General features: G+C 36.8%; 1 protein-coding gene across 6 annotated transcripts; it reads right to left on the reverse strand.

Moving 5' to 3' along the window:
• Positions 1-16,654: 16,654 nt before the first annotated feature.
• On the reverse strand, positions 16,655-66,294 carry VGLL3 (vestigial like family member 3). Of its 6 annotated transcripts, none has more exons than XM_036075010.2 (4): positions 65,616-66,231; positions 52,200-52,485; positions 42,643-43,170; positions 16,655-22,878 (listed from the first exon to the last, which is right to left on the reverse strand). In XM_036075010.2, the coding sequence occupies exons 1-4, from the start codon at positions 65,739-65,741 to the stop codon at positions 22,835-22,837; spliced, it is 984 nt and encodes a 327-aa protein (XP_035930903.1). In that variant the 5' UTR covers positions 65,742-66,231; the 3' UTR covers positions 16,655-22,834. The 6 variants fall into 6 exon arrangements, with proteins under 6 accessions (XP_035930903.1, XP_077915882.1, XP_077915842.1 ...); XM_078059756.1 differs by lacking the exon at positions 16,655-22,878 and adding an exon at positions 22,886-24,045 and having other exon boundaries at positions 65,616-66,244; XM_078059716.1 differs by lacking the exon at positions 16,655-22,878 and adding an exon at positions 29,408-33,774 and having other exon boundaries at positions 52,200-52,482; positions 65,616-66,294.
• Positions 66,295-144,179: the final 77,885 nt, after the last annotated feature.

A 144,179-nucleotide genomic window follows, 5' to 3' on the forward strand; every position in this document is an offset into this window, starting at 1 on the left:
AATGTAAAATAAGTCTGGAAAGACATTTGGGTGTTATGATTCATTCTATAAACTTAATGATAAAAATATGGATTATATTAATATGTGAGAAAAAAATCTTTCTTTAAATAATTTTCTAAGTATTTTACCAGTAGCTTTCTAATCTGTGATGGTGAATTTTATATGTCAACTTTGTTAGGCCACAGAACCCAGATAAATGGTCAAACACAAGTCTAGATATTGCTGTGAAGATATTTTTCAGATGAGATTAACATTCAAATCAGTAGACGAGTAAAGCAAATTACCCTCCATAATTTTAGTGGGTCTTATGCAACCAGTTGAAACAAATGTTTCTTGCATTAAGCACCTGAAGTTTGGTGATTGTAATCCTAGCATGACTTTCCTATTCTGGCTAAAATACATCTTAAGAGAGAAAAACAAAACAAAACAAAACAACAACAACAAAAACTGACATCCCCCAAGGAAGAGAGAATTCTGACCGCAGTCTGCCTTCTGATTCTAACTGCAACATCAACTCTTCCCCGGTTTCCTGCCTAAAAGCCTACCCTGCCAATTTGAAACTTGCCCAATGAATGAAAAAAATGAACAAATGAACAAGCAAATAAATGAATAAATAAGTAAATAAAATATTCACATACACACACACACACACACACACACACACATCCTATTGCTTTTGTTTCTCTGGTGAACCCTGACCAATAATACACCATCAACCTACAAATTTAATAAAGTATCATAAAAATGGGCTGCTCAAAGGAAGATTCATCTCAGTGGTTCAACAGAAAAACAAGAGTGGCATGGAGATCAAGAGAAATCTATCACTGTGTGTGACCATCTGACTATTGCCTTGGATTTCAGCAGTTGGAATATTCTCTTGCAGGTAGAGAACTGCTAAATTGTACCCTTAAGGCAGGGTAATTTTTACTCTAGACTCAGAGATGAATTATACCTTGTCTCAGTACTTACTGGCTGTATGTCTTGAATAAGGCATTTAAGCTCTCTGAATATTATTTTTAAATTGTAATTGATGTTAAAATTACCTATTATAATAATACATATATGTATATAATAATAATAATGATAATAATATATAACTATGTTCATATCCATAGGAAAAATACTCTACAGTATTTTATTATTTTTACTGGGTATTCTCTTTCTTCCAAATGTGAATGAATACTTGATTTTTGGAATCCTTGGAAGAAGTTGTATCATTTCAGTTGGATGACTGTATTATTGAAGAAATACTTCCATGGTTAGCTTATAGGTTTCCTGAGGACAGTTGGCGATCAATATCTTACTCTGTGCCCAGGATTTTCCTCAGTGATTTACATATTTATAGGTACTCAATAAATATCTGTTACTGTTGGTGGCACAGCAGAGAAAATGTTCACCAAGCATTTCTTGCCCAGCTTTTCCCATGTTCATATAGCTGGATAGGACCATGTGAATAGTTTGAGCCAATTAAATATGAACAGAAGGAGGAACATGTTTAACTTCCAAAATGAATCCATTACAAAAAAATTAGAAGTAGAAAGAGTAAAGACTGTAGGTTCCAGGTATTGGAATTTCAAGATGCAAAACCTTCCTTATTCTGGGTTCTAGAGTGGGTAAAGGTTCCTGTCAACTTCTATACTGAGTGTAGAATAAATGTTTCTTACATTAAGCCTTTGAGGTCCTATAATTATACTTTCAGCCTAATGTTCCTGTCCTGTCTAAAACAGTGATGTGCAATGCTTACCTTTCAATGAGAATAATCAGACACATTCTCAAATAACTGGAGACTCCAAACAAACATTACATTAAATAAAATATAATGAATTATCTACATAATATGTGCTGAGAAGACAAAATAATGAGATGACTCAGATTGAAAAGAGTGTTTTCTTTTTAACATTGCATTTGCTTATACATTTGTGTTTAAAGTTTGATGTTCAAGGGATCTGTATACTCTTCACTTCGAATAAAACTTATTCTGAAACTCTTTACAGTAGGTTCAATTAATTTTAGGGAGACTAACATGTATTAAATAGGTTTGGCATTTTTAATTACAAGCACATTTTAATGTTTAAGATAAACCCTTTTATCTGTACAAATTCGTAAATTTAGGTTCAGAAAGTTGAAATACCATTTCTGCTGTCACTCAAATATCATTGCAGAGTTGAGATTGTGTCAGAAGCTGAAGAACAGTACCCTTCGATTATTAGAATGTTTAGATATTGACATGGTTCTACAATGAATTTGAAACAATAGTTTCAGTCATCCCTGATGAAACTCAGAAGAGCTGTTCCAGTACCAGTAGGACAATTTCTATAACTCTAATACTAGTGATATAAAGAACTATGACTGGGACATCTTAGAATGCTAGATCATTGGCAAAATCTTTATAATGTTTAATATCTCGAACCATGGGAGCCTCATGTTCTCATCAAAAGTATAAATCATTTTAAATTCCAAAAAGTAGACCTCTTTAAAAGTTTGAAATGCACTGGACCCAAGGGAAAAAAATCCAGAAATACATTAATCCCTTATACTTGCTAGAAATTGTAATGCTTATCTAAATTTCCAATAATAGTCATTCTAGATTAAAAAAAAAAAAAGCATTCCAAGTAATTTAAACTTGCTTTGTAATAATCTAGCTGGTCACAGCTAGTTGTTTTAAAAAACTTATCTATATTAATAATGACACTGGAACTGTCATTTGCAATCAAGAAATGTTCAATTTAAAAAGGTGAAATGTTCCTTTTATAAAATTTCCCACACAAATACAATCTTAACTCTAATTGAACATGCAAAGCTAAATTAAACAAAGACATATGAAAAAAAAATCCTTTGAGATAACAATACTAAAATTATTTTCAGAGAAGACTTGTGGGGCACCTGGGTGGCTTAGTTGGTTAAGCATCTGACTTTGACTCAAGTCATGATCTCAGGGTCCTGGGATCAAGCCCCACCCATATCAGGCTCCCCACGAGGTGGGGAGTTTGCTTGTCCCTCTCCCTCTGCCCCTCCCTCTGCTTGTGTTCTCTCTCTCTCTCTAATAAATAAATAAAATCTTAAAAAAAAAAAAGACCTGTAAAGAGTTTCCATATATAAAATATCTGTGACTGTAATTAGGTTCTGTAAGTTAGAAAAAAAAAAACTAGCAAAAAGTCAGATTTTAAAGTCAGAAATCAAAAGCTAGGATGATTTGTGTAAGCAATGTAAGTGGTTAGCTCTAGACAGAGTACCTTCACTAACTGAGGGACAGTTTGAAGATGCTACCCGCAGAAAAAATAATAGTTTACATGTACATAACATTTTAGTGTCTCCAAAATGTGGGACATAAATTCCTTCTTAACTAGGAGAAATGTGGGGCGCCTGGGTGGCTCAGTCGGTTAAGCGGCTGCCTTCGGCTCAGGTCATGATCCCGGGGTCCTGGGATTGAGCCCCGCATCAGGCTCCCTGCTCAGCAGAGAGCCTGCTTCTCCCTTTCCCTCTGCCTGCCGCTCTGCCTACTTGTGCTCTCTATCTCTCTGTCAAATAAATAAATAAAAAATATCTTAAAAAAAAAAATTAGGAGAAATGTAATAAGCATGCACAACCAGTAAGTCATGAAGGCAAAGTATTCAATGCACAAAGATCTTAAAAGGCAATTACATGTGGCTCTGTCCTTAAAAAACTAATGATAAGATAGTAAGATAAGACATATATGAAAATAAGAATATGTCTACTTTAAACTTTAAAGTTTAAAGGGTACTGAATGTACCTTTTGTAATTAAAAATGTCAAACTACTTTAAACTGTGTACGTATATACTAAAGAGCTATATCTTACCTGGATTCAGGATGTCTGTTTGCTTTAAACAAAGTGTGAAATTATTTGAGGGAATAAAATGAGAATTTCATTTACGCTCAAGTCCTGCTCATAGGACAAGTGTTGGTAGGGGAATCTGGCCCAGAGAGACAAGAAAGGTTTTGCCTAAATGAGGAGGACAAATCCTAATTAAAAAAAAAATCGGGCACCTGGGTGGCTCAGTCGTTAAGCGTCTGCCTTCGGCTCAGGTCATGATCCCAGGGTCCTGGGATCGAGCCCCACATCGGGCTCCCTGCTCAGCGGGAAGCCTCCTTCTCCCTCTCCCACTCCCCCTGCTTGTGTTCCTTCTCGCTGTGTCTCTCTCTGTCAAATAAATAAAATCTTAAAAAAAAAAAAATCAAGTTATAATAGGGAAAAATGACATGTGCTAAATCAAAATCATGAAATGGAGTCAGATCTACATAGCTAATTATTTGGTATCTAGAAAATCAGGAGAAGAAGTGAACTTTCTATGCAGGGCCCATTCCTTCAGGGTGGTAGTAATAAAAGTACTAAGATCTTAAGACCTCTTACATGGTGTACAAAAAACGCAGCTGCTTCAAGGCCTGAGCCCAAATGACCACCTTGCCCCTCTCAAGTCTGACAGATAAGAAAGCAGAAAATTAAACATTCTTTCTTATTTTATAGATTCTGAGCTCCTCTGAGATGAACGCATGTCTGAGTCATTTTTGTCTCCTGGGACCTGAGCTCAAGGACCAACAAAGAGCTGAATTTGCTGTAACTCTACAGACTCCCCCCATAACAAGCGCTAAATCGAGGGCTGTGTTATTTAACCCTTATAACTATGTTACTCTTGCCCTCAGCCTGTACTGCAGATGGTCAGGTTTATCCCCTAGTGGGGTGATCAAACCTACATTTCTGAAGGATCTGAGTTTCTGGGCCCTGCCTTTATAGGTTTTATGTTATCTTCCATTGCTCTTACGATGAAATATGGAAGTAATAAGATATATCCTGAGAATCCCCTGAATTCCATACATATTTCTTCTTACCACAAATTATTGGCAATCTGTTTTCCCCCTTAGTTTTATAAGCTTTCTCCATACCCATTGGTTCAGTACCATGAGGAGCTCAAAATATCCAGGTGTTGGTTTCCACTCCCAGTTTAGTAAAACAACTGTTGTATCCTCTGGTAAAACTATTCCTTCATTAGGGACTGAGATCACAGCAAAGCAGCACTCAAATCTGCAGGAAGGTAAAGCAAAAACTTGCAAAGTGAATTGTTTGTTGCAAAGGAGTCGCAAATATGCACCATGAGGAACACATGTGCTTATAGTATATATAGTTTATTAGAAAAGCATTTATGTGTGTGTGTGTGTGTGTGTGTGTGTATGTGTGTATATATCATATATAATATACATATATTCTTCTGAACTCCACAGCTTAGGTAGAGATGGCCTGGATGGACCCTGATTACTGTTCCCCCAAAGAGGACCTGCCAGGTTAGAAGGCTGGAAGAGCAACCGAGATCATGCCAAGACAGCCAATGAATCTCAAGCCCACAATGCATTGCACATTTATAGGTGAGCCTAAGAAGAGATAGGAAAAACCTAACTAGACTAAGAAAGAAGAAATATATCAAGTTATCTTTGGGCCCAAGTACAATGTTACAGAGGATGCATTAAAATGACTCAGAGCTGCATAGTGAGTACCCTGAGAAAGTCTTGCATGCCCAGAACGCATACATAAATTAAAGTCCTCTGTTTCTCTGTAGGCTCTTAGTCCTACTGAGCAAACTCTCTGCTAAGATACCGAAAAGGGAGCGAAAAGCAGCCTCTGGTCCATCTAGATTTGTCTCTTATCAGGTTTATAAATGTACTACTGAGAGGATTACTCCTACTTCCCTCAGTTCCCACACTAGAGTCTTGAGATTGTGGAAAAGATCGCACCGCATATTAGTTACAGTTTCAAAGCGAGTTCAGCAAACTTTGTGACAGCAAAACCAACCTTGGAGCATGTTGTCCAGGTGACCCCCAAATGGAACCTTTAGCCATTCCACTCTCCTCCCAGATCAGTCTGTACATGAGTTAAGTGCATTTGATGGATGTGGACTGCTCTGTTCTCTGGCTGTGAAATGGGTTTCTCAGTTAGAAGCCGTGAGCTGGGGTGCCTGGGTGGCTCAGTTGGTTAAGCGGCTGCCTTCGGCTCAGGTCATGATCTCAGGGTCCTGGGATTGAGCCCCGCGTCGGGATCCCTGTTTGGCGGGAAGCCTGCTTCTCCCTCATGCTCTCTCTCTCAAATAAATTAAAAAAATAAATAAAATAAATAAATAAATAAATAAATAAATAAATAAATAAATAAAAAGTAGCCATGAGCTGTGGGGTACCATGACCGTGAGGCCGTCATTGTATGGATGTTGGTGCGGGAAGAAGAAGCAAGGTGCACAGCTAGGATAAGTCCACTTGTGAAATATGTATCTATTTTTATGAAAATAAATATTGCCCCCCCAAAATTTCTTCTTCTTAGAGATACACTGTGCAATTTACAGCAACCTGCCTTTCACCCTAGAGAGAATTTTCCCACATGCTTTTAGAAATGTTGCTGACGAGGCAGAAGATAGGATTTTCGTTTATTTTATTTCCTGCTCCCTACACACAAATAACTTCCTAGGTCTTTAGGTTATTCTTGCTACTCTTTCCTTACCAGACTCAATCAGCATCAGTGTCATGGAATAGTGGAATGTGCTGAGGAATATCCTGACCAAGGTCTTGAGGACTTTATTATACACAGAAACCAGGAAAATTAAAAAGCCCAAAGATACAGCAGTGTCTGTACCTTATATCATATATGTATATACTGTGTATACTGATGTCCCTGACATGGGAAATTCTCTTAATCCTTGCAAATTATTATGGAGAAGAAAAAGAATGAAAGCTCTTTGCCAGCCAGATCAATAATTGTGTACTGAGTTCCAAAGACTGCTTTGATTTCTTGTACTCAGGATACACACCCGGAAAAGTAGTTATGGTTGGAGCCATCACCTAATTAAGTTTATGACAGTCTATAGTCGTGCTCCAAGGCCCCTCCTGCTTTTTGTGGATGAGTTAAATGTGGAGGTCCTGGGAACTGCTATTCCTTCACCCTTTAATTCTTTGGAGAGAAAGCTGATATATATATAGTTCCTCCAGAGTTAGGGTTTTGCTTCTGGATTACTGTTTAAGTATGGATGGACACTTCCAGGAGCTAACATCGGCCCTTCTTGTCATAATGGCCACTGCGGGGATTCTGTCATTTTCTTCATCTACTTTACCCAACTATGTGATCCAGACCTGGGACAATAACCAAAGGATGGACCCATGGATTCCATAGGCCCACTTTGAGAGACTGGGGCCAAAACCATTCACCAGCCAACTTCTATAAGCTTCAGTGAACCATAGTGGCATTTCAGGTCTACAGGGATTAAGGTCAACTCAAGGTCAGTGTCTGGGATTTTTCCCTTTCTCTAGTGCAGAGTGACAGGAAAAATAGCTATATACCATATCAGGGGATGCTTAGAGAGACGTTTAAAGTCTGTTCACACGACAGTGTCCCAAGGCCATTCTCAAGGGGGACCTGGTCTTTCCTTCAATCAAGGGGTTCAGGTTTATAGACTAGCTTGGGTGGAAGAATTGGGTAAGAGGCCATGACTAGAGGCAGTGACTCACGTAAGATTTCTGCTCCACAAATTTCCCATAATATAGATCAAGTTGTATTTTATGATTATTTATTTTGCTCCTGGGACTCTGTAATCTTTTAGCCATGCCCCAGATCCCTAGAGGTTAAAACACTCTTGAATGGATGTCCATCCCTACAGCCAGTTATGGTAATTGAACTGTTCTTATCTCTGATGGTTAAGTACTGCCACCTGGCTCCTGTTGCTATGGGATCCCACAATTCCCATTAAAATCATGTAGACTATGTCAAGGGTGACAACTCCTACCATCATCCCCAATCTACGGATGACAGCCAACACCAAGTTTTCAAGGATTCTGCTATTTCTCTCATAACACATTTCTCAGTGCCCCAGGGATAAGAGTGTTTTCTGTAACTTTTAGGCAACATTATCAGAAGGAGAGAAAGTAAGTTGCATGTAATAATTTTATTCCAACATCAAATTTGTAATTCTATTGGATTCCTTCCTTTAAATAATGGCAGGGAAGTTCTGACATCTTGACCTCATTAAACCTAGCCCCTTGTGGCATCCATGCCTTAGCCAGTCAACCAAGCAAATTGTTACAGCCGTTTCCCACCAGTCAAATTAGTATATTAAATCCAGGATCCAACAGATCTGGCCAACCTAACTTTCTATTCCATCTTCTTGGTCTAACATGCTCAAGATCCATTCATGTGCATGCTTCTCAGTTTCCAAATGGTAAACATGAGCAAATTCTTTCAATCCTTGTGATGTGTAGGCCCTCTTTTCCCAAGATAACTAGTGATTCTCCCCTGGGTCTTAATGGACTCTAACTCCGTTTTGTGTCTAGAGGCAATGAGGTGTGATATGGGTAGATCATGCAAGAAGGCTAGTATCCTCAGAAAGAAGAAGGGATTTGTTTCAAGTAGCAAATTAATTTTGGAATTCAATTATGGAATTTATTTAATTATGGGAGTCCAGATTTCCAGCTTCATCTGAGAACAACTAAATGTTTCTGCTGACATCTAAGGGAATCATTCCTTCCTCACCAAATCCCCTACGGTTAATGGAACACATTTGTCAAAGTTGTTTGACCATTCTGCTTCATAATTCTCCAAACTGTACCATAAGATTTTAGTCCGGATCATCAGCCATGCTTCCCCTTGTGTCTATATTGAATAAAAACATTCATTTAAAGTTGTCATGAAGTTTTCTGGTTTTCTACTTGTGTTTTGATCTAACAGCTCAAAACCTTGAGTTGTTTTCCTTTTTCTTTTTCTTTCTTTTTCTTTCTTTCTTTCTTTCTTTCTTTCTTTCTTTCTTTCTTTCTTCTTTCTTTCTTTCTTCTTTCTCTCTTTCTTTCTTTCTTTCTTTCTTTCTTCTTTCTTTCTTTCTTTCTTTCTTTCTTTCTTTCTTTCATTCTTTCTTTCCTTCTGTTCCTTTGGAAGGTCTTCAGTGTAGTCTCAAATACTAACCTCTGCAATACTTGCAACCATCGTCACTGCCATAGCGGCCAAGTTCAGCAGACTTAATTTCTTAGACTCCTGATACTTCCAGTGGTTGTGATGCCACTGCATACCATGGATTACTAAAATCCCTCTTTCTGCCAGCATGGGGGTCATTCCTATACTCATGTTCTAACATGGAAACTCTATGACACAAACTTTTCTTGAAAATTTGTTTCCTGGGACCATTCCTTATAGGCAAAAGTGTTCCTGTCACATTCCAACTAGGTAAATAAAAACCACTCTGAGTACTTAAAATAGCAAATTCAACTTAGGAACATGGTTACATGGTAATAGAAGAGCTAGGGAGATGGTGAAGCAAACCAGAGAAGAGTAATATCAGGAAGTCACTCCCACGTGTATAGGCAAAAAAGAGAAGCAATATTAAGGGGAGCCTGGGGCCAGGGTACGTGGCAGGAGCTGGGAGGCTGGGAGGGGCTGAGGCCACAGAGGAGCCATAGTCATGGCTGGAGACATAGCTGCAGCCAGAGATGCTGTCCGAACTGCACAGAGGGCAGCAGGCAGCAAAATGTCCTGGCTTCTCCCTGCCTCCTGGTTCCATGCTTTAATCTCCGGCCAGTGCTGGGGGTCAATACTCCTGTGATATTGAGTGGAACATCAGAAGGTCTAGGAAGAGAGCAAACAGACATGCAAAAAACCAAATGTGGTTGCCCTTTCTAGAACTGAGTGGTTTGCTCAAGAGGAGAGACTGTTCTACCACTTCAGAATAGACTCACTGCTCTGTCCACACAGAGCAAAAGCCACTGCCCAGTGAGGAGTGCTCCAGGCGCCATGTGTGCAATCTACCTATAATAAAGCTATTAGGAGGGTGAAAACTGACCAACGATGCATCAGGATATTTACGAGGGGGAAGAAATTGAGGATAAACAGACATTTACTTATAAAATGAAGGAAATAAAATAGGATTAATTTGGCAAAATAATTAAATTATTGGTAGAACACAATGTGATTGAGATCCAGACAAATGGTACTTCCAGACCAAGGCGGTTGAAAATATTCTTAGGGCACAGGGACTGTGTCCATGTAACTCATTTTATCCAACATGAGATATGGCATCATGAGGAGATGGTAAGTGATTTCAGATTATGTTGATAAATTGTTCTTCCTGATGAAGTGTGAATGGCTGTAGGTAATTACATGAAATTTAGACACAAGGAGATTCAGTCAACAAATGTTTATTGATATTGAAATATATTCAATGATTAGTTTTCCAGTGGAAATCATAGAAGCCAACACAGTTTGTTAAAATTAAGCTGGACACACCACAAGTTTGTTTTTTAAACCAGTCAGAGCTAAGTGAATAGGAGGTAAGGCTAGATAACTTGTTATGTCTTTAATGATACATGTCTGTAACTTTGTCTACTGTGTTGGACATGATTAGTAATAAGAATGCTGTAAGCAAATTTTTTTTGATTTGTACATTTCTATTTTCCACAACTGACTAATTCAAACCAGCACGTGGAACACATGGGATGAGCAAAAAAGTTTAAATTATACACAGGTTTGAATATTGACTCCTTGAGGGATAAACTGTGTTAGAAATACAAATTCCAGAAGGTCTAATTTTTAAGGGAATTGTGTCTCTCTCTTGCTTTTTTTTTTTTTTAAACTTCAGATTATATAAATACCAATGGCATTTATTACAAAGAGATTCTTTGGAATTTTTCTTTGTTCCACTCTGTACAACATTGTCATGATTGAATTTTTTTATACCTCAGACTTACATTGACATCTGAAGAAGTTGTCAAATAATCTTTTACATTTAGGTATTCTTTCCAAAGTATTTTAGCTCCAGGAAAATTTTAATTCTGATGTCTAAATAGGTTAACGTATTTTATTTAAAGAAAATACATGTAGAATTACAGAACTTTTAGAACTAGAAGAAGCCTTAAAGATTGTCTAATTTTAATGTCATTATTTTACAGATGAGAACACACACCAAGGACATTTAGTGATTTTTCTAGACGCACATGGGTTGTTAATGACAGAACTAGGTCAGAAATCCATTTCTTTTCAGATAATCTAAGAAAGCATTCTTTGCTTCAATATACAGTAAGACTTCATTTTTTTGAACATATTATATAGTTCTGGCTCATGGTCATGCGTAGTTGCAAACATCATATAGTCTTTTTTTATCCTTAAGAAAAAGAAGACTGCTTTTTCCAGGAGGTAACTCATTCCTTACTGTTCTCAGCTTCAGGTTATTTGCATATAAAATCTTCAGCTCAGTCATCTCTCAAACTATTTTCTCCCTTTGTCTATGTTGAATTCCTTCCAAAAAATTTCAGCTTTTTCTTCTGTCTCCCTCTCTCAAACTGAAGCCTTTTTTAATCTTGGTTACTCAGTATGGAACTCTTATCATCTTTGGATTTGTAGGTTAATGTACTGTAACAGACAGGAACCAGAAAATTAAAAATGTGAAGCCACATATCAATGTTCTTGTAAGTAGGACTTCTTCTTTTTTTTTTTTTTTTACCATGGGAGACATGGTTAAGAGGCGTGATTTGCCCTAAGCTAATGAGGATAAAGCTTCTGGGCCCCTTATTTGCACAGGCCATCTTCCAAAGCTCTGAGATGAATCCTAGCATTTATCTTGACATACATTTTTGCAAATTTTAAAAGATAAGCTATTTTAACTACAATCATATAAAAACACTCTTTTTCACTCAGATCTCCCCTCCACCACACTTTCCTTTGTGAGGTGGTAAGGATCAAGCTATCTACCAGATACATAGAGTTTGGATTTGGATTTAGCGGGATATATTTATATCCCAACACCTCCAGGTATAATTCTCAAACACCTCCAGATATAATTAAGTAATCATGTCCTAGTGAACAAATGGTGCCTAGGAATACCGCAACCCCTCACTACGTTGTTTCAAGAGGGACTGAGAACATATTACTCTATGAACAGAACCTACCTGTTCTACCACCAAATATGAGAAAGAAAAGAAACATGTTTGAAATGTACTAAAGATAAAACAAAGAGAAATGTGTTAGTTGTTGGAAGAGTAGTATGTTATGTTATACATATAGTTTAAGCAGGTAGTGAAGACAAATTTATATTTTTCTGAATTTTGTGTTCATAGTATTCATCAACTTTACAAAATTTGTTGTGATTTCTCATATGTACTCTAAATTCTTACTTTCATAATTTAGGATGCTTTTGTATCGTCTGAAAGAGCTCCCCTCTGCACAACTTTTATAGGTTTCAGATCCTAGATCAGCCCTTGGGTGATCAACTTGCCAAAGTTAATCCTTTCTGCCTTCATGATAGCCAGATCCTGGCTAACTCCAGGAGCTAGAATCCAGCAGGGCTGGGGCAGGAAAGACCCTATTATGAGCAACCAAAGAAGTAAAAACAGGTAAAAACTTCTTCTGGGAAGCACAATGAAAAGAACAACATCAAAGCGGTTGAATTCTATTGATAAGTCTAAGGGCATCATCATGCGGCTAGGAAATAGACAAGTTCAGAAGCTTCGCAGGCCCAGACATATAGCAGAGAGCAAGAAGCAGTGGTTGCATCTAAGAATGTTTCCTTGAGAAAGCTGGCTTTTTTAAGACTTGTTTTTATGAATGGGTACTCCCTAATTAGGAAGGTGGTTTGGCTTATCTCAAATGGTCAATACAGACACTATATCCACTGTCAACTGTCTAGGCTAAAGAATTTAACATCCATATGATTTCAAGACTATGGCTCCCAGGGATTGGAATCATTACTTCATTTTGCTTGTATGAATGTTATTAGCATATATAGATGACCCTGTAGAAAAACTATGGAGAAGAAAAAAAATGTTACACACACACACACACACACACACACACACACACATTAAGTTCTGGGGTTCCAGGAGCAGAGAGATTTCTACTGCTCCATTTTCATAGGATTTGGAGGAAGAAGAAAATGGGAATTATTCCAGTTGGCTAAGAAATTATTAAAATATGCTCACAGCAAATACCTTCAGATGTGACAATGGCAAAAACTTTAGAGGGTAGTGTGGTGGTCTGATTCTTTTTTTGGTTAAATCTGGGTTTGAATCTGGCTCTGTCACTGGTAGTCAAGTGCCCTTGGGCAAGGGCTTAACTGACTTCCTAAATTACTAAAAAATAAGGTTAATAAGAAAAAACATGGTATTTACTTAGTGGTAATGATTACTAAGTAATCAACTAAATGATTTATATACGTTATTTAATTCCTGTAACAATTGTTTGGAGTAGTTTCTTTTAATATCTTCATTTGACAGGTGAACACATTGAGACTTAAAGAGGCTGAGGAAATTGTCCAAGGACATCCAGCTTCTAAGTAGCATCACTAAAAATGAAATCCTCATGGTCTTTATATTGCTAACTGCCTCCCAAATGATGCTGTTTACATATTGCTATTTGTGAGAATTCCTTAATATACATTCATGCAATGCTCATGATATATAGGAGTTTTAATAAATATCAGTTCCTTCTCTTTGTATCTGTACAGTACTTTTAGTTTTCTCAAAAAAGCTTACATTTATTTCATTTGATCTTTATGCTACTGATAAGGAAACTGACTAAATGATATCAACAAATTATGAGTGGATCTGGTCCTAGGACCCAGGATTTCGCACTTCACATTTGCCAACTGATCGTCTCCAAACCTGTCAAAGTGCCGTAAGAAGAGGCTTTCATTTTTAACTTCCCTTGGGTCCTCTCTTCCTCTTTTAGGCTGTAGGCAGAAAGGCCTATGCTTATTTTTTTTATAAATGAATGAATGCCTTGATGTTACAGAACCTGATAGCACACATTTAAAATGATTACTCTGTGTTCTTTGGGAACATCATAGCAGGAAGGCCACGTTCAACCAGACATTCCCTCCCCTTGCAATGACAAGCCTTAATGGAATCTGGCCTGCGGAGTGTCTGGGCTGTGTGTGAGGCTGGTGTCAGAGCAAGTGCAAGCAAGTTCTCGAAGCTCAGCCTTTATGACATCGTGTAATTCGAACAGTCCTTCAAAGCACCACCCACCTTTTCCAGGGGGAATCTGCTGAAATGATTCTCTTGGAAACAGCATGGAAATAGGGGGGAAGGGTGTTAAGTATGTGCTTTTGTCTGTGGATGGGTGAGTGGGTGGAGACGGGAGGGGGGTGGTGGTGAGGGAGATGAGAAGCAAAGATGGAAAAACAACCTAGACTACTGCCACCAAAATATTCTGCTCCAGGATGAGGGAGTACACCCTAGAGCTGTTAGCACTGGTCGGCATATTTTGCATATTTACATATACCAAGTATTTCCAAACAGCCTTGTGTTTGTTTTAAAATCCCACACGAAGATGTCTGGTAAAGCTGTCACTGGAAAGCTTATTTTCTTGGTTGATGTTTGCAAAACTGTTTTCAAAATTCTGTATATACATCAAAAACCAAGCAGAAAAGTTAACTGTCGTTACCAGCTTTATAATCTAGACTAGTCCATCGACTCATCAGACCATATTCAGAACAAAACACCCATGTTCTAAGGCAAAGAAAGCACCTGGTTGGTTGAAGACAATTTTTTTTAAATTATTTTTTTTGGTTCAATACAAAATGAAACACAGAACATCACGCAGCGATACTCAGTCTTGAAGCCACCAAAGTGTGTTTTTCTTAATTGCTATTGACTCTTACCTCTGATTTAGAAATGTTTTGTTTTTTGGGTTTTTGTTTTTGTTTTTTTTCTTTTTTGTAATAAGAATGCTTAATACTGGCTGTATTTCTCATATAGCCATTTTCTTTAGGAAATATAAAACACAAAACCACACATAGCCCATTTGAAAAAAATTAGGGACTTCCAGCAGAAGGAATGGGGTAGTTTAAAGCTATATTTTCCTTTTAGCAAGATCCACAAGAAAAGGATAGAGTGTCGTGTTTAAAGGGGAACAGATTTTGTATTTTTTGGCAAGATAATAAATCCTCTGTTGCTATATTTGGCTCCCTGCAAATAGTCTCTTTTACAAGTGCAAAGCAAAGATCAATGCTGGTGTTCTTCATTCAGCCACAGCCAAACCTGGTGTGGAAAGTAAAACAGTTGTACTTGAGTGTTGTTTCGAAGACAGTCTAGCTCATTTATTGATCAACAGCATTCCGAAGTATAGGTACCTACTTTACACATTAAATGCATCTAAGCATGTTTGCTTTCCATCATAGTCATTCCTCTGCTTAACTGATAACAGATGTAATGATTCAATCTGGACAAAAATGTGAAAGCTTTACCATGTCAATGTGGTCATATATAGATATTTTGTCACATGTGTATCAGCAGGTCAAATGAGATGTTTGGAGACTTAGGACATCACAGGATGATCATACGTTCCCAAAAAAGGAAGCAAAACAATTAAATGGTAGTTGATTATCCCCAGAGAAAACACACTTCAGCTAGGAAGAATCTGCACCAGATGTCCTGCTCTCCAACCCCCTGAGTGCTTGTCTGACATAAATACTACATAGCCCTTTAGATTCCAAGGCACTATAATAACCACGTGAAATCTTTGAAATAACAACAGAAATTCCCTTCGTATGCAATTATTTAAGCGAAGGAAGATGAATCCTCCACAAATGACCATTGTAAACATGCAATAAGCCTTGCTATATTAAATACTCCCAGGTTACAGGGCTTATGAAAAAATATATTGAAATCTACTAATTGTGGTGGTAGAATAATGCCCCCTTCAAAAAAATATTCACGTCCTAATCTCTAGAACCTGTGAATATGTTACCTTACGTTGAAGGACTTTGCAGATGTAATTAAATTAAGAACCTTGAGATGAGGAGACTATGCAGGCAGACTCAATGTAATTACAAAGGTCTTTAAACATGTGAGAGAGGCGCAAAAGAGAGGGTCAGAGTGATGCTATGTGAGAAGGACTTGACCAGTGGCTAATGGCTTAGAAGATGGAGGAAGGGGGCCATTAGTCAAGGACTCTAGATGCTTGCAACAGCAAGGAAAGAGATTCTCCCTTAGAGCATCCAGAAGGAATGCAGTTGACACTTTGATTTTAGCCTGAGAACAGTGCCGAATGTCTGACCTACAGGGTGGTTAAGATAATAAATACATTTGTGTTGTTTGAAGCCATTAAGTTTGTGGTAATTTTTACAGCAGCCATAGAAAACTCATAACACTAGTCTAGTCTAAATATAGCAAACAGTTAAGAATGCCAAATTATTTCACCTGATATGTTGGAGGGTCTACTGATTTAAACACTTATTTCTAGACTTTAGCACTTCTAAATGATTCATTTAAGAAGAAAGTAGAGTCTATTGTAGGAAAACTCTCGCTTCCTTCAAAAATAGAAGGTCTTGAAATTTTCTTTTCCAAGTACCAATGAATTGTTAGGAAAGGTTTTTTTTTTGTTTTTTGTTTTTGTTTTTTGTTTTTGTTCTTTTTTTTCTTTTTCATAATACTTATAGCAAGTTCTGTATCCAACAAGTGTAAAAACAAAGCAAAAAATGCACTTCTCATAAAGAGATGATAATTTTAGAAGCATTGTACTAAAAAATTCATTCTCAAGCTTCCTGCTGTTATATAATTAACATAGCCTATTTCACTTGCTCTTCCATTATAAACACTTGTTTTATAACCCACTCCTCACTGTAACAACTAAATTCCTTGGCCTTAGAAATTAACTTCATAAAAACAAACAAACAAAACACTAAGATGTTTTAATTTCCAAAGATATTTATAAATTGCTTAATTGGATAAGAAGAAAACAGAGCTTTAGTTAATTGTCAAGAAATGCAGACCAAACCAAAATGCTACATTAAAAATATAAACATTAAATTCACATTAAATTATTTATTGAACAAACTGAAGGTAACATTGTTTGTACTACAAAGTCCTCCACCATCTTTTATCACTGACACATAGTGATGCGACCTGTATTTGAAGAGTGAACCGAAATATGAAAATGTCTCTTTCCCGAACCCCAAGAAAAACAGAAAAAAATTTAAGATTTTATAATTAGCTTGTAAAGCCAAAAGTTTTATGAATTTCGTAAATTAAGACTGACAACATAGGAAAGATTAGTTAATTTGTCTTTCTGGAAATGTAAAATTAAGATAGCATAAAATTGCTCATAAAACTAACAAGTCTGGAATTTTATTGTATTTCAATGTTGTAGGGTAATATTTCTATGAATAGTTTTCAGTTTACCTAATCAACTGACAAATATAAAGTCTTCCACACTATTTATTTTTTTATAAAACTATTTCACCTTACCTAGATTTATATGATAAAAACAAATTAATCCATGTTTTCCCTTTCAATATATGCACTTTAAAAATGATACGAAGAATTCACATGAAAACACTTCCCTATACTGTATATCCAGAAAAATGTATGGAATAGTCTTTTTAAATCATATATAATATCCAAGATTGTAAATATCCTAAGAAATTAAATCATGTGTGTAAATAATCATTATTTTTTGCCCTAGCCACAGCATAAAAAAATGTACATCTCTATTAGTATAAAGAGATATCATCAGAAAAGTTCACATCTTATGCATACACCAAAGAAACCCCTAAAGAATCTTATATTCTAAAGGAGTTATTCTTATGTCAAAATTTAGTAGTCCAGAAATTGTTAAAAAGGAAGCTAATTGACAGTAACCTGACCTTTTCTAGAAGGTATCATTGTTTACTTATATAATGGAATTGGTAAATTACACTTAATTCAATTAGTATTTCTTTAAAAGGAGATTCAGATAAATTTATTGGATCTAATTAATTTGCAATTTCAAGTGAACACTAGTTTGATCAATTATTTGAAACTATACAAATATTTTTCAAACAAACAAAAAAGCATAATGGACAATAAAGGAAATAAGAAAATCAAGATATTTTAATAATAATGGCTATTTCTATATTTTGGAAAAGTGTATAGAATGAAATTCCCAGAGAGCACTAAAAGAAAAAAGCCCACTGAAAAATTCTGAAAGTCTGTTCTGCGCCCAATGTCCATGACCAAGTTACCAAGGTAATTAACATTTTGAAGCTCTTGAGACTGAGGTTTCCCTGCAAGGCCCACCCATACCCCAAACTTCAATCATCCACTTTTGTGTAGTTTATCTATTTGTCTTCCACATACATTTTTGAACTAAAAGTATAACCCGATTTTTCTAAAATGACTTTAATAAGAGTTTTAATACTTTAATAAGAGAGTTAAAGAGCCCTTAGGCCATGTTTTTGCAGAATAAATTTTAATTTCTCAAAAAGCCTTAAACTTTCTGAAAGAGGTGTCTTTTACCCTGGAGGAAAGAAAACACAAAACGAAATGAAACTGGGTCCTAAAGATCCTGTACATGAAAATCAGCAGGCTGATTTCAGTCTTGGTCTCATACAGTTTCTGCTTTTTTGCTGTCCTTATGTCTGCTATGAAGGTGATCAATCACAGGGATTCTAACTGCCATCAATACTCCTTTGTAACTGCAATGGTTCAAGTGAACTCTTTCCATCTTCAATAACTGACACAGTGTCAACATCTGCTTCCAATAAAATTGTTTCTTTTTTTCTCAAGCAGAGTAAATCTGCTGAGATTGTAAAGGGATTTTTTTCCCTCCCCTTTTCATGCAAACGATTTTTTTCCACCATATTTTGCAATTTTTCCTCAAGGCAAGTAAAAAAAAAAAATGAATAACTTCAAAAGAGAAGTTTTTATTCCAGGTGCTAAGGAAGCCCAAAATAGAACTGAAAAAATATAAACTTTGGTGATTTAGTAAAGATGTTGCCTTAATTTGGGAGAAAATAATACGATCCCGGGTGAATAAAATTTTGGAAATGTAAGAAAACTCACAGTTGGACCTACATACCACTAAAAGGTTAATTTATTTTCCTTCATAAATGACACACTAAAGTAACAGAAATAATTAAGAAATTTACATTTTATCTTCAACAAATAGTGGACAAGATTCTCTTGCAATAATTTGTTATGAAAAAGCAGTCATATATCTATTTGATTGCTGCAAAAATGGATATGGAAAGTATAAAGAAGGGACATCTGGGAGCTCAATTTTATGACCTACTTACTTAATTGACAGACATTTGTGGTACCTCTTACTTACTGAACATCTACTATGAGACAGAGATGATTGATAGATAGATAGATAGATAGATAGATAGATAGATAAATGATTTCCACACTTCACAGCCTGCCGGTTAGGTACTATTATCTCAGTTTACTCATAAGATACATAAACCTCAAATCACACATATCTAATTGTGGCCAAGCCAGAATTCAGACAATGACCTAATGCACAAGTCAATGCTCTTTTCCATTAATTCATTCTGCTACTCTATTCATCCCTCAGTCAACACTCCGATATATAAACTTTCCTTTTCCACCACTTAACGCCACTGCCCCATTGACTTAATTTGGCAAATATTATGTCACAAAGGGACACTCAGTAAGAAATAGAATTTAGTTTCTTGAAATATAGTTTCTGATTGCAACTTTAAATGACAAATAGAACATTAAACTAGATAGCAAATGCAAAAACTAGATAGATCCTGCCCTATTCTGCAAGTCTTAGAATAGGAATAGGAAATATGATTTGCAAAATAAATAATGAGCTCCTCAAGGGCACGTTTTATGCCAGTGCCTAGAATTTGTTGTTTTTTTTTTTTTTAAGTTTTTATAAAGTAAAAAGAATTAATTCCTTAAATTATTTGCAACCCACTGGTTCTCATTTGCAAAATGTAGAGCAACCCTGGCCATTTTTGCTTAAAATAATAATGTTAATAATTTTAAGAGGACAGAGAAAGAAAAAAAAATTACAGATAAAAGTTAGGAGGGGACAGTTAACCTTCTTAAGAAGAAACGTTGTTTTTTAAAATATTTAGAGGCTCTTTTCAAATAAACAGTGAGGGACAAAATAGCCTGTTGAGATCTTACTTATCACTATTATGTTGTTCCTTAACTCATGTTAGTTTAGTGGTCGAAGCCTAGATTAGATGTCAAATAAATGAGATGACTTAATAGGGTCTAGCTCATTAGAAACCTTGAAGGAAGTCTAATGTTTAAAATAGTCAAAGGTGGAATGGTTCCAAATGAATGGGGGAGGAAGTTGGTAGGCCTATGTAAAGCTGGTCAGAAGCCTCTAAGTTCAACAGCATCATTTTGATGAGAGAAGAGCAGACCCAGAGGGTGATAGCATTTTCAACTTAAAATAAATTCAGAATATCATGCTAAATTACAACTCATCCTCTTCTATAACTTCTGGTGGTGAAGGTAATATGATCATAACAAGGGGATGCCAGGCAAAAAACAAAACAAAACAAAACAAAACCAAGGGGATGCCAGGCAATTATAGAGACATGCACTCTCTTTTTACTTAGACTTTGATCCATCCCTTGTCTGTGCAAGGATCTAACCCTTGTAGTATGTCAACAACGCCTTTTCTCACCAGGAGACCTCACTTACAAATCTTTCCTGGATACAGCAGAATTCAGGCCCCCAGCTTTTCCTGGGCCCCAGAGCCAAGGAACCTTTCATACTACAGTTACCAGGAGTGGCACAGAACACAGTCCAAATTCAGGGTGTAGCTATTCAATTGTCTCTCTCTCCTTGAATTCAATTCAATGGAGAATAAGGAGAGGAGCAGAGAGTTAATACTTTTCTTCTCCCTTAATTGGGAAAATCCAATTGAATGATCTGAATGAGTTGGAGTACAGCGCTGTTCTAAGAGAAACTGCAAAGGAAGTTAATAGGTTCCAAGGGAAGAGGAGGAAAATAAATAATCCCCAGTGAGTCATCCCATGGGAACTGCCGAATACTTGTCTTTGAAAACTCAGGAGGACACAAGAGGAAACCAATTTTATAAAGTCATTTAACTTCATGCTCCACAGATTGGGCAAAGTACATACAACCGTAACAAGTCAAATGATAGATCAAAATATAGATAATTTAACCAAGCCACTCCCTAGAAATCTAAGTTCATATCATTTGTAAGTAGAAAATTCCTTAAGTTTTGACCTCACATTAGGTAAAAATATGCATATTGCGTTAAGGAGAGTCTGGTTAAGAAGAAGCAACTTATGATAAGAATACAAGAGAGTGTATAATAGATTTATAACTCACCAGAGGCACCAGGAAAGAAACCTAATGCAAAAAACAGAGATAAGGGAACTACTTTAAATTATCTGTAAGAACCCTGCCTAGCTGAGCACAGGTTATGCTGCTCTTATAGCTAAAATGTTTATGCACAAGATATACACAGTTTAAAATGGAAAGTGGTATTTCACGAAACACTCTATTTCATATGGGTGAAGACCAAGAGGGGGCACATTTGAGAAACTTTTACCAAACAAAAACTTCTATATAACACTAACTTTTTAATGTGACCCATCTCTGGAAGCAGCTATATGAGAATGGACTTTGCATCAAAAATCCTTAAGATATTAACTGCTACTTTTATAACCCTAATCTTTTCCTAACAAGGTCTTAATGATTATTCCAACTTCACCTTATTTAGATCCTGAGGGCCATGCCAAGTTGAATCCTGAGTATTCAAGGATAAATTTCAAAGAATAAATAGTCAATTTATTACCCCGATTTAAGTAATTGTGGCATAAATTCCAATTTAAATTTCATTTTGCTCTAAAAAGTTTTCTTAAAAAAGTTCAATCAGCTAAGACCAGATTTAAACAAACAAGAAAGTCTTGAAAAACACGTTTGAAATATTATATATATAATATATTATTTTTCAATTTACAGTGATGAGTAACATTATCAGAAACAGCCATTGAATTAAAGGCTTTGTGACGCGTCTAGTACCTTCCCAAATATTATCCCTTCAAACCATCTCTAGGAAAAAGACGATCCACTTAAAATATGACCTTAAAAATTGCCATGATTGCATAATTAGAAACAAGGAAACTAAGCCACTGGCAATCAAAGGTAGCATGGGTAAACGCATTTTTTTTTCCAGTAGTTGGATATAAACTGGTTCCATTTGTCAAAGTTGGATGGGCTAGAAAGACAACTACATATGCTAGGCAAACTCTCCCTTTGATTGAAAGTTTCTGCAAAACTTAGTCAACCTCCAAGTACTCTTTGGGACAAATTGAAGTAATGAAATATCCTTTCTTTAGTGTGGTCATTAAAAAACTTCCTTTTCAAGCTATGCATATAACTCAAAGCTAGGTGAGCTAGCATGGAATTAAATCTTCACCGAGATTTAATGTAAAACAATACTATATTGGCTTGGCTATGGTGCTACTTTTGTAAAAAAGGAGAAACTATCAAACACTTGAGGTAACCTAGAAAGCACAGAGCATATCACAGACATCTGAAAGACAAGCCTTTTCAACAGTTTTGCCAGTGCTTCTCTGAGAGCAAGTTCTTTAAACAGAACTTAACAATTTTTACAATATTAAAAAAAATACATCCCTCAAAAATAGCCCATCAATGCTAAATCAAACTTTCTGTATTTCTACAAAAATAGATACACATAGAGCTACAAAATTGTATTCCTGAAAGAATGAGCATTTCATTTGTGGTTCATCTTTTCCTGACAAGGTGGTTGGTTCAAAAAGGGGAAAAAAAAATCAAAAGGAAACAAAAATTAAACCACGTATCCATAAAAGCAAGACAAAAAAAAGAGAGTTGCACAGTTGGCAAAGGCTCAGATGAGGGGAAAAAACAAACAAAAATGCTTTTCTTCAATGTCTAGGACCCACTGGGCTTTCTCAAGAAAAGGCTCCCAACCAAAGTCAGCTGGCTGATACTTCCTCTTCTCCTTGCATGTCTATCGTGTCCCACTGCAGAATGGAAAATACTGGCAGCATCTTTCCCAGTGGGCCCACGGAGTCACACTCCAGCCTGACTTGCTAATACTGTGTTTCAGTACCATGGTGATTCCTTGCTCTTGTCCTGGTGCTGTAGACCTGGGAAAGGTGACAGTGAGAAAAACGAAAAGCTTTAATACAGGAAGCACTCGAAAGTGGGCATAATCTACAAGGCATTGGATACAGAAGCCAGAAAGACAATCTAGGCCACGGTGGGGTACGGCCTAAGGATGACCTGATCTCTAAAAAAATTCCATGCTTGAGCTCACGGTTTTCAAAAAGCCAACCAACACAGCAGTTGACAGAAACTCTAGACTAGCACAATGCCACTTGTACAGTAGAAATTCTTCTTCCTCTTCTTCTTCTTCTTTTTCCCTTCTTCTTCTTCTTTTTCCCTTCTTCTTCTTCTTCTCCTTCTTCTTCTTTGGTACAGTAGAAATTCCTTACTGTAGTTTTTATTTTCTTGGAGTATGAGTGATAATAAATAAAATAAAATAATAGACACAGAACCTTTTTAGATCTAATTCCAAAAGGAGCTGATATTTGGAGAAAACAAGTTAACCAATCTTTGGGGCACTTCAGTTAATACTTTTCCACAATAAAAATGATACTTCTGAACTAAAAGAGTGAGTAAATTCCGGTGCTATTTTGAAATGCAGTCCATAGTGGTATTGCTATCCAATACGGTGAGCAATTAGACATGGTTAAAAACTGGATCTGATAGTGTCAGTAAGATAGACCTAGCTGGTTCATAGCTAATAGCACAAAATATTATTTTTATAAATGTACTTATTTTTTCGCATCTTCCTCCAGAAAATATTTAAGATGGCTTATGAAAATCTATACTTCATAGCAAGAAAATAAAGTTTACAGATAAGGCTTTAAAAATAGTGACCAAAGGAAAATAAGTGAATATGTATGAATTCCAACTCAAAGCTAAAGTGATTAAGAAGTTTATCAAACAGGAAACAGAAAAATATGACTCTGATTTGGTTCCAATACAGTCAGTTGACTGATTTCTGATGAGGACAATTAGCATAGCACCATCAGCTTATACCCACTTGAAGTCACTTACCTCAGTTTCCTTTATTTTTGGCATAATCGTTTGGAAGAGGAAAGACAAGGTAATGATTAAAACCAAATACCAAAACATGAAGGAAGGCTACTGCATGAGTGGGTAGAAAGGCAGCATGATTGCCCCTGTGCGGGTGCTCAGATCACAGGATGTTTTCTTGATCCTTGATCTGAAGCTGTTGTAAGTCTGGGCTGGATGTCAGAAATGGAATGGTTAAATGAGTCAGTAGGGTTTTAAACTATAATTGTTACTAAAACAGCTGCAGTGATTTCATTTCTTGTCCCTCCAACTTGTCAAAGAATTTTACAAAACAATGGATGTCATTACAAAACAGACACAATTAGTCAGTCATTAATGGGAGACATTAAGACAATCTACAAAAAGACTACATAAAGGGAGAGAGAACAAACAGAAAAAGACAAAGAAGCATCCCATAGAACCACAAGTCACTATCTATACCCTATAGCACTTGCATACTGGGAAAAAAGCAACACTTTCTTTTTTTTTTTTTTTTTTTTTTAATTTTATTTTATTTGAGAGAGAGAGAGAGAGAGTGAAAGAGAGAGCACAAGAAGGGGTAGAGTCAGAGGGAGAAGCAGACTCCCCACCGAGCAGGGAGCCTGACGCGGGACTCGATCCCGGGAGTCCAGGATCATGACCCGAGCCGAAGGCAGCCACCCAACAAACTGAGCCACCCAGGCGCCCCTAAAAAGCAACACTTTCTGAAAAAAGATTAGTTCCATTTTATTTTTTTTCTCATGAGACTAGTATTATGTTTAGATAGAGTCAACAGTTTTCCTTTCAAAAAAAGAGCAGGAGGAGGAGGAGAAACAGGAGGAAGAGGAGAAGGAAGAAATAAAAGGTTTGGGGGTATACTCATTCACTCTAAATTTGCTTTACTCGTTTTCAAGTGATTTTGTGGTTAGAATAATTTGCAACCTGACACAGTCTCTGTTTGGTGACTCTTATAATCTAAACCACCTTAACTGACAATCTGCTGACTGCATAAATATTTTTTTCATTATTGAAACGTCTCATCTTCTGTATGACTCAGTATTTCCACACTTGAAGACCCCATCAATCTATAGAATGTCAGCACAGCAAGTCATGAATAGTGTTGGAATCATCAAGTGGTTTGAGTGTCTTTTTTTTCCTCTTACATAAAGGCAATTCCTAGTTTGCTTTGCAAAGACATATGACTCCTTCAAAATCATGTTAGCCTTTTTCTGCAGACAACTATTGCATTACTTACCACAGCTCTACATTTTCGAACCAGAATAACGAGGGCATTCTCTCTTTATAACTTCATCTCTTCATTGCTTTTATTTCCAAGTCTTTGCATTAGAGTAATGCAATTCGTCTATGGCCTAGAAAATCAATTCATCTATGGCCTCAAATGTATTAAATATCTACTGCAGTCCTTGTGGTTTAACTGCTTCTTGGTGATGGTACATTCTATCAAACCTTCACTTTAATTACCAGGTATTTCAAAATATCCATAAAATTCAACAGGCGTAAGTAAAATACAAGAAAATGAACAACCACAAACAAAATACCCTACTACTAATAAGTTGCAACAGAGAAGTGGTGCTAGGATTTCTCTTGTTAGACAATTGATGAGGATAAATCAGGATATTTAAGAGTCATCTGGTACATTTAGTTTTCTCAGCAAGGATCGAAGAGGACAAAATCATTGACTTATTATCTGTATGTGGTCTACTTACATTTGGGGTTTCCCCAGCTTTTCTTACCAGAACACAAAATCTACTCTGCTATATTGCTCCTATTCGGGCTTGTTCTGTCTCTCAATTTCATAACTCAAACCTATAGGAAATTTGTTCATAACATATGCTGAAATCTCCCCACTGGCTCTCTGAAATCACCCATGTTTCTCTTCTTGACATCAGTAACTAAGTTTTAATTTTATTGTTTAGTCTGTGAGATTTTTAGTAGATGAGAAAATAAACATCATAAAAATGGCAGTGAACATTTTCTTACAGTTAAATATGACAGGCACTGTGTGAAGTGCTTTTCATGAACTATTTCATTTAATGTTTCCAACCATGCTACAATAATATTTATTTTACAAATGAGAAAATTGAGACTAAGAGAAATTATGAAGCTATTAAGTGGTAGAGCTAGGCTTGAAAACAAGGTGGTCTGATGTCAGAGTCAAAGGTCTCAACCACAATGTATATGGCTTGCCCCCATTTGGACTATATTTGTCAGAGACTATGTCACTAAACTATACTACCCACAATTCCCCAAGTCAAAATCCTTTCATTCAATCAATTTGAGGAAAAAAATAATACATTTTTTACATTCCTTTTTACACTGTTTAGACATCACCTGACAACAGAACCAATATCAGAGTTAACAACAGAGCTCTTTTAGTAACCTTTTTAAACTATACATCTGTAATGTTTTTTCTAAGATGCGGTAATTGATTACACAGTAGTTTATTATACTTCAGATGAAGACTACTTTAGTTGTGTAATAGGATATTCCATGTTGACTGATACGTTTTTGATATATAACCCTCCCCACTGCCACAAAAAGAACCCTTCTTCAGTGTGAACACTGAAGGCGCAGGGTGGCCATTTGGATCATGAGGTGGTTTTCAGAAATGGGACCAGAGAACAAAGACATCAGACTGTTGGCTTCAGTGTTTGAGAGTCTGGGATTCAGTTAGGAGAAAAGCTTGAATGGAAATGCAAGCCCACAGATCCAGTTCCTCAATTCAATTCCAACACCGCTAACACCTGACCACCAAAAGAAAAAGAAAAAAACAAAAAAAAACAAAAAAAAAACCCAGACTTAAGAGAGCAAGGGAAGTATGAACACAGAAAAGAAGTGTAAATTAATTAGAAGCAGGAGAGAAGTCCTGGTCGAGGAACGAAGATTGTAAGAGAATTATCCTTTAAAATTTGAAGTATTTGATTCCCTAACAAGGCATCACAACTCATTTTCTCACTTTCTAGCTGAAATTTTTAGGAGGCAACAGCTTCAGAGGTTCACCTCTTTTTTTTTTTTTTTTTTTTAAGATTTATTTATTTGAAGGTGGGGAGGGGCAGAGGGAGAAAGAAACCCAAGCGGACTCTGCACTCAGAGAGGAGCGGGGCTCCATCCCACAACCCTGAGATCAGGACCTGAGCCCAAACCAAGAGTCAGACACTCAACCAACTGCACCAGCCAGGAGCCCCAGAGGTACACCTCTTACAAAAGGCTCTGGGAATAAGGAAGTAGAGATGGCAACAGGGTGTATCTAAGGATGAAAGATCTGGACACTTCCTGCTCTCGTTTCCCTCCACTCTTAGGTGTCTTGTAAAAAGATCCTAAAGTTTCCGTGGGACCCCCAAAAAAGATACAAGAGTGAGCTCAGAGAAAATGTTGGTGGGCCTGCTAGTATGTCCAATGGCTATGATGTGGGTACCCCACAGCAGAAGAAATGACACCAGTCACCCCAACTGAGAATGTTGGAGGGATCACAATCGCTAGAGGCTGAACCTGACTTAAATGGGTCATCACTTGGGGGAGCACTCTACAGAGAATGCACTGAGAAACAGAGTGGGTGGGGGGATAGGTTTGGAAACAAAGGCCAGGATAGGAAGGAAATGACAAAATCATGAAGCAAGAAGCAACCTCTTGATTGACAGTTTCTGTGATACAATGATTCTAGGAATACAGAGGCAAACCTAAGGAGAGGGTGAGGATGGAATCTGAGAAGAGGTTTCAATTCCAAATTGGACATTGTACTAAATAGAGCAATGGAGATACCATTAAGTTGGACTAAGAATACTCAGAATTAACAAGGTTAAGTTTTCTACTATTGGGGAGAAATAAATAATAATTTAGGTTGCTGAAAAACTATACTCTGGCACATCTGAGTTTTAGGGAATGTTTGATTTTCAGAGTCATATCCATTAGGAAAGCATGTCCTGCTTCTAAGTCAGCAAATCACTTGACAACACCACTGACTATAGCTCTTAAGCGAGTTGAACATGCTTCCAATTAATTTTATTGCTGTAGATAAAAGAGGTAATGTGGTAACCATACACTGGGGAACATGCTGCTGATAAAAAAGAAGAAAACATACATAAAACCTTGAAGTGTGGGTAGAATATTTTACGACCTGAAAGTCAAGAAATACTTAGATGCATAAATATAAATTCTTCATTTCATAGATTCTAAGAGTCTAGAAACTCTTTAGGATCAAAATGCTTGCCATTAGACTAAAAGAAGCTGGTAGCTTATTCCTACATTTAAAAAAAAAAAGAAGCCCCTGCTTCATCCCTGCTTTAATAAAGTAAGTCATATTTATTACAAATATAAGTATATACAACACTGTGTTGGATACTATATCAAAATATCCAACCTTAACCAACAATTTGACATCTAACACTGAAACATTGACAAATGATCACAAAGTGATGCAAGAGACAGTTGTATTATCTTCTCCTACTTTATAAAATTATCATTGGTAATGATCATACAACTGCATTTGTTTGTCTGAGCCCCAGGGCAATCAGTTTAAATGCTAGTTAAGAATTTCTAAATAAGATCTACGTGGGGATAGCACCTTAACACTAAGTAGGAGAAACAAAAAGTAGAGGAAACACAAAGTGGGGGAAAAAATAAGAGTGAGAGCTACCCAATTCAGGAACTATGATTTCATTTTAGGTAAATATTTAAAACATGTTTAACCACCATGGACACCTCCCTTCATTCTTTTTTAAAAACATATTTTTTTTTTTCAAATTTTGAAACATCAGAGATTTCTTGCTTAATATCAATTTACAGGGGATTTAGAAAGTATAAGTTCTACCTAACATCCCTTGTCACCACAGAACTCACTGAGTATACTTTAGATGTACATACATAGTCATACCACTATTTATACTATGCTATACCATGCTTATTTCACCAGCAATATTATCTTGGAAAACCTTTTATTCCATGTCAGTACATGCAGATGAACCCTTCTGGAAGGATGTAGAATATTTATTCTACCCTGTAGTGTAAATTACCCAATTCTCTATAGATGTACATCATTTGGGAACACACATGTGTACAAATATACTTGTTACCCATGTGAACATTTTGATACATAAGACAATTTCCTGAAAATATGTTAATATAATTGCTGAACCTCAGCATATATGTACACTTACATTTGCATATTTCGTTGTGAGTGCTAAATGTTTCAGCAACTTTGTACAAATATTCATGTCATTTTTCATTACTTATTATTACAGATTAAAAGTATCTAATTCGATTTGCATTTCCTTTCACATTAGTGAAGGTAAACATTCTGTGATTATGGCATTTCTTCCTCTGTGTTTTATCTTTGGCCAGTTTCCTGTGCATTTAAGAAAGCAATTTCCTCATTAGTTTCTAAGTGCTTTTTGTATAGTAGGTACATAAGGATTTTTTTTCTCATATTTTACAAATATTTCAGTCAGTTCGATGAGCATTAAGCGTCTTCATAGTTAGTACTTCAATGCTGGACAATAATTCTTTTTAAAGTCATCACAAACAAAATGTTCTCTTGAACCAGGCCAAAGATTAAATTTATTATGACACTTGAATTACAATTACCTTCTTATCATTACAGCCCTTGCACACTAAAACAATGGTAAGAGATACTTAACTATGGCAGTGAAATAATTTATTAGCAGAGGGATGTCTTTCTGTGTATAAAGATGTTTTCTCGAGGCACATTTAGAAGTGACTTAAAAATTTCCGTGTAGTAGTACTGTCAGAAACAATGAGGTGAAAACTGTCTAAACAGGCCAAAATATCTTTAAGTTCAGATTCAAAAGACGAGTAGAAATGGAAAATCCATGGAACCTCGTAGACCATGATTCACTGCGTTTTGTCAGGAGCACAGCGCCTGCGAACCCGAGGCAAGCATCGCAGGCGGCAAGCGGGTCAGTGGCCAGGTGTTTCCCGCTGCTCCTGTTTCCCCAGCCCCAGACAGCAAGCTCCCCTGGCAGCCTGCCCGCCCTCTCACCGCCTTCCTCCCTCCAAAACCACAAACCTTCCTATGCGTACAATAGCCAGCCATTGCCTTCGGCGACGTCCACTTCCTCAGACGTGTGCAGGTAAGATGGCCAGCTAGCAAGGGAAACTGGCAAGTGCTCAAACCCTCAGGACAGGAGTTACAAATCTGAACCAGTCATTTTACAGTTGACTTCGCAGACAAATATAAAATATAAATAACAAGAGTTGGGTAGTTTTGGATCATAGTCCAATTTGCTGTGCTCAAAATTTGAATATCAATTCGATCACTCCTTAGGTGAGAGAAACTGGGGACCAGGAGGTAGGATATGTAATATAGACACTGCTCACCAATTCCAAAAGCAGATATAGACAATAAAACAAAACTTTGAAGACAGAGACAAAGAATAAAGGAAAGGAGGAGTGGGGAAGAGTGAAATGGAATACCCTCTGTGATTTCTTCTACAGACTTTCTCCCAGAACTAGAGAGGAGCAAGACCAAAAAATGCTTGGATCACTTATTGTAACTGAAACCGCAAGTTATAATACTCTCAAGAGTTTCTAACTATCCAGACATCTGTTGGATAACAAATGCAGCCAAACATGCATCTTTAAAGAGGTTTCTAGGTTATGCAGTGACAGCTTTATGATCCAGAAAATAGATAATCCAACCAGAGGAAGAGCTAATCTGGATTCATCGCTTACCCATAAAAACATAATTAGGGACACAACACCAACACAGGAAACACCGTACCTAGGAGGATGAGTTTTTTAAAGACTCCAAATTTTTTAAAAATTACTTCAAAACTGCAGAAATACAAATGTATTTTTCTACCCATTTGATTTAAGGAACCAATCTCTCCATTAGAGTAAAACATATGGGAAAATATTTGGTAAGAATGAGATATGTTGCATATCAATCAATTCTACATTGACATCAGTAATTTCTCATCTTACCTATATGTGGTATAAACACAAGCTTGTTCTGACATTTTCCAGAAGAGATTGTCCAATCCAAACAAACATAAATAAGGCTTCAAAGATTCTGAAGATGCCAAGCATCACCTGATGCTGCTCAGGCAAAGCAACCGTGAAAATAAGCATTATAATACATGCTTATAGTTGACAAAAATTATGAAGGTAAATACACAGTATATCAGGCTGTATGCAAACAAAGAATGGCATATTTTGCCTCTAGCAGTCCCTCAGAAGACTTTTTTTGGTCATCTTTTTGCCAAGGAATTCACAACATGTTGGCCACAGACAGCTGTTTGTGAAATCTTATATTGTTGATAAACAGAACAATAAGAGAAGAGTTAGACAGCCTGGAAGAGAATAAAAAGAATCTGTAAATTCTGCAGGCCGTATAGAATTTTTGTATATAATCTTTGCACCCTATTTGAAAACTGATGGGAATCTGTCTGGGAATGAGAGTCTGAAACAGATTTCTTCATTCGAGCTGTTCCTTTTAGATGTACCCCAATATGTGATATGATATGAGCAAAGCGTTACTTGAAAAGATAATTTGTGAATATAAAACACACTGACCCTAAAACAGGACTTTTAATGCTTTGAGTGGTTCTCCATTCAGAGTCACACTAGAATATCCTGGGAGTTTGTTTGTTTATTTTTTTTCAACCTCTACACCTCCCCTCTCAGACGAACACATACGTTTCTCTCGGGAAGACATGGTGTAGTTTGAAAAAGTACCCACTCCCAACCATAACTAGTTGATGAGGTGTCCTTTAAGAAAACAGTCAAAAGATGATGGCATTGCCTAGTTTTGCTTGCAGTTCTTAGGAAAATATTTCAGAAACCAAGAGATGCTACCCAATTTATATAGCAATAAATAGAAACTTGTTTACAAAGTTAATACTGCAGTGGAAAAATCAATCAGTTTTTAGTTCACAACTTTTAAAGATTAGCATGTATTAATGGAGTTTGGTGAGTCTAATTATATGTAGTCTAATTGCCTCATTCTGCACATAAAATTTCCTTTTGATCTATATGAGTGATGAGGACAAACATCTCAACAATACTTAAATCCAAGGGGATAGGATCAACTTTTTAGTACCCTCTCATTCCACAAGGCAGTGTTATAGACAGGAAAACAAAAAACAAAAAAACTTGTTTAAAAATGTCTTGAAGATGCGCATCCTGATACTCTTTCAAGTCCTTTTCTTCTTGATTCTTTATTATACCTCTCCCACTGTCTGCCCAACCAATACAAAAGCACCCAGTTTTCACCGTATGGCCTATACCAGCAAACAGCAGTATTGGGAAATTTGGCTCTAGCCAATATCAAAACTATTCTTTTTTTTTTTTTTAAGATTTTATTTATTTATTTTAGAGAGAGAGAGAGAGAGAGAAAGAGAGAGAGAGAACGGGGGAAGGGGCAGAGGGAGAGTGAGACAGAAACCCAAGCAGACCCCACACTGAGCATGGAGCCCGATGCAAGGCTCGATCACATGACCCCCAGATCAGACCTGAGCCAAAACCAAGAGTCTGATGCTCAATGGAGTGTGCCCCCCAGACACCCCATCTCACAGGTATTCTTCAAGAACAGAAGCAAATTAAGGTAGAGTCAGGGAGTAACAGAGGCATTCAAGGCTTTCATCTCAATTATTCATGATGTCTCACATCTCCAGTGTGAATTTCGTTTTCTGCTTGAAATGCTATGTATTTAATAAGAATAATGAGAGCTTTAGTTCTCCCTCATGTGCACTGTCTAGGAAACACAACCATGTGCAGTAGTTCACGGGAATCTCCCAGTTGCAACAGAATAAGTATCATCTCCATTCTGCATCTAACGAAGAGGAGGAATGCACAGGTTATGAGACTTGCTCAACATCATACAGCTAAGTGGTGATGTGGGTCTTGGAATTTATTTTTTGGTCCTCCGCTTCTCCCATACATATCTCTAGACACACATTTCTACCTGTCTGCAAAGATTAAAGTTCTCTGGACTGACCACCATTTTTATGAGCCCCTAAGTGACTAGGGGGGAGGGGTTAGTAAATTATTAATAAGATCAATCTCTCTCATCTCTTCTTGCCTCTTTCTCTTTTACACACACACACACACAAACACACACCATTATTTGTATCCTTATGCAAATGATCCTGAAACATCTGGAACCCTCTCAGAAGGCTCCTGCACTTGCTTCATAAAGTAGGAGGAGGATCTATGAGACAAAATCCCCATGCTTTGGGCATTGTGACATTATGGCACCATTCAGTGGTGTAAGGCCTGGAAGACAGCATGGACAAGATCTACATGGCTCTGGGAGAGCAGGGGAAATTCATTAAGGCTCCACGGAATCCAGCCATGGATACTTGAAACTGACAGCAGTGCTCTGGAATGCATTTCTCCCTCTGACTCACCATCCAGTTACTTTTCATGCAGATCTCACTCTCTGGCTGGGGTCTCCTGGCATTTTGCATGCCTTTCAAAGATGGTTTCCATTACCCTTCTGGTCACGAAATTGTCATTCTGGACATGAGCCCTATACAACTAACACCATTCAGGAGTGTGTAAATATTTTAACATAACTTTGATGTTTTTTTTTTTTTTTTCTCTCAGTGGGAAAGAGGATTATGACATATGCCAAAGAAAAAGAAAAAGGTTTGCAGAAAGTGTTAAGCAATTAGTTGTTAATTACTAGTCTTTATTGTTATCAAATCATAAACTCTAAAAAAGTCTAGAGAAAGTATAGTTCAAAAAACATCCTAACATATACATTTTTTTTTTAATCTGCAACTATTGTTTTGTGACATCTTAACTATCTTAATTTAGATGATGTCCTCAAGGTAAGTATCCAGAAATCTGTAAATTTTTATTGAATAGCATAATTACCACTGAAAAATCACGTAGTCTCAGGGCTGGCTTCCATATCATATGCCATTTAAAATGTCTACCTGCTGAAATGAAATGATTAGAAGTAAGCTTCTGTGCCCATACTATTTTAAAACATGATTACAGCAAATTTCCTAATTTCCTCATCACTTACAAAAATTACTAACAATGTCAGGAAAGGCTTCAATAAGTCCCTAACCCCACAGCCTCCAGAATTCAGACAACTACTATATATGCTCCATGAGAAGGCGTGAAGAGAAAAGGAAAGAAACTGTTTTTAGTTGAGCACCAATCATGTATGTTTCTTTGATGTCCTTTCTTCTGTAGAATAAAAACTACCTTAGTGCTTTAATAATTTATATAAATCATACTATCCTCTCAATTATTACTGTAGCTTTCTGAAGATTTCTGTCCAAACTTAACCACATTTCTCGCTCATTGTAAAGCCCGGAACTGGAGCTTTATGATATCAAACAAATACCCAAGTGCACTGGGTTGGTAACTATTGGTTTCCTATGGTCTGTTTTTGCAAATGTATATGTTTAGAGAGAGAAATGATTTCCAAGAGGTCAATGGATATAAAGCTCCATGATTTGTATCCCTTTGATATCCCCAGCGAAATTCAAAAATTAGTAACATTTTACAAGGGGATGTTAAAATAGTTTAGCATGGTTATTTTTGAGAACTTTCATGCAATCACAATCTTTGTTGCCCAGGCTTGTCAGCTCCAGACCACGTACAAGAAAGCACAGGTCTTGAGATGTGATCTAGAGAGATGGCAAAGTTACAGGATGAATGGAAAAGCAAGTGGTAACTTGATGTCCATCTCTCTTTCATGGAGAGAAACTGCCTCTCTATTTGCTGCTCTAGTTCACTAGCTACTTTTCATCCTGCTTTCTATTTCCTGTATTTGATAAAATAAAGATACAGATGTTTCTCCTCATGGATTGCAGCATAAAGCATCCACATAGTATTGAACAAGACTGACCACCGTGTTCTTAACAACTGAAGTCATTTGATTAGCCTATTTCAAAGGGAACACTATATAACAATTTTGAGCAATAATACTTTACATGGCTTTAAAATACAATTTTTGCCTTTTGTGAATGAGGTCCCTTTCACAAAATATTCAGGTTAGAGGATTCAAATTAAATGCATTTTGTAAAATGTAGTTTACAGGCCTTATACCATAAAAAATTTCAAAAAAACATGTAGGCTGATTCTTTCATAATATTATCAGACAGCAAGTGTTTGTGGAGAGAAAAAAAATAGATAAAAAGGACATTTGATTACTCCTAACTTCCCCATTGGTGCCCAGTGCTCCGTATCCATTATCAAAATTTAAGTTCTCAAAGAATGTTGTCCAGGCTTCTTAACAGAGTAATTCTATTCACAGGTTAATGAAGGCCATTATTATGAAAGTCTCTTCAGAAATAATTCCGTTTATGCCTTAACATCTGAGGGAATACTAGAAACGTAGTTTCTTATACCTATGGAAAATTTCACAGCCTGTATCCAGCAAGTTATTTTAAGATCTAGTGGCTATTGTAGTTTTGCTTTTCTGCCTAACAAGGGTCAATGTCCCATCCTGTAATACATATTCTTGATTTCATTCAATAACTGAAGATATGCTCATTACTGAGAGATAAACCAGATACTGTTTAATATCTACCTATAATCATAGTTTGGGGCAGAATCATATAATAATTTCCTTATCAAATCTACTACTTATGCAAATGTATGGCTAATGCTTATATGACAAATTTTTTAAGAAGCCAGAAGATACATCAACATATATTAATTCCCTTTTAGATCTAGATTTCCCAAGCCTGTGTTATAGTAGGGAATGTTGTTTTGTTTTGTTTTCTAATGTTAGGCTACTTAATGTATTTTAGCAAAAAGAAACCATTTATGTGTATTTTATATTGAGTGATTATGGCATTCCTCAAAGTAAAAAAATAGATAAATAAATTTGTAACAAAATTGTAGCTAAAATAACATGAGAAATCCTAAGAAAAATAAATCTGTGGCTCGGCTGATGAAAACAATCTCAAGCCATGAGCAGCTTGTGTTTATAGAGAAGAAATCATACCACAAAGCATGACCCTTTTTCCTTTTGGTAAATTTAAATATAGTGGATGAAGTGAAACTTATAAATAAAATCAACTTTGTATTTCAGTAAAAAGGCCTCATGAACAAATCTTTACTTGCAAAATTAATTCAAACTGGTTGGGATGAATTACATTGTATATTTTACATTAAGTAAATTATTGGCAATAACAGGAAATAAGAATGACAGCATTTCAGTGAAATGAATTGTATGGTTATGGCCACTGAAAGGTGAATACTAGAACAGAATTTACTTAATGTCATTGTAAAATATCTGAGCGTAATAGAGATAGATCTTACTTATATGTGCATATCTAATAATAAGATAAAATCAGGAGGGCGCCTGGGTGGCTCAGTTGGTTAAGCAACTGCCTTCGGCTCAGGTCATGATCCTGGAGTCCCTGGATCGAGTCCCGCATCGGGCTCCCTGCTCGGCAGGGAGTCTGCTTCTCCCTCTGACCCTCCCCCCTCTCATGTGCTCTCTCTCATTCTCTCTCTCTCAAATAAATAAATAAAATCTTTAAAAAAAAAAAAAAAGAAGCTTTGCATCTTTAAAAAAAAAAAGATAAAATCAGGAAATATAGAAGTATATAAAATAAAAAGTAAAGTTCTCGCTCAACCCCATAATTTCACCCCTAGGTACATTCCCAAAAGAATTGAGAGCATCAATTCACAGAAATACCAGTACATGGGGGCGCCTGGGTGGCTCAGTTGGTTGGGCGACCGCCTTCGGCTCAGGTCATGATCCTGGAGTCCCTGGATCGAGTCCCGCATCGGGCTCCCTGCTTGGCGGGGAGTCTGCTTCTCCCTCTGACCCTAACCCCTCTCATGTGCTCTCTCTCCCTCAAATAAATAAATAAAATCTTTAAAAAAAAAAAAAAAGAAGCTTTGCATCTTTAAAAAAAAAAAAGATAAAATCAGGAAATATAGAAGTATATAAAATAAAAAGTAAAGTTCTCGCTCAACCCCATAATTTCACCCCTAGGTACATTCCCAAAAGAATTGAGAGCATCAATTCACAGAAATACCAGTACATGGGGGCGCCTGGGTGGCTCAGTTGGTTGGGCAACTGCCTTCGGCTCAGGTCATGATCCTGGAGTCCCTGGATCGAGTCCCGCATCGGGCTCCCTGCTCAGCGGGGAGTCTGCTTCTCCCTCTGACCCTAACCCCTCTCATGTGCTCTCTCTCTCTCAAATAAATAAATAAAATCTTTAAAAAAAAAAAAAAAAAGAAATACCAGTACATGAGTGTTCATAACAGCATCATTAGTATTAGCCAAAAAGTAGGAACAAATCGATGAATGAATGGATAAACAAAATGTGCTATATCCATACAATAGAATAGTATCTACTCCTAAAAAGGAATGAAGTTCTGATACATGCAACATGGATGAATCTAGAAAACACAGGCTAAGTGAAAGAGAGAAGATATAAAAGGCCACATACTGTATGACTACATTCATATGAAATGTCCAAAGTAGAAATATCCATGGAGACAGAAAGTAGATTAATGGTTGCCAGGGCACAGGAAGAAGGAATATATATTGGGGATATATTTTATATTTCTAAGATATAAGGATTTCTTGTTGAGGTGATGGGAATGTTCTGGAATTAGTGGGGATGGTTGCACAACATCATGAATGTACTAAAACCACTGAATGGTACACTTTAAAATGGTAAAGCATATGATATGTAAAACATAGCTTATATGTATATATATATATGTATATATATATGTGTGTGTGTATATATATATATATATAAAGATTTACTTATTTATTTGAGAGAGAGAAAGAGCACGGTGGGCAGGGGCAGAGGGAAAGAATCCCAAGCAGACTTCATGCCCAGAGCAGAGCCCGATGCGGGGCTCGATCCCACAACCCTGAGATTATGACCCAAGCCAAAATCAAAAGTCAGAGGCTTAACTGACTGAGCCACCCTGGTACCCCTCAATAATATATTTTTTTAAAGATTTAATTTAAGTGATCTCTACACCCAACATGGGGCTCAAACTCACAATCCCAAGATCAACAGTCACAAGCTCCACCTACTGAGCCAGCCAGGTACCCCATCAATAATATATTTTTAAAGCTACAAAAAGTAGGGGTCTGATCACCTTCCCTTGAAAGCTAAAATTTATAGAGTACCTATTATCTGCAGAGCACATTGGCAAATGTTTTACTTCATTAATTCATTTAATCCTCAATACAACCCAATGAAGCATCTTTTAAAGATAAGGAATTTGAGGCACCAAGGGGGTTAAGTAATTTGCACAAAGTCCTGCAGCTACTAAGTGATAGAGCAGGGCTTATAAAACCAGGCAGTCTGGCTTCAAAGCTCAGACCACACACTAATTGCCAGGAGCAATGACCATTAAAAGTTGTGATATACGCTTCCAGATAATTTTTATTGCGGGAGCGCAGGCACACACATGCATATGTGTGGGTGTACACAGATAAGAGTGATACATATGGAACTATACTTGAGGCCAGCAAACTCTAGCCCACAGGCCAAATCACACTCACTTTTGTTTATATATAGCCCATGAGCTAAGAGTAGAAGGATGGGATTTATATTTTTACATGACTGAGAAAGAAAGGAATACAAAAAGAAGAGTAGCATTTCATGACAAATAAAATTCAAATCTCAGTGTCCAACAGTGAAGTTTTATTGGGACACAGACATCTTCATTTATCTAAGTTTTGTCTGTGGCTATAAACACTACTCTATAAAAGCAGAGTTGAATAGTGGCAACAGAGATAGTGACCCTGCAAAGCACTGAATATTTCTATCAGGCCCTTTATTGAAAACTTTTGCTGACTCTTGGATTATACCATACATGATACTCTAAAACTTCCTTTGTCACTAAGCATTATATCGTTTTGAACCTTCCAGATTTCCTTAATTTCTTTACATGGCTGCAAAATAAAAATGCACCTAAAATTATTAAACCTTTCCCCTACTGATGAAAATGCCATATTCTTTACGAAAACGCTCTCAACATGGTTGGATTAATTTATTTGCCTCCTAATGGAATGTGAAAATGACCTACATTTTGGTGGCCTTGGTATCTGCACGTCGAGCAGTTTCAGACCTGTATCACCTGAATACAAGCTCTTCCCTCCCCTGCTCAGTAGCCACCAGTGTTGATGCTGAGTCCTGAGCTAAGCCACTGTTTTGGGACTACCTGGTCCAGTCAACTTTGCGTAGCCTGTATGGAGAGGAACCCACCTCGCATTCTTTTCAACTCTCCTACCTTCTTGGCTTGGGCATATGACACAGAAACTTTTGTTCTTTTAAAGTGGTTAGAAAAGTGGAAGGGTAGCTACTATTCTTTAGTTCCCCTACAGTGGATACTGCGGTGGGCCATCAGATCCCTCCCCATTACGTGTTGAGACTTGGGAATTGCCTCAGCAGAATAAAGTCACTTTGCCTGACGTCAAGTCCCCTTTCCAGAGAAACACATCTAGTTACTGATCAATGCAGATGTATAAAAGCCCATCCACCTTGACTTAAAGTAGGACAATTAAAAAGTACCACCCCAACTCCAGAGCTCCTTACAGAATCCACCAAAGCTCAGTTGAACATAATCATAGTGAGACTTCTCTTGCCCAATTCTCTCATTGCACAAAGATGTTTCCCTGAGAACTCTACCCCATAAATTGTCTACAATCAAATCTGCATCTTAGAGTCTGTTTCCCGGGGGAAACTGACCTAAAACACTCCTCTCTAACTCTTCCCAGAGAGAGAGAGATGTGATATTTGATAGGACTTCTGAGTTTAGGAGAAGAAAAGGAATACATATGGCTCAGCCCCTCCCCCAGTCCTCTTTTGGGCAGGCACCCATGCAGAGAGGCGCATGCTCCTCCTGCTTCTGTCCTTTGCAGGGTAGGCACATCAGGTTCATGCCTCAGACCGTGCTTTTCAAGGCAAATCTGAGCAACCATCAATCTCTTTTCACAGTAATGAGGCTTTAAACTATGTGACAAGGAAGAGGTCTAAGGAAATCTTCTCTGAAGTCTAAATTTCTTCTAGGGTTGAATCTCCTAGAATCTAACCTTAGGGGAAGATACTAGAAGTCCAATTGTGGGAGTAAACCGAATCGAGGATCTCCAGTTCAGCCTGATCAATGATTATGCCAATGATGTGACCTTTATCTGCTTTATTCCTTGAGTCTTTGTTTTCTCAGTTGGATCAAAACTACGGGACAGAGGTGAATCTATCATCATCCTAAACCACACTGACAAAGTGCACCTCTCTGCATGCGTGCTGGCCCAAAAGAGAGACTGGGGGAGGGGCTGAGCCATATGTATTCCTTTTCTTCTCCTAAACTCAGAAGTCCTATCAAATATCACATCTCTCTTTCTCTGGGAAGAGTTAGAGATGAGGGTTTTAGGTTAGCACTATGTATTTCCAATAGGTAAACCTTCATTCCTTATTATGAACAGTCTAATTTAATAGGCTTAATAGTCAAATTTACCTATATTTACAGGGAGATGGTACCCCAGCAACTTCTTAGATTTGGGGTAGGTTGTAGTTCAAATCCAACTTGGGCATTTTAGATTTAAGAAGTAGTTTTCAAATAGGAAAACTGAGCTTTGTTTCCTTCTTGTTAATGAATCTAGGTACATCCAACGCAGATTAAGTTTAAGAATCAAAAGCGATAATATAAATAAAGTGCCTCTGGCAATACCTGATATGTAGGTACTCAATAAATGTTAATTCACAGCTCAGTGGGTATTAAGAACTACTTATATTAGACCCACATGGGCCCACTGCAGGTTTTCCAAAAAGAACAAAAATCCTCTCTCCTCCACTTCCAAAAAGCAGGATGCCTTTTCATCCTGAAGAGATTATTTCAAGTCAAAATTCCAAACTATGAGTAGCTGAATAAAGCTCCCACCAAAAATAAGGAGTGCAAAAATAGGTAGCAGATGACAGAGAAGTAGAAACAGAGAGCAACAGGCAGTCATGTCCCTTTTCCCCTTTACGTTATGGAAAGCACAGTATATAGACTGAACGTCTGTGACCCTCCCAAAGTTCATATGTTAAATGCTAACCCCCAAAGTGATGGGATGAGGAGGCAGGACGTGCTTAGGGAAGGATTAGGTCATGAAAGCAGAGCCTTCTTCAGTGGGATTAGTGCCCTTATAAAAGAGAGCCCAGAGATTTCCCTTGTCTCTTCCACCAGCTGAGGACACACTGAGAAGACCATGTCCATGAAGCAGCAAGTTGGCCCTCACCAGACCCTGAATGTGTCGGCACCTTGCTCTCGGACTTTCCAGCCTCCAGCACTGTGAGAACTAAATGTGTGTCATGTAAGCCACCCAGGGTATGGCATTCTGTTATAGCAGCCCGGACTGACTAAGAAAGGAGAGAATATTTCCTAAACCTGCTAAGAGTGCTGTTAGCTCTGGCCACACAGGTACCCCAGAAGTGAGATAGGGAAGAGCTTCCAGAGACTGGCCACTTGTGATGGCAGGTACCAAACTGGGACTCTAATCCCATCCGGCCCCAGGCATCAAACCACATAAGAACTGCCTTCATCCTGCGTAGTACGCGGCAAAGAAAGGAAGTGTGTGGTGATTAGCCCCATCATGTTCTCTTCTCGTAGAGAGAGAGAAATCAAGTACCCCGATAGTTTGTTTAGAAAAGCAGCTTAAAGCCAGGGACTTCATAAGATGCTGAAACGGGTGAGTTTAAACAACAAGCAACACTGGGAAGCTCAGCGGAGAACCAATTAACCAAAATAAGAATGTTCACTTATGTCAGGGTGAATGCAACTAATGATTACTCTGGGGAGTCGTGTGCTGTGAACCAGCATTCAGGTGAAAGACCTTGCACACTAAGAATAAAACTAAGGAAAACTAGAAAACCAAGAAAAGAATGAGCTTCTTTAAACTTCTGGGAAGAAAATCCTAATATGTCACAAAGTATTCCAGGAAAAGAACCTGGGATTGGAGGTGGAGGTGGGTGACTTTGGCATGTAAACTCTGGGGATGTAATCAATGACTTGATTTGTATTTGAGACGCTGATGCCTCTGATTTTTGTGAACTCAAACCATTAATACTATTAATATGAGTAGTCTGATCTAAAACCCAAGATCAAACATTTAACACCATGACCTTCAGAACGAGTGAATTCCAGAGAGGAGCTGAATGCTCGGTGAAGAAACATTTACCCTACCAATTTTATCGAAATCTGTTGAATACAAACTTTATAGTAGTCTTTTAAGTCTCGTGCTATTTAAAACAGAGAGAGAGAGAAAGAGAGGGAGGGGGAGAAGGTAAAGGAAGGGAAGGGGAAGGGAAGGAAGACAAGGGAAATCTATTCCTTTAAAATATGTTCCCCAATTCTTTTCAAAAGACCATGATTATATTCCATGGGTTATATTGCAGAAAGTAGTTTTATAAATCCTAAGTAAGACCTGACAAAAGGAGAGAAGGTAAAATTACCGAAGCACACTACTTCTGAATTCTATTCGGCGTGATACGTGGTATAGAGCACAGGGACAGGGGAGATTTAAAGAATGTGTTCAATTCTTTGTGAACATGAGGTAGTAGAGATCCCCATTCAAAGGGAGAGATTACTAGTTGCAGAAATGGGAGAAAAGTTCTGACACCTCCCTCAAGCTAGTCACCCATTTCCTGCAAGAGCGCCGGAATTATTGCAAAGTGCTTAGTTCTATAAACGTGTTGTCAACGCTCAGTTTTACATAGAAGAGAACAAATATTTCAAAGTATTTAAAAACATCCTCCGCATTTTTATACGTATGTCTTTACTGTTCCTTCTTTTTACGGAAAGGAGGAAATTTCCCAGCTCACCTGTTTCAAACCCCACACTTGGCACTAAGTCCACGGTTCCATGAAAGGCTCCGGCCCACGCTGAGGTAGCAGTGGTGACTGTAGTCGGATCTGTCTTTGTGATGTCACACTGGGGAGCAGGTATCCTGGCCGTGCGCACTGATGGCATCAGCAGGGGCCCGTAGGATGGATCCAGGGCAGGGCCAGCAGAAGGGTGGTGGTGGTGGTGGTGATGGCGGTGGTGCATGTGGGCATGCGGGTGGCGGTGCCGCAGGTACACGTCGTGCATGTGGCTGTAGGACGGGCTCACCTGAGATGCCAAAGGGTAGTGCCAGGACTCGGACGCGGGAGGGGGAGGGGCCGGGCCAGTCTGATGCAGCGCATGTCCCGGCCAGGGGCTGGGGTCAGCTGTGGGAAAGGTGCCAGGGGGTGCAGTGACCTGGAAGTCAGGATGAACACCCCCCAGGCAGGGTGCAGATGGGGGCTGGTAAGAGCTGGTCCAAAAGGAAGTCGGGAAACTACTCCGCTGGCTTGAGAGAGCTGAGCTGTCTGAGAAGACAGAAAAATTATTTACATAAGATTCAGTTCTAGGATAGACTTGCCTCTACTTGTCCCATATTTTACAAGCAGGCTAATTAGTATGCACTCTTTTCTCCCCACACAGAGGTAAATGGATACCAGGTAAGTCTCTGAGATCCCATACCAAGGCAATGCACACAGTTCAAGGTGCTGAATGAGTGCCCCCCCCCTTGACCCCTCTTTCGCTTAGCTTATGCAGTCACAGTCTAGGCTGAGGTTTGCCAAGTCTGAGATTGAAAAGCTTCATTTCCCGCTGGGTGGCTTGCTGCCATCAGGTCTGAGCAGAGGTCACAGGTACATACATCACAGGTAAAGAAAGCTTATGCCCTAGATGTGAGTCAGGTAGGTTGGAAATGCTGATGTTTATCAAACTTCTTATAAATGCAAATGCAATTTTCATTCAAACAACATTTTAATGCTGAAAGTAATAAATGGAAATATGACCACAGTGAATTATGCTCACCAACGCTCATTTCCCATCAAGAAGAGTGTAGCTCAAGCTTATTTATTTTTTTTTTCTGTAGAGGTCTGGGAGGCTCTGGAGTGAGAATAATAGTGTTGATATTTAGTAACAGTGACCAAATGCCCAATCTTAGTCCAGGGACTTTTCATGGATGATCTTATTGGATCCTCACGCCAACTCTATGAGGTAGTTATTGTTATTACCCCCATTCTAGAGATATGGAAATTGAGGCAGGGAAAAAGCCCAAGATTTCACAGCTGGCAAGTGGGAGATGGGGCTTTGAAAGCAGGTAGCCTGCCTCAGTGGCTCGCACTCTTCATATCTGTGCCACAAGTGGGCACAATTGCAACCATGACAAGAACATCTAGAACTCGATAGGGATTCTGTGGAGATCATGAGTGGGGGAGATTCAAGTAAGGGTAATAGGTGTGAGGAGGGGTTAGGCAGAAGGGTAATATAAAAAAAATAACACCTAGAGATAAATAAAGAGGGAAACCACCCCCCAACTCTTGTCTTCAGTTAAATTTCTCCACTCAATCATCATAACATATTTATAGATGATCTACTATGTGCCAAGCATAGGGAGGTCAGGGATGACCAAATGGATCACAATCTAGCAGGGGACAGATAAATAAGTAAACATGTGCAATGTGACCTGGTAGGGGCTCCCATAAGGGGAAGCACAGAGAGAGGGCACAGAAGCAGCCTAAGAAAAAATAAATTACAAGAGTGGGTAGGGCTAGCCTTGTGAAGAGGTTGGGAAGAGTGGTTTAGGCAAATAAAAAAAGTATGTGAAAAAGGCCAAAAATTATACACACACACACAGACACACAAAGTAGCATATGAGGAACAAAAAAGAATTGTGTGGGCAGAAGGTGGCAAAAAATTAGACTAAAAACTCAGACTGGGTCCAAGGAAGACCGAGATGGGCCTTGCCAAGCATGTAATGAATGTGAGCACTGTCCTGAGGAGGTGCCAATGAGCTTTGAAGAGTTTTTTTTTTTTTTTTTAAGATTTTATTTATTTGACAGAGAGAGACACAGTGAGAGAGGGAACACAAGCAGGGGGAGTGGGAGAGGGAGGAGCAGGCTTCCCACTGAGCAGGGAGCCCGATGCGGGGCTCGATCCCAGGACCCTGGGATCATGACCTGAGCCGAAGGCAGACGCCCAACGACTGAGCCACCCAGGCGCCCCAAGCTTTGAAGAGTTTTAATCTAGGGAATGATATAGTCAGATCTGTGACTGGAAAGATCCACAACTCCAGCTATGGCCTGCTGTGTACTGTGGGATATAAAAGAGCAAGCTCAGGACTGGGAGTCTAGAGAGCTCAACTAGAGAGCTAGCACCTACCAATTACCTTATCTGATTTCATGACCTCAAACGGATCTGTTGATCTCTCTATGGCTCAGTTTCTTCCATATGAGGTATCTGAATTAAAATTCCAAATATTTTCTGACTCTATATTTCTATCATTCTGTGAAGTGGCCTATGATGTCTATCTATAGATGAAGATAAGGTTGCTTAGCCCATGAGTCATGCGTGGATAATAAGATACTATTTTCATACAGGGTTCCACACAAAAGAACCTAGCTAGGTCTTTTCATTGAGTGAAGAATATCCCAAGAAGTACTCTGAAATAAAAGTATTCAGAAGTCTGACAGATCCATGTTCTCACTTCATAAATTTCCGGGACATAGTTTTCTTACCACAGAGGAAAGCTTCTGTAACTTGAACCAGCCACCATATATGTAATTTGACTAACATAATTAGGATATCACCATGGTGTTCAAATGTTTCCTTTCTCCAGCTTCCCAGACGACTGTTGCACCAGCACTGCAGACCCTCCCCCTCCTCCCTGTCAGCCCTACGCCAAGGCTACCATCATTCACCCCATTCATTCTGCGGACAGACAGCCATTTGGTGTCTCACATTCAAGTCTGTCCCCCACAGAATATCCAAGGTTCTCAAACCCCTTGGGGAAATAAAAAAAAATAATGATATTCTCCAAGAGGCAAAGGATGGAAGCGCACATTGTTCTTCAAGTCTTCAAACAGTCCGGGCAAACTGTTAATTGAATGACTTTGCTTTGTCACCATCACATCTATCAGAAAATAACACTTAAAGTCAAACTTACTGGCATTGGGGCCAGTCTGTTTTATTTCAGAACTGTCTCCCTTGACATATGAAAAGTGGCTGCTAATGACCTATAAAGAAAGTTGTGTAAGCCATGAGAAGAAAATTCAATTTGCCTTAAATGTGGCCATTTGTAGAATATTCTGTCACACCCACAATGATAGCTGTTAGCGTTAAAACCCAAGCAAAAAGTTTACAGAGGCTCCTATATAGTGCAGCTTTGCCACCCTGAATCTGCCACTTTGCTGCCACAGATTCAATCTTTGGTACCAAACCCTTCATTCTGCTCATAACTTTCATCTCCTGATGCGGCCAGAATCCTGTTATAAAAACTGCTAAGCCCAACCCACAGGTGCGAGCCAGAGATACCAAGTTCCCCTTATTAAAATCCCCCATTAAAATGTCAAAACTACAGAGTCTATACCATTTTCCTGGATGCTTTCTTTTTACTTCCTTTCATTTATACATACTTGGACCCAATTTTATTTTATAGATGCTTAGGCATTTGGATATGCATGCACAAATGTGAATAATGAACAAATTCCTTACCCAAAATATTACCCTATTTATGAATTATTGTATTGTAATTAGTGAACACACTGTCAATGAAAGTGGAAATCTATTTTTAAAAACGTGCTCCATAAAGGCTGAACAAAGCTTTAAAATGCCCCAGGGAAAAATAAAATTAGAAGCAACTTAATATTTTCCCAGTCCCTATGTCTCCTGAGATTAATATAAAGTCTGCAGAGATCTATGCAGCCCTTTTCAAAGACAATGTTGCATTTTACAAGTAAATGAAACAATGTTGAAGAGAAAATATGTTTATGGACCGTCTACACTTTAAAACCACTATTTGGTATCTTGGTTGTTAAAAAAAAAATCTTAATACAAAGAAACAGATGATATACTTTGTTTCATGCCTGGGAATCAGTGTGCTTATTTCATATGTATGTAAATTTTTTTCATTACATGACTCTTTGCTTATGAGTACTTAATCACAGCCACATTTGTTTGATGAAAAAGCATATGAAAAACTTGTGCACAAGCTATTTCCATGCAATATTACTTTTCTGGTTAGTGGAGGCAATTCAGAACTGTCAGATGTTAATACTCCATGGTGACTTTGGACTCAGTGATACTCAATATTCAGATGAGGTCAGTCTACACTGACACTATGACACATACAAAAAGTCTAAATACACTTTGGTTCAATTTACATTTGGGAATTAAAAAATATTACACACACACACACACACACACACACATCCTTATTTCTAAAAACCAAAAATGACAAAATTGTTATGTTGCCTAATACAATCCACCCAAGGCATACTCAGTAATCTCGCTATGTGAATTACACAGAAATATAATTTAAAGGCACAGAAGAGTTTAACATGGAACATCAAGTTAACATGGAACATCTTTCAATTTCATAATAGATGGGATACTTTTTGTATTAGCTCTAAATATTTCTGAAAAAAAAAAGAAAAAAGAAAAGAAAACCTCTAAGGGTAAACAATTCAAGCCAGAGAAAATTTAACATTTAATTTCAAAAATTAAACATTTTACTAATTAATTTTGAAAAAAAATAAAAGCTATATTAAAAGGAAAATGGTACAATAGAATGTTGTAAAACCTCTATCTTAAGTCATCTTTAAAATCTCCAGGAAACATATTCTTAGAATAATGATACAAAACATCAACATTAAAATATAACATTTGCCTTTTTATTAACTTAAGTGAAAAAAAAAAAATGCGACTCAACTCTTAACCCAAAGGGTCTTTACTGTAATTTAATTCCCATCCTCTTATTCTGTTTCCCATGAAAATGACTTGTTGGGTCAGAGGTGAAAGGCTACGTTTCCAGTTTTCTGGCACTCAGGAATTAGGCATTACCATCCTATCCAGAGTTTGTCCTCTAGTTACTTCGTTCTAGAGTTGCTCACAATGGACACTGTGACTAAAATGGGAGTTTCAAGGAGGCAGGACGATGACGGAAGTCAGGCCTCAGTTTCCTTCCGTGTGTTTGTCCTGAACTTGCCAGCAGCGGCAGGAGGACCTCCAGTGCCTCCCGGGGATACATCAGAGCTGTCCTTCCCAGTCTCACCCAGCTCAAGAGACGGGCCCTCCCGCCCCTTCTCCTCTTTTATTGTTTCAGGTTAGTGCTCATTTTGAGAGGTCTTTGCAATTGAGAATGAGTTGCTCTAAGCAGACACTATATAAATAAATCAAGCAATAATTATTTATTTTGTAACAACAACAAAATATCAAGTTCACCATTCAGCAAGGTTTTTCAGTTAGTGATATTTTTATTTTGTTAAAGCTCAACTGCTCCACTTTCTTACACACACGTGCGCGCGCACACACACACACACACACACACACACACACACTTCTTGTAATAACACTTGGGCACTGAGACCAATGCATAGACCTATTTGAAGCCAATGTTTCTATAAGAGGGCAATCAGATTCATTATGTTTTCTCAACTGAGAAGCCCTATTCAATCCCTGTAAGAATATATACTGGGACAAGAGGTAATTGATGTGATATTGTGCCAAATAAAGTACAAATATTTCCTACCAATTGTTTGCCTAAAAGCTGCCAAACACCTAAAGAGGACTTTCCTAACTCCGCCAAGGCACACACTTAAAGTATGACCATTATTCCATTATTAGCTGACACTCTATCTTTGTCCAAAGATTTACGGGGGAAATATATTCTGCAATCAAACATAACTCAGTTTTAAATTCCTCTGTAACACTGTAGCACTTGTGTAGCCTGTAAAAACTTCATGCCATAAATTAGACCCTTTATTTAATACAGCTGCTTAGCAGCTCCTGCATAAAGTATCACTGCCATGGCCATCACCGGTTGTCCACAGCACCGAGTAGCTACTTTGTCCAAGACACCCTGGTTTTGCCAGATAAACAAACTTCCAGAAAACAAAGTTTCTGGATAAAAACCCGAGGTTGGTTTTCTATGTGCCAAATGAGTGGAAACTTATTTAAGGAAGAGAGAGAAGGCATATGTCTGATCATTTAGCACCTTGCATAAAGCCCTGTGCCACAAATCATTCATACACATTATCACAGAATCTTTACAATAACCCTGGGAAGTGTATATCAATAAACACATATTATAGTCGAAGTTGAGTTCAGAAAGATTTAAGTATTTAATCCAAGATCATGTTGTAGTCAGACATAGTAAGGCCCATACTGGAACCCCAAAATGAACAGAATCCAATGACTGCATTATCCAAATCTGCGTTACTTTGGCAATTATACAAAATTACCAGTAACTCTCTTCACCAGACATGGGAATCTCAATTTATTATACCTCTCTTAAGGATATTGTTTTCCAAAATTTTAATTACATTTTGGTAGATCTCCTTTCAACCACATCCAAGTTATGTGTGTTTATCAAAAATCGACTAATTCGCAACTAGGAACAACTATGGCAAAGTTCTATCACAAATGGAAAGTAAATAATACCCTTGAAATCACAGAACTCTACAGAGAAAAGATCTTAACAGTCACTTAATTCAACCCCCTTATTTTATAAATAAGGAAACTATAACCAAAGATTTCACAGTTAATGCTCATAAATTCTATATTGAGAACTTTTTTGTTTTCTCATCTGGGATAAATGAATGGTATGAACTTGATTCACCTAATTCAGTCACATCATTCAATTCATATTTATTCTTGATTTTCCAGGCAGAAACGCATTATCTTGAGTACTAGGGAAAATGATGTGAGAAAACTAGATACGATATATGTAGTCTTAGTCAGACAGGGAGAGATGAAAATTAAAGAGCCTGCTGCATTTGCCTGCACTACCCCGAGACACTAAACTGGCAAAGTCCTAAAAATCCTAGTCTCTACCTAGCACTCTGCTTTTCATTCCGCTCATGGCAGTACCCTTGCTTCTCACTGAACACTCTAAGCTCAGTCCTTCCACAGGACCTTTGTACTTGGTGTCCCCACTGCCTCAAATAACTTCCCCCTTGATGTTCATATGATGAGGAACACTCTTATTTCCTTCAGGTCCGTGGCCACATGTAACAGACTCAGAGAGAGCATCTATCATCACCCAAAGTAAAACACCTAGCATTTCATTATTTACTTATTACCTGTCTCTTCCACTAAAAAGTTTCATGAATGTAGAGGCTTAGACTCTCAAGTTCACGGATATAGTCCCACTACCTAGAACATAGTGGGACCTTAATATTTGCTGTTTATGTCAATGAATGAAACAGGAGGTAGACTTGAAGGCCAAATTTCAGATAATCCCAAGAAAATTGTAATAATAGTTACTGAAACATTACCATTATCTGTCTTTTCTACTTGGACACTGGACATCAGTCCAAAGAGTTCTATTCAGTTGCACAGATAATGGGAAAAACACTGGATTGTAGAGTTTTTGCATATATACAATACCTCATTTGCAACTATCCTGGTTATAATGCTATAGATAGTCACTCACATCTAACTATAATTTTGGGCTCTTATTTCTATATTCCAGATTAAATGATTACTAGGTTGTATATGCCACTATGCCAAAGAAAAAAGTAGGCATTATATTTAATACTCTCCTAGGACAGATTATCTTGATATGATTTATTATTGATATATCAGACTACTTTATTAAAGCCAGCTAATATACTGAAGTTTTCCTATTTTTCACCTTAAACACATATTAAAAGTATTTACCACATGCTATCAAATAGAATATTGGTTGATTCCACAATCATCTTAGGCTTCCAAGGACTAAGTTCTCAGTTTTGTGGGAAGTCCGTAACGTTTACTAATCAAATAAGCAATCATGCTTCCCAATTATTTCTGTCAAGGTCTCCATCATTTGGGTTTGTATTCCACCTTCCTCTTTAGAGTCACTGCTATCTTAGGGCTGTTCATATGTACTAAAAAGAAGAAAGAAGGAAGGCAGGAAGGCAGGCTGGCAATCCGGTCAGGCCCAGCAATTTCATATAGCCATGACCTCTCCCACAAAAGAGCAGAAGCATTCCTCTGGTACTGAGAGGGAATGACTATGTATCACCTCTTACCTGCCCTCTACCATAGGTTACCTACCACAGGTAGCCTGCCTTTCCTCATCATAGGATCGCTTGGGGCACTTGTTAAGATGTGATTCCCAGAGCTTCCCTTTGGAGACTCTGATTTACTGGGTCTGAGTTAGGGGCCTGCAATCTTTGCTTTTAACAGCACTAGATTAATGACTGTCAACCTTGAGCCTGTATCTGAGGGCTGGTTAAAAGACAATTTGCTTGGGGCGCCTGGGTGGCTCAGTCGTTAAGCGTCTGCCTTCGGCTCAGGTCATGGTCCCAGGGTCCCGGGATCGAGCCCCGCATCGGGCTCCCTGCTCCGCGGGAAGCCTGCTTCTCCCTCTCCCACTCCCCCTGCTTGTGTTCCCTCTCTCGCTGTGTCTCTCTCTGTCAAACAAATAAAATCTTAAAAAAAAAAAAAAAAAAAGACAATTTGCTCTACCCTTGAGTTTCTGATTCAGTAGTTCTGGGGTGCGGCCCACGACTTTGCATTTCTAACAGGCTCCCATGTGATGCCCATGTTCCTGGTACTGGAAACCACACTTTGAGAATGATTTTACTAGAGGCTTCTTATAACCAGGTGAGTTCAAAAGAAACACCCATAACACAATTCTCTAAAACTATCGTTGAAATGATATATGCATTTTCCCCTAACCCTGTAATTTCCCATTTAAGATGTCACCCAGCGATTTCCTGTGAGCCAGGAATCAGACTTAAACACACCTCTGACCTCTATAGAGCAGGAAATACAGAAGTGGATGGCCAATCGACTGCTTTACTTTTACAAGGTAAGAACAATAGTCTAAACTATGTAGACACAGTCAATAATGTCTGGATTGTCAACTCAAAGAGTTCATACCACAACAAAGCAGGACAGAGAAAACTATCAAGAGAACACAGAAGGCTTTCAAAGTTTGTACTCCCGGGTCAGACTCAGATTTCTGCTATGTCACCACGTAGCACCTAGTGGAATGAGCAAGAGCTAATTTTTAAAAGCTGATCCAGGCACACCTATTATTTAGAGATCCAAATTGGGCCACTGGGGCTTTAAGGAATGGCGCTTCACAGCTCGGTCCTGCCACTATAAACTCAGGCCGGTTGCATCACTACTTTCCATGAGGAATTTAAGGGGTGTGACTGCATCCTTTCCAACCCTGCATTCCACATGTGACAAAACTGATCCAGCTGTTTGTCTGAAAGAAATTCCTTGCTGTCCTTAAAAATTAAAAAGCAAGTGGATATCCGTCCTCCAGGGGCAAGTCTCCAGCTGGAACCTGGTACAGGCAGTTGCGAAACAGAGACAGTGCCCTGGAGAGCATCTGCTTTTGAATTCTTACCTCGCCATAGGGGGGTTAGCCCCATCTTGCTTTTTGAAATGGCAGATTCTGGATGGAGGGTGCTGGCTTGGCCCAAAGCTCTTGAGAAGTGTTCATCCACTACTGACCCAATGTCTCCCTGGAAATAAGTGAAAAGGACACAGCGAGAGTTAAGGTACTCCATCTCGGCAGGCTGGTCTTTCTCCTCCTCCTCCTCCTCCTCCTCCTCATCCTCCTCCTCCTCTTGTTTGCTGGGAAGGGTGACTTCCAGAGAGTCCTGCATCTTGCTGTATACCGCTAACTTCTTCTGGGATGGAATAAACAAAACACGGTATCAAAGACAGTTTGTAAAAAAGCATTAACTACTTAACTTTTCACTTAAAAAAAATCTAAATATTAACATATGTTTGCAAACTGATTCTTTGTCTGCTGTACTCCATCTTTCCCCTCCCCAAACCAGTCTTCTCCTTCCCACCCTGAAAAAATAAGTCTGTTATTTCCAATTTGGCAAAAAAAAAAAAGTAAATTATCATTACCAGACAATATATTTTCAGAGTGTAAAAGACAGGTTTGTTTGGTTTCTCTTTTTCATAATCTAAACATACCAAAAGGAGGATGGCTTTAAAAACGGGACAGATTCTTTCCAGTTTTTCATCAATTTTCTATTTTAAAGCTTCAATGTACACCAACATTACAGAGGAATGGGGGACAGGAGGGGGTGCCTGGGGGGAGGGGTGGAGAAGAAAGGAGCTTTCCGTAAATGAAATAAACTAAAATAAAAACAGGAACGTAGCATCTTATAAAAGGATTTGGCAGATGTGCCCAACTCGTTTCTCAAAAATCAAACTAAAATGACAAACTAAGTCTGTGTGAAGATCCATTTTGCATGGAACATATTTGCAGATGTTGCACTTGCCCCCATTATCATGGGGGGGAGCACAGATGATATTCTGGCTTACTGAAAATAATACCCGGTGCTACCAATGGCTAGGGCGGCTTGCAAATAAAGATGAGAGAGTTTTGGTAATTTTAAAACATGCTTAAAACATATGCTCAATATGCTTAATGGTCAATATATATTACACCAGGCACTCTTATAAAACTTGAACTTATTACCTCCCTTAGTTGTTATAATTCTACATCATGGTTATTATCACGGTCCATATTTTAAAGATGAAGAAACAAAGGCACAGAGAAGTGAAGTCACTTGCCAAAGGTCACAGAGGATAAGAGTGGTGGAGCTAGAATGCATAGTAAGAACATGCAGGTATATTTATGTGTGTTTAGAAGGGCAGGGGAGGGGTATCTAGTGTGGGGGGGGGGGAAATCACCAAAATGGTATGTTAATGTTTTCTGGCTGGTAAGTTCTGTAGTTGTTATTCCTACTTTTTCAATATTTCCAAATGTTTTTCATTGAGTACATATGATTTTTGTAAGCAACAACTTCAATGTGAATTATATATATATAAGATAATGCTAAAGATAGTTGTAAAACTTATTATCCTAATGATGAAATGAGCTCTCTCATTCATATACCTGCAAAACCTGTTTCTTTGTTACACCATTTTTATGTCAGAAAAAAATGCATGCTGGAAAATGAATGTGAGTCAAAAAAAAGAAATCATTCTAGAATACTCGTAAGCACATAGTTTTGCAAATGTTATCAAAACACATAGCCCAGACTCGTGGTTCTAATGTAATTACTAGCTTCAAAAATCTATAGCCCTAAATTATAAATGCATCCTTCAATAAATTGAACACTTTCCCCCAGCAATGAATATGTTGTTCTTGAGTGAGGTGGGCCCTGAAATGTTCAGGCATATTATGAGCTGTTGGTTATTATGTAGGAGCTGTTATTTATAAGTATATGTATTACTTTATATTTAAAATCTGTGTCAATATGGTTATCGCTTGCTGATGAGTAGATAATTCATTCCCGTGAGTGAATATGCCTTGCTGATGAATAGGCGATTGTAAAGACCGCACGGTTATATTTCTTACAGCCTGTTTTGCACAGGTTTTAACATGTTTATATTTAACTTCAATAGTAAAAACACCATGGTAACAAAGGTTATGTATAAAATAAGGGGACTGAACTAAATGGCCTCTAAAGTTACTCCTGACTTTAAATTCCATTAAAAAATAAACAAATACTACAATTTATTAGTCAAATCACAGTACTATTTCTCTGTGTGCATGTGTATTTATCTGAAGTTATGCCGTGAAGCATACACATACGCACTCTCTGCCAGGTACTCCAGTGTATTAAAAAGAAGCACTGTTTTTATATAGGAAAGCTGTTAAACTGATCTAAGGAGTGACTTCACTGTCCACTGGTGTTCATTACTATCTCTGCAACTGAGCTTTTTTTCCTGTTAATGTCTAGTTCAGCATCAGTTTGTGAGAGTCAGGTTTAGCATCTAATTGTTTCATTTGTTTAATTTTAACATTTATTCTTTAAAGGAAAGGGCCCTGGGCTGTGCTAATTATCCAAAGAAAGGCAATGTTTTATTTTATCCCAATTAGCAAATAATTGTTAGATGAAATAAAATTAAAGTTTTATATATATGTAAAAGATTTACAACTGCAAATCCTGATATAAAGATAGCAGAGTATTAGGACCAATAATAGCAGTACTAAAATATCTTAATTTATTAATTAACGGCAGTTGAATTTAATCTATAGATTTTCAATTTATTTAAGATCACACAAGTTTCTAAACGTTGTAAAATTTCATGTTACTCTTTTTTACCAAGTGTTGAATGGTTGGATACAAATAAATTAATCTAAAATTTACATATGAAAAATTCGATATGAAATGGGGAAAAAGTGAACAAAATCTGCAATTGTATCAAAGTGCCTTTTATTAGTCTATTTTCTAAAAATCATTCTTCTGTTTATGGTTGCATTTATTCCCTATATCCTTTACATTTCATACATATGTAATATATGTCTGTGTATGCATAAATATATAATATTATTTCCTTTGATAGGCAAACACCGGTGATTTTATAAAAATATATGTACTGACTCTATTTAAATACAACTTTTTGAATGAATATAAGATACGCTTTTTTTTTTCTCTCCCAGCTCTTTAAGACAGGTCTTCTATTAATTCTATACATCTGCTTGGAGACTATCAAATAAATAAAATGGAAAGAGAGCCTATGATACACCTACCAATAGGCAGGACATAAGGCATATCTATCATTCTCTTGTACTTTTTTCAGATAAAGGTGAGTCAATTTTCACAAATTATAGTGAACCAACTTAAATATTTACATTTAACACACATGCACACATTCACACATACGCACACGCGCACGCGTGAACACACACGATTAATTTCACCATCAATACCACTGGTTAAAATAAGAATTCTGAAGTATCCAAATGGCCTGAAACCTTCCTAAAATGCACGGAATTTGCCTATTTTTTAATGTTTTTACTGAAGAACAATATAAACAGAAAAGGTTACATATCATAAATGTATAGGTCGTAAACTTGATAAACTGAGTACATCAATGCAACTAGCAACAGACCACGGACTAGAATATCCTCACTGCTTCCTTCAAGACACTACCTCCTCAACAGCAACCACTAATCAGACTTCTATCAACGTAGACAGCCAAAACTGTCTTGTACTTTATATGAATGGACTCATACAGCATGTACCCTTTTGTGTCTGGCTTCTTTCACTCAATACCGTGTTCATGAGATTCGTGCATATTGTCGCATGCAGTTTTAGACTGTTCATTCTCATTGCTGTGTAGTACTACATTCATCTATTCTACCACTCACGGGCATTTGGCCAGTTTTCCAGATTTGGGCTATTACAAAAGAGTACTCCTATGAACAGTGAGCATGTATTTTAATGAACATATGTCTGCATTTCTTTGGGGTATATATTGAAGAGAAGATTGCTGGGTCATAGGGTATGTACAGATGTGGTTCCGCCCTAACAGATATTGCCGGTTTTCTCAAGTAATTGTCACCAACTGACACATGGACGGCCAGTTTACGAGAGTTCCTGTTGCTCCATACCCCTCTCAAGCCTTGGTACTGGATGTCTTTTTTCAGTTTTGCTCTCCTGATAAATATCCCAATTTTTTTAACTTTTTTTTCATTGAGGTGAAATTCACATAAAATTAACCTTTTGAAAGTGAATGATTCTGTGGCATTTAGTACATTGGGAATGTTGTGCAACTACCATCTCTATCTAGTCCAAAGCATTTCGTCAACCCAAAGGGAAATTTTGTACCTATGAAGTATGAACTCCCTATTCTCTGACTCCTCCCCACCAGTTCTTGATAACCACCAATCCGCATTCTGTCTCTAGGAATTTATCTATCCTGGATATTTCCTATAAATTAAATCATACATATGTGACTTTTTTGCTTCTAGATTCTTTCTCTTAGCATGTTTGCAAGGTTCATTCACACTGAACCAGTACTTCATTCTCTTTATAGCTGAGTAATATTCCATTCGATCTATATACCACAATTTGTTTATCCACGTATCCACAGATGGACATTTGACTCACATCCACCTTCTGGCTACTGCAGACGGTGCTGTTAGGAATATGTGTACACATGTATTTGGTTGCATAGCTCTTTTCAAATCTCTTGGGTAGGCATGTATGATCATTGGGTCATATGGTAACACTAAGCTTAACTTATTAGGGAACTGCCAAACTGTTTCCACAGCAGCTGAACCATTTTAGATTCCCACCAGCAATGTACTTGGTGTCCAATTTGTCCACATCCCTTGGCAGAAAAAAATCACTTATTATTTTCTGGATTTTAAAAGAATTATTATTACAGCTACAGCCATCCTAGTGGGTATGAAGTGGTACCTCACTGTGGTTTAGATTTGCGTTTCCCTAATGACTAATGATGTTGAACAATTTGCATACATTTAAAAAATATTAAGTGTGAGCACAAAGAAAACAGGAACAGAATTTAAACAGCAATTGACTCATACGCTGACAATCACACCATCTTAATATTCTCCTCCATAGACTCTTAAGCCTTAGCTACTTTTCAGTATCTGTGCTTTGGTGAGTGTAAATCAATTCTTTGCCTATTTTTAACTAAGTAAATTATTCATGTGTACTTTTGCCATATTCTGTATTCACTTGGTGTTTGCTCCTTGGAATGAAACTTGCCTGGTGTTACATTCTTTCTTGAGAATAATATATAACATTCAAAATGTTGAGAATAAATCTCAAATCATCAGAACCTAGATTTCCTGAATTGAGGTCAAAGGGCAATCTAGTCAATATATTTTTTTTTTTTTCAAGATGCACAATCACTTCCTACAAATATCCAAATCTCAGACAAGTTCATGCTTTTCTTGGGAGACTGAAGAATTGTTAACCAAAATAAAGACATCATCAAAAGGGACTTCAACACCTACAAATGGGTTTATTTAGTGCCCATTAACTGGCTCATCCCCATTTCAGAGTAATGACAATTTTCCCCCAGGCGAAATGACCCTGTGTTAGGTGAAACAATGAGTGAGTTAGCAGCCACAGAGTGAAAACTAACTCACGAGAAGAGGTTCAAGCAGCGTAGGAAGGACTAGGCCCAGGCAGCGCAGACCATACCCAGCCACCTCACAGCCTGCCACAAGGCAGGACAGGAACAAACTCTCACAGGAATGTGCAGGGGAAAGGATTTGTCTGACAAGAGAGACTTCCATGTCAGGAGCCAAATACCACTAACTCCCCAAGGCTTAAGCTTACAAAATGCCAAATGATTACTGTGCATATGTGGAAACTTCTTTTCCTAAAAAAAACAAAAATATTTTAATGAAACATTGGATATTTGGAAACAGCTTTGTCTTTTTTTTTTTTTCGTTCTTTTTTCTTTTTCTTTTCTTTTTCCCAATTTCTACTGGCTCTCTTCTCTAAATGCAATGATTCTTTTATGTTCAAAAAACATGGTTGGCGCCTATAAGAAAGGACCACTAGCCTGGAGTAAATGTTTCAAATTCCCTATGTTTCAAAGTGTAAAGTCCATAAGAGCAGCTGACTGCTCCTTGGTCATATTTTTCTGAATTTACTTGGTAACAGATTTTTAAAAATATCTCAGAGAGACTTGAAATTTTGATCCTTAACCTGTTTGGAAAAGGAGGAGGAATCAGGTTAAGGGAGGGTGGGTCAGGATGAAGAGCTACGCCACAGACCTTTTACATATCATATTTTGCTTCCCTCTCTCAAACACACACAAACAAATATTTTGTCCAAATATTTGTTTCCAATTTACATATGCAAAAACTGATTTGCTTGGCTAGGATCATTGAACTAGTAAATGGCAGAGACAGGATTAGAACCTATTTCCGTCTGAGTACAAAGCATGCGCCAAGAAAACAGACTGAAGGAAATGAGTCTCTATATATTTATTTTAATTGAATAAATAAAAAGAAGCCCACAATCAGCAAAGCATCAAATGGCATCCCATAACTAAGGAAAGTCAAAGTTACTTATAACATTAAAAAAATAGAGATGTAAACATATATCAGAGTTATGGCTATTAAATCATGCAGCGCTCTTTAAAGTAGATATACATCTATATAAAACTGAAGTCTATATCTAAAAAGGTATTGTCCCCTTGGCAAGTCAGATACATAATACAATTGCCTACCACTTTTCTGGAAATCCTATTTTGAAAATGTGAGCAGAGCCAATTTTGTGAGACATAGTCATAACTCGAGATTCTGTGTTTGTTTGTTTTGTTTTGTTTTTATTTTTCTTAACAGTCGGGAGGAACAAACCAAAAATAATACTAACTCGATCTGCTATTTTTGAGCACACTTGCCTCTCAATGATTCTGGTCATTATCAAAAATCAAACTCATCCCCTCCAAGGATGAAAACTTCCCAGTTTTGAGGATGTTCCAAAAAAATGTGCCACATACTTAGAGAGAATTTCAAAATTTGCATTCCCAAAATATTTTAAGCAATGATCACATCATAAGGGTATGTGTTCTCTCTCAAACTGACTACTTTGAATGAAACAAGTTTCCAAGATGTGAATGTCTGATATGTCTTTATAATCCTATTACTAGACATAGGGTATGACTTCATTTTTAAAAATTCATCTGTTATTCATCAAATCGCCAATTAATTCTTCTTTTCTATCAGTAATTGTGCAAAGACATGGAGCCACAAAGATGAAAGTCATAGCCCATCGTTAAACTCAAGCTGCTCATAGTTAGTTGGAAGGCCAATGGTAAATAAAGAGAACCTCACAGTTTATCCCTATGGCTAATTGTCCAATTTCTCCAAGGAGCTAATACTTAAAAATTTTAAAATAGGAAAAGCAAGAAGGTAACATTAGGTAAATTATTGTTTCCTTGTTTCCAAAGAAGTCCAGACGGGAAGGGACCACGATAGAAAGAGAATGGGAATAGGAATGAGGATTTGACCAAAATGAGTCCATGAGTCTGGGTAAAGTCACCAAACCATCTGGCCTTCAGCTTCCTCTTCTGAAAATGAGGAATTTTGAGACTTGATTATATCAGAGGTCTCATCCAACTCTATATCCTAATAAGCAACATGCTAGAGCTCTAGACAAATTCACACTTAATTTTGTTTCTTACGTTGGCCGCCTCTTCTGATTTTGCAGGACACCAGCCAAAAATACCCTACAGACCATCGAAGACTAATTCATTCCTAGAGACGGGTCATCTAGCCCAATTCCTAAGAGTTACCTTTGGTATCTCCTTTATCTATCTTCATAGTAACAAGAAAGGATGCATCCTTCAACCACCTCGCCCTTCGCTCTACCCACCAAGGACAAGTGTTTTGGCAGACTAAAACATTAGAGTTCTAAGAGAAAAGGACACCTGTTTACTTTAGGTCATTCTTCCTTTCTTTTCTTCCTTTTTTTTCCCCTCTACTAAAGCACAAGATGAATGAAAAATAGTTCGGTTACCCCAGGTCAGACCACACTTTTAAATTATTGGCATAAATCTGGTATCCACTGAGATATCTATAAATATGGCATATATGACTCATTTTTAGCAGCAGATGTTTGGGTCTACTGGTTCAAGGCACTGTCGGGCCTTCCTAAATGAATAGTTAAAGCAGAAAACCAGCTGCTTAAAGAGGTGCTTTTTGAAGGATTTGGGGCAGAGTTTTGCCCAAAATTATTTCCTTCACTGTGTCTGCCAGAACCTGAAATTCAAGTATCAGACAGCTTTTGTTTCTTAAATGAAAATATTTTTCTGGAGATAATACCTTAAATTATTATCTATTACTGGATGAATTAGTTTGGGATTTTTTTTAAAAAAGCTAGCTGGAAACAGGGCCTATGGGAATGGGATCCAACTTCACCACCCAAGTTTTAGAATGACAGACAGGAAGTCTGATGCACAAGTTTGCTTTAGGCTCTGCCCTGAGCATCCTGAGCCTAATATTTTTAGTCTCATCGAACATTCCCTTTGCACAGAAGGGTAACAAGACAGAAATATATATACTACCCAAAGGGATCAGCTCAGCATCTTTGCTGCAATAGCCCAGAGTCACTGTGCACAATGGCAAGCTTCTACCCTCTGAACACCCTTATTTCCTTTGGTGTGGCACATGTCCCTGCCATTCCCAACTTCATGGGATGGGAGACTTTATTAAGTGCGAGGTGAACTAGAACTTCCTTGCATTTGTCCAAAACAAAGAGTGTCTTCTTGTCCTGGCATTTGGTTTCCTGGTGAACATATCTCCACCATGCATGATTTTACTGATTCCAAGCCTTCCCTTTCTATCGTTATTGTAATCTCTCTTCTGGTTGACTGCCAGAGACAACAGTTTAGTTTAGTTATTTTAAAGTTTAATTTTTTTTTTCTCCAGCTCTGAATTTTCTGGCTGGAAAGTTATTGGGAGCATAAAACTCTGGGGCACTTTAAGCTTCTAAGTCTCTGCAGTCAAGTTAATTTGTGTAGTGTGGAATTATAGGGGCTGTTCTTTCTCAAAGAAGTCCTGTATGAATTCTTATAAGTCCACTTAAGTCCTTGCTTACAGTTGCAAGAAAATTGGATCCTCCACCTTAAATAAGTTGGCTGTATATTGAGACTATTTAGGATATAATTGTGTTCTTTCCGTTTAATGAATCTAAACTTACATTGGAATAACAGTAATATATGAGGCACTTAAAGCTGACTGTTAATACCACTTCCTGAAGATTATTTTAAAATAAATAAACGTTCATTTGCTAAGTGGATATTCTGCCTCATCAACGAAGGATGCAGAATGGATAGCAAAAGTCATTAGCATAATACAAATGCTTTCAAAAGGACTTTGGAATGCCTAAACTAAAAAAGTACACTACCAAGGACTTGGAAAGAATTTCAAGCTCCAAGGCCAAAGAATCTACTGCATATTAATCTTCTTTATCAAAAAGTTGATTTGGAGCACTAAAGACAAAAATAAGCCTATTGTGCAATAGCAAAAAGAAAAAAAAAAAGGAAAAAGCTTCGGAGACTGCATGGCATGGTGGAAAGATGCTACGTTGGGGAGCATGGCTTCTGATGGTCCTAATTTTGTCACCAATTAGCTTTGAAATCTTTGGCTAGCCACTTCAGCCCTGTGAGCATCCATTCTCCCATTTGCAAAAGGAGGGATTGAAGTATGTTTTTTCAGGGTGTTTATTAGAGAGCATTTTATGACCTAACCAAGGCGCCAAAGTCCAGAGAAATAGTTTGGAAAAAACAAACAAACAAACAAACTCCTTACAAACTTATAACTGAAGTTCTGCCTCCTAGGAGCACTTAATTCTTTTAGGTGAAAGCATGCAGGCAGATTCGCCCAGCTGTCCCCCTTGAAGAGGACTGAGTAAATATGCTCTAACTTATATGAAACCCGGAGTGTAATTGTTAAAAGCCCCTATGCACAATTAGAAAACTGGCGATCTTTTTTTCTTTTTTTTTTCTGCTTTCACCACCTCATCTATAAACAACACGATTCTGAAAGCTTTACGTAATTTTCTAGTGTTGACATTATGAGTAAATGGAGGGGGGAGGCAGATTTAGACAATAACAGACTGTCTACATTGAAGATGAGAAGTCCCCCAGGTATGAAGGGAATCTATGATTTCATGTCATTTCCCTCAATTTTTCCTGACACATATTTGGAAATTTGTTTTTCTTAGTTCCTACTGTCACTGTTAGAATGCAAGCACATTCCTTTCTGGACACGTTCTGCAGTGTCATCATGCCTCCGGAGCATGGGCTGAGAGACTGAGTCAAGAGTTCTCTTGAGGAGATGTTAAAGAGATGGTGGGCATGTGGACCAGGGAGCTTAGCATCTCTCAGCAAATCCTGGCTGGATAAAGCACACTGGAAGATTTACTCACAGCCAAGCAACTTCTAGGAATTAATGTCAGGGACTATAAAATTTACTCTGCAGACATATTTACAAATTATTTTGATTCACATAGTGCCGCCCGATATATATGCAGTTAACTGTGTTTTTAAGACACCAACCTATTACCCACGTACAATGCATAATATGCCTGACGAAAATCTGAACTTAAAATTTCAAGTGCACATCCGTGTTTTTAAGGATAAAGCAGAGTACACATGCCTGGAGGATGATATTCTATTATTTCAAAAATAATTTTCAGCTATATGATCATACATGGAGAGGAAAAATACACCTTTGGATAAAATCCATCATAATAGACCATTATGCTATACTAACTTACAAGGACTTCTGAGCTATATGGATTTGAGGGCTCAAAGATACACCACGACAACTGATTACAGAAGCAATACAAAGCTGAAAAGCTTTTTTTTTTTCTCTAACATTGTATCAATGACCGTGAAACTTTCTTTATAACTCTATCACTTTTTCTGCTTTTCTTTTTTTGTGCTCAACAAATCAATTTTTCAAATGCAGTAGGAGTGGTAGCCTTTATTTTTGTCTCCCAGGCAAGATGCTATTAGGGGTCACTTCCCATGGACGGAGAAAACAATCTTCATGGATAATAATGATAAAACCTTATGGAATGTAAAAACAACCAAAATATGTATTCTCGGATGACTGCATTAGGGCCAGCCAAGTCAATATTAGTCCCACTTCACCCACGCACCGCATAGTCTAAAAATGCTGTCAGCCTGATAAGAATTTCCTGATTTACTTTTTTCCAATAGAAAATATAGGTCATCAAAATAAACTCCTGACAGTAAAAGAACAGTAGTTACACTATCAAGTCTCTTTATTTCGCTAGCCAGTTATAGTCAATTTCTTTACTTAACAACATCAGAAAAAGTAACCTCCAACAAGCCATTTTAGTCAAAGTAACATGAAAATTTCCAAGCACACCTCTCAGCTAAGTTCTTAAAGTCGACTCAGCCAATTATCTACTTGAACGATACCTACGGAACCCTATAGTGTAGTGAAGGTGACATTTACTAATATGTGCAACTTGTCAATGTGGACAATTCAGGTGAAAAGAAACCTCATTCTTCAGTTTGTTGATGGTCTCAGCAAAAGAATGATATTTGGGGATTGAGTTGCAGCACTATTACACAAGTTAGAGTACTAGAGTTATTTCTTCCTGAAAACTGAATTTTATGATCAGTAATTTATAATTTTTCTGATACTGAATTTTATTTTCTAGATCAAGAGTATTATAAGCCTAACCTCCACCACAGATTCATATATTAATGGAATTATTTTCACAGTTCTATAGAACAAAACCTTATTCATAACTTCTATAGTTCAAGTTATTTTTTAAGGGGAAAAATACTTTCCTGTATGCTTAGTAATTCTGAGTCTGTTGCTTGTCTACATTCCAATTGACAATTGAGAGCCTCCACAGTCTCTGAGATGGAGGAAAGGAAGGGAGGAAATAGGGTGGTTCATCTGGGACTGAGTGTTTATAAAACACATAAAAATGATATCCAGTATCTCTTTGCCTCACTTGCCTAATTTGTACCAATTGGTTTTCTCCATTACTTGTATCTTTTATATTTAAAATCAAAGAAAAGCAAACAGCATAACCAAAAGGTTTTAAATCTATCACCATTGATCACAAATTACAAAATGCTTTCCCATTCTCTTTCCTAAAAGTAATCTTGTTTTCAAATGCTAAAGCTCCTGAATATTAAAAAATAAATAAATAAATGATAGCAATAAAACGGGGTTCCTTTCTCTTTTGCCCTACTTGGTCCTGTTAAGCTTATATTGTTCTTCAGATAACTCTGGGGCATGTGCTCCAGAATCAGCTGAATTTTACAGTCCCTAAATTCTAAACTGAAGTTATGATTTCTTTCCAAAGAGTAGCCCTACAAATCTAGCAAAGAAACAGGTAAAGGGAATACAGAAATCAAAATTAATTATGTAAATTATAATAAAGAGCCAAACCCTCAAGACCACAATAAAACATATGGTTCCTAAGAAATTTTTAAAAACCCAATCAATAAATTCTGTGGATGGTAATTTCCGGAGTGCATAAATTGTATTTTTTAAATCTCACCAACTCAACCCTAATTCCCTAATTCCCAGAGTCTGAGGACCTTACTTTGGTACAAGCTAGTGCCACATACTCACATATGTGTTCTCTGTAGCACTAACTAAGGCCCGACACACATTCTGTTGGTGTCCAGAGAGGAATGTCCAGGGGTACCTAGTGCCAAATTCCCCACACCCTACTCTCCCTTCTAAAGGAACTGTATCATCTCCCTGGTTCCAGAACCCTTTTTATCCACAGCATTCTCGGTCACTCTCAGCTTGATGAAGACCCAGCATCCAGTGATCCAAGGTTACCTCTTGAGCGGGGAAACACTTCCACTAGGCTGAACTATAACATCTCTGTGCTTTGATGGAATTAAAAATGAATGAGGAAGTTTGGGATCAATTCCTGCCCTCTAAGTCACAGTCATAAGAAGACAGACTCTACAGAGAAGTTCTAGTAACATTTGACAGACGTTACACTAGACCTCTGTTCCAGAAAAGTTCCAGAAAGGTCATTCCATGAGCTCTCTGTCCAGGTAGCCTCCCCTATGTCGGCGACACATTTTATCCTCTTAATCAAGAGAACCCTGAAACACTCCACCTTTCCAAAGAAAACAAAATATTTGATTTAAAAGGAAGTTTACTCACATACTCCTAAGACAGATGCCCTTGGCGAGTGTCAGAGAACTGAGCCCAAAGAGCTAAGGTGGCTATGAGGAGCAGCCTCTGAGCTCCGGTGACAACAGCTCAATGAAGCCCCCAGCCAGGTAATGCCTCACACCGAATCCCCACCCGTCCACCAGGCTGCTTGTCCCTTCCCGAAGCCTTTTTTCCCTCTCTGCTCAAGGGCGCTCCCGCAGGTCCCAGAGCATCCTCCGCGCCACCCGTCCCGGCGGGACGTCGCCCGAGTCCCAGACAGATACTCTCGGTGCCCCTCGCCCCCGCCCCCGCCCCCGGCGGGCTGCCCGGTCGGTGACTCACCTGCTGGCCAGGTTGGGGCGCCGGGTGGTAGTAAGCTGTGGGGCAGGTTGCAGCTGCCACAGGGTTGGGCAGATACTGGGGCGCTCCATACGGCTGGGGGTGATACATCACCTCCGCACAACTCATGGCAGCCGGGGCAGCGGCGGCCCCCGAGCTGCCGCCGCCGCTCTACGCGCTCGGGCGATGGGCGCCGCCGCCACCGCTGCAGCTGCCTCCTCTGTCGCTGCTCCAGCTGCTACTGCGGCGAAGGCGGGTCCTCGGCGGCCGCGGGCTCCGCGCGGGGCGCGGGCTCGGGAGGGGTTGGCAATCAGTGGGGGCCCATGCGCGGGCACCTTCATCTTCAGCCCCTCCGAGTGTCCCCTTGCCTGCGCTTATATAGCGGCTCCGGGACGCAGCGGCCCGCCGCGCGGCGGGGGCATGACAGTGCCCGGCTCCGGCGAGGACAGCGGCGCCCACCGCAGCGCCAGCCGCAGCCGCAGCCCCGGCCGGGTTGGGCAGCCCTGGGGAGCCGGGGCTCTGGTTTGCATATACACAATGCAAGCCCGGGGCTCGTCCTATCACCGGAGCTCGCGCCTGGGCGAGGACCGGGAGGCGGGGGCAGAGGGAGGGGGGCGCTGGGGAGGAGGGGGAGCACTTCGCCGCTCCAGGCTCTGACGCCGAGCTCTGCAAAGTTCCTCCAACTCGGTCCGCGGCGGGCGGGTCGCCCAGCGGGGGACCCCGGGGAGGGCCGGCTGCGGATTGGAGCGAAGTTTGAAGCCCTCTCCGCCTTCCGGCAGTGGGATGACGGTGGGAGGGGAACGGTATGCGAGAGGCTCCGCGCCCTCGGAGCTCAGGCTTTCCACCCCGTCTCTGTCACCTGGCTGTCAGGGCGGGGGCTGCCCAACCCCAGGGAGCTTTTGGGGGGAACACCAAGGCAGAGGCCAGGGCTAAACGAAGGCCAAGTGTGCAAAGAGGTAAAACAGAACAGGCGCAAAATAAACTGGGATTAGCCTTTACGTTAAATATAACCATAAGTGAAAGTTAACTTTATTACAAGTGCGCACATGCCAAGAATGCAACACAGTTTTCTACCAGTGATCTCCGCTTTAAGTTTACACCTTCATGATAAGAAATTGTTGTGGGACGTCAACCTTTTCCGGCTCTTCCTGCCTGGTTTCCATGGAGTAATAGACAATAACAACTGATTAAACCTATTCAGCTATTAAAGGTTTATCTACTTGCAAGTGGCTTATAATCCTCTCCTCTTTGTAGGAATATAACTGTATTTTTATGTAATCAGGTAAAGTAGAAAAGAATTATAATTACTTTATAAATAAGCAAACTCTTTGAACTTTAACAAGTATCTCTCTCCCCTTCTATTTAGGGATTCTCTTTTATGACACAGAACAGTTTCTTTGTTTTCACAGAGACTACCCTTTGTCTGAGGAAAAGTCGATCTGGATGTCACATGCACTGATGTTGTTATGGATTGAATTGTGTTCCCCCAAAATTCATATGTTTGAAGTCTAACCCCCACTGTGACTGTGTTTGGAGACAGGGCCTATCGGGAAGGAATTAAGATTAAGTGAGGTCCCAACAGTGGGATCCTAATCTAGGACTGGTGTCCTTATAAAAGAGGAAGTGACACAGGATCCCTGTCTGCGCTGGCACAGAGGGAAGCCTTTGGGACAGCCAGTGAGAAAGTGCAGTCTGCAAGCCGGGAAGAAACTAGAAACTAACCTTGAGGGCAACCTGATATTGGACTTTTATTTATTTATTTTTTTAAGATTTTATTCATTCACTTGACAGAGAGAGAGCACAAGCAGGGGAAGGGGGAGAGGCAGGCTTTCTGCTGAGCAGGGATCCCCATGTGGGGCTCAGTCCCAGGACCCCAGGATCATGACCAGAGCCAAAGGCAGACGCTTAACTATCTGAGCGACCCAGGAGCCCCATATTGGACTTTTAGCCTCCAAAGATGTCAGAAAGTAAATTTCTGTTGTTCAAGGCACCCAGTCCTGTGGTTTTGTTATGGCAGCCCTAGCAGACTAATAGAGACGTACAGTATTAATATAATGCTAATCTTGATATGAATGTGTATGTGTGCATATATAACTACACAGACACATTTACATAAATACATATATATTCACACATATACACACTTATACACTCAAATACATGAACTATAGTAATTGACAGGAACTCTTTGCTACTCCTAACAACTCCTATTCACTCATTCATTCTTTCATCCATTGAATATTAAAAGTATATTTATTAAGGGCTTTTTGTAATGAAGAAGTATTCCTATCAATAAGACATATATGAACTTATTTGAAATGTTGTCATTGTCTTTTCACAAACTGACATCCTCTGGTCATCCTTTCCTGTGTTCCAGATTCACCTATTTGGCTTCTATCTAGATGGTTCCATATAGATGTTCCATAGGGACCTCAGTCATGACAGCACTAATATTTTCCCACAGCCCCAACCTGAGTCCACTCGATCCCAACTTTACACTTCTACTGACTCTCTTCCCTCATCTATTTATCTCTGCTGCTATAACCCTTAGTTCACACAGCATCTTTCACCCAGACTCCTGAAGGAGGCTTCTACCTGATTTCCAGGCCCCAAGTAGAACCCTCTTCTGATCCATTCTTCACACAATTTATCTCTTACTGTTTTCTGTCCCAGCCACTGCAAATCCAACAGAGTAATAATGTTTTGTCCCTCTTTAAAAAAGAACTTTTACAATAGCTCCCCACAATCCCAACTCTTTAACCTTCAAATTCTGGTCCCTGCCTATGTCACCATCTTCTGTAACTGTCCATTCAGCCACGTGAATTGAGACCTCCCTTTCCAGGAAAGAGCATGGTGTCTCCTATGACCTTCCCTTTTTATGTGTGACCAGAACTTCTGCACCAAAACACTCTACCTTTTTCACTTGCTAATTCCTTTTTGTTCTTTAGAGGATCATCTTCCAAAACGTCCACTGAAGACCAGCTTTGACACCTCTACTCTCGGCAATGCCAGCACCCTATGAATCTTGCTCTAACCATACCAATTACGTGATTTGAAATTGTCTATTTGCTTTTTCCCCCCAACATGACCATGGCCACTTGAGAACAGGGACTGTGATTTTTTATCTGTGAATCTCAATCATAAATGCCTGGCTTAATAAGCATTCATTGAATAAAGTATTTTAAAAAGGAGAAAAAATTCTTCAAGGAGCTTACAAATTCATGGAGGATCTAAGCACATCAGTGAAGGTCAGAACATGGAACATGGTTTTAGATCCTGTATCAGGATTTCTACTGTATGTTATTTTTTTTTCAAAGATTTTATTTATTTATTTGACAGAGAGAGAAAGAGAGACAGCGAGAGAGGGAACACAAGCAGAGGGAGTGAGAGAGGGAGAAGCAGGCTTCCTGAGGAACAGGGAGCCCGATGCGGGGCTCGATCCCAGCACCCTGGGATCATGACCTGAGCCGAAGGCAGATGCTTAACGACTGAGCCACCCAGGCACCCCTCTACTGTATGTTAGAATGAGAAGATCTCTTGCGATACGAGAAACTTTTAGACCTGGAGTGGAATGTGACTAAATTAGGCCAAAAAGTTAGTTTGCAAGGGTACCCTTTCCTCTAGAGCAAGCCTCCTATTTTAAACTCTTAACACTTCCAACTGTATCTTCAAATAACTTAATTATCTGTAACTCATTGTTTTTAATATAATTACACGTTCAATATATCTCCTCCACTAGATTTGCAGAGAGCATTTATATCTTGTATATTTAACATTTAGAAGATGTTCAGTATATATCTGTTGACTTAGAAAATAAAGCCAAAAGTAAATCCAAAATATCCATACCTGCAATTTCTGTATCTTCCTTGTTCCCCATATGGCCTTTAGTATGTTGCAAATATTTATTATATGACAAACATGTAGTACTTGGATATTAATAAGCCACGGACTCAAAAGTCTAGAGGTGCTTGGCAAAATCTTTCTATAATGAAGTATCTTTGTTTTGATACCTTCCTTCATTTCTAAATTGTACTGATGGGGAAAAAAATGAGAGACTAATGAAAAATTCTGCCCAGAATTAGAATCTAGAAGAAGTAGGGACTGGACAGAGAGGGAGGATAACTTGTCAAGGGCTGGAGTCTTTGTTTGCTCATTAATAGAACGTAAGATAATTCCTGTCAGGAACGTACCTGACTTCCCAGGTAGATGTTCAGGGTTTTAGAGTAGAAAAGAATCAGAAAGATCATCTAGTCTAAAACATCTTTCAGTGATAAGCAAACACGTGGTCTGATTCACGTCTCCTACAGAATTGGAGGCACACTAAAAGCAAAATCCCAAGTCTCTTGATTCTTGGTTCCATTCTCTCCCTATCACCCCATGCTAAGGCTATATAAACAAGCTCATATGTATATTTATATGTATACATACCGTATCTATTCATGCCTATATATACACACACACACATATGTATATATGCATGCATATTCATATGTATCCATTTAAACATATACATACATGAAAGAAAGAAGAGGTTTTAGATTAGATCGTTCTTTGGTCATCTTGGAGTTTCAGAAAGGGGTGGGGAAGAAAAAATGTAGGCCAATTGCATTTAACAGTAGTGAGTCACACAGATCAGAGAATGTGATCTGATCACTAGTGTACTTGTTGTCATGTCTATTATGTGGAGGTGTCACAATTACTTGGAATAAAATAATAATGAAATGGAACTTGATTATTTGTACTTTGAGCTAAAGTTCCTGAAATTTTACCCTTTTATCCTTTCTTTTCCTTCTCTCAAACTGTCCCACCTCCCTTCTGGTTCAGCTCTGATGTGGAACTAGATCTTACCCATTGGTGTTTAACCTCTTACTCTTTTCTGTTCCAGCCACTGCAGTTCCAAAAGAATACCAAAATTACCTTAAATGTTCCCAATGCTTCTGAGCCAGGGGTTTATAGTCACTGTATTTTTGGCCCCAATCACCAATTTCCTAGAATGTTCCCGATTTTACAACTGGGATTTGGTGACATGAAATCCCCAAACCAGCTTTATTTAGAGGGGTAACATGAAGTGGGTTTTCCCAATATCTCTTGGGATAAGATAAGGCAAAAAGGAAAGCAGCTTTTATTTTTTTGAGTGATGACAGCCAGACTAGTCTTTAACTTGGGGAACCAGTGTAAGAAAACATATAGAATCTGCAATACACACACGTGAATTCCTCAACCTGTGTATCTAAACCCTCCTCTCAGTCCACCAAATAGCTGATTCTTGACCCACCCTCTGGCCTAAGCTGAGCCTCCTAATAATGCAGCCCCTTCTAGGAATCATGGCTCATAGGAAATAGGCTTGGGTCATCTGCACAAGGATTTCCCGGGTGTTAAGTACAGAAACATGGTGGTTCTAGGCAGAATAATGCTTCCCCAGCCCCCAAAGATGCTATACTTTAATCCCTAGAATTTACGAACATGCTTATTTCACATAGCAAAAGGGAGCTAAGATTGCTGATGGAATGAAGGCTACCAATGAGTAGATTTTAAGACAGGAAAATTATCCTGGATTATCTGAGTGGGCCCAGTGTAATCACAAGGGTCTTTTTAAGAAGAAGTCAGAAGGCAGAAAAGTCTGTGTCCCGTTGATCTGAAGTGAGAAAGATTCTATGGGCCATTGACAACTGTGAAAATGAAAGGGAGTAACGAGCCAAGGAACACAGGCAGCCTCTAGAAGCTGCAAAAGGCAAGACAGGGGCCCTAAAGCCAGAAGGAACACAGCCTTGCCTACATCATTTTGGACTTCTGACCTCCAGAGTTGTAAGATAATAAATTTGCATAGTTTTAAGTCACTGAGTTTGTGGCAATTTGTTACAGCAGCAATTGGAAACTAATATAATAGTTTAATGGGGAAGGAGGAACTAGAAGGAAGGGCTTTTGGTGAGCATGTCCCCTTCGCCCTACAGATTCCTATGAGGAGAGGCATAATTAGGAAGAGGGCCAGTGGGGAGTACCCTGGATCTAGGGGGTGGTGCCAGTAATACCAGTGGAATGGTTATAAAAACAGAAGGTCAAAACTCACATGTAAAGCAATAAGCCATTTTATTCAGTTGTCCTTTAGGATCACCTACCTTAAATGGGCCTTCCTCAATGCTCAGCAACTTCACATGTTTCTCTAGCATGCTTACCCATGTCCTCTTGCAACTCTTACCTCCTATCCTCTCCATCAATCTCAAATCCCTCAAATTCACTTTCTCCATGTTCTCCCTTTCCATTCCCTTATTGACTCCACTTGCAATCAGATTTCTATCTCATCACCCCACCAAAATTTATTAAAGTCCAGTAATGATCATGCTAACAAGCTCAAAGTTCATTTTTAAACTGCATCTTAATTGATGCTACATAAATTTTCACATCAAGGATTAATTACTCCTTAAAATTCTCTCTTCTCTTGACATCCTTCCATGACATCCCCCTGTCTTAATCTGTCTACTTACACTTTGGCTGTTCCTTCTCAGTTTCCTCTGCCAATACTTGCTTTGTCCTGGGCCTTTTTCTTATCTTACTCTATCCTCTCATCTTGAGAGATCTCATCCATCTTCAAATCACCTATATATGCAAATAACTCACAAAAATTAGCTTCCAACCCAGAGCATTCCTCAGAACCCAAGACTTACGGAGTGGAGATGTATCTTATATGGAGTTCTAAAGTCAATAAATAATGCAAATGAAACCATATGCAGCCCAGATCATTATTGAAAATTTCTTCAATATCCCACAAAATGTGGGGGTCTTTTTAAGAGTTCTGATCTAAACACCACAAGCCAACCATCCAGTCCTGTGAATTCAAGGACAATCTAGGATAGAAGACACGTGAGAGTTATGCATGGCACATGCCTCTTATGTTTTGCATTATTTCATTTGCTTTCAGCCTGGTAAGATTTGATGGGTGAGCTCGTAATAGCATGTTCTCTTTGTTGAGTATTTTAAAAACATCTATGTAAGAATTTCTTAGTGCTTCCTACAGGTATTATTTGTATCTGAGGTATTATTTGTATCTGAGTCAAGGTGGCACCTTTTTTTTTTTTCCTGATGGCTTTCAACATCTAGTAAAGTGGCCCCTTCTCTGATGTATTTACTCATCTTATAATGTCTTTAGGTTAGAGCACACAGTGCTAGTTATAGGTTGAAGACCTCACTTAGAGATTCTGAGGATAAATTTTCACTTATTTGCAATTAATAATGAGGCTATTTCTAATCCTTATAGTTTGCTTTGCTTACAGAAAGTGAGACTTTAAGTATCTCCGGTTGATCCGGCCTCGACACGTAGCAACTGGCATCACCTGCTTCCTAAGTTCGGACATGGGAGGTTTGCCACGACCCTCTCTTAGTACCTCTATATACCACTTAGGACATATTCCTGAGACAGTCAACATGCTCTCTTTGCAGAGGCTCGTTTTGTTTCGTTTTAATTAATTTTGCCTGGAATTGTAGGATTTCAGAGTACGCCTGATCTAGTGTATTTTATAGAGATTCAATAATAGAGGAATCGAAGTTGGGAAACAGTGAGAAGAGATGAAGAGATATCAAGATACTTCTTAGCCTGTATTAAAAAATCAGCAAAGTGTACGTATTGCATCATGAAATAGAATCATTTGTCCTCATGGAAGATAATGACAGACAGTTCATTGTGTACCTTGAGTTCCTTGTCTGTTTCTTTGCTGGTTTTCCTGGTAGTCGTGGTTGATCTGGGCTAATTTAACTACCTTGTCTCTGTCAGCCTCTGACAAGTGGAATACAATCACATGAAGTGTGGCCTGGGTGTGGGTACGGTTCTATCCATGGAAGGAACAAAGCTAAGTAAGCCATGGAGGATTAAACCCTTGATCTTGGCATCATTAACACTCTATCCTAACCCGTTGGGCTACCTAGCCACAGACAAAGACCAGTTGGACTAATAAATCACAACAGCCAGAACAATGTGGTTTGAATTTATTTCTCATTTTTAATACATTGTTTTATAATTTGATTTAAATATTGTAGGATTAATGAAGCCAAAGGCCCATGTTGCTGTCATTCCGAAGAGAGAAAGCAGAGGGGAAAAGTTATGCCACACAACTTCGCACGATCACTAGGCACACAATGACACCAAGGGCTGTGCTGTCCCTTCGTACAAGAGGTGTCAACCTGGCACATTGAGAGTAAATCACAAGTGTTGTAAGTAATTTATGTTTAATAAACACCAAAGAGGTTTTGCATTTAAGGAAACCTTCTTGGACCACTTTGAAGGCCCATAACTTTTATGAAACAAACAAACAAAATTACTCCACTTTTTGTTGTTTGTTTGGTTTTGCCAAATTTTCATGCACTGTGTTTGATGCAAAAATGAGGTATGCATGGTACTTCAAATCCTGAAAGTGATTTATTTGCATCCCAACAGCCTATTTCATTCTTATTATATAAAGAGATCGTTGGAGAGCTTATCTTAACATTATTATCCCGGTGGCTTTAGATGCCTGGAGTACATTCAAAATCCCACTTACTTCCAAGGCCCATTATAAGTAGCACCTCTTCTAGGAAGCATATCTTAACATTTTAAAATTGACTGCTTTTATACCATTATAATTTGTACTGTCTGCACCTTATATTTTGTGGCTTGATTGTATGTAATTATTATTATTGTTACTCTTTATTTTGCCCTGATCATTTCAGTTACCGTAATTGCCTCCCTTATGAAAAGATAAAGCAATAAATTCCATGGGGGAAACGGCAGAGTTAGATATTTCTTTGGTGACTCACACAGCACCAGAAGTAAGTACAGTGTAAGCCTGCTGTAGTTAATTTCAATTGAACAACTCACTCTGTGATCTATGAATGTTGTGGAATTGTTAATCTATAATGTTCCTGTTTTGGTCTCTTTCAATGCCAAATAGGAAGAACACGGACGCTAAGAATATATTATGTGAACTCTACCTAGAAAATATACGTTTCATTATTGTTTAGCCTAATTTTCAGTCCCTTCTTTGACAATAATGTCTTTAAACACTGTCTCTTTTTGTATTGCCTACAGAATAATGACAAAATGTTGGATGTGATGAGTATTTTCAATGCTTTTGAAAACACGTTTTTTTTTTTCATTTTCTAAGGATTTTAATGTGAGCAGTTTCTTTAATAGAGTATAACAGTAGTACAACTGAAAAACACAAAATCCATTGAGATTTCAGGAGATTCATATCATCTCCAGTGACAATAAACTATAGCCACTCATCCTACATAGGTTAGTGTCCAAAAAGATTACAAAATCAAGTCCACCCTGGTAGTATAGGTAGAGATAGATTCCCTAAAGTTATCCAACCATAACAGAAATTTGATCAGGATAAGGAAATAAAGTAGTAAAAGTAATAGTAGTGATAATAATAATGATAACAATAGTTAACCTTTACATAGTGCCTGCCATGTGCCTGGCACTTTATATATATTGACTCATTTAATTCTCATAAAAGCTTCATGAGGTAAACACAATAATTATCTCTATTATACAGATTAGGAAATCAAGGCATCAGGTAGTTCAATGATTTGCTCAACATTATTCACCCAGGTAATCTGGTTCCACAGTCCAGCTCTTTTTTTTTTTTTTTTTTTTTTTTTTTTTTTTAAGATTTATTTATTTATTTATTTGAGAGAGAGAGAGAGAGCACATGAGAGGGGGGAGGGTCAGAGGGAGAAGCAGACTCCCTGCTGAGCAGGGAGCCCGATGCGGGACTCGATCCCGGGACTCCAGGATCATGACCTGAGCCGAAGGCAGTCGCTCAACCAACTGAGCCACCCAGGCGCCCTACAGTCCAGCTCTTAACCAGTGTGCATACCATATCTCAAAAGGGATGTTGAAAAAAGTGGAATTTTGGCAATTCTGGATGATTTTACCTATTCTATCCTAGGAAGCCACAGTCTCTTGTCTACAACTTTTTCTTAGCAGTTGAACAAATAATATCATTTCTAATGTCTACAATGATGTTGTGTACTCTAGACAGCAGTGGTGTTCACCAGAGGGACAGAAGCATGGGTGACAACAACCTGTCCCCCACATACACCACCTTCCTGGAATCTCAAAAAGATAGAGACAGTAAAAGCAAACAAAATAAAAAAGTATCTTTATTGCCTTAATACTTGTTTCATTTTCTTGCTTATAATATCCAAATATAAATTCTGCTCATTTCTTAAAAGTGATTAACTGAGGGGCGCCTGGGTGGCTCAGTCGTTGAGCGTCTGCCTTCGGCTCAGGTCATGATCCCAGGGTCCTGGGATCAAGTCCCGCATCGGGATCCCTGCTCCGCGGGAAGCCTGCTTCTCCCTCTCCCACTCCCCCTGCTTGTGTTCCCTCTCTCGCTGTGTCTCTCTCTGTCAAATAAATAAATAAAATCCTTAAAAAAAGTGAATAACTGAAATAATGGTATGTCTGCTGCCAACTTTGTGGGATTAAATCTCATAAATTCTCAAGGACTGAACTATTTGTTTAGACTTTCCCTGGAAGCACACCATGTTCTTTATGGATAATAACAAATACTAAAAAAAAAAAAAAACAAAAAAAAAACCCTAAAAGAAATTTCAGAGCATTTGATAATCAGGTCATGACATCATCAATTTCAGATATGCTGAGAATATGAGGAACTTGATATGAACAGATGGGAGAGATAAAGAAATCTGGGAGCTATTCTGAGGCAGTGTGAGGTGCAATATTGAATATTAATTGTTGCTTCGAGCTCGGGAAATGTTCAAAAACTGGTCATTAACTACAGCACTGTTTCTCAAAGTGTGGTCTATAGTCCAGCGGAATTATTGTCTACAAACTTGTTAGAAGTAGAAAATCTCAGGCCCCAGCCCAAACCTGGGGCTGAATCTGAATCTACATTTTGATAAGATCTGCCAGGTGATTCTTATGCACATTAAAATTTGAGAAGCACTGAACAAGAGTGCCTCTCTATGCTCAATAACAACATGTTATATCAAACCACTTACATTTAACCTAGCATAATTTTAAGACCCACAACCAGCTGGTAGAAATAGACTAATGGTGATATATTTTTGACAATTTAAATATCACAAAACCATTTTGCAGGCATTTAGCTCACTTAATATCCTCATTCTGTTATGAGAAAGTCAGAATATGTTTTTTCATGATGACACTGTTGCTAAGAGGGAAGCTCTAAAGGGGCCAAATACATAGAGGTGGTAATTTACACTTAGATCTTCTAAATCCAAATCCAGGACCTTTCCCATTTGTAAGCAAACCATCTGCAGTTGTCAGAATATTTTTAGGTTGTGTCCTTGGAAATGCTGAAGAGTTGATAGTATTTTTCTAAACCACAACTTATTCCCTGTTAGAGCATTCAGTCTTCCATAAAGGCAGAAAAGGTAATCTCAGTCAAATACAGTAAACTCAGTCACTGACAGGTTTTCTCAACTTTTTCTGGGTACACTCATGATTTCAGGTTAAAGTGGACATTTCAGATTTTCCCCTTCTCCCGAAATGGTGTGAGGTTATGGGGCGGGGTGGGGGGGGGGTTCTGCTGTAGAGGGGAGGCCATGGTTTCTTCAGTTCTTGGTCTTGACTCCCCACAAAGCTGCCTCTTCCCATTTCCCATGCAATGGTGACGTTCTTGGGAGGGTGCTGCCCCTCAGCACGTCAGACAAAGGGCAGAGACACAGGTATTGTATCCTTTCAAATTTCATTTAGGACTGACTTTTATTGTTCCTCCTCCCTTTTCAGGACCAACTGGAAAGGTGAGGGTGAAAGGAAGAGGACAGGGTGCAGAAACCTGCTCTCCTCTGCCTCCCCCAGAGTCCAACTCTCCAGCTTCCTCTGTAACCCTTCCCTATTTCTTCCAGCCCAGAGAATTATTATCTCTTCAAAGGCAGGAAAAACTTGATCTTCAGGTATTCTTGTGTGGCTTTTTTTTTTTTTTAAAAGCTTAAAAGCCAGGAACTTTTTCTCTAGTTTCCATAGTTGCCACTCCCCCTTGAGGCAATGCCTGTGTGAGGTCTACTGGCCTAACTGGGGGAGAGGTGACAGGCTAACATGGAATGAGGTATGGCTGGCATCAGTTAATACTGAAAAATATCGTCCTTCCTGGTGTCCTATAATTCTCATGAGATAATACGTAAGGCCAGAGGTGTTGGATTCTCTAGAATTTAGATCACGGGAAATTAGGCTCACTTCATCTATGTTTGTCTGACAAATCGAAGGTACTGTATTCAGTTCTTAGTGGTTCTCTTTAAATGTTATTGACAATGTAAGGGATGACATAGGAAAATAATCAGCACGGGAAGGTATTTGAGAATGATTTCATGTGTGGCCTGATTATAGGAATTATGACCATTTAGCCTAGGAAAAATAAAGACTAAGGGGAAATAAATATTTGAATGTCTATCATATCATGTGGAAAAGAGTAAATATTTGTTGTGTTTTGCTCTAAGGGAAGACTTAGAATCAATGAATTAATTTTGAAAGAATCAAATTTTAGTTCAAATTAAGTACACCAGAGGCAATTCTGCCATTTTCATTTTACTCCTGCATAGAGTAACAGTATAGAAAAGCCCCAATTCTTGAGACATCACTTAGAAGAGAAAGCCACCAGGAAGGCAAGCTTCCTGACCCATATTGAATGATAATGTGAAAAAGAAATAAACTTTTTATTAAGTAATGTCATTCACTAATACCTTGTAGTTTTTATGTTATCACAGAATACTCTCTCCTAGCTTGATTAATACAGTAAGGAAGAACTTCCAAAGAAAGGAGTTCAGCAAAGGACAGAATTTCCCATGCAAAAGTACTACCCTATTTTGGAAATTGTTAAGCAGTAAAGAGTATACATATATTAACAAATGTATTCATAAATTATTTATACATTTATTAAGCTTTATATTTGGTGAGTGCATACACTGCCCCATTTAGTCTACCATGCCCTGGAGAAAAAGTGGTAGGCAAGATCAGCATGACCTCTCAGTATTGGCCAGCAGATTTGATTAGGTGATTCTCATGTTTGCTTCCCATTCTAATGTTTTTAGTGTCAATTTAATAAATGAGTAGAATATTGCTACCACCACATCCTACCGTATAATGTTCCTGTTGCTATAATATCTAGCTATCCTTATTTTTTCTATATACATGAGAAGAATATGTTTGTATATGTATATGTGCATTTTTGTGTTTAGACAGATATGCTTTTCATTTCTGATAATTCACCTAATGATTGTCAGGAATTGTGAAGAATTTGAGATTTTATCCAACTTGGAAGTTAACAAGTTAGCTTGGATGCTAGCAGAAGACAAAAGACTCCTGGATCAGAAACAAAGGACAGTTTATTATTCACAGCAATAGCTGCAGCCAAAATATCAGCATTTGCCTGAGTCTCAATTCCTACAAGGAGGAATGATGAGGTCCAGGTGACATATGCACATGTAATGGGTTACATTACAGAAAAGGAATCCCAAATTTAGAAAATGTCAGTCTTTCGGAATTGGTTGCAAGGAAGCCTGCCCACACTTTGTCCTAGAGAGAGGCATTAATTCTTTTATAATGGACAATAATGTCTCCCTCTGCTTTGGATGGGGACATATCTCTGTCTTCCAAGGTGGTTCTGTACATAAACATCTTTGAGAATAGAATCAGAACAAAAGCCTGTCAGTGCTTTTGCTCACAAGATACATTAGAGGTCCATATAGAATTGTCTTGTAATGAAACCCACTGGATTATAAGCTGCCATGAACCAGAACTAATCCTAATTTTTCATCACCATACTTTCAATTTCTAGCACAGTGCATGAGACTCAGTAAAAGGAGCTATCACTTACTGAGGTCTTATCACATGCCAGGACTTTTCAAACACTGCATGTGTTAACTTAATCCCAGCAACTACCGTATGATAGTTACAAATATTATCTGTACTTTACGTATGAGGAAGCTGATGCCAAAAATATTTAGCAACTCATTTAAGATATTCTAATAATAATAGTTAACTCAGCTAATAAGCAACTCAACTAATAAGTGATGGAACTTAAATAAGCATGTCTTGAAGTAGTGGATTGAATGAATGGATGGATAAATAAGTCTGGGACAGAAAAGTGTCTGCAAACATATGCATCAAATTATGTACCAGGTTGCAATTTTGAGTTTGAACCCGGTGCAGTTCTGTCCCGGACCTCACATACTACTAAAACCAGACTAAAATCAGAGGCTAATGCGTATTGTTATAGTATCTACTGATTTCTGTAACTGCAATCTGTTCAGAGACTCTGTGTGTAAGTCCGTACTGCAGCATGTCTAATTGAAGCTTTATTGTCTAGGTTTCATTTGCCTGACTTGGCGAAACTTCATGGTAAAAGACGAATTCTCTCTGAAAAAATATGAGAATTTATTTCATACTTATTGTTCTTAGCAGTATGTTCATTGGCAGAACATTAAAAACAAGTAGAACTGCTCGGCTTTATTAGCTGTGGAATAAATGTACAATGGAAAAACTAGCTCATGACTGAAACGCAGAAAAGTCATTTTTGTGCTATGTCGCTATCCCTGGATGTAGACAGGACTGTAGCTACACAAAGTACATACCACATTATGTCTTGATTTTTGTTTTTCAAAAAATGCAATCTGTTTATTTCTAATCTTCTTCTTTATAGAGTTCTCTCTTTTGTCCAGCTGTAAGCATAAATTGACATGTCCTGGGGTAGAAAGAGAATAAAAATATGTATTCCTGCATATCAACAGGATATATATGTGGACAGCATGGTGGAAAAGGGGAGGGAAATGTTCAGAAAATTAGGAAAAATGTACCTGTAATTCAATATTACAAAGTAGAATCATTGTCACATTAATTTGTATATTTTCTTCCAATATTTGCTTTAAGTATTCATCAATTAATTCACACAATATTTATCGAGCACCTACTATGTGCCAGATACAGTTTAAGATGCCAAGGATTTGGGGTATACAAAATGAAATAGACAACTATTCCTTCTGCACATTCTAGAAAGGGCTTTTTTAGATGGTATACATCAAATTTTGAAAACTACTTTTTAAACATATAAATAAATGTTTAAATGTTCCTCTTTGGTTTTTATAACCATAATCTTTAAGGACTGAATTATCTTCCCTGAATAGCTAATGACAAACTATTTTTGGGAGGTTGTTATAGTTTCTTGGTTTCTTTTTTCTCTTCTTTTGTTTTTTAGCAAATAACCCCATAAATGAACATTTTGACAGATCGATTTTTCCTCCATATTTTGTAGAAGTATATATATATTCTTTCGCACATATTTCCCCTGGACTTCTGCATGCTGCCTTTGGACCCTGTTCTGCTCTCGTTTTGTGCAAGGGTCACATTTAACATATTGACATTTCTGCCAACAGAATTGTCATTCAATGACTTCAGAGGTAGCAAAAAGTGATGCTTCTGAGATCTCCTTCATCCATAGCTGATAGTTGACATTTCAAGGTTAAAGTTCCATCTTTGTTCTCTTGTAAAATACACATACCACTATAATACTAATATTCTGCAAATCTATAATCATCCACACCTTTTTAAGAACAAATAAGAAGGCAGCCTTGACAGGGTAGAAGAAGGTGGCAGGAGGCCAATGGCGAACACTGTATCCTATGCATAAAAGGCAGGCAAGTAAATTTCTGTGTGTGTGCGTGTGTATGTTACTGCTTATTTCATCATTACTGCGAAGTACCTAGTATGGGATTACCTGCCATTAGAGAATTCTGTCCAAGTGTAAGCATGTGAGTAGTTGGCTGGGTAAAGGGAACAGGTGTAACTCTCATTAGCACAACATTTTTGTTGTCTGAAGTCAATAAATAGGAGTGATTTTTATATATCGTCAGACTGTTATAATGCTTAAGGGGAAGAAAAAGCTGGGAATGGGGTAGGCTCACAGATTGTTATAACTGTAACGTCAGTATAGTTATTTCATTTTCATCTTCAGATGAAGGACCTGAGAACAAAGAAACTGAGAAACTTGACCAAGTCATAAAAATAGTACAATATTTCTAATCTAGTATTCTTTCAGCTCTAGCTTGTTGCCTCCATACCAGGGTGAGCATTTGGACATTTTATAGTGGCTGTTGAAAAATTCTACAGTCTTTCATCTTTTTGGAGTAAAGAGGAAATCAGTAAATGCTTTTCTTTATTTTTTCCTTTTGACCTGGGATTTTAATATTTTTTTTCTAAACTGCTTCATGAATATACTTAATATAAATATGCAACAGGATGGGAAAAGAAGAGGAATAAAGGAAAACAGCAGAATGAAACAATTTAAAAGGAATGTGAATTAAGTCTTTCTTTAATTTGTAACAACATATAAAGCTTCAACTTGTGTTTTTGATATGAAAATTCAGAACATTGCATTACATTGACAGGAGTCATTCAATCTCTCCTTTAGGGGTCCTGCTTCCAGGGGTTAAAATGAAGCATCTCCCTTTCCTGGTTATAAGAATTAGGCCAGGCATGAATTTTAGGTTTCTTAAGGCAAAGTTCTGTCTGTCCTTAAGGCAAGCTAAATAATTGTTTTTAATGCTAATGGATTTTGGTTCTGTTCTAACAGATGATTATGCTCTTCTCCAAGAGTCTGATAGTCCTATTATGAGAGAAAAAAGGAGCAGAAAAACAATGTGTGTATTTATTTATGAGAGAGTGAAAGAGTTTGGGTGAAAATTCTTGGGGATACTGGGAAGTTGGGAAGACGCATTAGAGGAGTGCAGAAACCAAAGGTCAAATGCCTCTAAGCATGGTCTTCTAAGTGGATCTGCTTTCAGAAATTCCTGGAGCAAGGATGTAGGGACAAAGACCTAAAGGAAGGCTAGTCTAATACTCAGGAGCTATGCTAGACAAGGAACCCACCTTCAGCCATCTGTCATCATTACATGATGGAAATGCCTCCCTTGCCTGTTGTCAACTTAAGCTTGGAGTGATTGAGAGCAATGATGCACACATCACTCCAGTCTTCCCAGGTAACCTTATTTGATTGTTCCATGAGGTTGACTGCCCACATATTCCCAGGGTATCCGTATGCTGATGGATTATAAATCATTTATTACTGAGAAGAAACGTGAGTCTGTATTTGCGGGCAGAATGGAACATACCAAACAGGACTGGAGGCCCTTAAATATATTTCATTACTCACTTTTTGTGAAAGTTGATCTTTTTTTTTTGCTATTGATTTTTTTGGGAGGATAGATGAATATTTGGATAAAAGTATATACTTGATGACTCTATATGTCTTTCTTATCAACTCCTTTGGTCCTCAAAGCATTTGTGATTTAGGAAGTGAGAAATATAATATAGTGCCTTTCTAATGTACACACTATTAGGCAAGAAGTGGCTGGCAATATTTCTTATTAAAGCTGCCTCAGGAATGTTTAATAGACAGGAAGTGTCATGATGCTGCATCAATAGCAAATCCAGTTTAGATTCAGTTTTCAAACAGAACAAGATTCTTCCCACCAAAATCTTACACAAGATTATAGACCCAAGATAGGGAAGCCAGAGTATAAAATGCATCCCCTCTGACTATCTGCTGTCTTTAGTAATCAAGAGAGTAGAGCTGATGATGTCAACCTCATGGAGCAATCAAATAAAGTTACCTGGGAAGACTGGAGTGATGTGTGCATCATTGCTCTCAATGATGGGAGAGTAATGATACTCTGCTATCTTGAGGTTCACAAGGAAAGATTAAGAAATATGACTTGCAATAAGCTCTTTATGTAAAAAGATCCTTAGTAGATCAGACCGCATGAGAATGTCTAATACCTCACAGTACAAGTGTCTAACACATAACGATCCTTGATAAATCTAACCTCCCATCACCCTCCCAGAAAATACCCATAGGCAAACAATGTGATTTGGTTTTGTTTTAAAATATTTTTTTTTTTTTAAGATTTTTTTTTTTTATTTATTTATTTGAGAGAGAGAGAATGAGAGACAGAGAGCATGAGAGAGGGGAGGGTCAGAGGGAGAAGCAGACTCCCTGCCGAGCAGGGAGCCCGATGCGGGACTCGATCCTGGGACTCCAGGATCATGACCTGAGCCGAAGGCAGTCGCTTAACCAACTGAGCCACCCAGGCGCCCTTGTTTTAAAATATTTAGTCAAAACTTAATCTGGCTATTTATCTTAATTCACCAGTTCTTCAACTGAATTACTTTAATCATGCAAGACTACTCTGGACAGAAACAAAAATTTAAATTATTTAGCCCCATGCTATTATAGCTTATTTTTTTACTATTTACTGGATCATTAGTGGAAATAACAAAGTAATCCCTTCCTTCTTTTTCTGTATTTACTATGCTATCTTGAAGTGAGAAGCAGAGAGAGAGAAAGAGAGAGAGAGATTATATTTCATTCTTTTTTCTCCACTCATCTTTCTGGACAATTATTCATTCTTGAATAATGCATCTCAGTTGAATTTGCACATGTTTACATGATTTATAAACTGCCAGAACACAGTTTTGTGCAACTAACAAATTGAAATATTATGCCCATTAAAATGTACATTCCTTATTTAGATTATGCAGTATTTCTTAGGGAATGGGAATGACTCAAAAGCATTTCATAATTCTTTATTGAGGCCTACTTCTCTTGTAAAACATATAAGCCATAAACTCCAAGATAGGCATTATATATTGAAGGTTATTTCCTCAAAATAAAAATTAAATTTGTTATTTGTAAAATTTAGTATTTAGTTGTAATTATCAGAAGCTGTATCTAAATTTATGAATTAGTGCCCTCCCCCAAAGACTATATATAAATGAATAGTTAAGTTGCTTAGTCTCTATTAATTTGGTTACATATTTTTAGGTATGAATTAGTCTTTAAGTGTGTATTAAGCAATTTAAGTATGAAGTTATAATTTATGAAGTAAATATGGTTCCCTTTTAACTCATGTATATTAAGGCATAATTTATGCAAAATAAAATTTTTCTTTTTAGGGATATATTTGACAAACATATACAGTTGTGTAACTACCATCACAGTTAAAATATAGAATATTCCTGTTGTCCTTCCAAAATTCCCTTGTTTCTGGGGTGCCTGGGTGGCTCAGTCGTTGAGTGTCTGCCTTTGGCTCAGGTCATGATCCCAGGGTCCTGGGATCCAGCCCCGCATCGGGCTCCCTGCTCCGCGGGAAGCCTGCTTCTCCTTCTCCCACTCCCCCTACTTGTGTTCCCTCTCTCGCTGTGTCTCTCTCTGTCAAATAAATAAATAAAATCTTTAAAAAAAAAAATTCCCTTGTTTCTAGTTGTAGTTAATATTCCCTCCCCCCACCAGTCTCTGCCAACCACCGCTCTGCTTTCTAAGCTTTGTCTTTTTCAGAATGTCATAGAAATGAAATAATGTGGTCTGTAACCATTAAATCTGGTTTCTTTCACTTAGTATAATATCTTTGATATTCATCCATGTTGTTGCATGTATCACTGGTAAGTAGTTTGCTGATATTTTTTTTTTTATTCCTGGGCATTATTTTATTGTATGGATGTACCACAATGTTTTTCCATTCACTAGTTGATACACATTTTGATTGTTTCTATTCTTGATGATCATTGTGAATAAATATTTATTTACTGCCCTTCCCTATAAGATTATATTTTTCTCCTTTCAGTATCAGAGTTCTCCAATAAAATCTGAACAAAAGTACTTGCGCAGCTTCTCAGTAAAAGCTTTAAGGATCAATGCATGAGTCTTCTTCATACTTTTCCCTCTACCACGTAAACTGCATGTCCTCAATAGGGCTGCTCCTGAGCCCAGACCAAGAGAGAAGACATTTGCAGCGGAGAGCCGCAGTCAACCCACCACCTACCTGTAACCTGAGAGATGAACATTGCTGTTGTACACAACAGAGGCTTTGAGTTTATTACCTCAGCATAACCTAAGAAAAACTGACTGATAAACCTTGGAAACTGCTTCTTTCTACTTTTCTTAGTTAAGAAATGGCAGCATTTGAAATCCACTTCCTTGAACTTCTTCTTCACTCCCTTGAGCCTGACACAGGACTGCCGTTCATTTCCAACCTCACTCTTTACTTCTTCATTATTATTTTCACTGGGTTGTCTTCCTGCTGCCATTCCCTCCAAAACTAAGTCTTTAAATCACACCTTTACATCTTCATGTAATGTGCTATATTGATGTTTAACTAGTCTCATGGCTTCGAATCTATAATCTCTTAGCCTAGATGATATATTCATGGTATTATACAAATCTTGAAAGAAAACCCAATACTCTCTTAATATTCTGTTTCTACTAAAAACCTTCAGTAACGACTCATTAATTATGGGGTTAATCTGGCCATCTCATCTTTGTTTACAAGGTACTTTTTGTTGGTTCTTGAATTCCTTCCTCTGTCACTTCCACCATTACAAACATCTTCTGATACTCCACTGAATGAACCTCTCTTCCAATCACACACGCATACCCCCTGGTTCAGGATTTGCAGCAGATATTTTTATCCCCTTTGTGCCCTGTTCTTTCTCATCATTTAACATTCTCCAAGACGTCTTTAATTCCATTACTGTAGGGAAAACTTTCTATTGATTCCACTCAGAGTTACAATTAGGTCCTCCAAGCCATGCTCCACAAAACAACCAGAATGTTTTAAAACACATTGTCTATCCTTTCTCTCCATCCTACTTAAATTATTTCATAGGCAGTTAGGATAAATACTGAGATCTTGAGAACTAGGTGGGTTGGCCCCTCCCTACATTTTTAGCCTCTTCCCTTTCCTCTCTAGCATTCTGGCTGCACTGATTCTCTTTTTGTTCCATTGAACATCCTGCTCCCTCCCACTGTGGGATCTTTGTGCTTGCTATTCTCTCTGCCTAGAATGGTGTTCTTTTATCTCTCTCTTCTAGTTAACTCCTTCTTATCCTTCAGATCTCAACTGTGTTGTTACTTCTTCAGAGAAGCTTTCCCTGACTTCTCCAAGGAGGTCCAAACTTCTTAATATATGCTTTAATTATAGTACCATTTACCTACCCCTCCTCAAGGTACTTACAACAGTTATAGTTTCACATTTATTTGTGTGATTATTACATCATCTACCTGTTTGGGCTTCAGCATTGTAGACCCATATCATCCATGGAACAATACCTGGGACATTATTTGCTGGATGTTGCTCAAAGACCGGCAGCACATGGTATGTGGAGCCTTCACTCGGTCAGTATCTATACCCTACTGATTTGGAGTCTTATATTGACTTGTAATTTAGATCTATATCACAATGTATTGGCATTTTTTTCTTGTTTTCATGTCTTGTCACTGTACCAACAAACACAGGAACCTAGTAAGTTCTATGCTATTAGCTGAATAAATGAATAATTTCTACCTATTCTCAAAAATGAATACTATTAGACTGAAGGTTAGTCGATGGAACAAAATTGACATCAATATGCAGCCACTTCCAAAAATTTAGTCCATGGTTTCATTTACATATTCAAACAAAACTGTTTAAATAAAACCACTGAATGAATGCCTACTATCATCAGCACTATGATTAAGGTTGCCAGATAAAATTTCAACCATGAATAGTTTTTTTAGTGTATGTATGTTCCCAATATTGCATAGGACAGAATTATATTAAAATTTACCTGTAGTTTATCTGAAACTCAAGTTTAGTGGGGAATCCCTTACTTATATTTGCTTAGTCTGGCAACTCTAATAATAATACTCCTTGAAATGATATTGGTTAGTCTCCACTGAGTCCTGATCATTAATCACACAGAGCATCAAGTGCTACCTACTGATGATTTCATTTCATTTTTACAACCAAATGAGTAGGTCCTATGAACATCTACTTTGAACACATGGAGAAACTAAGGCGTAGAATAAAGAACTTGCTCAGTTTCACAACTATTAAGTAGCACGTATTATATATGTTTCAAGATATTTAAGATCTCAAAGCCGACACTCATAACCATTGTAATATACCACCTCATCTTACATTATCTAAGCCATTGAACACACACCAAGCAACTTCAGAGACAATAGAGAGACTTTGCCATTGAGTGCTCTGAGTCTTTGGGAACAATGGTAATCCAAAGATCCCAACATAAGACAAAGCATTGGATTTGTGAAACAGCAAATGAGTTTCTGACACTCCCGAAGGAATTTCAGGTCTTTTAGCCACTATATGGATTCTGAATTTTCATGAATGTGCTACAGTATCACTGTGTCTGTAACTTATTACATTGGGTCTATTATTGCCCATGAGTTAACCATTAAAGAACTTTCTATGACATAGAGAAAAACCTAGATACAGTTTTCATGTCCTAAGGTCAATGTAATGTATACCTCTCCTGGTAACAAAAGCATCTCCAAGTTTTCTCTGAGGATTTATAAAGATATGCACTATATTCACCATTTTATTTTGGTGGTAACTTTCAATATTAACAGGCCACCCGGTACTTTCCAGTATAATCATGTAAATACTATGTGAATGGGTCCAGGGTTTTTTTGAATGTTATCACTTTTGTATCTCTTTTGTAAGTATTAGTTTCAATTTCCCTCTCTTTAAACTGAATTGTTAGGTGACTTAAAATAGTTCCTGAGTTCAATCCAAAAGGCAGCCTGAGCAAATTGATGGATTAAGTGATTCTTGTGCAGTTTAAATATCAGCTTCAGAGATGGTAAGGAAGAAATTTTAAGGTATATCCTATATCAAGAATGCTGGCCCTAAAGGTGTTGTGCATTCAATCATCCTTTTACAATCTTTTTTTCAAGGAAAATGAGACTCCTTGGGTTTCATACCAAGTAAACCTCTGCTCCTTCATCACTAGATAACTTTCACTAAGTGGTGGATCTTAGGCACAGATTTAAAATGGTTATGTCCCACACTGAGCCCATCCATGTTCTCACCCTGGTTTATTTAACTTAGCTGCCTCATTCTTTCTCACCCTCTTCACACTGCTCCCATGATATCCTGTCACTCAGCACACCCAGGGATAAATTGCCCCTTCCTCTGATGTGGCGACAATAATACAAAGACAACAGTATAGGCTCTTGAGTCAGACAGACTTGAGTTTAATTCCCAGATCTACTTATTAGCTGTGTGACTAGAACTAAGTATTTAATCATTCTCTCCCTCAATTTATTCACTTGAAAAATCACAATAATAGTAGCACCAACTTCTTAGGGTTGTTATAAGTATTAAGTGGATAATGCATGAAGATCACAGGTAAAGAGTAAGCAGTCAAAATGTTAACCAATTATTATTATTGTCATTTCATGGCAGCCAAATGTGAATAACATACCTTTGTAAACAAGAAAAAAAAAAAGTCCCAGTTTTTACTTGTCTGTTAGACTACACTCTAATCTCTCCTCTCAATTTTCCTATTAATAAGCTGCCTCTAATGTAGGTACTTTTTTTTTTTTTTTGAATTTCAAAATGCACCACAGGAAAACTATTAAATTTGATAATATCAGTGAAAAATACAGAGCAGGACATATTGTCGACTTTGCACACTTCTACGCATTCCCCACGTCAGTACTCTTTAACCACTAGACTGGACTTGTACTTGAGCACAGCCTCTAAAAAGTAAAACACATGTATTCATTTGCATAAATTATCAAAAGTATATTCTTCCAGAATAAGATTCTCTCATGATTTAGAAGAGAGATTTGGAGGAAATATTTCTCATTTTATTCAAAACATTATCATTGGTTTTTGCAAAGTATGGTAGAATTTCAGTACTCTCCAGTGAGAAATATATTCATTCTCTTTCTTCTATGTTGAATGCCAGTCTACTATCCCTGCCTTATTTTTTTTAAACCTGTTGGAAATATTGTCCATTCATTCATACCTCAATAGAAATTCCATCAGATTTGGGATATAATTACTTATTCAGACCAAAACAGTCTCTCTCTCTCTCTTTCTCTCTCTCTCTGTCTCTCTGTCTTCAGACCTCATTATCTATAATGCATCATTCTCTTAGGACACAAAAACCTAATTTTCCCTTCCTAGTAGTGTGTGTGTGTGTGTGTGTGTGTGTAGACATGGTAGGTATTCATGTATCTCCATACCAAGAAGACTTGTGAAAGTTCACATCTGCATTCTCATTAGGTAGAGTTTCATATGTCTGAATCTTAAAAATTTGTCAGTGCTTGGAGTAGCAGATATTTTGCTACAAAATAAACTTTGGAAATCTTTGTGGTCTGCAAAACTGATTATAGATCCACAAGTAGCTGCTTATGGTGATTACAACAATATCTCCATGTTGTTACATTCCTTACTGTAAGTGTTGTTCTTAAATGTTTTCATCAATTGGTGGGCAGGATATAATTTTAGGAGGTTCATAGCTCCAAAATTTAAATGTGAGTTAATGAACTGATATGATTTTATATAGTGATGCCATATTAAGTTTCTCTGAATACCACTGCTTTAGGACTGTAACTCAGGTGTAATGAAGTTGAAATTATGACCAGAAGATTAGTTATATCAGAAAGCCAAATGTGTAATGGACAAGAACTCTAATTCATAACTCAACAAGTGTTTTTAAGTTCCTCATTTGGGCCAGATCCAGGGCTTTGGGTTTGTCATAATAGTAACTATCTTTGTTTGGGTGAAATTGGGAAGGCTTCCCCAAAAGAATGTTTTTTGCTGTGTTTTTAAGTGTGAATAGATATCCATCAGATTGAGAGGAGGAAAATGAATATTCCAGGGCTATGGAACAACCGGGACAAACCCATGGAGGTTTTAAAGGGCATTGCATGTTCAGAGGACAAGAAAAAATAGAATAGATTATTAGGAAATAATAGTGGCATTTTTGTATGCCATACTAAAGAGTGTAGATTTTATTGTTTTTAGTGGTGAACCAGCAAAGATTTTCAAGCAGCAGAGTGACAAGATCAGATCTACTTTTCAGAAATTCTTCTCTGCTGTTAGTGTGACCTACGATATGAGGATTGTGCAGACGATAATGAAACAGACAGATGACTACAGCAATAATCTGGCTGAGAGATGATATCACTCTACACAATCCATAATCTGGAATTATCACATCTGTGATAGTTACTCCTAATGGGAAATAACAGGGAAGTTTAACACATATAGGATTGTCAGATTGTTTTAGACCCATAATACTGAAGCATAGCACCAACTTGACTCCTAAAAGTTAACATCATGGGTGAACAGTTTCTGACCAGAGAAGGAGGGAGCCATAGCTCATGGGATACAACCCTCATAACCAGCATGAATTTTGATCTGAGATCCACACAGCAAAAGTCAGGGTGTTAGATTTTATATAGTTTCTTAAAAATCTAACGAAAGCTAAAATGTTTAGGCCTATTTATATTCTTGTTCTTATCCTTTACAGATGACTTGCATTTCCATATTTCTTTAAGCTGTAGTCACCAATGTCAGTTCTTCACAGGGACAGCTGGTGGAATCAACGGTTGCTGGGCAAACTCTCTGCTTTGGGTTTCTAAGCAACATACTCTACATGTGGTCAGAGTTAAAGTTTGTTGTAGTCCAGGGTGTTTCAGCAGCTACAGAAAGGGTTTTTTTTTTTTTTTTTTTAAGTTTTCAACCATGCCTATTGGTAGTTTATCATCAAATGCATAAAATTGCCTACCATAAAGGAAAAGTTACAGGTCTGAAAGAAAACAAAGACATGAGCAGGACTTCTTCACTCATGCTATCCTTTGAACCAGTTTTCCTGCTTCTCTGACTTTAACATTTGTCTGTGTACTAATTTCCCTTGTTTGTGAAGACAATCAATGATAATCTTTCTGGACATGGAGGTTGGGTGGAATACAAGGTAAAATGAAGAGGGTATCCTTTTAGTGTGCTACTAAATGCTTTCATCTAGCTGGGTTCAGTCCCAGTTGAGGAAAATAAACCCCACCCTCCTTTTGGGATCAAGCACTGGCTGCCCTTGGGAGAGAGAAACCTCCTAAGCACACATTAAGTGCATGCATGGATTCCCTCTGACTCTGGAATGCAGTAGAGCCTGCAAATCCTGTAGAATAGTCTCAAGGATGTCTATTCCTGTGTTGTTCAATCCTACTTGGAGACCGGGAATTTGGATTTATCCTGTTGACCTGAATCACTTATTAATTCTTCCAGGCTGTGAAACATCAGAAAATCTAATCGTGGAAGATGGTGATTTAGCCCCACCTCCCTCATCTCAAGCAGATGCAGACCCCAGAACACAGCCCCTAAGACAGACTTCTCCCTTGGGAAGAATGGGGGTCATGAATTTATATGATACACTCAGTAGCAAAATGAAGTTTTGAAATAATATTTGATTGGAAGTCAGAAGACCCTCCTCCCTCCTACTGAATACATTCAAACTCCGTATTTCTCTCATATCAGGTTTCTTCTTATTTTTTAGTGGATCAGATCCTCATTTGTACCTTACAATCCATCCATACCCACCTATCTGTGGTTCAATGAAAACACAATACTATTTCATGCTTCTCTTCTGCCCACCTAAAGGGTCTTTTTCTCTCCTGTTTATCTTCTGAATCTTCACTTTTCCTTTAAGATGTTATTCTGAAGTTACTTCTTCTGTGAAAATTGTTTCAATAACTCATCCTTATTCTCTTTTAATTCCAAGATCTTTGCTCAGAGCTGCACATAGAAACTATTTGATACATATCTTTAGAATGAATACACAAGAAACCTTTGGTTATAACCACTGTTTTTAATTAATTAGGTTATGATTTTGAGCACATTTCGTCCTTTTGTTAGGAATAAGTTTCCACATCTGTAAAATGGGTATAACCTAGATGATCTCAAAGATTCTTTCTATGGTAGTCATTAGAGTCATTAGGGCTGTTCATCAATATTCTCATCCTTCACTTATCAGGCCTGTGTTAGGCTGAAGTATAGCATGGTTAAGTGACTTCTGTGGAAATAACACATGCTCCTTGCCAATGTGAGACACTGCACCGCCCACTTCTTTCTTCCCCCTCCCTTCCTTGTAATGACTAGAAGCAGGGGTTGAAATAAGACTGTGTACCATGATGGCCTATATTGAATAAATAACATGAGTGAAAAGCTTGTTTCTCAGATTTCAGGGTTGTACCACAATATAACATACCCCCTCCTAAATTCAACCCTTACATTTCATGATTCTATTTTATTTAAGAGAAGGTACATACTTTGAATACAAGTTTAATGTCAGGTCATAAAAGTTATGGTTTCCAAAAATCTATTACATTAATATGTACTATATAAGGGTTATTTTAAAACTATCAACAATACTTGAAGCATTAAAATGTGCTTCTATTTAATGTCAATAAGCAATTACAATAAAATAAAAAGACTTCAAAATTAGTTTTATATAAACCATAAAGAGAAATGGGGTAGAATGGGAACTATTTTCCTCTTCTGTGTTTAATTTATATTCAGAAAAGATGGTTTAGTTTCTATATTTTGGAAAACAGTGTTGCACATGGACTTAATTTTACTAAAAATGCAGTGTTTGTATATATTATTTTCCAAGTCATTCCTCTTTCCGTGAAATGTGGCTAATTTCTCCCTTTTCTGCTATAATACATTTTCACAATTTCATGAGTTATATGGCAATGTTTTTTAATATTAGAGAAAACTTAAAATATATTTCCTAACTTAAAAGCTATCACCAGAAAGTTAGACCAATGTCACAACAATCCAAATAAATATTTTAAAAAATCAGGCACCCATATGTTTCTAATTTAAAAGACCAGTCATTTGAATAGACTGAACAATCAAAAGATGGCTGATATTTTTCAATTTTATTCAGAAAGTTTTATAATAAAAATTGACTTAAAATTGATTTTAAATTTTATTTGAGAAAATACATTTTTCTATGGGAAAATCCTTTAGTTGTTCATCAATAAGTCACATCTTCTCTTGCCATTGGTTGCAAAGCTTTTGTTTTTTCTAACTAGACTCTGTGTTGGCAGAGACGAATGTTACTGTTAGTTTTTGATTTTTAATACTTACCCAAAACACTTCAGATCTCCACTTTTCTTCGTGCTAACTAATAATAAGGCAGTCCTATTTTCATACTGAAATCTGAATCATACTCCTTAATCATATACCAAGGTTTAAAAAGCCCTGAGATCATTAAGAACAGATCTGTGATTTGACAAACTGAATTCAAACTCCTAGTGGTCAGCCTACCAGCTGGTATCCTGGGAGAATTACTTACCTTCTAAAAGCCTCTGATTCCATGTTTACAAATGTGGGTATTGATGATTATCTGCTTCATACATTTGTTAGGAGAGGTAAATGGGATGTGACATTTAATTCCAGAACTACAGTTTCCATAAAGCCATTTTGTTTTGTTCATTCTGTAGTTCCAGTGCCCACCATGGCTTACACAGAGGAGGCTTGTATAATGTTTGCTGAGTCAATGATTGAATAAATGCTTTATGAATACAATAGATCAATGATTGAAGAAAGAACTTTACATAATATACAACATATTGGGTAAGTTCTATAAATGATAGTTATCATTATTACTATTATTACTATTGCATGATATGCTATCTACTTTTACATTTACACTCACCCAAGATTTTGTGGTTTGGCTCTTTTAAGAAAATATTTTGACCAATTGTCATAATTTTGATAAATCAAGTGCTATGGCCTAAGATCCCAGACTATTATAAAGAAAATCTTTACATAGCTCTGGTGAAAAGTCATTCATTTCATTCTTTTCAATATTTGATGTTAGTCCACAAAGATTATAATTGTCTTTACTCTTAGGATTTAATTCACTTAAGATATGTTCATTCTGAGGGTTGCTGGGGTGGTGGGGGGGTGGGAGGGATGGGGTGGCTGAGTGATAGACACTGGGGAGGGTATGTGCTATGGTGAGCGCTGTGAATTGTGTAAGACTGATGAATCACAGACCTGTACCTCTGAAACAAATAATACATTATATGTTAAAAAGAAGAAGAAGAAGAAGAAGAAGAAGAAGAAGAAGAAGAAGAAGAAGAAGAAAAAGAAGAAGAAGAAGAAGAAGAAGAAGAAGAAGAAGAAGAAGAAGATAGTAGGAAGGGAAAAATGAAGGGGGGGAAATTGGAGGGGGAGACGAACCATGAGAGACTATGGATTCTGAAAAACAAACTGAGGGTTCTAGAGGGGAGGGAGGTAGGGGGATGGATTAGCCTGGTGATGGGTATTAAAGAGGGCATGTATTGAATGGAGCACTGGGTGTTATAAGCAAACAATGAATCATGGAACACTACATCAAAAACTAATGATGTAGTGTATGGTGATTAACATAAAAAATGTAAAAAAAATTAAAAAAAAGAAGTAAAGCATAATATAAAAAAAACTAATGATGTAATGTATGGTGATTAACATAATAAAATAAAATAAAATAAAAGATATCTTCATTCTATTGCCTTTTTTTTCCCAAGAGCCTTGTTTTTTTTTTTTTTCCAAATAGCCAACATATAATACATCATTAGTTTTTGATGTAGTGTTCAACGATTCATTAGATGCGTATAACACCTAGTGCTCATCACAACACATGCCCTCCTTAATACCCATGACCTGGTTACCCCATCCCCCCACCCCCTCCCTTCTGTACCCCTCAGTTTGTTTCCTGGAGTCCAGAGTCTCTCATGGTTTGTCTCCCTCTCTGATTTCTTCCCATTCAGTTTTCCCTCCCTTCCCCTGTGGTCCTCCATACTATTCCTTATATTCCACATATGAGTGAAACCATATGATAATTGTCTTTCTCTGCTTGATTTGTTTCACTTAGCATAACCCCTTCCAGTTCGATCCATTTCAATGCAAATGGTAGGTAATCATCCTTTCTGATGTCTGAGTAATATTAAATTGTATATATGAACCACATCTTCTTTATCCATTCATCTGTTAAAGAACATCTCAGCTCTTCCCACAATTTGGCTATTATGGACATTGCTGCTATGAATATTGGGATTCGTGTGTCCCTTCTTTTCATTACATCTGTATCTTTGGGGTAAATACCTAGTAGTGCAAATGCTGGCTTGTAGGGTAGCTCTATTTTTAACACATTGAGGAACCTCCATACTGTTTTCTAGAGTGGTTGTACCAGCTTACATTTCCACCAACAGTATAAGAGGGTTCCCCTTTCTCCACATCCTCACCAACATTTGTTGTTTCTTGTCTTGTTAATATTTGCCATTCTAACTTATGTAAGGTGGTATCTCATTGTGGTTTTGATCTGTATTTCCCTGATGGTTAGTGATGTTAAACATTTTTTCATGTGTCCATCAGCCATTTGCATGTCTTTTTTGGAGAAGTGTCTTCTCCATTCTACTGCCTTTAATGAAAATGTAAAGTCTGATAATTAGAATTTATTTTGTGTAAGATGTTTTAAGACACATATTATCCAGATTTCTTTTCTTCTCTTCAGTCACTTTCCTAACACTTTACTAAATGCTCCCCAAATACATCTCCAAACACTCAGCACATGAACACATATACAGTCTCTCTATCCCCTCTTAAAACCATCTTTCTAGAGACTAGGGAAGAGTTTGACACGATCGCGCTATGGAAAAGGCATCAGTATATAACCACATGGTTCTTTGCCACACGGTGTTGACCATTTCACTTGTGGACTATAAAGACTTAACACTATTGAACACCACACCCCTCCTGGAGTTGAGCTCTTCAGTAGGCTGGGCTTCCTGGCTCAGGAATTTTGCTATCCCTATGAAGTTCTGTGATGAGCCAAACAAGTAATGAGCAGAACCTTGAAATCCCTCCTGGGTCATGCTAAATGAGAATAGCAGAGCAAAGCCAACAGGCAAGGCAAACCCAGAAACCTGTGGCTATGGTAAAATCCTTCCTAAACCCAAATGATTACTAAAACTATGCTTGCAGATCTTGAAGGAAAGGAGAAAGGAATCAGACAACATATATATTTGTTGTCACATACATATTTCCTCAAATATTCCACATTTGTACACTATTATTTTATCATTTTATGCTATTTCAGAAGTATTTGCCAGAGTGCCAGTACCTGGGTATCTGTGTTTCACTACTAAACAAAGAAACTCTCATTTCCTTTTAAAATAGAGCTAAGTCCCAGCTGGGATGCAACAGTTACTTTGAAATTAGTCCTATAAAGGATTTTTACAAGTTCTGTGAAGAAACACATTTACCCCTTGTAAATTAACTAGCAAAAATCCACAGCAACATATTGAAGAATTACAGGTAAGAAGAATAAAGGATCTCAGGTCATTCTAGTCCAGAATTTTCTTTAGGGAAAAGTGTATAAATTGTTTTAACAGGTCCATACTTCTAAATTATTACAAACTTTATTGTTCTTGGTTACCTGGCCCAAAAGCAATAAAGTCGCTCTTCAGGATAGGGACAGTGTCTGGAGTCTGGCTGCCTAAAGCAGGAAAGCATGGCTGTCACACACACATTTGCTAAAGTTCTCTTCTCAGAGTCCTACCAAACATGTTAATGTCAGATTTTGATTTTTATAACAAATGAGAGAAGCTCTTTGTTTTTGGCCCATGGATATTTTCCACTGCCCAATGAAATGTCTGGTGCATAATAGTTGCTTCATGAATATTTATGAAGTAAATGATGGGAAGAACACATTCTCTGGTAAGTTGATGAAATAGGATATTAGGATTAATTTATAGTTATTCAATTTCCCAACAAACAGTTTGTGAACTACTTTAGAACACATCAGTTTCACCCTTTTTATTTTAATTATGGAGAATTTGATGCCCAGAAAATTGCAGTGTCAGCTACTTATCCTCAAAGGGCCTGGCATCAACATGGTCCTGAGGGATTTGGGGATGTTCTTCCAGAGAAACTGACCTACATGGAGAATTGTACAAAGTAAGAGCCAGACACAACACTGGTGAGGAATTTTACTCCAGGTCACATCACAAGTTTCAGAGTTGTTAAAATCCAGTTCTCTTGATATTCAGGTCCAATTATTCTCTTTTAGTGCCGATTGTGGTCCAGTTTTGCAAAAAGAAATTCCTCTTATAAAAAAAAAAATACAGTAGTCCCCCCCTTATCTGTGGGGAACACATTCCAAGACTCCCAGTGAATACCTAAAACAGTGGATAGGACTGCGCTGTATATCTATGTTCTTTCCTATACATACATATCCGTGATAAAATTTAGTTTATAAATTAGGCACAGTAAGAGATTAACAACAATAACCAATAATAAAATAGAATAATTAAACACTAACTGTAATAAAAGTCATGTAAATGTAGTTTCTCTCTCTCTCCCAGAATCTTATTATACTATATTCACGCTTTTTTTTTTTTAAGATTTTATTTATTTATTTCACAGGGAGAGAGACAGCGAGAGAGGGAACACAGGCAGGGGGAGTGGGAGAGGGAGAAGCAGGCTTCCCGCGGAGCAGGGAGCCCGATGCGGGGCTCGATCCCAGGACCCTGGGATCATGACCTGAGCCAAAGGCAGACACTTAATGACTGAGCCACCCAGGCGCCCCTCACCCTTTTTTTGTGATGATATGAGAAATAAAATGCCTGCATGATGACACGAAATGAGGTGAATGACGTAAGCATCGTGACATAGCATTAGGCTACTACTGACATTCTGACAATAAATCAGAAGGAGGATCATCTGCTTCCAGACTGTAGTTGACCTCAAGTAACTGAAATCATGGAAAGCAAAACTGTGGATAAGGGGGGACTATCATGTCTCACAACTCTCTCCTGATCTTCCTCCCACTTAGACCACAAAATCCAGAATCAGTCTGATTTCCTTCTGCTCTAAGCAGCATATTTCCAATAGCTCCCTGTGTTCCTCCTTAGCCACCCTCCCCCAGGTCCTTTCCCAGGCCACATTTTCAGTGCCAGTTCTTACTAGCTAGCAACTCAGTCAACAAGCATTTAATGAGAATCTGGTCACATGTGCACTAATTTGCAGTGCTCACAATCCTTCCTGTTCACACATTTGAGTTTGGGCAAACTGGGTGAGGAAGTTTATAAAAGGCCAGGAAACTCTAAGCCACACTTTCAACTAAAACAAATATGTTGTATTTCTAGGATTAGGTTTTGTTACCTCTTGGAAGAGGAGCAAGAATTTAAGAGAGTCATTTCTGCCAATCTTAATAGTCAATTTGCCCTATGCTGTAAATCCAGACTTCAAACATCAATACAGTCCCCAGTACATTCTTCTACTCAAAAGAAAGTAACTTATATGATTTTTTTAGCTCTATCTAAGATATACCTTTAAATTTAAGCAATTTTGGGAAAAAGAGTAAGGATGCTTTACTTATTAACCAAGTTTTTTATACCAAATGAAAGTTTGGGAAGTTGGTCTTTTAGTTAATATGTATTATCTGTTTTTCTCATGAATGTGGAAAACGGGTTGCACCACAATACAAAAGTTTCAAATCTGACATTTTGTTTTTAGCAAATGAATATGTACGAGAATTGTCAATCCATAAAAAAGAATAATTTTCTAAATATTTTAAAATAGAGGGGCGCCTGGATGGCTCAGTCGGTTGTGTCTGCCTTCAGCTCAGGTCATGATTCCAGGGTCCTGGGATCGAGCCCCACATTGGGCTCCCTGCTTGGCAGGAGACCTGCTTCTCCCTCTCCCACTCCCCCTGCTTGTGTTCCCTCTCTCGCTGTCTCTCTCTGTCAGATAAATAAATAAAATCTTAAAATCAATCAATCAATCCATCAGTCAATCAATAAATATTTCAAAATAGATAAGTAGATTCTAGGAAGAGAAATTAAAAATAATGTGGAATTGTACCAATTTGCCAGTTTAATAGACATAACAAGATACAACTCATATACAAAAACTTGCTATTTTTATTCTAACAGCACGAGGAATAAAAAGAAAAGAGATTGTTTCTACTTGTTTCTGAAGACTACAGGTAATATGTATGTGGGAGGAATAAAAAAGCTACAGACTGATAAATAGAAAGCTCAGGACTGAAGGCCGTTGAAAGTCAGCCATAATTCAGGACTGTCTCCAAATAGAACAATGACTTAAAGGTAGATTCATCTGCTTTATGTGAAAAAGATAAAAAGATTTAGCACTAGAATCTTCTGTAAATATTCCCAAAATAGAGACAAAATTTAAAACAATGCTACTGAAACATCTGAGTTTTACTCACATTATTTAAATATATAATTCTATGTTGTGGTTCATCTGGGAATGTAATAAAACTATGAAAGATTTATTAAGTGAATGGCAGCTAAATGCTTAGTCTATTATAAAACAATGGCCAAGGAATCCTTGACCTTGGTCTCTTGTCAACAATTCTCCTTCCAGAGAATATAAACTTATGCTACCTTAAAGGATCATGGAGTGATTCCTGACTTTTATTTTTTTAACCTATCCTTGACTCAAGTGTAGGAATTCTGGAATGAAGCATAGACCACTCCAAAACATTATATATCTGGTATCTTCCTACATGTTTGGTGGGAATACATTACCACCAAAATCACTGAAAATTATAATCCTGACCCAGATTCAGTGGGGATTCATTACTTTAAAGTCTTTGGAAAACAGAGTAGTATCAAATCAATAAATAAACCAAAATATGTGCAAGGAATGTATGCAGATATACAGTTGAAGAAGTTGGTGCTCCTTGAGTGTCTAGGCAAGAGTATAGATCTTAACCATCATAGTACCAGATCTCATCCATGTAATTTCATGTGTTTAATGCAACCTTCCTTTTCCATGTTGGAAAATCATGTTGTAGGAGTGGTCAAGTGTGCATGTGCGTGAATGCACTCTGTTCCTTTCATTTAAAATAACTGCAGAAATGTAGAAACATAGAAGACTAATATTGAGGTCTTCCAGGGAGAAGATATCCTCCCTATCTGTGAAGAATGGTGTGGTAGAGTGAATAGTGTTCCCCCAAAGATATCCACACCCTAATTACTGAAACCTGTGAATAGGTTGTTTTATGTGATTGAGATAAGAATCTAGAGGTAGGAAGATTATTATGGATTATTGGGTGGGCCCAGTTTAATCACAAGTCTTCTTATAAGGAGGATTCAGGAGGATCAGAGTCAGCCAAGGAGATGTGACAATGATAGCAGAGTTAGAGATTTGAATACGCTATACTGCTGACTTCAAAGATGAAAGAAAGAACTACAGGCCAAGGAATTCAGGTTGCCTCTAGAAGCTGGAAAAGGTTAAGAAATGGATTCTTCCCTAGAGCCTCCTGAAGGACTACAGTCCTTGATTTTAATCCACTAAGGCCTTTTTCAACTTCTGGACTCCAGAACTGGAAGGGAGTAAATTTGTATTGTTTTAGCCATTAGGTTTGTAGTAATTTGTTACAGCAGCATAGGAAACTAATGTAAATGAGCATTGTATATCAAGTAAGAGCAGTCTCTGGAGCTATACTGCTTAGATTTGAATCCACATAACTGTGTGACATTGATCAATTTAATTTAATTTTTCTGTGTCTCAGTTTCTTCATCTGTAGGATGGAATGATGACAGTAACTACTTCATAGGGTTAAGGCAGGGACTAAATGAACTAATACATGTAAAACACTTAAAATATGAGCCTAGAATGAGATATATTTTAACTATTATAAGAATTGGAGCAATTGGTATATCTGGCAGTAAATTGGTTCTATGTAGCTGCCACCTGCTTGGTTGGTAAATGAATTCCAGCTTGGTCCATCAGCAAGGTGATTTTCTGTCTACAGTGTACAGAAATGCATTTCCTCCCAGTCTATTATTTTCCTGTTTTGCTGGAATGGTTCACGGCCTATTTTCTGCCACAAAGCAGGGCAAAGTTATTTCAAACCATCCTGAGGCAAGAGTAGTATATTCAAGATTCCAAAATTAAATCAATAGAGAAAAAGTGCAATAAAAGGCAAGTTGAAATCAAATATAAAGTCAGAGGCACAGGAGACATCAAATTTGAGCAGCACTGAAAATATCAGATTTTCCCATTCAGTTTTCCCAACCTAATAGGAAGAAATCAGAGAGGGAGACAAACCATGAGGGACTCTGGACTCCAGGAACCAAACTGAGGGTTACAGAAGGGAGGGGGGTGGAGGGATGGGGTAACGGGGTGATGGGTATTAAGGAGGGCAAGTGTGGTGATGAGCACTGAGTGTTGTTGTATAACAACAACAATTGTTGAACACTACATCAAAAACTAATGATGTACTATATGCTGGCTAATTGAACATAATAATAAAAAAAAGAAAAAAGAAATTGGATCAAAAAAAATCTTTAAAAAAATAAAATAAAGGAAAATGTTTATATATTTAAAAAAAAGAAAAGAAAATATCAGATTTTGTTGCCCGATTCAAGGTTGAAGGAGGAAGGTGACAGAGAAGTAGGGAAGGCATGGTAAAGACTGCAAATATTGGAAAATCTATACAAATTTACCCAAACCATGTTTTGTGGTTATGGAATTTCCCTAATCTGCTTTTAGTCAAGAAATCTTCCAGAAATCCAAGATCTCTTTCCAATAGTCAACTGGTCATCTTTACATATCTCCTCCCTGTATTCCTTATCTTGCTTGATTAATTACACTAACATTCCATTCAGAACCTGGGAGATATCATCAACCTCTCCCTCATAACTAATGCCTAACCTGCCAAGTCTCATCAATCCACATGCCAAGTAAATCTCAACTGCCTTCTATCTCCACTCCCATAGTTTAAACCATAGTTTCTCATCAGCGTCCCAACTGGTCTGTCTGCCTGTATTCTCAACACCTTTCAAAGAATCCTACACACTCTACCTGAGTTATCTTTATAAAAATCAAATTTGTTCATACCACCTCTCTGCTTAAAATATTTTAACAGATCCTTACCAATTGTAGGACTAAACCAACACTTCTTAGCAAGGACTTTAATATTCTAGCTGTGTCTACTTTTCCATCCTCATGGCTCTGATAATTCTTAGGTGACTATACTCTAAGTTACTTCTTGATCTTACTCAAACATACAATTCTCTCTCATCCTTTTACGGGATTGTATTTACTCTCCCTTTTCTTAAATGCTCCTCATCCATTATGTATCTGACACATTCTTTTTTTTATTTTACATTTTTTAAAATTTTATTATATTATGTTATCTGACACATTCTTATTCATCCTTCAAACTTGGCTAAATGTGGCCACCTTTGCAAATAGTGTGAAGTCTTCCCTTATTACAAGATGTTTGCTACGTGTGTGTGTGTGTTAATAGTTGGTATAAATCTTAGTAAGTATGCAAGAAATCAGTGTGCAAGAAACATATCTTACTTTTTTGTTACACAAATTAATTTTATTTTCAGCACTCATTTTATCAATGTAGGAGAAAATTGTTTTAAGTCAATTTAGGCTCCTGCCTCTTTCCCTGGGGCTGGTGCATGTTTTGAGAGACTTAAGTAATTCCAAGTATTTAGGGGGTAGGGAACCACATTTTTAATTCTTCCATCCATGCATTGCTGCGTATAGTCCTTAGTCATCAGACCATTAAGCTCAGCACTGAAATTCCTACTCTTGTGGTCCCTGCAAGTAAGTTCGTTATTTCCTATTAATATGGTGCTTCCATGATATGTTAGAATCACAGAAATTGCTGCAACAATTTCTATGGTTTCTGGGCTAGAGGTCAACATCTCAAGACTCTTAACCATAGACAAGAGGTACATGATCAATCTTTTTCTCCATTTCTACATACCTTCCAATCTTTGTTCTTCTAACATCTTTTCTCTCTCTCTTCTCTCCCATTGGAAGAAATCATGGAAAAGGGAATAATTTTTCCTTCACATATTTTTATCTATATCTCAAATCTTCTCCGTGCCCTCAAGGCCTTAAGCATCTGAACATCAAAGCTGGGAAAGAGCTCAAATATTTTCTCTTTTTAAAATTGCTATTGTTTTGGTTGATATGCCTGTTCTGGTCATTGTGCTTCTATTTTGACACTTCCCTCTCGGAAATGATGAAGACAGCCAAGTCTTTCTGTTGACATCCAGAGGAAGGGAGAGAATAAATCCAGGTGGGAAACACAAAAGGAAACATTATTAATGTCTTTACAATACTGTTCTACCCCACATCACAACTAAGATATGAAGCAATGACAAGTGACAGGGTCCAAATCCAATTATTTCTATCAAGGCTGTTTCAGGCCAAATCGTGAAGTGGAAGAAGTTGGTCTCGGGACATCACATCTCTTCCATCATCTCATCAATTCTTTTCTCATTTTGGTTTGCTTGTTTCCTCCCAAATCTACCAAAATATGCTTCCAGGAATGGCTCATTCAGCAGTTATTTACTACTAAATATAAAAGCTTTAATAGTAGGAAATTCACAACAGTTGATTTTTGCAAGTTAATCTCATACACATTACAGAAGTTACATTCAGAACCTAACATGGGCAGGGAGAGAGTTAATGAATATATATTCTGATGCTGAAGGAAAAAATAAAGCCTTTTTATGTTGTCCATGATGTTCAAGAGGCCAGACCAAGAAGAAAACAGACATACATGAGATTACACCAACCACAAATTTTATTGTCTGCTTGTAGGCAATCAGAAAACATAATTGCTAGTAATTCTTTCTTTGACTAACTTGTTATCCAGTTGTGCCAGGGGTCACTTTGGGTTCACTTACTCATCATAATTTGGAAGAATAATTTTGTGGGTCTTTTCTAACTGCCAAGCACCAGCTGCCTGGTTTGATTTACATGGTTACAAAGGATAATATCTTTTTTTTATTATTATTCCTATATGAGTGTTCATGCATAAGGACTTTTTATACTTTCTTGTTAACTTCATGTTAAATATATCAAAACATTAATTTTTAACCATATTGGGAATATTAAACCAAAAGTTACCAACTTTCAGAAAAAATAATGTGCCTAAACATATGCACATATGCAATGCATTGCTATAAGCAATGCCCAGGCTTCGGGAAAAAATATCACTTTCACAGAAACCAAATGTTATTATTATTATATATATATATATATATATATATATACACACACACATATATATGTATATATTTCTAGTCTTTTATTAAAGTTGGTAAATATTAAATATTTTTAAATGGACAATTTCTATACATAGTATGTACCAATGAAACACATATTTGAATGTTTTAAATTGTCATTCCCAAATTTAGAAGCCAAGGGCAACTTTTTGGTTCCTGCATAAGGCCAAGAACAAAACCTTGAAATAGACCCAAACCATTTGAGGGTTTAAACATCCTTGTTTTTCCAGCTGTGCATTCTAGAGGAGCCTAGAGATACCTAACAGTTTACATTTTAAAGATTTCACTGAAAGGGGAAAAATTGTTTTTCATGACAGAAAACTACTTTTGGTAAATATAAATGGAAATGAAACCAGAAGGTGCACTTCAGTGTTTAGCTAAAGGGGACATTTTATCTATTTATAAAATTCTTTTTTATTCTTATCTGATTTTGATTTGAATGGCTCCCAATTCCATTTGCCTTCTTTGTCTAAACTTTATGATTTCCTTCCCTTAACTTACGGTTAAGGTAGTATGTCTACTGAAAATTTTCAGAACTCCATGGCTTAAGACAATTACATATTCTCTTCCTTCAGCCCATCACTTGCCTACCAAAACCTTCTTAATACAAAAGAAAGAAACATATTATGGCTCTCATGGAACTTCTACACTTAAGAAAAGTATTAAGTTGCTCTATTTGCCACCTTTAAGAGAATTCAGATTCTTTTACCAAATAAATTACAAGTAAATTCCATTCATTCAAAAGACTAGTTACCTGTAATAAAAACAGTTTGATTTATTCCTGGTAGTTTTCCTTCATTGTTTGACACTGACCAACAGGCAGAGATTATATTTGCCACAGAGTGATGCAAAGTTATCAAAATACACATAAATGCTAGGCCCATACTCAGTGTAATTTCCAAAATTGTGAAAGTCCATTATCTGGAAAACATTAGGAATACACATAGATAAATTTTCATAAGAGTTGAGATTAGTATTTTCAAAACAATCTTTAGAGTTTTCTAGGTATGTGCTTGGTTTCATAAGATAGTTAATACTGGATTATAAAACTGGTTATTTCAATTTTTATTTTGGCAAATAATTCAAGTAGAAAATATTTGATTGGCTTATACTTTACATCACATGTGTATGTATCTATATATCTATACTTATATATGTATCTGTATCTATATCTACACAGAAAGATAAAGCAGCATCTGGTTATTGTGTGATACAATATTTTGTCCACTAGATGGGTCTCACTTTCATATTTTTCAAAATTAGACACCTATTTTTCTGTATTCATTCCAGTTGACCTCAGAGAACTACCTGTTGGAATTAAAAACAATACCTAACCAGTACTCTTCAAAAGTGCCAAGGTCCCGAATGACCAAAAAAAGAAAAAGAAAAAAAAAAAACAAACTGAGGAACTGTTCTAACTGTTCTAATTGTAACTAAGAATAAATTAAATAACAATACAATGTGAAAGCCTGGATCCAATCTTAGAACAGACAAAAAGATGGTGGGACAACTGCTGAAACTGAATGTCTGTATTTTAGTTAATAGTATCATAGGGATACCAATTTCCTTAGTTTGATCATAGTACCATGGTTATGTGAGGTGTGATTATTAATGGAAAGGAGATGAGGAATATGAAGGAACTCTACTATTTTTGCAAGTTTTTGTAAGTCTACAACTACTTAAAAATAAAAAGTTTTTAAGAATCAATGTTATGGAGTTAAAGTGAATGATAAATTAGAAAAAAGTAATTATCGGGAGTACTAAGACTGTGGTTAATGAAAAGTAAAAAAAGGCTCAAGAAATGAGATGCTAGAAAATGTTTAGGGTATATTTTTTAAATCCTGTAGAGCATGATCATTTTTATTAATTTAAGATATAGTTCTAGTAAAGATAACAACTGTTGGTTTGGCCTACTGAAACAAAAGTAATTAATCAAGGAAAACAAAGTAACATGGGTTTGCTTCACACAGCCCTTTTATCACATAATTTTATAGTATTGTATTTTTTTCTCTATATTTTGAATTACTGCTCAGTTAGTGCAGATACATAACTTTTTCCCATCAGAAAATACACGTGAATAGTATGCTTTCTGAACTTGTGATTATCTGAAAATTGATTATTCTTGCATTTGTAAGTAAATGGCTATATCAATTTATAATTATCAGGTCAAAACATATTTCCCTCAAATTTCTGAGGTTCCTTTTTAGTTACCTGTTTTATTTTTCCTGCCAAGAAACTTTTGGAATTCTATGTATATGGAGATTTAAAGTATTACTAGTATATATCTAGGTATAGGTCTCTTCTTACTATTATCATTATTGTTATTATTAATGTTACTTGGGACATATTAATAATGGATACTTTTAATCTCTAGATACATGTTTTTTAAAAAAAATATTTATTTATTTAAGAGAGAGAGAGTGCACACGCGCTCATGAAAGAGTGGAGGGAGGCGTGGAGGGAGAGAATCTTTCATGCAGACTCCTCACTGAGTGTGGAGCCCCACACAGGGTTCTGTCCCACTATGCATAAGATCATGACCTAAGCCAAAGCCAAAAGTTGGACGCTTATGACTGAGCCACCCAGATGCCCCTCTACATACATGTTTTTATTCATCATAGAGAAGTTTCATTCCATATAATACTTTGGTTGCTTATGTTTTATTTGCTCTGGTTTCTTCTTTAGAAATTATTTATATGTTGGATCATATTCTCTATCCTTCATACCTAGTAATACATGACCCGTCTTTCCTTTCTTCCTTCCTTCTTTTCTTCCTTCCTTCTTTTCTTCTTCCTCCCTTGCTCCCTTCCTTCCTTCTCTTCCCCCACCCTCCATTTGCTATTCTTTCTAAGTTCTGGGTACTTTCATAATTTTTCTCTACTTTATTATTGATTTGGATTGTTTAGATTCTTTGACTGCATTTGATGCATATTTAAATTTGGCTCTTGCATTTTGACTATTGTGTTACTTTTCAACTTTGCTTAGGCACATCACAATTGGTTTTTCCTAAAGAATATCATAATAGTTTCTGACATTTGTCAAAGTTATGTATTTCTTATCTTGCTTTAAACATCATCTTCATCAGTAATATTTTCTATATTCTTTTGAAAATTGCAACTCTTTGTATGTAACATAGATACTTTAAAGGGGATATTGATAAACTCCAAAGCTACCAGAAATTAGCAAAGATGGACAGAAGTCTCAAACTATGCCACGTAAGAATGAATAAAAGTATGAAAGATTAAGAATAAAAGAGAAGACTCTGTTCAATATCCTGACTACGTTGCAACATACATGGGTGAGAAAAACTGTGTAGAACTTACACATGCATAATGAGTACAAATAAAACTTAGGAAATCTAAATAAAATCAAGAGATGGTTACCACTGCCAATATTTTGATTGTAATATTATACTATAGTTTTGTAAAATGCTACCATTGGGGAAAACTGGGAAAAATATACAAAGGCTATCTTATGGTATTTCATAAAATTTCATGTGACTCTACAATTACTTCAATTAAGAAAAAAATGTGAAAGCAAAATAAAGATATCCCCCAAATTCAAAGAAAGAGAAAGAGAGAACCAGGGCAAGGAGTCTGTGATTAAAAGAAAATAAATTTATTTTTTGTGGCTCCTAAAAAATCAGGACTTTTTTTTTTTTCTGTAAAAGGCTAGACTGTAAATATTTTAGGCTTTGTGATCCATAGGTTACCTGTTACAACTACTCATCTCTGCCTTGTTTCATGAAAGCAGCCATAGTAAATAAATATAATGAACATGGCTGTGTCCCAATAAAATTTAACTTATAGACACATAAATCTGAATTTTGTATAATTGCCATGTGTCATTAATTATTCTTCCTTTGATTTTTCTCAACCATTTAAAAATGTAATACATACTCTAAAAACTATACAATGGTGATGAAAGAAATTAAGATGACATAAATAAATGGAATGATATACCATGTTCATGGATTGGAATAATGAATATTGTTAAACTGTTCATACTACCCAAAGCAATCTACAGATTCAGCACAATACCAATCAAAATACCAATAGCATTCTTCACAGAACTAGAACAAAAAAATCCCCAAATTTGTGTGGAACCACAAAAGACCTTGTATAGACAAAGCAATCTTGAGAAAGAAGAACAAAGCAGAGGTATCACAGTCACATATTTCAAACTATACTACAAAGCTATAGTAATCAAAACAATATGGCACTGGCACAAAAACAGATCTGTAGATCAATAGAACAGAAAAGAGAGTTCAGAAATAAAGCCACACTTACATGATCAATTAATCTACAACAAAGGAGGCAAGAATATACAATGGGGAAGAGGCAGTATCTTCAATAAATGGTGCTAGGAAAACTGGACATCTACCTGCAAAAGAAGGAAACTATACCACATTCTTACACCATATAAACAAACAAACAAACAAATGGACAATGGATTAAAACCTAAAAGTAAGTCCTGAAACCATGAAATTCATAAAAGAAAACACAGGCAATAAACTCATGAACATCAGCCATAGCAACATTTTTCTGGATATGTCTCCTCAGGCAAGGAAAACAAAAGCAAAAATAAACAATTGGGACTACATCAAAATAAAAAGCTTTCTGCATAAAGGAAGGAGCCATCAACAAAATAAAAAGACAACTTACTGAATGGTAGAAGATATTTGCAAATGATATATTCAATAAAGGGTTAATTATCTAAACTAGATAAAGAACTCATACAACTAAACACCAAAACAACAAATAATTTGATTTAAAAATGGGCAGAGGACCTGAATAGACATTTTTCTAAAGAAGACATACAGAAGGCCAACAGGCACATGAAAAGATGCTCAACATCACTAATCATCAGGGAAATGAAAATCAAAACCACTTCACACCAGTCAGAATGGCTAGTATCAAAAAGAAAGGAGATAAAAAATAACAAGTCTTAGCAAGAATGTGGAGAAGAGAACTCTTATGCATTGTTGGTGAGAATGTAAATTGGTGTAGCCATTATAGAAAACAGTATGTAGATTCCTCAAAAAATTAAAAAATAGAAATACCATATGACCTAGGAATTCCACTTCTAAATATTTACTGAGAGAAAATGAAAACACTAATGTGGAGAGACATACGTTCCCCTATGTTTATTGAAGTATTATTTACAATATTCAAGATATAAGAGCAAATTGTGTCCATCAGTAGATAAATGGATAAAAATGATGCGGTATATATAAACAATGGAATATCACTCAGCCATAAAAAAGAATGAAATCTTGCCTTTTCTGGCAACATGGATGGACTAGAGAGTATCATGCTAAGTGAAATAGGTCAGAGAAAAACAAATACCATATAATTTCATTTACATGTGGAATCTAAAAAAATTGAACAAATAAATAACAACAACAACAACAACAAAATAGAAACAGACTCATAAATACAAAGAAGAAACTGGTGGTTGCCAGACGGGGGGTGGAGGGCTGAGGGGGACACAGAGAGGGTTGGTAAAACAGGTGAAGGGAATTGAGAGATATAAACCTGCAGCTATAAAATAAGTAAGTCATGGAGATGAAAATTTATAGAATATAGTTCATAAAACTGTAATACCATTGTGTGGTGACAGATGGTGACTACATTTACCATGGTGAGAATTTGTAATATTTATAATTGTAGAATCACTATGCTGTACACCTGTAACTAATGTACTATTGAGTGTCAACTATACTTCAATTAAAGAAATTTTTTTAAATTATGCTAGAAGGAAGGTGAGTTTGAAGGTAGGAAATGAGTGCTTAGTATGTAAGGTTAATTCTTCAACATTAAGGAAATAATCACATTCATTGAAAACTTAAAATTATATGTGGTAAATTCTATTTTAATGAAATAATCCATTCTAGATTTAAGAGTAAAGTTTTAAAAATCCTTATTCAATTCTAGTCTAGTTACTCTGAAAAAAAGAAAAAAAAGACCTAGAAAGACAGTTATCCTAAATTCAAAATCATTAAATACAAAACTCACTGTGATTATTAATAAAAAGTTTAAAATTAAAAATAATAATAATTAGTTAAAACAAAAGTAATATCTATTCTTAGCTCGTGGGTTATAGGAAAACAAGCTACAGAGCAGAATTTGGCCCAAAGGCTATAATTTGCTGACTCTTGCTATAGAGAGACAGATTTGGTTGAAAACTGGAGATGTTTATAAACAATAGAACTGAAGCTAAATGGTCTCTCTGTTAAAATGGTAGAGAGGATCTTCACAAAATAGATGAGAGATTGAAATTTGTAATCTAAGATGACTTCCAATTGGAAGAGTCTGTCTGTGATTTTTTGGTCTTGTTGTATCCTGAAATATGGTAATTCAAGGTGATAAAAGGAGACTTTATTACATATTTAAAAGGAAAATTTTTTAAATTTAGCTCAAAATATTGACTATATTTTCCAGGAACTTAAACAAACAAATAAACAAATTGCTCTTACATTTCCTGAACCCAAAAGCTACCTCCAAAACCAGAATTATCTTTACTTTCTGATGCATATCTGATATTCTGGAAACTTCTTCAGTAAGTTTACTTAAATTTGATAGTGGAAGCCACAGTTTTGAAAAGGATTTAGTAAATGTTCAATAATAGCTAACTATTCTTGCCATTATTGTTATTATTATTTCAAATTTTTCACAAATAAAAGAACACCTTGCCATGCCACAGGGAACAAGAGAGAACGATTCAGAGGACCCCCAGGTAAATCCACTCCATTGAGATAGCACTGTATCAATGCAGAAATACTTGATTTCAAATTCTGGAAAGGTTGTTTGCTCCTCATCGGCATATACCTGAAATTCATTGGTGACAATCTTGCCTCTGTTTGTAGGTTTCGGGCTCTGTGTAAATTCCTGGCCTTTGGAAAGGCCGCCAGAATAAACTGCATGAGTGGGGGCTGACTCAGGTTTTGTGAGAGCTGAAATTCTCTTTTTAAAAAAATAATGCAGAATTATGAATAAAAATTAGGTACAGGATTTGGGGCTGCTGTGTAACAGAAGGGACCTGAAGCTTAAACTTCATGAGCTCAATAGTAAATTCACCTCAGTAATAAAAAATGGATGAGTCTCAGATTCTTTTCAAAGAGCATTTTTGAAACAAAAGACAAGACCCCAAGATTCAGAACAATTGAGTTTCTGTGAGTAATGAGATTTTCGGCATAAGACATAGAGCAGAAAACACTGGCAGCTGGGGAGAGGGCAGTGTTATCAATAACAAACTTCACCTAACTCACAGTTTGCATTTACCCCTTTCCTTTTAGGGCCTCTTCATTCTTGGTGCCATAAAGAAAATAGTGTTATCCAGTCGCATGTCAACTTAGCATCTCTAGCCCCAACAATTAAACAGGCAAAAAAAATCAAATAACCCAATGAAATAGGTCTTGAAAATAAATGTAGATTTTCAGTAAATAAAGACTATCCTAAGAGAGGAAATAGTGATTTGGTTCATGAGAACATCTTTTAGAGAGGTGTCATCTTCTAAAACTGATCAAGGCTTTAGAACCTAGGAAAGTGGCCTTGTGTTCTCTAAGGCAGTTCTGGTTTTCATGCCACTTGTCATTAAGCACACACACCAAAGCATGTAATTATAGCAGCACGCTGAGAATTGACCTGCTGCTACATAAGCATATGTCGTTTCCTAAATGCCCCCTGAGCAAGAGCTGATCGATGAGCATATCTTTGCAATTCATTCCAGCATTTTTGAGTTAGGTCAATCAGATGTAATTTTAAGTCTTTAGCTGAATACTGTAATTTTATCTATGTGGTCATATAGAGAACAGTTATATTTATATTTTGCTTAACAGAATTTCATGAGATTCATAGAAGTCGTAGGAAATTTTGGGTGCAGCCTGACCCAGGCCCCATGCATGCAAATGTATGATTCAAAAGCAAAGCTATTAGCTATTAGTGGTTTTCAAGTGGGACATAGCTACAATTGTGAGATAGATTTTGAGTCACTTTGCAAAAATAGAAAAGGACAACATGTATGATTAACACTTAAAAATTATAGCAGATTCAAGAGTGGCTATAAAATGCATCAGTTTCATAGGATGCATTATTAAAGGCTTTCTTTAGCCAGAGGAAAGAGATGGTGTTATAGTTACTGAGCCAGAAGCATAACCCACAATATTGGTGAGATCTTTAAATAGCTGTGTTAATTACTGACATAATCATTAACTGCTCTTAGAATGACTCACCTAAAACAACTCTGGCACAGTTTCATATGTCCAATACTCCATGCCATATAACAAATAGGAATCTTATCCATTACGTCTATTGCGTTGCAGAAAGTATGAGAACTACAGGCTTTGGAAATGGGAGAGCTATGCCTCACTGAATGTACTAATCCATAAATGTACCAGGAATTGCTTAGAGATGAAATAAACTATGTCTCACACATATATCTCACATGTATTTATAATATCTCAGTACGTAAATACTGTTTTGACTTAAGACGGCTTCTTTGAGGTTTCTGAATTCATGATATATTTTTGGCCTTATGTGTTTTCACAATTAATGGATACTAAACACACAATTACGATCCACAAAAGTTTGTGAAATATTTTTAAGATAAAAAAAAAAGTCAGGTAGTTGAAAGTACTGGAAATCTTCAAAGGTAGAATTGGTAATTAGGTTTAATATCGCCCTCCCCAGAACTCTTTTCCTTTTGCATGTGTCCAGGGTTCTGGGCAGCAGAACTGAACTTTATAAAGCAGATGCCCTTAGTACAAGTCCAGTGATGGGACCTATATTTCACTCAAGATTGTGTCTTTTCCTCCTTCTATACAAGTAGAAGCATTCTCTTTTATCTTTGGTAATGGAACTACTTTTCCCCAATATGATTTATGAACCAAGTCTTTGCCTAAAAAAAGCAATATGTGTTTCTACCTAAATCTGACTGCTTAAAGTAGATCCTTTTAACCTGAATAATCCCTCAGTGGCAACTAACTCATTTTAATGTTCTTTGATTAAAAACAATTGTGATTTATGGAGTGGAGGTAATAGTTCCATTTAAGATCATACTGTTATTAACAACACAGCGGGAGAGCTCTCAAGACAACAGCTTTTCACCAGAGAATGTTATGAAGCAACTGTAACATATTTCAAAAGCTACAGCCCATCATTGTTTTTCATTGAACACATCTGACATTTAACATTGGGTAAATTTAAGATGTACAACATGTTGCTTTGATACATTTATATATTGTAGTATGATTGCTGATATAGCAATATTTATCACATTATATAACTATAGTACAATATTCTTATCTATATTTATTATACTGTGTGTTAGATCTCTATGGCTTATTTACTACTTGTTACAAGTTTGTACCTTAAACACTATCACTCTTATCCCCCTACCACATCCCCTGGTAGCCACAGTTTTACTCTGCTTTTTACAGGTTTAACTCTTTTAGATTCCACATATAAGTGATGTCATACAGTTCTTGTTTTTCTCTGTCTAACTTATCTTTCAGCATAATGTGCTCAAGGTCCATCTGTGTTGCTGCAAATGGGAGATTATCAGCCCATCATCTTTTAAAATGCCTAAAAAAAGAATACTTCACTAATGTGTAGGCTGCACACATACATATCTGAGTAAATTTCATGAACCAATTACATGCATTTAGACTTTTCTCTTTAAAAAATCACACTGTACACATTTTTACTCTAGCCCCATTGAGACTTATATAAGTTACTGTGTCTTACATAGGCATATTGCAAATAAATCCATCCATCTTGTATTTCATAAAAAATTTTCTTTTGTTTCACATAGGTACTTAATAAAGCTTCTCAAAACCTATTTTTACTTAATCATTTATTTGCTGTTTAATCCTAAAAGCTTAACATTTAAAAAAGGAGTATCTTTCTTTACTTTCTACTATTAAAATTCAATGACATTTGACAGAAAAGTAAATGGTATTTGGGGAAGGGAAGTAAATGTCCTTCTCCTTTTAAAAGCATGAGATATGTGGCAAGTAATTGAAACTATTACATTCCAGAAGGTAAAACAAATTATTCTATCTTTCTGCCTATCTGTGCAAACATCCAATAAAGAAATATTGAGTCATGAGTATGGTGCTATATTGAAATACCATGGAGAGCTGTTTTTGAAACTCCATTCTTTAGGCCTACAACAATGAGTCATTAAAATTATTATGAGTAATATTCTCACCAAGTAGATATTCAGAGTTCACCTCCAAGCTTTGTCTAGAGTGTAGAAATGAATATTTGAATATAAGAGCTAAATGGATCCTTTGGAGTCATTTAATAGAATCTTCTCATTTTATTGATTAGGGAACGTCGTAACAGAGAGGTGATTTGTCCAAGATCACACAAAGGTCATGACAAATCTGGCCTTTCATTATCTCATTGCTGCTTCAACTCTACCACCATTCCTTCCCCTTAGCCTGGGTTTAAATAGAGATTTAGAGGTTTCTGGACAATGGTTTTAGCTGGTCTAATACTGTTAGCACTTTTTTTTTTTTTCTTCCAACCATGCTGTGAGTAAAAAATTACCCATACCCCAGTTTCTGAATGAGTCAAACACAACTTTGGCAGTATCTCTCTCTTTTTTTCCAAGTCTTTCTGTTTATTATATGCTGTAGTAAAGCCTGAGTTGATGGTGGTTAAGTGAGGACCCTGAATAAAAGATTGGCTCTTTAACCCCTCTGAATCAGCTGAAAGGACTAGATAAAAACGTCTCCAGGTATGCTCCAAATAGAATAGGATGCAAGGCTCTTTCCGACCAGTGAGAAGGGTACAATATTTAAGGACTCTGGGTCTGCTTACCTTTGATCCAGGATCTAGATAGATAGTGCAGGAGGAGATATGGTAAGAAAAACAGAGACAGAAGAGATTAAGATGACTTCCCTGAGCCCAGGAAGACATGTGTTGTTCTTGTTCTAAATGCAAAGCTGTAAATCAACCTTTTCAAGACCCATGCTGTTTGAATTGATATTCACTGAAAGTGACCCAAGAGCTTCAGAAATATTACAACCACAAGGTTGCTAAGCATCCCTCTAATGTACACAAAGCAAGAATAAAGACTTTCAACATAAGCCAAGACTATTCAAATAGAAGTATCTCAAATGATCCTGAAAGCAACGTGACCTGAATGCTTCCAGACCCTAATAGGAATGGGTTCTTCCATTGTTGGCTTACAAATCAAAGTGTTATGCAATGGTCTTTCCAAATTCAAAAACAATTTCATTTAATTTTCTTCTATTTCCATTCATCAATACATATAATTTTCCATTTATTGGATTATTACATAAATAAAGTTAGATAATTAAAGGCAAAGAGTCTTGCATAGAGGGTTAATAAATAGTAAGATTTTTTTCTATCATATTAAAGTATATTACTCTATCACTTTTAGGTTAAATTTGTATTTACTGTGCTACATTCAGTGGCATCCAGCAAAGCAGACATTTCACTAGCAAAATGCAAATGAAGCAAAATTTTTTGGTTAAATATTTTTTTAAATGCAGCTTTTTGTCTGTTTTTTATAAGCATTTCATTCGGGATACTAGCCATCATATTTCCATATGTGAATGTTTGTGTATTTAAAATGAGGGCCAGTAAAAACTAGGTATCTTTAATTTCAAAAGGGAAAAAATTCAGATGTGAGTGTTATCACTTCTTATTTTAAACCAAATCTTCACCATGACCCCTGGATATACTAAGCTTTAACTAAATATTTTTTAAGACTTTAAAATGTCTAAAGAGAAATTGAGAAGTCACAGTGTCCTTCTAAACAACTTTTCACTCTCACCAATATTTCTATCACTCTACTGAATTTATGCTAAAAAATCACCAGTTAACCACAATTTTGTCAATTCTAATGGAACTTCTTAGTGACTCACTTGAAAAGTAACATCCCATGAACTTTCCATATAGTTGGTTTCTCTTTCCTAGAAATCCTCTTACCTTGGCTTCAGTGAAACCAAATCCTCCTGGCTTTCCTCTTTTCTTCCTTTGGCCACTGTATCACATTTTTTCTGCTTCTCCTCTATGCAACATTTAAATGTTGGAGTTACTTGGGACTCTTTTTATGCCTTCTTTTGTTCTCACTGTAAATTCTTATCTCCGGTTAACTTGCAGCCTTCCGTTTCATTTTAACATGGAAGGATAGTCTCCACCATCCCATCCTGCAAACATTTGGTGGGAAGAGAGTGTAGTAAAATTGAGTAAAAGAGACAAGAGAACTTATTAAATCTGTAATGCGTGGGGCTGAAGAAACATAAAGACCTAAATGTTCTCTTATAGAGAAGACAGCAAGATTATACCATTATGATGTTGCCAGGATTCACCCTTTTTTTTTTTTTTTACTTCAAGGACCACAGACAACTGGACCCTGGAGAAGAGGCCAGAGGTTTAGAAAAACCAGGTGAAATGTGAGAGGAGAGGAGAAAATGGAGAGAGACCATATGTGTTCATGAACAGCTAATGGAAAGACTGTTCTTTATTTGCTGTTTTTTCCGGTGATTGACTCTGCATGTGCACCATTCCAGATGCTAAAGGCATAATTAATGAGTTACATCAGGGCCCAGGACTCCTGGTTTTTATCTCCAGCCTAGATTTTTCCTTTGAGTTTCAGACCCTTATACTGAGTCATTACTCAATATGTTCATGTCACCTCTAGCTAGGGTTTTATGAAAAAAATGTATGCTTCTTTTTGCTCTTTTTCTTCTGGTGATGTTTATCACACTGTTGCTCATGAAGAAACCTAAAAGCTAAACATGACAGTTCAATATTCCTCATTCTCCTTATCAAATCCACCCACTCTCTTCCATCTCTGCTATCACTACCCTAGTCCAAGCCACCAGAATCTCTTGCTTGGGTTATTTCAGTAGCCACCTGTTGCTGTTTTTATTTCCCCCAAAGTTATAAATGCATGCATAAATTCTACATGAATCAAAGAGTTCTACATACAAGGCTTGCAGCATACACACACACACACACACACACACACACACACACACACACACACTCACACACAAACACATGGGATCCTGGCATCTTCCTCCTCATTTCCCATCTCCAATCATTTTTAATTCTATTAGCTAATTCCTTTGGCATTTACCTCTAGAACTCTGCAAAATAAACATATGTTGTCACTTCTTGATTCAGAGTGAAACATTAATTTCTTGCATAACATTTTACATTTCCTGGACTTTCTCATTATCTAGGTGGTTTTTTTCAATATTTGCTTACTTTTCTATTTATTCTAAATTCTTTGCCAGTTGTTGTCTATATCTGAAGTTGTTCAATGTATCAGATATTCTTTTCATTTCTGTTTTTTGGAGCATTTCTCACAACCTGTTGATTTGCTCTGGTCTGGTGGGCTTCCGTGCCTGGTTTTCATCTCCTTTCAAAATCCCCCTGGGGATTCCTTTCACCTTCCTTCTGTGTTTCCTATTTTTTGTATTCCATGGTTTTCTATGTTTTGGTTTATTCCCTTGTTTTAGTAGAGCACCATCTGCAGTAGCCTCCTGAGAAATCCTGACCTGAAAGTAAGTTTCTGCATCTTTCATGTCTCAATATGTTTTGTTTTACTCTAGCAATTAATTGATAGTGGCAGACTATAGTATCATAGATAAAAAATGGTTGTCCTTCAGAATTGGAAAGCATTGTACTATTGTCCACTAAGTATCCAGGGTTGTGAGAACTCTATTTTGATGCCAGTATTATATATATGTACCTTTTTTCACTGTTTTGTTTTTTGTTGTTGTTGTTGTTGTTTAGTTTTTGTTTTCTATTCTCGTGGAAGTTTGTAGGTTCTTAATTTTGTCCTTCTGAAATTTCATGATGGGGTACTTTGGAAGCAACTAGTAAAATTTACCGTATAAAAATGTATGTTCTTCTGCCTTTGGGAACTCTTAAATTTTTCCATTTATGATTTTCTTCCTTTATTTTCCCTCTTCTCTCTGTCTGGAATGCCAATAATTCAGATATTAGCTTTCATGGGCTTATCTTCTAATTTTATTACATTATTTTTATTTTTTGCTTCACTATGTGAAATATAACCCACTTTGTATTTTTGCTTTACTATCTGCAATACATACACTAAATTATCTTCCAAATATAATGTTGAGGTTTTTGTTTCTGCTATACTTTTACTTTTTATATCACAAGTTCTTTTGTTTTCTGTATTCTGAATATTTGTGTTATTCTTTAATAGTATCCTGTTCTTGTTTCATGTTTATGTATACTTCCACCTCTCAAGTTTTAATCATAGTTTTTATTTTTTTATTTTTTTAGGACTCTTATTTTTATTTTTCAAATTTATTTATTTTTTAAATAATTCTATATCTTTTTATTTTTATTCCAGTATAATTAACACACAATGTTATAATAGTTTCAGGTGTACAATATAGTGATTCAACAATTCTATACATTACTCAGTGCTCATCACGATAAGTGTACTCTTAATCAATCCCCTTCATCCATTTCACCCATCTCCCTTCATCCCTTCTGGCAATCACCAGTTTGTTCTCTATAGTTGAGAGTCTGTTGTTTTATCTCTTTTTTCTCTGTTTTGATTCTTAAATTCCACATATGAGTGAAATCATATGGTGTTTGTCTTTCTCTGACTAAAAGATTTATTTCACTTAGCATTATAGCCTCTAGGTCCATCCATGTTGTTGCAAATAGCAACATTTCATTCTTTTTTATGGATGAGTCATATTCCATGGTACATATATACCACATCTTCTTTATCCATTTATCTATTGATGGACACTATTTGCTTTTATATCTTGGCTATTATAAATAATGCTGCAATAAATATAGGGATGCATATATCTTTCAAATTTGTGTTATCATATTCTTTGGGTAAATATGCAGTAGTGGAATTATTGGATCATATGGTAATTTTATTTCTAATTTTTTGAGGAACTTTCATATTGTTTTCCACCGTGGCTGCACCAGCTTGCATTCCTACCAACAGTGCATGAGAGTTGCCTTTTCTTCACATCCTTGCCAACACTTGTTTCTTGTGTTTTTGATTTTAGCCATTTTGACAGTTATGAGGTGATATCTCATTGTGGTTTTGATTTGATGATGAGTGCCATTGAGCATCTTTTCATGTGTCTGTTAGCCATCTGTATGTCTTCTCTGGAAAAATGTCTATGCAGATTCTCTGCCTGTTTTTAATTGGATTATTTGTTTTTGGGGTCTTGAGTTTTATCAGTCCTTTATATATTTTGGATATTAACCCTTTATAAAATATGTCATTTGCAAATACCTTCTCCCATTCAGAAGGCTGCCTTTTAGTTTTGTTGATTGTTTCCTTCACTGTGCAAAAGCTTTTTATTTTGATGTAGTCCCAATAGTTCATTTTTGCTTTTGTTTCCCTTGCCTTTGGAGACAGAGCTGATGTCAGAGAAATTACTGTCTGTGTTTGATGGTTTCAGGTCTCACATTTAGGTCTTTAATCCATTCTGAGTTTATTTTTGTGTTTGGTTTAAGAAAGTGGCCCAGTTTCATTTTTTGCATGTTGCCAGCCAATTTTCCCAACACCATTTGTTGAAGAGACTGTCTTTTTCCCATCAGCTATTCTTTCCTGCTTTGTCATAGATTAATTGACCATATAATTGTGGGTCTATTTTTGGACTCTATTCTGTTCCATTGATCTATGTGTCTGTTTTTGTGCCGGTACCATACTTCTTGATTACTACAGCTTTGTAGTATCCCTCAAAATCTGGGATTGTGATACCTCCGGTTTTGCTATTAGGGGTCTTCTGTGGTCCCATACAAATTTTAGGATTATTTGTTCTAGTTCTGTGAAAAATGCTATTGGTATTCTGATAGGGATTGCACTAAATCTGTAGATTTGCATAGTATGGACATGTTAACAATATTTGTTCTTCTAACCCACGAATATGGAATATCTTTCCATTTGTTTGTGTCATCTTCAATCTCTTTCGTCAATGTTTTATAGTTTTCAGAATACAAGTCTTTCATCTCCTTGGTTAAGTTTATACCTTAACATACCTTAGTATGTTATTATTTTGGTGCAAATGTAAACAGGGTTGGTTTTCTTTTTAATTTCTCTTTTGCTTTGTTATAAGTGTACAGAAATGCACTATATTGATTTTATATATTGATTTTGTATCCTGTGACTTTATGAAATTCATTTATTAGTTCTAGAAGTTTTTTTGGTAGAGTAATTATAGCTTTTATTAAGTTTTATTTTCTCTGCATTATTTTTCCCCAAATTATTCTTTTAATTATTTGTTTATTTTAGTTTCTTTTTTCAAGTGAAGAGGTTTTCCTTTTCTGGTAACCTGTCTGGTAATCCTTAACTAATGGCTCATATTTAATAGTGGGAAATTAAAATTGAATGGTATTGTCTCTGAGAGTGTGGATAGGACTTTGCCAAAGTGGGCTCAGTAGAGACACATCTGAATGCACCATACCTTTGGGAACCTCCCAGTCATAATTTTTAGGTCTTTCCTCTGGGTCGTGTCAGAATCTCCAGGGACACTTTCCCTTGTTCAGTGTTTTGTTAGTAGAAGTCTGGCTAACAGATTTCTTAAACCCAAGTTGAAGAAAGGAACTGAGGGTTTCAACATCTAGCTTTTTTAGTTTTATTACTTTTTTTTTTTTTTAGTACAGACTCCTATCATCTCCATCCCAACTTTGAAACTATATATTGTATCTCCCAGTATAGAGATTTGATGTTTACTTCTTCACAAACTATTAACTTCTATTCTTCTGTTCTTATGGGAGGGGATATGGGGATTTAACAGTAAACAGCTTCTGGGGCGCCTGGGTGGCTCAGTGTTTAAGCGTCTGCCTTTGGCTCAGGTCATGATCCCAAGGGTCCTGGGATCGAGCCCCACATCGAGCCCCACATCAGGCTCTCTGCTCCACGGGAAGCCTGCTTCTCCCTCTCCACTCGCCCTGCTTGTGTTCCCTCTCTCACTGTGTCTCTCTCTGTCAAATAAATAAATAAAATCTTTAAAAAACAACAACAACAACAACAATAAACAGCTTCCAACCCATTCACCTGAATTTATCCCCTCATTCTTTGTCCCTACTTCCATGAGAACTGGATAGAGTGATTCTTGAGACACTAGGAAACTCGATGATACACATCTGCCCAGTTCCTACATATCTCTACTTCAAGTTTTTTTTTTTTTTCCCCATTTTGCTTAGTCAGAGAAACCTTCCCTGATTTCACAAAACAAATTTTATCTCCCTACATACACTTACCAAATTCTCTACCTCTTCTGAGTACTGATTGCAATTGCAACTAAACTTATTTGAATAAATACATTTAACCTCTGTCTGCAATCCTAGGTTGTAAGCAACTTGAGAGCAGTCCATGATTGTCTTGTTTTCAGTTCTAATTCAGTGCTTGGCATATTTTCTAGTACATAAGTACACAGTTACTTATTTTTTAAATGAATGAATGAATCCAAGGAAATAAAAGAACTGAGATAAACATCATGAAAATCCTCAGTACATGACTATGGCCTACAACACTTAATTGCTGTGCCAAATTATGAAACCATTCCAAAGCATTACATAGTCATATTATGCTTGCTCTGTTGTTCATCCACTTCAAACTTAGAAAAAACTGCTAGTTGATTCAGTTTCAAAATAAATGAACTAAATTTTTTTCTGACAATTTTATGAAGCTATATGGCTCCAGGAATAATATTAAAGATATTAAAAATAAATGCATATATATTTCAGGTAGTGCTAAAAAGTATGAAGAAAAGTAAAGAAGAGAAGGAAGAATAGGGAGCAATAGGAGAGCTTTTTTAAAGAGGGAAGACAGGGAAGATCTTCATGTTAAGTTCACATTTTAGCAGAAACTGGGAGGAAATTTGAAATCAAGCCATGAGGATATTGGGTTGTTCTTTACTCTCTTTCTCTCTCTCTCTCTCACACACACACACATGACTTATCAGGATAAATATTAATTTTCAGTGGGAGTACAGTCATAAAATGGGAAAAATATTTTCCTACTTTGCAACTATGAGAAATATTTTCCATAATATTCATTGTGCTTTTCTCGGCATAGATTCAGTTCTTATCATTACTGTAGTCAGCAGTTTTTATTTTCCTTTATCCCCAGCTTCCACATTGTGGCCTTTCAAGCCTGTTAGGAATAATAATAGGATTCGTGTTGGGCCACACACCCATTGTTATAGAAAGAGAAGCTTTGAAATAACTGTTCTAATAGAATCACAGCTAAATTCTTTGCCAGTATTACTCACACCGTCAGTTATTCTCTGAGTGGAATGATGGTTTTGCCTTATTCTTTCAATCATATAGATACAGGCGACCCCAAAGAAGCTTGCTGATAAAGGTTTCCAAGGAATCATTCCCTTGGGGATTTATAATTTAGGGTGATTCAAAACTGAGAATCATAGTTCTACCAGTCATCCTTCTTTTCTGCTATTTCCTACAAACCTCCAGTGGTCCTGGCATCTAATTCTATATGATTATTTGGATACATAACATGCAGACAATAAGGTTTATTTCCACATACATATTCTTCACTCCCAAACTAAAGATCTTTAAAAGGAGAAAATGAAAGACACAGGCAGAATATAGAAACCCAAGTACCATTTTAAGTCAAGCTACAACATGAACACCAGGCTTCCACAAAATGATCAACAGCAGCACTGTGTCACATCTAAATCTCAACTTTAATATACAATACATATCATATTCTATATCCTATATTATGAAATTTTATTTACATGCACATGATCATTTCTCATATTACTAACTACCTTGCATCACTCTATCCAAATACAAATTCATTGCCCTACAATAATAGCTAATGTCAGTTTAGGATTTGTTGTTAAGTATGATGATAGATAGATAGATAGATAGATAGATAATAGAGATTTTTATATTTAAACTTATTTAAACATCACATCAACTCCTGTAAAGTAAGGGTTAATTTACCCCTATTTTACAGAGGAGGAGGAAACTAAGATATGGAGAGGGTAAGTGATTTACCCAAAGTTGCAGAACTAGTAAGTGGCAAACACTTTATTCAAACCCAAATACTTTTAAGCCAGAATCATATTATGGAACTTTGATCTTTATACTGTACTGTCACAATCTTCCCCTCACTCTACTCTCTAGTGTCTCTCACCATCTTATTTCTTCTTTTATCAGTCAGGCCAGTTGAACAACAATTTTTATGATTTAATTCTCCATCAGTCACAAGAAAGCCCTCAACAAAAATCTTGTCCTTTTGTCCTGAGCCTATCCCCCTAGATATCAATGATTCCACCATGTGTGGATATTAAGCATAAGCTCCTGTGGATACCATATTAGTAGTGAAATAAACATTGACTGACAAGAAAACTACGTACAATAATAATTGACTCAACACATCCTTTTCCTTTTTAATACTATTTTTCATTACATACGCATAAGAAAATAAGAAAATAACTCTGATTTCCAATAATTTGCTTAATACTTGCTCAGCCAGGTACTGAGGTAAAGAGCTTGTCATAGTCTCTTTTTTCTAATGCTATATAATAATCATAATAGGAAATTATTAAACCAGGGTTGAAAGAAATAATTTTAGAGGACTTCAATATAAACTCACCAGATATTTATACTGACTGTCTAAGTCTGAGAAAGGGAAAATAACTTTTTTAAATTTTAAAGTGAAGGAACATGTTATAGAACGTTATACTTAAACGAAGTCTGGTTCTAATCCCAGTTCTATTTCTAACTTGTATCAATGTGGGCAAAGTTATTTACTTAGTCCATCTATTAAGTGGGAATGTTGAATTACATTGTCATAGAGGTTCATTTCTATGCTAAAATTCTATTTACATACTATTACAAAACAAAGGAAGTGGCAAAGTTAATAGAGACAAACTCTTCCAGAATTATCTAAAATCAAATAATTTTGACTTACCCTTCAACAAAAAAAAAAAAAAAAAAAAAGGAAGGAAGGAAGAACAAAAGAAAGAAAGAAAACAATAGGATATTTATTCAAATGTTTTGATAATGATGACATGGTTCAGCTATCCACCTGACTCTCAGCAAACTTTCAGCACCCATCTTTGACTGTATGGCCTTGCTTCATTCTTATCCTTTTATATTATAAAATACATGGATAAGTAGATATTCCTTCAGAAATAACTTCTACTCTTTCTAAAGAACATGGATGGGCAAATCTTGTCTAACTTCCTCATCTTGCCCAATTACTCTTAGTATAGTTTTTAACATATTGCTAATAAGATGGCACTTGGCCACTAACAAGCCATCCTTTTAAGTATTCCAGTTTTTTTCTAGACTAGTCACTCTCAACTTAGGCTGTACAGTGGAATCATCTGGGGAAGCTTTTAAAACTACTGATGTCTGGGTCCCACCCCCAGAGATTCTGATTTAGTAAGTCTGGCATGAGGCTTGAAGACTGGGATTTCTTAAAAGCTCCCCAGGTGATTCTAATGAGTAACAAATAGTGAGAATTTTTCTGAGTTCTGAAAATGTGTTGAAGGAATCCAAACTCTGGATCACTGAAAATGCTGTGCTCACCTTTCTGTAACAGTCTCTGTCTCACTCCTGGCACATTATGAGTTAAGAGAAAGAGCATATACCATTGATTTGTGGTTATAAGGAAATATTGCCATTTTAAAAGAAAAAGATTGCAGGCTTTTCTATATGTGGGAGCCTACATAAATCCTCTTAGGTAGAAAATGGCTTCTTTCCTTTGAAAAAAGATACATATTTATTTCACTGTGAAAGGCAAGACATAGGGCAGAGTTTGAATGAGAAAACACAGAAAAATAAAATTAACTGCTTTGCATAATAAAGTTAATAGTTGCTCTTGCTGCTGTAGAGAGATTGTTTTAAGATAAATTTTAGCTTTGAGCAGGTAACATAGGCAGGAATTTCATGTGTGTTTGCTGGGGGCGGGGGTTGGTTTGCTGTTTTGTTTTGATTTTACAGTTTTGCTGGGGATGGGGATTGTATAAGATGGAGAAGAGATGGAGGGTCAGGGATAGAGAGTATAGAGGAAGAAATAGGAAAAAAAAAAAAAAAAAAAAGACTCAAAGAGAGAATAAGTCCCAACAACATAGGCATAGATCAAGCCCAAATGAAAAACATGGCTATTATTTAAACATTCCCTGAGACAATGTGTGATTAATAAATTAGAAAAAGCAGTTTTCTATTCTATGCTATAATTTTCTTAACCCCAACCCTCCCCAAATCTGTAATACAGCTTTGTTAACTACTAACTTAGTAATGTTGTCTCTTCCCCCTATTTGGGGAATAAACTCTATACTTATATTTTAGGTGAAGCGAACCACAAAAGCTAGAGGAAGATGTGGAGGTGGAGAGAGATGGCCAGAATGCTCAGGGAGAAAACAGCCAAAACCAGGAATTTGGCACAAAAGACAAGAAATAACCACCAAGACATGTAAGCACAATCTCTGGGAATTCTCAGAAATATTTGAAAAGAATATGAATCTCTTGGAGTCTAAAGTGTGATTGGAATTTAAATTATTTCATTTAGAAATTAAAGAAAAATTTGCCCCACTGAAGGTCAGGGGGTACAAATGGGTGACAGAGTGGTATATTTAGGGAGGGGAATAGAATTCCTAGTACCCAGACTATTATTTATTTCCTTCTTCATCAGTCTCATCATCCTTTTTGGGCTGAGTATATCACAAAATTCAGAAAAGATCATTAGAGCTTTTCTTTTTAAATTTATTTTTATTTATTTATTTTTTTAGTATCAATATGTTTATTGTCCACCACAGGAATACTTGCATTTTTTTGCATACAGCTTATTTTATTCTATTTTATTTTATTTTATTTTATTTTATTTTATTTTATTTTATTTTTATTATGCTATGTTAGTTGATGAGTTTCATTAGAGCTTTTATCCTGTAGTGGAGAATAAGAGCTTAACATGTACCCTTTACTGAAGGGTTAAGACCTTGAAGAGACTCCTGATTTCTGGGTTATAGTCACAACTTCTTTGAGCCTTGTAAAAAGTCCTATTGGAGTTGCAATGTCTTTTTATCTAAAGTTGTGGTTGTTTCTTGTTGTTTTTGTAGGTGAGATGGAAACACTATCAAAAGAAGAAAATAAGCCATAAACTGTCCAACATTAAGGCAATTACAGGATGTTAAATAGTTTCCAAGTCTGTAAATAGTGTATACTTTATTGAATTTGTATCTAGATGATATTTTTCTTCCTTTAAGGGCCTTAAAATAAGATATACTTAATTTCTTAGTAATGGCCAATTTTATTATACTCATGGGATATTCCTGGGGATTGGTTGACATTTTTTTTCTTATAGAAAAAGTGTTGTAATTTCTAGTCCAGTGCTTCCAAAAATACATATTATACTCATGGGATATTCCTGGGGATTGGTTGACATTTTTTTCTTATTTTTTTTCTTATAGAAAAAGTGGTGTAATTTCTAGTCCAGTGCTTCCAAAAATACATAAGAACTTCCAAATAAGTAAAATATAAAAAATACATAGCCAGTTACCTACGTAAGAATCATCTCAGTGGCTTATTAAAGTTGCAGATGCTAGGGTCTCAACCGCAGGGGTAAAGAAGCAAAAATATATTTTTCTAGGAAAAGCATGGAGGGACAAGTTTTGAGAAACACTGGGCTAGATTATAGACCTCTCAAACAATCTACAAGTTCTGGAGTTTAAGTATCTTTGCCACTAAAAGCAAATGCATATATTCTGTCGTATTGTCTAATAATGTTCTTTGTTCATTTCATAGTTTTAAAATTTCTCTTTCCAACTTCTCTGCTTCCTCCTCTTCCTCATCATCCTTTTTCTCCTCCAATCTTCTATCAAAAATATAAATGATGAACAAGAGTCAAATAAAAGAAGATCTGGGGAAAGATGATTCCAACCTGAAGGAATAGCAGTGCAAAGCAGTAGGCAGAAACAAGATCAGTGTGTTTGAAAAACACCAAGAAGCTACCCTTGGTGACTGAGAAGTATAGCTGGTGAGGAAGAAGATGGTAGTTTTCAAGATCAGACACACAAGCAAGAGTCAGACAAATATGGCATTGTAGGCCAAGGTAAGGATTTAGATTTTATTCCAATTGCAGTAAAAGGTATTTGGAGGGTTCCAAATAAGGAGAAAAGATGGGGGTTCTGGCCTACATTTTAAAAATATTACTCTGCCTGCTCTGTGGCGATAAGTTACGGGTAGTTATAAGAAAGTTCTGCTGAGAAGCTACAGTGAAAACTATACGAATGAGATGACAGTGATTGGACTTGGGCAGCCTTGAAAAGGGTGTGTGTTGGTTCTTTCTTTTGGCACTCAGTGTAAACCCCACCTCCTTTTATCATCCCCCCCCCATATGTGGGTGCTGCATTCTGGGAACTGTATTTTCCTAGGCCTCTCACCAGGAAGCTTCTGGTTTAGACTTCACCTATTATAGACACTCACAAAAAATCAGAAGGGAAAGAGTTAAAATTCATTCTTTCTCCAGAATGATGCTGGCAGCCTGGACTGCTGGATTGATGGTAGTGGTTTCATGAAGCTTCTTAATATCCAAAGTCCACTGTCAGGGTCCTGCTTCAAAGGAGCAGTTTCAACACTAGTTTTTGTAGTTTTATGATTTCTAGATAGCCTCCCCAATGCTTACATTTATTCCTCTACCCTCTCCAACAACACTGAAAGCAGCTGACCTTGTATTAAATCGTTCTGCTTAAAATACATAGATTGATGCCTATTTCCCTGATTGAACTCTGACTTAGGTAGCATTTTTCTTTGCCCAAGAGTAGTTCTAAGAAATAGTCCCTCAAAGATGGAAATCTGGGAGTAATTATCAGTCCTACTGGGCTTGAAGGTAGTGATGACTTCATCTCCAGGAGAAAATGAGATGTTGGTCATACACATCACTTAGACAAAATAGCCAGTAGAGTATACATGATGATTGCAAGTGCTCTGCATGGGCTAGTTGCTTCTGGCTACATTGGAAGGATAACATAAAGAAAATGGTGAGTTTAGGGCTTTACCTTTTCTGTTCAAGTCACAAGCAGAGAACTGAAGTGTTCCAATGATTACCCTAAAATAACCTCTTGTCTCTTATCTACAAAAGATAAGAGTGGACATCCCTGTCTTATTCCTGACCATGGAGAAAAAGCTGTCAGTTTTTCCCTATTGAGGATAATATTAGCTCTGGGTTTTTCATATATGGCCTTTATAATGTTGAGGCATGTTCCCTTTAAACCTTCTTTGTTGATGGTTTTTATCATAAATTGATGTTGTACTTTGTCAAATGCTTTTTCTGCATCTATTGAAATGATCATATGGTTCTTATCCTTCCTTTATTAATGTGGTGTATCACATTGATCTGTGAATATTGAACCACCCTTGCAACCCAGGAATAAATCGCACTTGATTGTGGTGAATGATTTTTTTTTAATGTATTGTTGGATCCAGTTTGCCAGTATTTCATGGAGAATTTCTGCAACCATATTCATCAGGGATATTGACCTATAGTTCTCTTTTTTAATGGAGTCTGTATTTGGTTTTGGCATCAAGGTAATGCTGACCTCATAGAATGAATTTGGAAGTTCTCCTTCCTTTTCTATTTTTTGGAATAGTTTGAGAATAGGTATTAATTCTTCTTTAAATGTTTGGTAGAATTCACCTGTGAAGCCATCTGGTCCAGGACTTTTGTGCATTGGAAGGTTTTGTTTGTTTTTTTTTTTTTTTTACTGATTTATTTTTTTGCTGGTTATCAGTCTGTTCAGGTTTTCTATTTCTTCCTGTTTCAGTTTTGGCAGTTTATATGTCCACTCTCACCACTGTTATTTAACATAGAACCGGAAGTCCTAGCCAAAACAATCAGACAACAAAAATAAGCAAAAGGCATCCAAATCAGCATGGAAGAAGTAAAACTTTCACTATTTGCAGATGACATGATACCCTATATAGAAAACTTACAAGACTCCACTAAAAAACTGCTAGAACTTTGATAAATTCAGTAAAGTCTCAAAACACAAAATCAATGTACAGAAATCTGTTGCATTTCTGTACACCAATGATGAAGCAGCAGAAAGACAAATTATGAAATCAATCCCATTTACAATTGCACCCAAAGCAATAAGATACATAGGAATAAAATTAACCAAAGAAATAAAAGACCCATACTCTGAAGACTATAAAACACTGATGAAAGAAATTGAAGATGACACAAAGAAATGGAAAAATATTCCATGCTCATGGAAGAACAAATATTGTTAAAATGTCTATACTACCCCAAACGATCTATACATTAATTGAAATCCCTATCAAAATACCAACAGCATTTTTCACAGAGCTAGAGCAAACAATCTTAAAATTTGCATGGAACCACAAAAGACTCTGAATAGTCAAAGTAACCTTGAAAAGGAAAGCAAAGCTGGAGGCATCCCAATTCCAGACTTCAAGTTATGATTACAAAGCTGTAGTGATCAAAACAGTATGGTACTGGCAAAGAAATAGACACAAAGATCAATAGAATAGAATAGAAAACCCAGAAATGAGCCTACAACTGTATGGTGAATTAATCTTTGAAAAAGCAGAAAGACTATCCAATGGGAAAAAGACAGTCTCTTCAATAAATGGTGGTAGGAAAACTGGACAGCCACAAGCAAAAGAATGAAACTGGACCACTTCCTTACACCAAACACAAAAATAAATTCAAAATGGATTAAAAACCTAAATGTGAGACCTGAAACCATAAAAATCTTAGAGGAGAACACAGGCAGTATCCTCTTTGACATAGGCTATATCAACTTCTTTCTACATGTCTCCTGAGGCAAGGGAAGCAAAAACAAAAATGAACTATTGAGACTTCATCAAGATAAGATGCTTCTGCACAGCAAAGGAAACAATCAACAGAACCTAAAGGCAACCTATCAAATGGGAAAATATACTTGCAAATGACATATCTGACAATAGGGTTAGTATCCAAAAGATATAAAGAACTTATAAAACTCAACACCCAAAAAACAAATGATTCAATTAAAAAATAGGCAGAAGACATGAACAGATGGCCAACAGACATATGAAAAGATGCTCAACATCACTCATCATCAGGGAAATACAAATCAAAATTACAATGAGATATCACCTCACACCTCTCAGAATGGCTAAAATCAGAAACACAGAAAACAACAAGTGTTGACAAGGATGTGGAGAAAAAGGAACCCTCTTGCACTGTTGGTAGGAATGTAAACTGGTTCAGTCACTGTGGAAAACTATGGAAGTTCATCAAAAAGTTATAAATAGAACTATCCTATGATCCAGCAATTGCACTACTTGGTATTTATCCAAAGAACACAAAAATACTAATTCAAAAGGATACATGCACCCCACTGTTTATAACAGCATTATCTACAATAGCCAAATTATGGAAACAGCCCAAGTGTCTATCAACTGATGAGAATAAGTAAAAGGTGGTATAATATGATTTTACTCATATGTAGAGGTTAAGAAACAAAATAGATGAACAAAGGGGGAAAAAAGAGAGGCAAACCAGAAAACAGACTCTTAACTATAGAGAACAAACTGAGGGTTGCTGGAGGGGAAGTGGTCAGGGAGATTGGCTAAATGGGTGATGGGTATTAAGGAGGGCACTTGCGATAAGCACCGGGTGTTTTGTGTAAGTGATGAATCACTAAATTCTAAACTAATATTACACTGTATGTTAATGAACTGGAGTTTAAATAAAAACTTGAAAAAGATTTTTTAAAAAAAGAAAAAAAGGGGTGGTATATACATATACATATATATGTATATATGTATATATATTATTCATATATATATATATCAAAATATTACTCAGCTACAAAAAGAATGGAATCTTGCCATTCACAATGACATGGATGGAACTAGAGAGTATTATGCTAAGTGAAATAAGTCAGTGAGAAAAAGACAAATACCATATGATTTCACTCATATGTGGAATTTAAGAAACAAAACAAACAAAAGGGGGAAAAAAGGAGAGACTGATGGTTACCTAAGGGGAGGTGGGCAGAGAGATGGGTTAAATAGGTGATGAGGACTAAGGACAGCACTTTTTGCAATGAGCACCAGGTATTATTTGGAAGTGTTGAATCATTATATTGTACACCTGAAAGTAATAGTACACTGTAAGCTAGCTAACTGGAATTTAAATAAAAACTAAATAAATAAATAAATAAATAAAGTTAAGGTAAGGTAAAGTAAGGTAACTAATATAGGCAAAAATCATATCCAAAACTTAACTCCGTAGGTTTGAAAATTTTAATGTAAATTGAATTCAGAGCATTAGTAGGATTTTTAGAATTTAAAAAATGAATTAGACCCAGAGAATTGGATGAGGAAAATTTCGGTTGATTTAAATGAAACTTGAACTTCTAAATCCCATTGCACTTCCTGAAGGAAGCAGCAGCCCCTTTTTTAAAGAAAGGATACAAACCCCTTGTTATCAAATCTCATGCAGTTACCTTACAAAGAGTGACCTATCTCTTTTTCTTGCCTGATTGCTGAAGTTAAATGTGAGACAGGAAACCATCAAAATCCTAAAGGACAAGACAAGCAGCAACCTCTTTGACCTCAGCCATAGCAACTTCTTACTAGACATGTCTCCAGAGGCAAGGGAAACAAATTAAAAAATGAACTATTGGGACTTAAGATAAAAAGCTTCTGCACAGTGAAGGAAATGATCAATGAAACGAAAAGACAGCCTACAGAATGGGAGAAGATATTTGCAAATGACATATCTGATAAAGGGTTAGTATTCAAAATCTATAAGGAACTTATAAAACTCAACTTCCAAAAAACACATAATCCAGTTAAGAAATGGGCAGAAGACATGAATAGACATTTTTCCAAAGAAGACATCCAGATGGCTAACAGACACATGAAAAGATGCTTAACAGCACTCATCATCAAGGAAATAGAAATCAAAACCATGATGAGATACTACCTCACATCTGTCAGAATGGCTAAAATTAACAGTACAGGAAACAACAGATGTTGACAAGGATGTGGAGAAAGGGGAACCCTCTTACACTGTTGCTGGGAATACAAACTGGTGCAGTCACTATGGAAAACAATATGGAGGTTCCTCAAAAAGTTAAAAATAGAACTACCTATAATGGAGCAATCACACTACTAGATATTTACTCAAAGGATACAAAAATACTGATTCAAAATGGACATGTACCCCTATGTTTATAGCAGCATTATCAACAATAGCCAAATTATGGAAAGAACTCAAATGTCCATTGATTGATGAATGGATAAAGGATAAAGAAGTTGTGATATACATATATATGAATATTATTTAGCCATCAAAAAGAATGAAATCTTGCCATTTGCTACAATGTGGATGGAGCTAGAGTGTATTATGCTAAGCGGAATAAGTCAGTTAGAGAAAGACAAATACCATATCATTTCACTCATATACGTAATTTAAGAAACAAAATAGATGAACATAGAGGAAGGGAAAAAATAAGAGGGAAGCAAACAATAAGAGACTCAGAATGGCTAAAACTTAACTATAAAGAACAAACTGAGAGTTGATGGAGGGGAGGTGGGCAGGGGATGGGCTAGATGGGTGATGGGTATTAAGGAGGGCACTTGTGATGAGCACTGGGTGTTGTATGTAAGTGATAAATCACTAAATTCTACTCCTGAAACCAATATTACACCATATGTTAACTAACTAGAATTTAAATAAAAATTTGAAAATGAAAAAAAAAGAAAACAAAAACAAAGAGTTACCTATCTCTTCAAGATTTACCCTTCACCACTCATTGTCTCCAGAACCATGATCACGACATGGCCCAGGATTAAACATACACAGTCTACCCATAAGAAAATACATTATACTCCAAAATAACTACAAAACTTCGTTAACTTTTATTGACAAAATCTTGAGGATATGGATATATTTGTAAATGGCCATGGTTTGGGCTAAATTTATAGATATAGTTGCCCTGGATCCATTGAGGTAACTCAGGGAATAGCAGAGGCTCCAACAATTTGCTCAGGTGGTTGACTGGAATATCAACTCAACAGTGTCCTACAAGGAAGCTCAGATGTCAAAATGTATTAACATAATGTAAAGGGAAGGATCTCAAGGTTTGGGGTAAAGGAAATGTGTGTTGAGTGGATATATTCTCATACCATGTCTCCTAGGAAGGCCCAGTGGACTGCATTCACCAAGACATTGCAAGAAAAAAACATTGGTAGAGTGCATCTAGGAAATATTCTGGACTTGCTGTGATTTTTGAGTGAACAGAACTATGAGATGATGCCATCTGAATGGGCTCTCTGGTGTTATTAGGGATGTAGACCAAGACTGGCAGTATTTAAATGCCTGAGACAAGGCTGGAAAGACTACCAGCGTGGGTTATAGAGCTGACATGGTAATCTGAATGCTTTCACCTGCAGGGAGCGATCTTTGAAACTGGCTAAATAATCATGGCACAATCTACTGAAGTATTATTAAATGGTATGTTTAATCAAAAAAACTCTAGTTCTTATAAGCAGGGACTTGACCCAAGTTATCAAATGGAAGTTCTCAGCCTCTCACTGAGATCCTAGACTTCAACCAGTTCACACACTTGAAGCCCCTTGATTGAAGGACCCTAAGAATCTGCCAAAAGTGTTTATTGTAAATCATGGCTCCTAGGCTTTTCCAAATGGATCTATAGACATTTGCTAGTTACTGTGCATAGATAGAGGAGAAGGAAATACCCAAGCCTCTGGGAGAGTATAAGATATTGAATCTTAGCTGACACTATTTCCTGGGGACTCAAAATGCCTCTATGCTCTAAGAGTCAGAAAGAAGATTTACAGAAGTCATGTGATTAATATTTAGCTCAAAACCATCAGAGTTGGACCCAAATGGTATGTTGATCTGTCTCTCCCAAGTCTTTAAAGGTAGAATTAATCTGTGTTTTGTTCAAAGATGTAATAATACATTTATTTTTATAATTTTGATAGGGATAAATAATTCCAGTGCCTTATATTTGGTCCTATCTACCCTAATGGTCCTAATTTTATTGCTTTTAAAATGGGGAAATATCAGATTATTAAAAGAAACACCCTTATATACGTCCCTCTTCCATGTGTAAAAGACAGTTGTCATAGTAAATAGCAGTAAACTACTTTAAATTAAAGTAGGTGATGACATTAATTACAGCTGATGTTCCAGGTATGATCTTTTTGCTAGAGTAAATGAACATATGCATTCTTATTAAATGTTTTGATCTGGTAAGTGCCCTTTCACTCCAGTTCTAATTGTTAAACATCATATAGCAAGGGCAGTGGTAAAATTTCATTCTTTTACTTTAAGAGTATTTCAAGTTTCTGATTATCTGTCTTAATTGAATATTAAGGACATTTTATCACAGCATCATCCCACAGAACATTGTACTGGCCCACTACATTCATGACCTCATCCTGATTGGACCTAGTGAACAGGAAGCAGCAAATATCCTAAATGTGTTGATAAGATATATACATGCCAGAAGGAAGAGATAAACATGAAAATTTAGAACTCTGTCATCTTCATGAGGTTCTAGGCATCCAGTAGAACTGAGGAATGTCCAAATATTCCCTCCAAGGTGAAAGATAAGTTGCTTTGCCTTGTATCTCTGTAACTCAGAAAGAGAAAATATTTAGTGAGCTTTAGATTTTGAAGACAATGTGCACTGCATATAATAAGCAGCTTTGAATCATGTAACATTAGTTTTGATATTAGGCAGACTAATGGCCCCCCATAGATGTCCATATCCTCTGGAACCTGTGAATATATTAAATTACTTGGCAAAAGGGACTTTGAAAATATGATTAAGTTGATGATAGTTAAGAAGATTATTCTGGATTTTCCAAGTGGGCCCAATCTAATCACATGGATTGTTTTTTTTGTTTGTTTGTTTTTTACAAGCGTACATTCATTTTATTTTCCTCTTTCCCTGCCTTCCTTCAAGCATCCAATGGACACCTCAAAAACACACACATTTGTATATTTGCTTACAGGTGACTGGCTCAGTTGATTAGCCACAGCCAACAGTATTAATGAGGCCACTGCTGAAATGCTCTCTGGGTGAGTTAGCATCTTTTTGCTCTGTGGCCACTGATATACTCTAATTAATCATAGCTAACTATCTTGCAAAGTATACTCTTGTTCGTAAGGAAAGCTGGGTGACAGTGTGGGTAGTTTAGGGCAGGACTCATATCCAACTGAGGATCACATGGATTCTTAAAAGCAGAGAACTCTTCCCAGCTGTTGTAAGCCAGGGAGATACGACCATGGAAAAATAGAGAGATGCAGCATTGCTGGATTTAACAGGGTCGGAAAAAAGAAAGAGAGAGAAAAGAAAGAAAGAAGAAAGAAGAAAGAAAGAAAGAAAGAAAAGAAAAAAAGAAAGAAAGAAAAAGAAAGAAAGAAAGAGAAAGAAAGAAGGAAGGAAAGAAAGGAAAGGAAGAAAGAAAGAAAGAAAGAAAGAAAGAAAGAAAGAAAGAAAGAAAGAAAGAAAGAAAGAAAGAAAGAAAGAAAGAAAAGTAAGAAAGAAAGAAAGAAAGAAAGAAAAAGAAAGAAGAAAGAAAGAAAGGGCCCTTTAATAGGTGGAAAAGGAAAGGAAATGGATTATTTCCTAGAACTTCCAGAAAGAAAGGCAGTCCCACCAACCCATGTTGGATTTCTAACCAACAGAACTATAAGATAATGAATGTTGTTTAAGCTACTAAGTTTGTGATCATTTGTTACACAGCGATAGAACACTAATACAGGACAAGAGCAAGAAAAAGTTTTGAAACTGGTAGGTGAGATGTAAGCTGCTTCCTTACTTGGGCTTTATAGCTCAGCAGACTCAACAGTGTTCCAAATAACTATTGCAGATACAAATGTTGATGGACCACCTGAGAGTCCCTGATCGGAGAATCATGATGCAGATTCCCAGAGTGTGGGATTTAAGTTATGTCTTATTATACAAATAGCATTCACATTTTGAAAAACTGCTATGGGTTTGCTCCTAGGCCCTGGTAGAGACTGAATGCATGATCTGGAACATCAAACAAACATGTGACCTGATATGCCCATTTATGAACTATTTCTTATCTGATCCACCATATCACAAAGTTGGGTATGCATAGAAGCACTCCATTTTCAAGTGGTGTTGGGTAAGGCTTTGTAGTCTCAGAGAGAACAAGAAGTTTCATATATATATTTGCTTCAGGGACTTGTGGTACCCGCTCCTACTGCATTGCCCCATCTCTCTCAACCAGAATCTCTTGGTAAGAGATTGACTGGTGGTGATTGACTTGTGAAAAAGCCTCATCTGGATTTACCAATGCTCATCAAAGTCACATGTTAGAGACAGGCTTAACCATCATGTAGACAATATCATCAATTCTGAGTGTATCATTCAGCTTCTCTCCACAGTTCACGGGGAAAAAAAGTACACATAGCGGAAATGTCATATACAGGCTCAAAAATACAATATTCCGCTTAACAAGCCTTACCTAACTACTGCCCCTGTTACATTGCCAACCTAAAAAAGCAGAGTTCAAGGCTGAATTCCAAATATGGCCCTATTCTCTAATGTACTAACCAGCCATCTGCAGGCAGGGTAATTATACTGCAATTCTCACACCAAGGAGAGGATACAATTTTGTCTTCATTGTAATACACACTCATTCCGGATATGGATATACCTGCCTGTCCTCAATGCTTCTTCCAGCATCCATTGTCTTATTCATAATTATGATATCCTATACAATGTTATTTCTGTCTGAGGAACTCATTTTTCTGCAAAATAAGTGAGGCGAATGGTCTTCCCAATTCTACCAGGTATCCCATCAACCTGAAATAACTTTCTTTATAAAATGTCAGAAGTCTGTTAAAGATTCAGTTATGGGGCCAGTAGGAAGAATATTTGCTCTTGTGAGTGTGGGTGCTTTCTTATAGATGCAAAATAAGCTTTGAACATTATTTTGATCACATTAATAAATGGAGCTGTTTCTTCCAAAGTCAGAATAAATGGATCTGGGAACCAAGGAATGGAAGAAAGTGGGGATGTCTCCTTTCACTATGGCCTCTAATAAACCACTCAAATAATTTTCCCTTGTCCCCAGAACTTTAGATGCTGATATCTTAATGCACCTAATTACTGGGAAAGGAATGCTTTCACCAAAAAATTTAACAATGTTTTAACTGAAAGAAAATTGGCACTCTTTTTGGTGAGCATGCTTTATCTTATCTCTGCTGCCTGAATTTCCCTTCTTCTTGTCCATATATCAGGCTATGTTTGTACTACTAATCACATATATAATGACTCTACTGAAACATAAGTATGTGTCTACTGACACATAAATATTAGATCCTCTCTCTTAGATCTTCCTGCAAATTTTTAGGAAAGCATATCTGAGTGTACCTGTTGGGGTCAGATTCTAATCCCTATCTGATCAGCAGAGGCCAGGGTCTCAGTGATCAAGGCCAGAAGCTAAAGAGAAAAGGGGTCATCATTGTCTATGCAGACATTCCAAACTGTGCCTCAACAACCAGGTGGACATGTTCATTATCTTATTACATCCTCATATAAAATGCAACTGAGATATCAGCTGAAGACCTCTGGCCCTTTGAGTTATATGAGTATGACTGACTTGAATCCCCAAGTACATGCTCTGTGAAGGTTCAATTAATTTTACAAGATATCAATAAAAGTTTATAGAAGGCTTATGTTCTCTATCTCCAGAGTCCCATTTCCATACATGTATCTCTCCTCCATTCCATTTTAGCCCAAATATGAAGCTCAACCACTTATTCAATTTCCATTAAAATTAAGCAAAAGCAAAAACTATTCACATATATCATGCATCATTCTAAGAGTTTAGAATTACAGAAAATGGTCACATCACAGCAAAATGTCATTAAATCCTACTATAATCTTTCTCTTTTCAGTAACGCCAACATTGGTCTTTCAATTCATGAATCATTGACTCCTCTCTGGTCAGTTTCCACTCAGATACCAGCAAGTCAACACAAAACCATCAAATTTTAATCGTGTTGTACAAGTTAACTTTCCTTTAGCTGAATTACTAGAAATACCATCTTCAAATTCAATATATTAATCAAGTTTTATCTTCCCCCAAATAGGAAATCTTCTCTTTAAAAATCTATAAAGTATTAAGTGAATAATGAGTAATCAAATGATAAACTTTGTTAAAATGATAAATTTTCACATAGTTAAATGATCATGAGATACTGAAATGATTATTCCTGTTTTAAAGAAGACTAACATGAGACCAAGCAATGAAAAATTAGATGACATATTAGGAAGAAATGAATTTTTTAACCCAAGTATTTTTTATTCCAAATTCATGTCCACTACAACAGACTTCTTCTCAGATGTTTATTGATGCCTTGCTACGTACCAAAGACTTTTTATATTATACTTCACTTACTCTTCACAACCACCTTGTAAAGTCAGCAGTCAGGATACTTTAAATTTTGGCATCTAGTCAAGATATACTCTAACTACTATGGTAACTTTTTGAACTTCTGTTTCTCCACCTGTCAAATGAGGCATTTGGACTTAATTAGCTGGATGGCCACTTTTGATTTTAATAGGGGACCATATGATGGTTTCTGTCATTCTTTCTCACTCTATCTGTAATAAGAACTTTACTCTGGCTTTATAAAATCAAAAGAACTGTATTTCTAGCATTTATCATTTACGTTAGAGTTAATTTTTCATGCGTATGCCTGTCAGCTATATTCTGGAGGGCAAATAAAATATTTATTTTTACATTCCCAATGGCTATATTTAGTCAGGGCTTAATGAATATTTGTTGAATAACAAATGGATGAGTACATATGATCTAACTGTATAATCTAGGACTGTATATGAGGGAATGATTCATATCTATTAACTAGGTAGTGTGAAAGGCTCCATTTATATTCAGTACAATTCAAGGGAAAAACATTTTCCTTTAGCTGGACAGATTAGAAAGTATAGTATACAAAAAGAAATCCATTTACAATGGTGAAAGTAAGTTCATTTGTGAATGAGGAGTACATTCTTTGTCTTTTGTTGGTCTGTTGGCTTTTTATTTATATTGAAATATGAATATGAAAATATTGTGTTTACATTGACCATTCATTGGATTTGTTTTTATGCTACCCCATAATGCATTTATACACGTGTTTTAGTTCTAAGGTAAAGTAGCTTAATTCTATTTTTAAAGATAAAAATAAGAGAATCTGATGTCTGTGAGCATGACAACAGGACTGCCTATAATGAAGTCTGAAAAAACAACACCACTTAAAGTTTTCGTTTTTGCTATTAGTTATCTGTACAGTTCATATATACATATATTTTACCACCTTCTGTATGGAAAAAAGGTAAATTTTCATTTATGGAATTTAGATGAAATGTTCAACTAAAATGTTAATTGTATGTTTTTTGTTTGTTTGTTTTTCTCTCTACTGTTGTCCAAATATGTCCTGAGCACAAATTATGTTGTTCCATCCTATAGAGCAACAGTCACATTCCAGTCTGTTCAAGTCTTTCCAAAGGTGGGTCAATTGATTTTCACATACATGTGCATGAAAGCTTTAAGTGCATGAGCACTTCCTCTTACCAAAAATAAATGAAATGAAATGAAATGAAATGAAATGAAATGAAATAAAAAGTAAAATGAAACCAGGGTTCATCCTGCTAGCTTTGAGTTTTTAAGCTGTTTTGTAATAGAATGTTTTAGATGTAAATGTTATTGGCAATTAGTTTGCTTATTTGCCTTCCTTGTTTTCTTCAATTAGAAGCATTATCTTATAGATAGCATTTCATGGAGCTAACTGGAAATAAGAAGTGAGGAAATAATTTTACCAGTCAGTGTGATTAGTAGAGATACATAATTGCCTGCCTATTTACTTTGAAGCTGTCATTTAATGAAGTGGTTCTAACTAAAACTCTAATGGAGAAAAAATTTTAACTCCTTTTTAATATTTCCCTATGTCTGGGAATGTAATTTAAAATATATTTGAATGTTGATTGCTTTTATTCTTTCCCATCAGCACATAAAGTTGTTTCTCTGTTTATAGGCAACAAAACAGATAACTTAAGATTTCATACAAAATAAACAGCCAATCATTAGAAAATAATCATAATAATTCCAACCAAAATGCCAATTCTTAAACAGTTAACCCAATTTAAATGTTTATTTTTCATCCAATGTTCTTCATATATTTATCCCAAAGAAGGTATCAATTCTCATATGTCTTCTGCATAATATGTTATTTATAAAAATATTTAAACAAGTTATTTATTGTAAAATCAAATGGAAATTTGTCCACAGAAATTATACAGTTGACATGTTTAAATTTTCCCATTAAACATACTTATTTAACATTATGCTGAGTGAAAAACACCAATCACAAAAGTTCACCTACTTATGATTCCATTTATAAAAAATTTTTTGATATGACAAAATTTTAAAAATGGAGAACAAGCTAATAGTTTCCAGGTGACAAGGATGTTGGGGGAAGAAGGGTAGGTGTGACTATAAAGAGGTAACCTTGAGAAAGATCTTTGTGGTGATGCACTACACCTGCATTTTGATTTCTGTGATGGTTACATGAATCTATACATGTGAAAAAATCACAAAGAATATATACATATACTGTAGCAGTGTCAATTTCCTGTGTTTGATGTACCTTACTTACATAAGATGTAACCATTGGAGAAAATTAGGGGAAGAGGAGATGAGACCTCTGTGTACTATTTTTGTAACTTCATGTCAATCTATAATTATTTCAAAATAAAGTTTAAAAAATATATCTATTGAGGTAGATAGGTACTTAAGTCCATGAGCTCTAGAAACAGACTGTCCAGACCAGAATCCTGGCTTTCCCTCTTACTAGCTGGTTTTATCTCTTACCAGCTGTAAGACCTTAAATAGAGCCAGAAAATTAGACTGCAGTTATCCTTCTCAGCAAAATGTAGAAAATAGTCTTCCCTACTTCTTATAGAAATAACTTAAAACATCTCCTGGCCTCTAGGAAATGCTATTTAAGTGATTTCTATCATCATCATCATCAAGATTATGCATTTCATGATTCATGAAATCATTGATTTGTCTTGGACTATCAGTTTGTCCGATATAGTCACTGTTTAAGACTGCTATCTCAACCTGTTTATTATTAGCATCCTTTCTTTCCTTTTAAATGTGTCCTATTGGGATTATAAAAGATACAGGCACCTTATTAAAGTCTACTATACTTGGATCCAGTGCACGTTGGTCTCAATCCTTGTTGTATAAACTCTGTCAACAATGGTTGACAAAAACAGTCAACAATAAAAAGTTAGTATCTTGGGACGCCAGGGTGGCTCAGTCGGTTAAGCTTCTGACTCTTGATTTTGGCTCAGGTCATGATCTCAGGGTCATGAGATTGAGCTCCCCCATCACCACTCCGTGGGACTCCATGCTGGGCATGGAGACTGCTTAAGACTCTCTCTTGGGATGCCTGGGTTAACCATCTGCCTTTGGCTCGGGTCATGATCCCAGGGTCCTGGGATCAAGTCCCACATCAGGGTCCTTGCTCAGTGGGGAGCCTGCTTCTCCCTCTGCTTGCCCCTCCCCCCACTTGTGCTCGCTCTCTCTCTCTGACAAATAAATAAAATCTTAAGAAAAAAAAAAGATTCTGTCTCTCCCTCTCCCTTTTTCCACTGCCCCTCCCCCCTTTGTCTTTCTCTTAAAAAAAAAAAAAGTATCTCTTGGCAATCTAGTCTCTTTTTAGGCATAACTAATTATCAGAAAGCTCTTTCTTTGATTGAGCTGAAATCTGACTCCCTAAAATGACCCAACTCCCAAGATTCAAATCTGTCTTCTAGTGCTATATGAATGAGGTTAATTTCCCCTTCAGTTACATCTTTCATCTCTCAAGCTCACTAAATCCGTCAAACTCTCAGTCCTGCCTCTTCACTGCCTGCTCAACTCAGCATTAGTTTTTCCCTAGCCTTATTAATACCTTCCATTACATCTACCATTTTTTAAAAGATTTTATTTATTTATTAGCGAGAGAGCAAGCAAGAGAAAGAGCATGAGCAGGGGGGAGGGGCCGAGGGAGAGGGAGAACCAGACTCCCCACTGAGCAGGAAGTCCCACACAGGGCTTGATCCGGGGACTCCAGGATCATGACTTGAGCCAAAAACAGACGCTTAACCAACTGAGCCACCAGGCACCCCTATATCAACCATTTTTAAGGAGCAAATGTCTTACATTCTCTTAAAAGAATATTTCTTTTATTTTTTTTGCATTTTTTATTTTATTTTATTATGTTATGTTAATCACCATACATTACATCATTAGTTTTTGATGTAGTGTTCCATGATTCATTGTTTGTGTATAACACCCAGTGCTCCATTCAAGACGTGCCCTCTTTAATACCCATCACCAGGCTAACCCATCCCCCCACCCCTTCCCCTCTAAAATCCTCATTTTGTTTCTCAGAGTCCATAGTCTCTCATGGTTCATCCCCCCCTCCAATTCCCCCCCCGTCATTTTCCCCTTCCTATTATCTTCTTCTTTTCTTTTAACATATAATGTATTATTTGTTTCAGAGGTACAGGTCTGTGATTGTGTAAGACTGAAGAATATTTCTTTTAAAATGTAGTTTCAGATATGAACTAGGTTCCATATACAGTGGGACTACTGTCTGCCTTATTTAAAACTTTTGATGCATTTATTAATGAAGTTTAATATCACATTTGCCTCATTGGCCATGACACAGTATGTAGATGCTTATGTAATTAATATTTGAACCTACACACTATTACTTTCTTGGCTTATCCCATAATACATCTTAGAATAATTTTCCTAATGTGCATGCTATGATTGTTATTAGATTATACATTTCATGAGTTATGGATAAATATATAACAAATCATAGAAATTATATATTAATTATATAAGCTAATAATAATAAATTAGTTAATTTTAATCAATTATACATAAGTATGTTATTAATGTATAAATGTATTCTATTAGAAATATCACAATTCTAATAATATTTATATATTATATATCTTGTATAGCCTATTTAAAAAAATAATCTGAAGTTACATAATATTTTACCATGTTTATTGAAATGTAGATGTTGGAAAATATAGTACATATACTTCAGTTTGTAGACAATAGAGATGTTTTCAAACAAAATGACTCTACGCTTCCATCCTGAATATAATAGCAGGTATATTTGGAGATCATGATGCTAATGAATGTTACATTACCATTGTATATATGAAAGAATTTTTTATTGAAGCTGGTTAGTCTATCACAATGTAAGCAGGTTCTACTACTTATAATTCACACAATCATCTTCTAGTCATAAAACATCCCAATGTACTCCCCATGGTTAGCTATGTTTTATTAGCACCAGACTATAATAGCCTGTGTAGTGATATCTTTGTCATTGCTTCACATTAAGATATAGCTGAGCGTTACATGAGAGTTTCTGGGAATGGCGTAGTTAAATCTTCCCTGAGAAAATTTACCACATAACAATGCATTGTTTACATTGCATGTAAAAGAATCTTGACAAAAGCATAAAAAGAAAGAAGTAACTTGGTCCC

Source organism: Halichoerus grypus, chromosome 1, assembly GCF_964656455.1.
Source record: "Halichoerus grypus chromosome 1, mHalGry1.hap1.1, whole genome shotgun sequence".
Taxonomy (NCBI): domain Eukaryota; kingdom Metazoa; phylum Chordata; class Mammalia; order Carnivora; family Phocidae; genus Halichoerus; species Halichoerus grypus.

Excerpts from the sequence above, each read along its gene's own strand:
- VGLL3 (XM_078059680.1), bottom strand. The coding sequence starts at position 65,741 with ATGAGTTGTGCGGAGGTGATGTATCACCCCCAGCCGTATGGAGCGCCC. Across the intron at positions 52,486-65,615 it reads CGCCCCAACCTGGCCAGCAG|AAGAAGTTAGCGGTATACAG; the intron begins GTGAGTCACCGA and ends ATTCCATCCCAG. Across the intron at positions 33,775-42,642 it reads AAGTGTGGGGTTTGAAACAG|CAGGTAGACATTTTAAATGG; the intron begins GTGAGCTGGGAA and ends ATTTCATTTCAG.